A 141,307-nucleotide genomic window follows, 5' to 3' on the forward strand; every position below is an offset into this window, starting at 1 on the left:
GCGTCTAAACTATCAGCTTTTTGAAAATGTAAAAAACTGTCATGTACTGCCCCCTTATAATAATATCTCAGGACCAGTGAAATTTGTTCTTTTTTTCATGTCCTTACTTTCATTGACTAGAACACTGAATACCTCACTTTCTTTGACCTCTTGGATGATATTATGACGAACCATCTCTGCCAAACAATCCAGGATTTCTTTTTATGTGGTATTACTTGTGTATTTAGCATTTCCGCTGGACAGTTTTTTCTTCACTATTGGGTCATGTTTTGCTATTTTTTCCAATACGGCCAGAAAGTTCCCCCTATTCTCCAACTCATCTGACTCACGATGGCCTTTTTGGGGAATATTTTGTGTAGCAGTAAGCAGGAGAACATCTGCCACAGTTTTTATATAGTCCCAATCTCTTTCACTCTTGTTTGGTACTCTTTATCCATTGATTGCAACAAAGTGTGTACATACCATGAACACAGATGTGGTCTGTGGCCGAGTCGTGTCTCTCCTCCTGTTTTCAAAACTTCTAAAAACTAAAAACAAATTAAGCAGCTATTGTTCCTGCCTTGTTCGTTAGTGAGAAAGAAATCATTTGAGGTCATGTTTGGTATGCTCAAAAGAAAACCATTCAACTATTAAAACAGAGACTCGTCAAAACAAAGTCCATTTTGGTGATGAAGACAACAGGAAACACTGCTTGGGTCAAGTGTAGCCTAAACAGGTATTAATAAAGTACTTAGGCTACACCCCCAGACCCATGTAGCACTTCTGTTTTCTGTATCACATATAGTTCCTTTGTGTGCTCACTTTACTTTCCTCTTTCTCCTGTATTGCCTTATAAAAATGGATGGCTATATTTCTGTTCTTGGATGGATACTTTATTTTTTTTGTTTTTTTTTTGAAAGGGGAAATTGTGTATAGCACAACATACAGAACAAGACAAAACAAAGTGACGAGTAAGACGGGACGAGTAAGACGGGACAATAGCACAGGACTGGGAAGACAGGACTAGACAAGACAGTTGACGAACATGAAGAGGCAAGTTATTAGAGATTGAGTAAAGTAAGCTATGATTCACATTGGGTGGTCACGGTTTAGGGATGCTGAAAGAGGTTGTCAGATATATTCTGCAAGAGTGTAAGTGACATGTGTCTGTGTGTATGTGTAATTGTGGTAACTAATAGGCAAAATAAGTAAATAAATTTAAAAAAAGGGGGGGGGGGGGGTGAACCGAGAGTAGGAAAGTTAGGGGTCAGGGGGTGAGGTGGGGTGGGGGGAGGGGGGTGCCAGAAAAAGGGGAGTAGGGGGGGTATGTGTCTGGTAATATACATGGCTTGTTGTTATGTTTGAATTGAATTTAGAAAAGTTAGAAATGGGTACCAAATGTCTTCAAAGGCTGATATTTGGTTCTTTTTGTGAGCATTACTTTTTTCCATTGAAATGTATTCTGAAATTAGATTAGTCCAGTGAGTGATGTGAAAGGATTTCCTTGATTTCCAGTTTTGGAGGACTACTTTCTTAGCGACAGTTAGAGAAATGAGCAACGGATTCCTGAGTTTTGATGGGATGTGAACTTTGGAGATATCACCAAGGAGACAGAGTGTTGAGGATGGTGGGATTCTGTAGCTCAGGATGGTCTCAGTAACCGTGATCCAAAAAGACTGAACTGGTTGACAGAGCCAGATGGCGTGAAGATAGTTGTCTGTGCTACCTGAAGTGCATTGTGAACAGATATCTGTGTTGGCTAGTCCAATTTTTAACTTTTTACTTTGAGTGATGTGAGCTCTGTGAATGACTTTATATTGTATGAGCTGCAGGTTTGTGTTAGTGGTCATGGAGAGGGTATTCTTATAGATTTGTTCCCAGAAATCAGGGTTGGGAGAGAGGGCTAGGTCAGCTTCCCACTTGGTTGTTGGTATTGTTATTATATTATTTGAGTTGGAGATCAGTATATATAGTTTGGAGGTTCATTTTTAGAGTTATTGATTTTCATGAGTTCATCAACTAATTGAGAGGGTTGTAATGTGTCGTTGGTTAAATTGGTTTTGTCTTTAATTCTGAATCTAAGTTGTTGATATTGAAGGAATTGGTCTCTCCCAACCCCATATTTCTGCATAAGTGTGTTGAATGATATGAGTTGATGATTCTCAAACAGGTGGTGAAGGTGTGTGATTCCCTTTTGTGCCCATGTGGAGAAGTAAATAGGTTTGTTCTGTAACATGAAGTCTGGGTTGTGCCAGAGTGGGGTGAACTTATTTAGTGCTAGTGATAATTTAGTGATTTGATTCGTTTTCCACCAGGCTGTCAGAGTTGTAGAGATAGTAATGAGTTAACAGTAGTTAGATTTTTTGATTGATTGTGGGAGGAAGGGGAGGTCTGCAATTGAAATGCTTGTACATTGGTTTTGTTCTAGTTCCAGCCAGGGGTAATTGTATTTGTGTATTTGGATCCATTTGACTAAGTACTGTAATTGATTTGCGAGGAAGTAGTGAAGGAAGTTTGGTGCCTCGAGCCCGCCATATGATTTTTTATTTTGCAGTGTTAAGAGTGAAATTCTGGGTTTTTGGTTTTTCCAGTAAAATTGTGTTGTTAATGAATTGAGTGTTTTAAAACCATTTATCTATAGGGGTAGTGGGGATCATAGAAAATAGGTAGTTAATCTGGGGTAGGGTTTTCATTTTGACTGTGGCAATTCTTCCAATGAGTGTGAGAGGGAGTTTGGTCCAGCATTTGTATTTGTCTTCAGTTTTTCTGAGGAGGGGAGTATAATTGAGGTTAAAGAGCTCTGACAGCCTGGGGGAGATATTAAACCCTAGGTACTTGATGTTGCCAGTGTGAAGAGAGAGGGGAGAGTCCTGTGCTCCAGAATTCCAGGCATCCTCTGAGAGGGGTAATACGACTGATTTATTCCAGTTTATAGTGTAATGTGAAATTTTTGAGAATTTATTGATGATTGGATGCATACTTTAATGGACACACCTCTGTTCTCTTGTACTTGAAGTCACTCTGGATAAGAGCGTCTGTTAAATGATTTTAATGTAATGTAAAAATCCTTTATATCTGCAGCATTCCCATTGAGGATAGTGACGTACGGTAAGTGGAGGTGGGGTTGTTGGTGGTACAGACCATTTTAGTGAAAAATAAAATAATCACTGAATCTAAATAGTTTTCACAAACCCTTGAGCATTGACACAGTGTAGAATCAGCACATGGCCCAGAAAGACTAACAAACAAAAAAATCCCTGAATTGGTGAGTCCAGGGGACCTGCTGTGCATACTGATTTTGCATCTACTCACTTATTAATTTGTTAGTTTTTATTGAGCTGTTAATTGAATATTTATCTGGATGTGTCATTGCCGTTATCACACACAGGTCCTCTGTGAGAGACAGGATGGGATTAGTCTTGATCATTTATTTTTCTTGCCCTCTGTTGCAATGCAGTTACTCACGCACTCATGAATCGCAAAAAATGTTGGTTACTTCAACAGCTTGCTTTCAGTAATTATGCTGTGTTCCCTACAATGATGCTTGATACTGAAAATGATTAAAGTAATTAATAGAGAATTATCTTTTAACATGATGAAAAAAGAAAAGCTCTCGATTTATTTTTATCCTAGCTTTCATTTGGAATTAGACATAATTAGATACTGCATCAAACATCAACATATCTCAGGCTTTGATGAGTTCCTTATTGGAAAGCAAATGACGTAAGCGAGATGAAAAGTACAGAAGCTTTTTCTAATTAATGCAACTTCTCACTTAAGTGTAACCTACGCATCTCTGTCAGTCAGTGTCAGCTCTTCATTGTTCTGGAACAGAAAAGTAATTACTGGAATGGTTTACTTAGATATTCTGTGAATCCTTTTCTTTTGTTGCGAGTGTTCCAATGAATTATCCATGAGCATTTGGCCTGAATGTACAAGGAACAGGTGTGAATTACCGTCAGATTGTAGCAGACTATTTGAAAAATTTGATTTGATTGCTTGCCATACTACACCCCCATGTCCAATGAATTTTCCAGGCTTCATCTTCATTTCTCCCCTTGATCTCTACATCAATCTCTTTGTTGACCTCCTTTCCTTCTCAACTAAAACAGCTTTCTGCTGCCCAACTTGTCATGTCATGTACCTCTCTCCGACTAATTTGTTGTTTATATTCATTCATTAGCTGTGACAGTATCAGTGTCACAATGAATGTGCATTTGTGAGTGTGATCTTGGTTGTCAGGTACCATGTAAGAGAGGTACCATGTATGTTTACTTGGGGCCAGCTGCCAGGTGGCAGAGAGGAGTGATCTGATCCTCAGAGGAGCGCTGAAAAGGCCAGGCCGATGTCGCCGCCGATGTGCGCTGCCCGCCGCAGGGCGGACCGATCCCGCCTGTGACAGTTCTGCGGAGGATGCTGGGATTTCGGGGGCTGATCATGGAAGTATTCTCTTGGCCTCACATCCATTCGCCTGTCTGGTCACAGCCTCTCTCAGCACTCACAGCATAGGGGGACTGCCATGCATGAAGGTCTAATCCTTTTACCCCACCCGGGGGTGTGATTTAATCTGGACAGGCGTGCCCCTCACACATCAGCCCTGTTATGAAACTGCTATGTACTCACATGCCATTTGCTCTGGTCTGTGAGTGAGGAGCATGCTCTAATTATGAAACATTTATAGATGCCGACATCTGCTCAGCAATATCGGCACCCTTGCACCTTGCAGGTGTGACTTTAGAATAAAGCTGAAATTGACAGCCCAGTATTACACAGTTCATGTCTTAGCTTGTACATGTTAACAGTTATGGGGTATAATCTTTCAGTAGCACTTCACATTAACCATTACATCATAAGGATAATAGACTATTCACCAATGTCACCTTGTATAATGATATATCGTATTATTATGTATGTGTTTTCACTTTTCATTCCACCTTGAATAGCAAGAAACAGACAATAAAATAATTTTTTGTCATCACATATTTAAAAAAAAGTGTGACAAGAGATGAGAAGGTCATCTATACCAAAGGAGGTGCCTGAAAGAAACGTAAAAGGAAAGAGATAATGTAGTAAGACCATGAATTTGTGCAGTTTCCATATACAGTTTTGTACATTTCCATATACACTATATAACACCCAGAAAACCTAGCTCTCACAGTTATCAAGTGTCAGCAATTTCCTACCACAAAGGGTATAATTGTTATTCAGTAATAATATCAACAGAGGGCATGGGATTGTTTGATTCATTGAGGATTTGTTTCTATTATGCGATAAAAGTGTGATCCCACATATTAACACAATGCAGTTCACCTTCTACCATATGGTGTTTAAGTCTTTGAATGAAACTGATGCTCAGACCCGGCGCCAGACACACGCTTAACATGCGATAACAACCATACTCATAGGATTTCGATTTAGATTTTTTGACAGGAGGCAGTGTTTCTGAAAAGAGATGTCTGAGGGAAAATGTGTTGGTCATTGATCGCAGTTTTGAAACATTAAGCCACGTAAGCGTTTTCAGTTAAGCGTTTTAGAATGTCCCCTGCTAAACCCTGGGCTTTCACTTAACCATACCTTGTCACTCTCTCCTGCCAACCTTGGTGGTTTTTGATTAAAGAAACGCCGTATATCCATATTCACACTAGATGGCTCAGCACAGCTGTTTACAAATGACCTTAACAGCTAACGTTACTGTAAGACACACACAACCAGATCATTTCCGCTATTGACAAACCAATCAAATCCGTTTAAATTATTTTTTAAAAAATCAGACCAGACACATTTTTATTTTCATTCAGGAGTTATGTATATACAAAATGATAACTTTTGATAACAGTATTATACTATAGTATAATACTATTGATAAAAACATTGTGCAAACAAGCAAGGACTGGTGGTTGGTGGGAAGTGGGGTTGGTGACGCAGACAGGCTCGTCCAGGGCAGTCACTAGTGACTCCCAGGGTGGGCCGGGCCCTCTAATGCCCTCCCTAAGTTAAAGGCATAGTGATGGTGTAATGACATAGACAGGTTTCATGCATCTAAAACATGATTATGAATGTTTTTATTAGTGCACCCCCCACCCCAATCCTTCAAAATGTTGTTGTAATTTTGTAACTTGGAGTCTTGAAAGTCATTGTGATGCTGGAAGGGGTAGGGCAGGAGTACAGATGACTCTTTCCAGACTGTTTTGGTGCTGTCTGTCCTTTAAGCTGTCTCCCACAGCCTGGAAGGCTTCAGGGCCTGGGGCAGGGGCAGCAGCAGTGGCCTCACAGACAGGTGCCTGCCCAGGTGATGCCGATCGCTGAACTCCCCAGGCCTGTTGCCTTCATGAGATCTTTGGCCTGGATTAAGCCTGTAGGGGAGCAGGCGATTGGCTCGAGTTTGCTGATATAAATTGCCAGGAAGTCAGTTGTGGGTTATTTTTTTTGTTTGACTGAACATATTCTTCCTGGTTGTTTTTGCTATTTTCTGTAGCCCCAGAGTGAAGAAAATACATGTCATCCCTGGACCCTAAACCAACAGTTTGTTAAATGTGTTCCTGTTTAATCACTGCCTGGCGAGGTGACCATTCTTTCCACAGCATGTAGCCCAGTTTCATTAAAAAATATGTGCCAGCTGATGTATCCGTTCAGTCTTTCACTGCAGAAACGAGAGGACATTTTCCAGAGAGGAGATTATAGATTATGGAAAGCAGATGAATGCCATCTCACTGTAGATTTGGCATGCCTTTGCACTAGTATGGCTACACTGTCATGAAATGGGAGGAACATATTCATAAAATATAAGTGCATATATGTACAGTCTTGCCAGTGTGACTACAATTAAACACTTGTGAAAATGTCTTTAGCAAAGCTCAATGATATGGCCAGCTGCTGAAAGAGGGGGGCGTAGCAGTAATATACCCAAACTATTCTGGAGATGCAAAACTAATTTCTCATCTTTATCCACTCAGGCTTTGCTGCCATGAGTGAGTCAGTCCTGGCATTGGCTGTCCTGGAAGGCAGGAGGCAGTTGCTGGTGGAGGGCAGATGGTCTGGGGGAATTACTTCCCTTAGGAGATGAGAAGGATGGCCAGAACTGGCCAGAACCTGGACCCTGGTACCCACAGCATGGCCCTCAGGCCCAGAGCTGTAGCACTCCCTGTCTGCAGGGCCTCACTAAGCCTAACACACCTAACACAGGGCTAACACACCTCCCGGGGCCCTATGTCCATGATTTTCAACCGGAAAACTAAAACCCAAGTAGCAAAACACGGTATTGGAACTAAAACCAACGTTTGATTTGAGTTGTATTTTGGTGTTCAACAAAACCGATGTCCACCAAACGTGTTTATTGACATCAATGGAAGGAACCCAATAAGAGATGTTTCTTAAATGTTCTAATCAGGTGTTAAGCAAAACGTTTAAAAATGAACGCATCTGACAGACACCGATTCCAACGTTTAACAAAGGTGTTGATTTGGTGTCAACTTACAGCAACCGTGGAAGCCCAATAACAGACTTGACTGACACGTTCTAAATAAGTGTTAAACACAACGTTAAATAATGAACGTGTCAGTGAAACCTATGTGGTGTGATTTTAGATAGAATACCGACGAGTTAAAAACGTTTCATAAACGTGTTTACCACATGTTGTCATGATTCGGGTTGTCAGAATCACAGACTGAATCTTTAACCCTTTTACACATAACTTATTTTTTATGCTATGTAGCACGTCTGTTACATTACATGGTTCATTATGTTTTCATTAGTGTTATTAAGCTTCTCATAGTTTTCAGTTAGCATTTGCTATTATTTTTTAATGTTAAATCTCTGTTTCCTCAAAGCCAAAATAAACTAGACTGGGAAAATTCTAGCCTTCTAATCACACCAGTTTTGTGTTAAACGGCTAATCACACTGGTATGGTAAGGGTTAAATTTCGTGAGTTCTTTTCGTCTTGCAGCAGATGAACATGGATGTAGGCTACTTACGGTTCAGTTGATGCAGATGAACGTACTTCACAAAGAGGTCATCAAATTGAACTGTTGTAAAGGGCTTGGTAAATAATGAGGTTTTTTTAGAATAATACTTGAGAATTGCAAGTTACTGTGGCTACCCCACATACCTACAACAGATTGAAGATGAAATAAATGAATCACAGTCCACATGCATAAGTGAAAGCACTTGCATTGATTCAGACTTGTGCCAAAGAACCTTTTATCATATTTTCTAATAGCCTTGTGAGATATCGCTGTGAAGTGACTAGCCGACAAACACCACTCTCACAAACACTGACAATTAATTGTTGCGACAGGAAAATGCAGGCTACTCTACAGGTGGGAAACTGGACCAAAATGTTCAGTATACAATCAAAAGTTGAAAAATCCCATTCAAAAATTCTACGTAATCTGCTGTTCCTGGGGCCCCCTAGTGGCTGGAGCCCTGGGCTGCAGCCCATGTTGCCCAATAGGTTAATGCGGCCCTGCCCGTCTGATACCTTTCAGAAAAACAGGAGACAGAGCAACACCCCCCTAACAGCTCAGCATAACTTCCTCAGCTTCACTCTCCTCTCTTGTGCTTGTGAAGCAGTCCTGATTCACTCCAGTCCATACTGAGAATGGCCATTAGCGTTTAACTTATAAATGGCTACTATTAGGTGATTGACTGTTGTACTACTTGAATTTCAATTGGTATTCTTCCCATATTATAATTGCATATTTTGTGTGTACTGACCACATTTTTAGAAGGTATTCTATTGTTTTATGCAAAGAAGTGATGTTTTTGTAACAGTTTAATTGCATTCAGTTAAACTTTTATTCACACATTCACATCCATGAGTAGATACACTGTAAAGTATCCCTTTATATTTTACCTTTTTGAAAAACACCCCTTTCAAATGTTCTAGGGTTACCAGAAGAGCACAGCGCTGAGGAATAGACTAATCTTTGTGATGCAGAGCCTTTGGTGCATACGGCATGTCAAGGTCCGGATGCTAACAACACCAAGTGCATTCACCTCCATGTCTTCAAAAACAAAATCCTGTAATCCTGGGGCTAATGTCATTTTTGTCAGCTACACTGAGTTCAAGGTGGCAGACACTGCTGCAACAGACTATGAATGTGTGTCCAAATCTGGGCCCATAATCTATCAAAATCCAATAGACTGAAGGGCTTTGTTTTGTCAGCATGAAGAATTCTGCAATTTTCAAACCATTTAACTGCGACATTCACCTGCCAGGCTAGCAGTGTGACACAGTGGTAAGGCGAGGAGCTTGAATGTTGTGCCAGGTGCCTAACCAGAATTGCCTCAATAAATATATAACTGTACAAATGAATGGCATGTAAAATCGGGAGCTATGTACGTTTCTCTGGAAAGGAGCAACTGCTAAGCACAATCATAACAAACTAGTCAATAAAGTAGAAATGACAAAGCAGTTGGTTCTGCCACATTTCTGCTGGCTAGGCACAACTACTTCACACAGTCATTTATGGTATTGAGAGACATCCATACTTCAGAGGCTAAATCAGTGATTTAACCACATCTTCTATGTTTATGATGCTGTATGTGTGTAATTCAGTGAGGAGCCAGAGTAATGTCATAGTTGAATTCATCAAGTGTCATCATACAAGCTCAGTTAGTTAGCAAATCTAATACGTTCATTAGCATCAGCTGGTTGAGTAAAGTGCCCCCATTCCATAAAAAGTGAAGAATACTAGCAAGTGCATACTAACTGCTTAAAGTCGGTAGTTTAGGCTTCCTCTCTCAGCTAGCTGCATAAAACCATGTAGGAGAGCAATTAGTTCAGAGTGCATGTAATTTGGATGGTGTGAATTTCATTGTATCAACAGGTCTAAGTAGCATTTGTCTAATTTGTTATGTGAGACTGTTGTATCTTAATGGTGTGGTGCTTGGCACTATGTGGATTCACGTTGTATTGTATAGTCATCATGAGATTGTTATTGTTTTTTTGCCTTGGGTAGTAATCTAACTGGTGGTCTTCCCTGTAACCTCCCCCCTAACAGTCCACTTGTGACCTGAACGAGATGTTAATTTGGAGTGTCGGAACTGAAGTTGAAGCAGCAGCATTGTTGTACAAAGACTTGGTTGTAAAAAGTCAAGGGAGTCTGTTTATGGGGGTCTATTGAGGGAGTCTATCGAAGGAGGCCACTGGGGAGGCCCTGTCACATCATAATCCCATATTACTATTGTTCATTAATCAACTACATGAATATAACTCCATCCATTATATTTGGCAGTTTTACTTCAGGTTATGTGTGGGTATTGTGTTGGAATGGAACACTGTTGTTGGATAGGCCTATATTGTGTTGTTATTTTTTGTGTTCTTGTAGGTGTAACGTTTCGTGTTATTTTGTTTGATGCCCTTTGTGCTTGACTTTGCAAGTAGCTCTGCATAAGAGTGTTTGCTGGATGTCAAAAATAAAATAAAATAGTAAATATAACATTAAATGTCCTCACATCTGGCATGCTGTTCTGGATAAGCATGTCTGCTAAGTGACAAATGTAAATGTACTAATAAATTCATCAGCTACACCATATATGCTGATATTGATTTGGATGGTATTCCCTTTCCTAACTGTACTTCCTCATGTATTTGCATTCATATGGTACTAGCAGAACAAGTCCATTGCGGAGGTGCACATGCAGCTTATTGTAGCCACATCCAACAAAAGAATTATGAAGAAGTATTACATCTTGGTTGTAAAAACAGTCGATCTCTTGTATTTGGCACTTGTGTAGTGAAGCTGAATAGCTTCTGAAGGCATTTGAGTGTGCTGCTGAACATATGATTTCCGACTAGCACTAGGACAAAAGTGGGATTAGCGCTGCCAGTGTAGCTACTGGACTTTTATCTCAGTGAGATAAGCGTGTCATATTGTTGTGTTTTACAGAGTACAAGGGCCATGCAAACATGCAGCACCGTGGTAAAATTGAACAAGGGCTCATTTATAGCTTTAGTATCCTGCTTGTCTCAGTGTAATTGGTGGATTTAGATGACAAAGATGGCAACCCTGTGTACAACTTTTGGAGAAGTTATCTTTTAGAATGCCTGCTTTTTACAGGGGTTTTTTAATGTTGGATAAATAACTTTTTTTGACGTGCAGAATTCAGGGCCACCTTACTTTGTGATTCCAAAATGTGTCTTTTTGCAATGTCAAGAGCTAGCAGTGAACGCTGAAGGCTTCCAGCCGCCGTGCGTAGGCGAGTCTTTTACACTTGGGATGTGCAAGAGTAATAGACTTCTTCAAAGGCTGATTTTTTCCCACTTCGGTGATTTTTTTCTGACTTTAAATTTCTACATTTTTAAAACAAATAAGCCAGCATTTAAGGGGATTGGTGTAAAAATGTTGGCAGTGATTTCAAATTCAATAATTTCTTTCCCACCAGGTTTCAGCTGTCGTTGCAGTGTAGGAAATTAAAACCTCTTTTTTCCTGCAGGATTCAGCCATGCTTCAGAGATCAGTGATTGGAAGATTTATGCATGCTATCTTTTCAAATCCCCCCATGCTGGCATGAGTCAGAATGGATTTGGATTGTGTAAGAATTGCTAATCGCAAGAGTTCAGACAAGTCCCTATCAAGTATGGTTTACTGAAGAGGGTAAATGATGATCACGATGTACAAGTACACCGGGTACCACAAGACAGGGCAAGTACAGGGATAAGTTGCAGAATGAGTGTCTTTATTCCTCATAGGGCCCACCACCAGAACAAAGACACTGATAAACTTAATCATTCTCCTGTCACAATTACAGTGGTGGCTGTTATGCTAATGCATAGACTGCATGGCTGTATGAATGTCCTGCGGACATGTAAATGAGCTTTCCTGGGACACCAAGCTCCATTGTCTGTAAATGAGTTTAATTCACAATATTCCTTGTGTTTGAGAGAAATGAAAAGATTTTTGGACTTACACAGCTGTGAGTTTGATTCTGAGTGTATGCCGTTCCAATAGAGTTTTGTTGGTTGAAGAGTCAAGTGGGGAATGACAGTATGACAGTATGTCTACATACATGATTACAATTTGACAAATGGGTGAAAGAGGCAGGCACATATGGGTTATTAGGAAATATGCTAGGGAAAATAATATTAGACTTCACATACATATTGTTCAAACTGCCTCAGTACTGAAACTGCTGTCTCCAGACACATTGCAGACTTTGCGCTATATGGCACCTTTCAGATATTCAAATGTACCATTGAACGGAAGATTACAGTATGAGCCCTTTTACCATTGTGTTGTTCATTCTGAAGAGGCTTCCATGTATAGTCATGCTGACTGCTGTACTCCACAGTCTGTCACAGCTGTTTCTCCATTACAATGCGCACTCTCTCAAATGTCTCCTTCTTGTCCCTCCATTATGGGAGCACAGAACCTGCACCACCACAGCTCTACCTGACTCTGTTTCACAAATCTCATCCATTTTCCCCTTTGTCAAAGTAATGGTTTATATCTTACAGAAGTCTGGCATGCACATGCATGGTCCTGATACCATTTCAAAGAAGACGTGTGCAATGATTGGTCAGATTGGAGTGGTTAGACAGAAAAAAAAAATCCCTGCTCTAAAATAGTGTCGATTGTGCATGAAAAATATAATTTTCTTGCAGTTTTGGAAGTGCTCATTTTCCTGGTGCATATCTGTGTCATTTTTAATGCAAAGCACTTCACTATGGTTTGAATTAATCTCCTGAGTTGTCAGGAAACAGAGGCAAACAGTGCTGATAGACCCGTGATTTGTTAGCAGCCAGATTCAAAAAGCTTATTTTTATCTCGCCAGGGGTGTGAAAGTCTCCCGTGGCTTTTTAATACAGTTTGATTTCCTTCCGTTTGATTTTATATGCATGATGTCTGTTTCCACTCAGGGATAATAGTTTGGAACAAAAATGCAGCTAAATGGTATTAAAGGTATGTGCAAATGCAGCTAAATGGTATTAAAGGTATGTGCAAATGTCTGCTTTGTTAAAGCACAGTACCAATAGCTCCAGTCTGGGCAACTTTTGTTGCCCAGACATTCTCAGTAAATTTAGACAGTTTAACACACACACATACAAAAACACACATGCGTTCAAAACCAATATAAAACTTTCGACTGGACTCTGAAAGGGGAGAAGGCCGACTGACTGGCATAAGTGCTTTTCAAAATCAAAGTCAAATTAGAAAAAAGCACATGAGAAAGCCGGTGTTAACCAAAAGTCTGCTCCAGTCCACACGTCTGGTATTTTCTGTTGTGTGTTTTAATGAATGTCTCCACTCTCTGTAACTAATACATTCCTGTGGGAGTGCTAATGGAAGGGAACTTTGACTGCAGGACGTCTGAGGCCCACCAATGAGATAATGTTAATTACGCAGGGAGAGCTGCACTTTCACCACTGTCATACTCCTCTTTCCACCACCTGTGTCAGGAGCCTCAGCGGTAGGCTCCGTTTTGCCTGGAGGGCCCTCTTCGTCCTTTCCATCCAGCTGTCTCAGATCAGTTTCTCTAGGCCATAACACAGCTTCCCTGGCTGACAGTTGGTGTTGTTTCATTGCATAACTCACTGTGTGGCCCAGCAGGAAGAGTGTATCATGACACATTAAAATGGATGTGTTACTGCTGCTCATGTAGGTGACCTACAGTTAACTGCAGTTAAACTCCAGTGCCAGGGTCTGCATCTCTGAGATCTCCTCCTCCCGTAATGAAGGAGACATCCACAGATGTGGCAGCTAAGTGTTAAAAAAAGAAAAAGAAAACTTAAACTATTTGTGGTGGTGTGGCAGGATCAAAGAAATCAGTGAGACGTGAAATCAGCTGGGACGTGAGCCTTTCTTGCTAAGCTTTATCACGTCCAAACAGCCTCAACACAGCCACAATCCTTTCAGCGAGACACAGTGTCTCCCTCAACGCCCATGGACCCGCTGTGCCAGCTGACCCCTGGTCCCACTCACCGCCAGGCCCATGCGCTCTCTCATAGGGATGCCAAACAAAGGCTTGGACTCGCCTGTGGCACACTACTCACAAATCTTAAACATGCATGCTTGATTTTTTTTATTGATCACAGACTAATGCATGGAAATGCACCCTGCTTCTCTGTCAGAGCGTCAGGTGTGCTACACTGCCAGCTACTTAATGGAAATTGTGTATCATTAGAATTCAGTTCTGCTTAAAGAGAAAGTATTCATATTTCAGGTGTTATGCTAGATGGAATGCATATTCAAGACATGTAGGTATACACATAACAGCAATAGACAGCAGTCATGCTCTCATTTAAATGTTCATAAAAATAATCTTAGCTGTTCCACCATCTGCCACAGATAATGATCTTTAAAGACAAGTGTACACTGTATAATTTTGCTGCAATTTTACCTCATGTATGATCTGCCAATCATTTTTCAGGATTTGAAATTACTCTGGACATTGTGTCCCTGAAGAGGGATGTCTTGGGTCAGTCAGAGTTGGGGGGGGGGGGGGGGGGCAGTCCAACCACATCCCCATAATAGTTTTTACAAGCTCCCAACCACTTAGGGCCATCTCAACAAATTTTTGAAATGTCATATATTCTTTTCATCTCCAGTGTTACATAATCCTACAGTGTGAGATATGCCATGAGGTGATATGTCTATGAGCAGTGTTAATAGCCAATGGGAACTGAGAACAAATTACAGCCTGACCAAAATAATCACCAATGGAAGAGAGGAACATGGCTCTTTCCAACAGCGGATGGCCCCAGTCCATTGAGAATGTCCTTGTTGAGCTGTGGAAGGAGCACGACTGTGACTTTTACTGACTCATACCATGACTGACCAAAGAAAGACTGGAGCTGGCAAGAGATTACTCAGGAACTTCAGCTGCCTGATAACAGCATGTATTAACAGCTAATTTTGCCAACATCCAGCAGGGTTCGACAGTGGTACTCCACTCACAAGAGCCTCTTCCACCTGAATGCAGTCAATCTCAGTGAGTTATACTGTAGACCGTGAGGTGAATGTTTGTGTGCATCTGACAGATTATTAATATGTTTGTGAATATGTGGCCATAAAAATCATTTACATGGTAAGAACTGTATTAAGCAACCTTGCGTTAAATGAGAACCCCCCACATCCCCCACATTGTAACACCCGTTGTACATTACCCATGCCATTGGAAAACCCTAGAGTGTAAAATCGGGTATTATTCCAGCTTGTTCTCTTATTATAACAGTAAGCAGTTAAATAAAGGGTGTGGTGGATCTTCCTTCATGCATTCCCTTAGGGAATACCATATCTAATCAAAGCACTCACTCCTCATCTGTGCTGCAGTTTTATTATTTCCCAGTTTCTCCATCTAATGATATAGTTCATTTCAGCTCATAGGGGAAAGCTCATTTCAGCTCTTATGGGACAGCTCATTTCAGCTCTTAGGGGATGGTTCTTTTCAGCTCATGGTGTATAGTTCATTTCAGCACTTTTGGGATGGCTCATTTCAGCTCTTATGGGATGGTACTTTTCAGCTCCTGGTGTATAGTTCATTTCAGCTCTTTTGGGATGGCTCATTTCAGCTCATAGGGGACAGCTCATTTCAGCTCTTATGGGATGGTTCTTTTCAGCTCATAGGACCATATTCTCCCATTTGCGCATCAGTCCTTTTTTGCACGCCTCCATATACGCGCATTTCAGTTACGTGTATTCTCCCCTACACGCTCGATCACGCCCACAACGCTTAACTTCAGAATGAAGGCTGGCTCATGAAAGAGGCATAATTTATTTAAAATAGAAGTAGACTGAGTCACAACCTCGTTTATTTTGGCTGTCGGGAAAACGTGGAACGTGTACTTATGCATTTACCATGTGAATGTCATTGAAATCCGTTCAAACCATAAACCAGACTCTGATTTTGAAAATAAATGCAAAGGGAGAGCTATATTATGAATCGCCTCAAAGAAAAGCATTTGTTTCTATGTATGACATAAACCCAAAAATAAAGTCAATATACCAAACGACACATATGCTGGGCCTATGTGTAAAGACATGTTTGATGCGTGGAGATTCATTAATAAAAACACACTATTGAGTAAAAGGTGCAACAAAATGCATGTTCCAATGTCCACACTTTGCCACACTCATGCTAAGTAGCCTATTATTAAAAATTCATTATTAAAAATTCAGCCACTCTCTGAACCGACTCAGATGCAAGAACAGACAGAGCACTGGTGATTTTGATTAGGACCAGCAGGGAATGCAGGTGATTACTTTGGCTGGAAAGCTGTTCATCCAGGAGTCTGCACAGGTGGATGATGGATTCACAGTCGAGATGAAATCGCTGGATGCACTGTGTGTCACTGAGCCCCAGTATATTCAAACGAGGTTGGAATACCCGTGGCGAGCTCTTCTCCGTCTTTCCCACTCTCTCAGGAGCACAAGCAAATGCAGAGCAGGCATTTTGGTTTAGGACTGTTAAGGCATACTAGAAGATCAGTCCTATTTATACTCATCTTAATTGATATTTCTGCTTTATTCTAATTGAACTAATTATTTACCAGGCTTGTTCACAACACCATGTGATGTAAAACACACTTTTTTTCTGTTTTACAATGTGTTACAAGACAAAGGGTTACAAGAAATGTTATTGCAGTTTAAAAATAATGACACACAAATATTGTAAATTTTGAACTCTATTTGTACATGTATAATAATGTTAAAAGTAGGCATACTGCCGAGGAAATATTGTTTTTTGTAGTGGCGCTTGACTTACTACAGCCCTCAGAAGCGTGTAGCTGAAAACTGCGTAAGTCAAGGGTATCTATCATTACTTTCAGCCTGTTCTCCTTTTACCTTCTTGATTAACAATAAAACAAATAATTCACAGAATAATCGACATCAATCGCATAATTAGAATAAATGATTATGCTCGCAAAACACCACTTCCCCTGTTTTCAGCTCACCCGCTGCCACTGTTCCTGAGCAGAAAAATGTTGGTTAACTTCCCTATTAGCTTTGAAAAACACATAGCATATGTTTTCACTCTTTATCTTTGTAGCATGTGTTTCTATCCGCCGCATAGAAGCAGCGTAGTGTTGTTGCTGTGATATCAACATTTAATAGATACGAGTGCCGTTTTTTCCCCCAGAAGCATTTCACATGGCCTCAGAAAACTGGAGGTGTGCTCCTGCATCAGGTATGACTAAAGGGAAAACAATACGGGAAGCAACCTAGCGCCACACACTGGGGATAGCTGTTATTGTGCTAAAATAGGTATTTGATATATCGCAACGGCTGTATCACCCAGCCCTACTCCAAACAATGCAATTTCTTCTAGCTCACTCCTTGTATACAGTACAGTGTCTCACTCCGACCTAATTTCAGCAGGTTAACAGTTTGAAATATCTTAATCATTAAATTGCCATAATTGTAATAAGTGATTAGCATTACCAGGTAGTGTTGGTTAACTTGACTAACATTAACTATACTGCCTCTGCTCTACCACTGACATTAGCCACCTAGTTACACTTGTCATGCAATATTGAAGTAAATTTGACTTAATAGACCATTGCGAACATCGGATCGCGAGCAAACACTGGCTATTAGATAAACGAGAAGAACTACCTGCTGTGAGACAAACGATTCCTCACTTCAAAACGCAACGCATGCCATGGGTCTAAACTCGTTTAATTAATTAAGATTTTGTAGTAACTTACCCTGCTGTTGAGTCCCCTTCATCCATGGCTGCAACATGTTTCGTTTCAGGTGTTCTCTCATCACTGTGGTACTCCCATGCCACGCAAGATTGGTTTTACATAGTTTGCAGCTAACACACTTTTTAGTCGAATTTAATGTGAAGTGCTCCCATACTATAGATGATTTTGGTCGAACAGTTTTCTCTGCCTCCACCATGTTTCAAATGTTTTTTTTTCTTGAAGTGACGTAGCCAGCTGCAACACAACGTGCAACAATGTAGACCCAACAAATTGATAATGAAATTTGTTGCCAACTACTTTTATAATCGAATTTTATCGATTTCATTGATTTGTCGCTGCAGCCCTACAGTGCGCTTGATCAATGCATTGCACTTTGACCAGCTGATCATGAGTGCTACATCATTAAGGAGCAGAGAGCAAAATTGCTCCTGGCCAGCATAAGGCAAGATAAAATACAAACTGGATCCTTCTGGATGTGGCGAAAACTGCATCCTCCCTCTACCTCACATCTGTCATTGAGGCTACTCAAGGAACATCTTACCGAGTGCCAGGATATCACTCATTATTCTATACAAATACACAGTAATTTAGAAGCAGTCCAGAAGAAAGAAGACTATGATGGGTAGCATCTTACTGCACTTGGTGTTCTGCAGTGTTCTTGCTGTGCACAGTGTTCTTCCGGTGAAAGTCATACAACGCTGTACATTGCCAGTTCCTTCAGCAAAACATAAATGCACTGCACAAAGAAGGGCTAGAGTTCTTAGAACAAGCAGAGATGAATGGTACATTCATACATTGTCTGCCACTCAAGGTAAAGCTTTGATGCATGTTATATTGGAAATATCTTTATTTATAGAAATCCACTATCCTTAAGTGATTTTCATATGTTCGCTTTGTGATAGAATATTGTTGTGTTTTCATTTTGTTGGAGGAATTGTAAAATGATAAGGGGGGGGGGGTCTCAGGCCTGGGAAAAATGTAAAGCTGCTTTGTGACAACTTGTGTTGTAAAAAGCGCTATACAAATAAAATTGAATTGAACTGAACTGAATAATGTGTCAAGATAATATTAAAACTTGAGCATTAATAAACACTTAGAATTGACAAAACTTTGTCTGATTACACTTCAGACGTGTTCTAGTGCTGTCACTTTCCAATGGTCTTTATGCCTGTCCTCACTGTTCTCCCATTTCAGATAATGCCCTTAGACAGAGCAGGCAATGCAGAATGCATAGGACATGCCTCTACAGCATAATTATTCAGATGAACTTTGAGGGAGGCAGTGTAGTATAGTGGCTGAGGAGCCAGACTTGTAACCGAAAGATTGTCGGTTCGATTCCCCATAGGGGCACTGCTGCTGTACCCTTGGGCAAGGTACTTAACCCATAATTACCTCAGTAAATATCCAGCTGTAGAAATGAATAACATTGTAACAAAAAAAAACCTGTAACCTATGTAAGTCGATCTGGGTAAGAGTGTCTGGTAAATACCAATAATGTGATGTTGTAGATGGAAAGCCATTGCCATTTCCTAATTGTCTTGTGTAGTCTGTTGCTTTCCAGATTTCGTATTGTCTTCTTTTTTTAGTTATTGCTATTCATTTATAGGATTGTGAATGTACTAGCTTCATTGAAATGGATGAAAAACTTGTGGTGTCTGACACAAAGAAATACATGGGTGAATACATGGAAACTAACATGAGTATTTATGTTAATGCCAGTCAAAATACGATTGCATGCTGAGATGTTCTAACGTCATTGTTTGATTGTTATTGGCTACATGTAAAAGGTATGTAAGTGTGAAAGTGTTTGTGTCACGCCCTCTTTTTGTGTGGTACAGCGAGTTGAGCAGTTAAAGTTAAAATAAACCATCTAATTCTACCACTGTCAAGTTTCATTGAAAACATCCTTAAAAGAACCAGTTATGCTTGTGTATGTCGGACATAACAAAACTAAACATTAAACAAATCTGTGGTGAGCAGGGAAAGGGCATTACTGTATGGACACACCTTTATTTGTCCTGACCATATGGTAGACTATACTGTAAACAGCAGGCTGTAGACACAATATACCCTTGCATTCAATCAAAAGCACAAAGTCATCTTAAGAAATAAAATGCTATGTTCAATAACGTAATGCATGTTTTGGGATAGCCTCCTGCAGTTTGGGTTCATATGGAGAACACAGAATTTTGGTGGGTGGCTATAAATAAATTGCCCGTTCTTCATTCATTCATTAAAAATATCTGTGGAAAGAAACAAACAGTTTTTAGCTAAGAGGAGTTCCATGCTTTTCAGCATGCATAATCCTAAACTGTGAAGCAGGACACAGCACGCATGTTCTGATTTTCAGGAGAGCTACCTTTTAACCTTGTCCTTAAAAAAATGTTCAATCTATTTTACCTGCAAAGATGACCCTTGTGACATGAACTGAAGATGTAATTGAATTCTCCTGTTGTATCAATGCTCCCTTCAAAGAAATAAGCTTCCCTCTCAGAGGTGATGCTTTTGTGTCAGTTTGTGGCTGCCCAGAAGACACTGTTCACATCAAAGCCAGAATTCAGCTTGGGACATGTAGATTGCTGCTGCCATAGCTTTCTGTGTCTCTCAGGAAGGTTAGGGGAAAACTCTATAAAAATGTGATCAAAGCCCATGTTTTTTCCCTCACTGAGAGAGAGGGCCTTATTTTTACATTGTAAATTATGCTTTCACCCATACCTGCAATCCGAAGACAGTTACCCATGTCTGTAGCCACTTTGTCAAGGGAGGTGGGATCCAAACAGGAACCATAGGTTTATTTGCGTAAAAATATCTTCTAATGAGAAATATGAAAGACAATTACAGAGTCCTTTGGAGTATATAATTGTTGGAAATATTATTGCTGTCTTGAGGGGCAGAAATTAGCTTTTACTGTGAAATCTCCACAAGGGTTCTATTTAAGGCCTTGATCTCACGTCATCCCAGTTTCCAGCAGTGCAACTTTCAATTCTTTAAGAAACTGAGGTGTGTCAAACTAGTGAAATTAATTAATAAATTTAAAAATTTAAAAATGGAACTTTCATTCTGTTAATTCTAGCATTGCAGATAGATTTCCCCAGCCCATTAATAATCACAGTTTGCACAATACATCAAATATGGTTTGAAATTGAAATTGTGAAGTCTCTAAAATGAGGAATAAGAGATGATTAATGATCAATTTAGAACGTTGTTTTAAAAATTCCTTGTTTTCGGTGCTCCTGTAATGACTATTATTGACAATGTGTCAAACTGTAGTCAGTGATATTGTCGAATGATGATTTCAAACAATCTGCTGTTACTACACACAATGATTGAATGATGATTTTAAACAACCTGCTGTTACTACAGACAATACATTGTATTTTTAATTTATTTGAATTGAGAAATCTTAATGACTTTGTATGAAATTTGTTTTGATATATCATGTTTGATACCTGGAGTTCCAAACGTATATTCGGGAGCAGAATTCCCAGACCATCTCCAATGTCATTAATCAAACCTTGACAAACCAGTCCCACCCACAGCTATAAAAATAACACTTACCACTTCCTTTTCTCATCAGCTATTCACAGCATCCCTCCTTCATCCCATTTCACTCTTTCTTTTCCCTGTTTATCATGTCGATACAGGGGGTCAACAACCTCAGCCCACAACCAGGGGCCTCATTTATAAAAAAAAGTTGTGTAGAAACCATCCTACATTTGATCTAAGATCATTTCCAAAATGTGCGTACGTGTGTGCACACAAAAAAACGTGTGCACGCCACTCTCCCAGATGTGAAATCTATAAATCACAAATGATCTTGAAATTGTGCACAACTGAATGGTTTTAGATCTTTGCCTTGTAAATGCCCCCTAATTAATTCTATTAGCATATAAAGGAGCTCGAATCAGCTCGGCAAACGGTACCTGGTTATCAGCCATTCATCATCATGTGCAAACACGCCTGCCCGATCTGTAACAACTCGTTCCCTTCTTATTGCGTGGTTGGCGATATCTTTGAGAAGTGCTAATGCTGCCATTGCTGCCATTCTTCCTCTTGCCAACCACTGCATTATTGGGCATATTATAGATTGACTGAAATGTTTTACATGTGTGTAACCATAATATGTATATTAAATAAATTTCCTTCAAGGATGTGTCAGTTATGCTAATAGGGGGTAGTTTTAGAAAACCCATGTGTGTTTTTGTTTTGTTTTTCACAAGTAGCCTAGCTTATGTTGTTTCAATTTATTAATAACCTTATTGTACAAACCATTATGTATAGCCTAAGCAATGTCTTCAATCTGGCAATACAACTACAACAGCATCTACTACTACTACTGCTACTACTACTACTACTACTACTACTAATAATAATAGTAATACAGTAGTCCCCCGTTATCCGCGGGGGATATTTTCCATGACCCCCAGCGGATGCCTGAAACCGCGGATAGTACCGAACCCTATATATAGCCTACTATGTTTTTTCCTATACATAAGTGACTAATGGGCGGGTAGTGTATACAGCGTGGATACGCTGGACAAAGGGATGATTCATGTCCCAGACAGGACAGCGCAAGATTTCATCACAACTTCACCAAGTTGGAACCTGACGTCGAGCTAAGTACTTTTCCACGTCAAAGAACGTTTTTATAAATCTGAACTTTGGCGTGGATTTGAGCGTACGCACATTCTAAGATCAAATCTGCGTGTAAGAACGTTTTATAAATGAGGCCCCAGGTCTGATCCCTCCTTCGGACTCCAAGCTAAATAAAAGTACCACATCACGCACAACCTTCACACTTTGATTGTATGGAAATTCATATCTAGTGAATTAAATTTGTTGCGCTCCATAAATCTGATATACAGCACTACCCTTCCATCTCTGAAAACAGCATGTGGAATACTGAGAGGTGAAAAGTCCTTAAATGCTCTAACATTCTGACAGACATAGACACTGTTGCACAGAAGTCCAATAAATAAAGTCACCATAAAGGGAGGAAAAGAAGCTTTGCTTTCTCCCTGGTAATTGAATCCATTGCTTTGGAGCACAATGGAGTATTCTGGTAAATTTGCGGCACTAAGAAGTGAATGAAATCTTCACATTGTGCAGTCAAAACACTGTCCTCCCCTGCTTCTTTTATGATGCATTAAGCCTGTTTCAGCAGGCCTTTCTCACCCACTGTCTGTGGTTTCAGTAAATGAATCAGTTGTCTTTGTGTGTTTAGGTCCAAAAAAGGTTCAGTGCTGTTTTCTTCTGTTTGAAGGGCGTGAATTTAGTCCTTCGGGGACACAGTGTGACATGCTGCTGTTCCACATCAGTGAAAGTTGCGCACACGCAGCACTCTAATTGACTGCATGGATGCTCGTGGAGGATGAGTTTTCTCTGATTAACACCTTTGCATTGCTGGGGGATGGTGGGAGTGCTAATTAAAAGTTTGGAAAGCAGGAACTTTGTTCTCCGCCCGAAGCCAGGGGAGGGAGGAAACCGGATTGACCGTGTTAAATGGTCTTGGAGGACACCCCGGAATTAAGAACGAGCCAGGATTTATTGAGAGCTTGCCTTGCCATTACATTTATCTAATGTGAAAGTTATCTAATCAGAGCCACCATTACTAATCCTCTGCAGAGGAGGTGGATTTGCTCACAGACTTTGTAGGAAATAAATTCTGGGCAGGGGCCACTGCCCCTTACTTCCTCCATTTGTTTCCCAATACCTAGGCCTATGTGCTGACCTGTTATGAAAACATGTGACTATATAAATATAGGTATATACAGTATGTATATATGGGTATCCTAATTGCTGAAATCCTTGCTAACACGTTGTGTAGGAGGCACGCTTGGCGTAATGTAGACATGGGTTTTCTCTTTGGAGACCAGTGGGAGGAAAGTGCCCACTGTGTGTGAACAGAAATGGAACAGAACTTGTGCTGACAAGTTTGGCTAAATTTCTTGTAAATCACAACGGGTTGTTACAGTGAGGATAGCAATGATCCCTATCCCAATGATAGCCTCCGCTCCAGAGCAAAGGGTCAGGCTTGCCCAGCCATACTGAGGATTGCCTGGCCGATGTGGAGCTCAGCTAAGTGCAGAGAAAAGCTCATAATGCTCAAGGTCGTTTCTACAGCCTCAGGTCACCTGGCTGACCCACCCATTTAAATTTATTCATTTGGTAGACGCTTTTACCCACCCCTGCTTAGCCGCACGTGTATTGGATTCTTATGAATGAGCAATGGAGCTAGTTCAGGCAGGGCGGAATCGCTGCGGGTGTGCCCAGCAAGAACACAGACAACAATATCCAGAACTGATTTTAATCAGGTGGGGTGTGTATGGTTATTTAGGATCCACTCACACAAACAGTAGCAAGGAAAAGAAATAAGACGGTACGAAGAGAAACTAGCATCCCCGCTATATGCAATGTTTACTGCTAAAGTTGACGCAGTCTCTCTGGCACTCCTTCATTAGGGATTAGGCACATTCACGTGATAGGTGCATAGGTTCTAAGGACTGCTTATTGGTAGAACAATTGAAACTGAACTAATTCTACATGGGCTTCACAACAGCTGCCCCCTAATTTACACAGTAAATATGCACAATAAAGAAGTCCATGTGGTCAGGAACTGATGGTGGCATCGTCCACATCAGGAAGTGCTGGGAGGCGAATGAGTCGGGCTACTGGCCTGACATAAGTCTTATTTTTCACTTGTACCTCTGCCGTTCTGATGCGATTGTCCACACCAGGAAAGGTCTTGCTGACCTTGCCGACCTGCCAGAGGGCTCTTGGCAATTGTTGATCGACAATCATAACAACAGTCCCGATCTGGAGGTCTTCTGATCCGTCTTGCCATTTCTGTCAAACTTGGAGACCCGGTAAGTAGTGCTTAATGAAATGTTTCCAGAAATGGCAACCATGGCACCCTTCCCGCACATAGATGACCATGAGCTTTTATTGTAATACGTGCTACAGGCCTTACCATGGAGAGAAGCATGAACAAATCCTGGTAAATGTACCAGTATATTACAATCTCATAATGTCTACACAAAGCATTTTCTTGTGAAACTGAAGTTCAAAGTTTGTAATCTCATGCTTTGTTTTTATTGCAAAGATACCTGCAATATCAGTCCTTTAACACGTGTTAGTGTAGATATTTCAGAGTTAAAGGCATTTTAGTGAAGGGCAATTGATATCCTTCTTCACATGATTGTCATTTAAATATTATTAATATTTAATACAGACTTACTTGGTCACAATTAAACAGTTGTCGGCATTTACTTTCCATATGACCAAACTTTGTAGTCAAAGTAAAGAAGAAAATGAAATCATTTATCACATTATTTATGCTTTGAAAGCACAACTTTCTTTACCAAAATAAATGATAAAAAATCCTTCTATCTCTATAACATTTTTATTTCATGGAGAATAGTTTTTTTCTTTCATCCAGGTTGATTTTCAAGGTTATTCATAATTTATGAATGCTTCTTAATATCTTCAGATTCATATTATCTCCACGTTGAGGGGACATCGAACCTCTGGAGACCAATATTAAAAAACCAATCTGCAGGACTTCACAATGGAAGGGGTGAGGAAGAATCAATAATATACCTGAATTATTTATGCAGTTTGACCTTCTTAAATGGAACAATTTGATTTCTGACTGTTTTGCTGTGTCTTTTGAAGAGGTTAGAAGTTGTCACCAAGCCTTTGTGAATAATATTCCCTATCAGAAAGGTACAAATAAAGCTTGGTACAAATTGAGCTTTGTCTCAAAATTAAAGGTATGTCTGTATTTCATGAAAAAAAAAATCCAAATAGGATTACACACATTGTAAATGTACAAGTCCACAGATTCTTGGAAATAGTACAATACTTGAACACTCATTGTTACATAACACTTCCTAGGGATAAACTTATTTTAACTTACCATTCATTCATGACATTGGCAAAATCTTCTGGGAAAGGTGGGTTAGAATAACTGTTCCCTCAGACAAGTCTGACTAGGACATATTCAAAGAGTAATGAGTTGCAGAGCAGAGTGCCTGCATCCTGTGGGCTGGCACAGTAAAGACTCTTTTACATGTCATATGAAAGAAATGACCTCAATGATCTTCAGTTAACCCTATTGTTTTCAAGATCTTATGTTAAATTCTTAAAGATGATCTGAGTAGAGTGATTTAGCTATGGTAAAGCTAAGAATTGTGAAACAAGCTACTTCATCACACTCCAGGCTAATCATTCTGGTCAGGCCTTGGAGAGTGATAAAATGTTGGGACTGCATTGCTGTTGCATACAGTGATTACTGTACTGCCTATGAAGCCATATGACTAAGGTATTCATCTCCCACTTGAGTTGGGTGCAGATCTTGTGTGACCTTTCCTCCTGCATTCTCCTCTGTACACCTGTTCACAATGTGTCATTCTGTTAGCAGCAACAGCTTGTCTTGCACAGCATTTCTGTTTATATTCATATTTAGCTAGCTGCCATATCTTCAGCAGGTTAACACCAGCTGTTAAGAATTCTTCACTTTTTTTTAAATTTAGTTTTACTTTAGAGAGCAAATCCCAGAAATGCACAGGCATGTCAAAACACATTTATGTAAATGGTCCTACAATAACACTGTGATTTCTTCTGAGGGCATGCGATCAATGAACAGACCGTACCAGTGGTTAATTAAGATGTTCTTTTTTGTTTTCCCCTTTCTGAAGAATGTTTCACTGCTGAGACACGGGAAATTTGAAATAATTTGTTTTCATGTGGAGGCGTTGTTAAGGTTCTCCAGGAGGCTGTCACAAAACAATTGAAATAAGGGATGTGATTTTGTTCCAGAACAGATGAATCAATAGATGTATCTGAGTCTGTGTAGTGTGTGCATGCTTGTGTGACACAGTGCCCCACCAGAAGAAGCTGTGTATGCGCTTTGTGGCTTACATGCTGTACTTTATATCTGATGAACTGCAGTGCTGAGTCTAAGGTAAATAAAGAAGTGTTACTACAGATAATGGATGATGTCATTACTTAATTTCAGGTCCATTTGTCTGTGGGGAGGAGATGTGGAGGATACTGCTGTGGCTCGATGAGTTAACTGTAAGATCATTGAAACTGTTACGCCGGTGATCGGGACACACACGCGGACCACAGGATATTCCGGTTCCAGGCGTTTTATTGAAATGGACAGGCAGTTCGTAATTCCAGGGTTCGAAACACAGAGAAGCAGTCCAGGGGCAAATCCAGAATTGGGAGTCGGGGCGGACAGGGTCAGGAACCAGGCAGGTGAGTGGTAGCAATCAGGTCCGAACGGCAGGCAGATATCATAGTCGGGAAACAATCAGGAAAACTTAACACAGGGACAAGACAGGTGAAAAACACTAAAACGAACTACCAACAAGCCAGAGACACGCAGGGAAGATATAGGGCTGGGGTGACAAGGAGATGGGATGCAGGTGAGCAGGCAGGCAGGTGCAAGCAATGAGGAAATCAGGTGGGCGGGGACCAGGCGGGGAGCGGGGCGGGGCTGGAACACAAGGAAAACAAAAGCACAAGGACAGGGAAAAACAAAACACCGTGGCTTAAGGGGGCGGAGCCCTGACAGAAACACCTTTTTTTGCTCTGATATTTTGAGTCATTGTTGATGAAAGGGCAAGTAGGGGAAGGTTGAATTGTTGATGCCTCATTTGTGCCTCTGTATGTATGGATAAAGTTAGTTCTGAGGAACTAAGAAGTTTTCTTTAAGTTTTTATTGTTGAAAATAAATGAACAAAATTCCACAGTTTCAGACTGGAGTAGAACCAGATGGGGGGCTGGGCAGTGGGGTGAAGTTCTGTGGTATTATTTCATTAGCTGTGACTGAAATTCATGGGTTTTAACAGTGGAGCTGTGATGCAACCCAGGTGCCAAAGGGAAAGGAATCACAGAGAGAATGCAGGCTTTCTCAGCAATCAGCCAGGCTGGGGTGCTACACCCATTCTGGATCATGTGGTAGCAAATTGTAGCTGAAAGGAAACACAGCAAAGCAGGCAATTGGAAGAGGAAATGATTGACTCCTGCTATTGATAAGGAGCAGGAGTCATAACCAAAAGGTTGCTGGTTCGATTCCTTGCTGGGGCACTGCTGCTGTACCCTTGGGCGAGGTACTTAACCTACAGTTGCCTCAGTAACTATCCAGCGATATAAATGGATAACATGTAAAAATTGTAACCTATGGAAGTCTCTCTGGATAAGAGCATCTGCTAAATAACAGTAATGTAATAATGTAATGTAATCTATGGAAACATAATCTGTGGAGGCTGAACATGTAGTAGGACATCATCTGCATACAAGATTATCTTGTGAATGACTGTGTCTGTGTCTATGCTATCAATATTGTGATTTTGCTGTATAGCATAGGCAACAGGTTAAATGAACAGAGGTGGTGTGAGTGGGGAGAGTGGGCATCCTTGTCTTGTTATGCCAGAGTTGTATTGTTGCTGTGAAGAGTTTGTGTATTGCACCATTGGTGATTATAGAAGCTGTGAATAGAGAGTGGAGAGTTGATTAAATTACTTCCAAACCCATCATGTTTGAGAATTGTGAAGAGAAAGGACCGGATGACTCTTGCCAAATACATTCTCTGCATGCGATGGCACAAGTGAATGGGGCGATTTATTGTTTTGGGTGAGGATTTCTGATGTTATCCTGAGTGTACGTGCCTTTGATAAATGCAGTCTGATCTGCTCTGATTTGTTTTGATGCTTCAGATTCCAGTCCTGCCGCAGGGTTTTGGAGCTGATTTTAACTGCACAGAGGATGCTCCTGTACCAGAAGCACTCTTTCAACCTCATCCTTCTGTATTCACTAAAGGCCAATTCAGACTTAAGATGCAAGCTCGTGAACCTACTTAACCCGAGAGCCACATATGAGCTTAACTCATTCCCTGTTGATGTTCTTTTCCACATAGACACTTCTTGTTTGTCTTGCCATGAACACGAGGCTTGTCACTTTCAATATCTGGAAGATTTCCTCAGTAAATATAACATCGGCTCTGCAACAGCGGTGCAAAATCTGTCTATATGTTTGTATTACAGTTAATTCGGTCATGTACTTCAAAAAGAACTCCACTTATCTCTGTTCAATACCTTGGTTGTTGTAGGATGCAGAAACACTTTCTTATTTTGTTGTGTACCAGAAATGTGGGTTTTACATTGTTAGATGTCATTTAACAACTGAATTGTATACAGTGAAGGTGTAATGTCCTATTGATAGTTGCAATGTATTCCGATGCGAATCTCACTCGGCTCAGCTGACCATGCAAAAATTTGATGATTATTGAAAGGCTGTTTTTCTTCTTATCAGTACTATAACTGAAATGTGAGCATATGTATTATAACATCTTTTTGATTGCAATCACTTAAAATTTATGTACCTTTGTTGTGTATTGATTTTGTTTTTCAAATGTTTTGGCTGGGTTTCCTCCAGTTGATAAAGATTAAATGCACATTTTGCTTTGACTGCATTTTTAGCGCTCTTCTTGGAATGAAGGAGAGGTACATACATTTTCATGCTCTTCCAAAGCTGCATCTTCATTCTTTGTTGTGTAAGATGTAGTGCAGTTGCATTACATTTTTCACACTGGACGGCTGCCTTTCCTGTTTGCAAGAGGCGGGAGAGCATTCAGGGCTCCTGTGTAAAGACTGGTTTCCATTCTCTTTCTGTTATATGTCCCTCTACCCAAATTCATCCACATGCTAATTTACTATCTATTGTGGTGTTAAGTGTTTTCCAATAACTGTGAGGGCCTTTAAATGTACTGAGTTCTGAGAAAAAGGCATGAAATAACCTGTGTTTTATCTTCATTTGGGACAACAGAAATTGCTCATTTATGAATTTCGCCATGGATTATTACAAAACAATCCTCCTCTTCTGCTTCGAGAGAGGTGAGTGAGGGTAGTATTCTCTTACAAGTTTATATGACCCCACCCTTTATGGGAGAGGTTCATGCTGTACAATGTGGGGGAGGTGTTCTGTACCCATTTGGTTTTGAGTTACTGGTCTTTGTTAACTAGATGTGTTTCTTCAAGTAGGGGAACATGTGAAGTGGATATTATGTAAAATTTTCACTCAATTTAGATTTTTTTTTACTTATAAATTTCAAGAGACAATTAATGTGTCAGTCAGTCAGCCATATCGTTAAAGAAATTAATTGCAGTTTAAGGTATCAGGCACACTAGGTTTTAGGTAAATACAATAGATATTCAGGGATATCCGCAGCACTAGTTGGTCGCTTTTCCTGCAGGGTTTTTGGAACAGGCATAGATAACCACTAAGACTTTAGTCAAGGGATGAATTCAGAACAGCACAAATTCTTCCACGTACTGGCAGATTTATGGAAGCAAACCTTTTATGACGGGTTACGCTTATGTGATTAAGCAGGTTTTGTGGAGATACAGGGGTATTAAGGGTTTAATTCCTGTATCACTGAATCATGAGAGCCAGCTGGCTTTCAGGAGGCAAGAGGGAGACAAGAAAAAAATTGTTGTGTGTCACAGTTGTTTCCGTTAAGGTGCAAGGTATAATTTTTGTATTTTTGGTTTGTTTAAAACATTTACAGATAATAAATATGTATCTGCCCTCTTTATTACAACATCATGCAATTGCACTTCTTAATATTTGGTTGGCTGTCTCTAAACATCATGCAGATGGTTAGGAATTGCATTCTGGACTGATTTGTTTTAGTGGGCATGTGCACATATTTGCCAAAACATGAATTATTGCCAAAGTTAAGCCTTTTTAGGGTCTGCTTACAGCCATTGCGTGCTCCTGGATCCTGTTGTGTTATAGGAGTCAGTGGGTATCTGGGATAGGATACACACAGTGATCAATGATTTCAGTACAGTGAGAAAGTAGCTGTTGATTGTATAGACAGGTGAAGCTAATCTTAATTCTAAAACTAATTCTAAAAATTCAAATTGATAAACAGCATGACCAGCTTTAAGTTTGCAATTGTTCCTAAATTGCTTGTTGTCTTAATTGCACTTTTTCAAACTTTTTGTCTACAATGCCCATCTTTTTAGCACATATTCAGCTTACTATATTTTTCACCCTAATTAAGATCTGAACATTTTTACACATGGCAATCTCCATATAGAGAGCACAAGACAGAGGAAGTGCCCAGAGGAAACAAATGCTCCATCATCCTCTATGTAGAATAATGCCAGTAATCCCAAAATGAGCCTTTATGGTTCCTCTTCTGTCATTGTTAGTAATATAAAAATAAAAAACAAAACTATTGCTCAGTGCTTACAGTGTGCTTAAATGTCTTTATCAATTACCGCAAGCCACCTTGCCTGTCAAGTACTGCTTAGCTGCATATTTTTCCCAAAGCACAGAAAGCAATATTTAAATTAATTGGCATTAAAGGATACCAACAGTTGTAGAAGTGCCAAAGCCCAATAATAATTAAATCCTGTTATTTAGTAATATGCAGTTTGATTTTTTTTACAGTGCCCACAATAATTCTTTCATAATATACATTCCATGCTTTTTCACCAAGGAACTGAATTCTTGTAATTACACCAGTGATGTGGTACGATTGACAGTAGATGCAGTAGACAGTGCTTAGTGTCAGCACTGCCATTTAGAGTTCTCTCTAGTCCATTTACTGACTGAAAGTACCCCTGCACATATACAATTTTCTGCTATTTTTCAGCTGTAGGCAGCGTGAACTCATGATGCAGGTGCACAGCACTTATCATTGGCATACATTTGTGTGATATACATGTAAGTGTTTTTAAATTAGACTTAAAGTCTTAACTAGAATGGTACATTGAAATGATACCATGAAATCTGAAGATCACAGGGAGTTAAATGGAGGGATCTTGATTTAGATTTGATGAACAGAATAGTTATTGGAGCAAAGTGTTTGTTGACAGATAACAAGGAAAGAAAATTCTCTTTAAATAGTCGTGGGCTCTGTTAAACACAGCCAATGAGTGAATTGTCATCTGGGCCTTTGAGCAGTGATGCATATTCTGTAAACAACAGATTTTTTTCTACTCTATGGCTTCACTGAGAGAGAAAAGCTCCCCAGAGGTTTCTGCTACTGAAAGGTCAACTCCGATTGGCATGTTGTGTTAAAGAATACCTCCAAAGAGGATGTGCTTGCTGAAGGTTTGAAAAGATAAAAGCCATGTACAAAACATCAGATTTAAATGAATCTGAAGTGATACATCTGAAAGGGGCACAGAGTCAGGCACAGACACAGGGGGTATAAATGACCTTCAAATAATCTTATTCACAACATGAATGAATAAAAACAGAGAGAAGTCCTTAGGAGGATTTAGGTCTAGCGGTTGAGATGGTTAGTTCAGAACATGATTCTTTATTGCATTTTACTCTTTTTTGATTTGGTTTTTTACTCTTTTTTGATTTGGTTTTGATTACTTAAGATCATTGACATGCTGGAATATACTGTAACGTGCCGGTCCTTTGTGGAAGGTAGTGGTGTTACCCTTGAAGCACTTGAACAAAACATGAAGGACGTCTCGTCGGAGCTCCGTATTGAGGCTTGTATTGTTTTGGCGAAATGATGCCACCAGTGACGCTCGAAGCCTTATTTAACCGCTGCTTCAAGAAAAGTTTGTCAATTTTGGTGCAACGTTTCGACTATTCCTCTCGAATGCATGGGTTGTTGTCAGTGTTTGAGGTAGTTGGAGATTTTGAGTTGCAATTTTGTGATAATAGTATATTGATGGAGTATATTGAGATGGAGCCAGCAAGTGTAAACAACTCTGATTTGATTTCTCCAGCTAGGATTTCAATGAAATATAACATAAGCCTAATTATCAGGCTATGTTGTTATTTCGTGTTGTCACGGATAATTTTGCAACATGTTTTCCATTCTGTCCACTTTAAAAAGCCTTCAATGTCAGAATGGCTTACACTACCCAGATAAACACTCACTGATCAGCTGAGTTATATTATATTATATTATATTATATAGGCTATAGGCAGGCATTGCCAAAGTCCTTGCATTACTATGAAAAGACTAATACCTAGATCATATGTAAACAGTTTCAATTTCATTACAAAATAACACTGACCATAAATACTTAAAAAGAACAATTTCTTTACTTGACATGACTTTCATGTGTAGGCAAGCGCACATATTGGTGCTGTCACCGTGCCGAGAATTTTTCTCTTATCGTATTTCCATTGACCTGCAGGTATCCCTAGAGTGCATTCAAAGCCTCAAGAAATGAACCACTTTTTGACACATCTGGCTGGAAAGCTTCAAGGCTTCATGAAGCTTCATCTCACCATCACTAGTGGAAAGATGATGCTGCACAGAGCTACATTTAGCTAGCCAGCCATTTATTAGGCAACCACAGAGAATGTACTCATACAGACAAACATGGATGGAAAAGGAGGGGACTACACACAAGTAGTCCGTAGACACAGTCACGGTGGGTATCTATTTACAACGAAAAGAGCACTGCCACAGGACATGCTGGGCAACACTCCGGCCACTACCCCCAGCACACCACAATACATTTTCACCCATATTCTTCAGCTAAGGGTGTACTTGGCTGAGGGAACCGGGTTTTTGGCCAAAATGTCTTGTTAAGAGTGGGTTTTGAAGTTGATTTTCAAAACCCAGGCTTAACAAGGGCCCTACAAGATGCAAAACAAGGACACAACATACAAGTTGCCCCGTTTTGTGGCCTGCCTTCAGAAGAGGCTTTCTCTTAGCAACCTGGCTATGAAAGCATCCTCTACATCCCATGCAGCTCTGAATTGTTAGTTTGGACACACCGTGACCTAGAAAAGTGTGTTTGTCTGGGAGACATCCAACTGTTGCCTATGGATTTACAGTTGCCGCTGTGAGGTGTGAGACAAGTGGTCCAAGAGACAAGACAGACATGCATCCTCTTTCCAGCAGCTTTATATTTCTTACTAATGGACACTACAGTGGAAAGTAATACATTCAGCTTTTGTGAGTGTCTTTATGGTCATTTAACAACTTTTGAACTTTTTTCAATGACCGTTTACCTGCAGTCTTCAGAGGTCTTTGACTTGATAATGCATGCTACTGATGAATCTCTTCTGTGATTTACCTCCTCCTATACTGCATGGAGACTGGAGGCCTTGAATGCCTCTGTATATTTCCAGAAGCTTCTATTGAAATTACAATAACAAGAATGTTGGTTTATATTTGCTTTGTCAGATTTTGTTTTAAGGATTATTGAAAGAAGTGAATATATTTGACCATCATGCTTTCTACTTTAAACTTGATATAGACAATGTGAATTTGGTCTGTGCAATTCTATTAAGGTTACAGTATATAACCCTTAGTCTTTAGTATATAGTCTTTAGTCTAGAGGGTAGTGGGTATGATGGAACATGGAGGCACTGCACCAGTTATTGTACCACTATGTAAGAGGCTGTTCCATGTTCAGATGTGATCAGTTGTGCCCTGCATGCACTGTCTGTCATGGAAATTTATTAGATGCACTTTGTACATGTCCTTTGTGATTCACTCTGGATAAGAGCATTTGCCAAATAACAACATGTACATGTTCTTTTCTCTAATATTTGACATTGAAGTCTGGGGTATTGTGTAATATTTTACAACAATATTCCTCATTAGCTATGGTTACTTTGCAGCTCAGTGGCTGTTAAGATTTCTTTTGATCGTTTGAAAAGGTAACCATAGTTACCTTTCAGGTCTTTCAAACAGAGAAAAAAGACCTGAAAATGTCACTTGCATAGAGGACCTGTTTTAAGAATAGAGCATCTGAAGAATTAAGTCGATTTTCAGAAATATTCTCAAATTGCTTTCACTGTTGCTTAAGCACTACATGGCTGCTTTAGCCAGAGTGGCAATTAGACAAGTATGATGTGAGAATTTTTTAACCTGTATTAGTGTTATGCCTGGTAGAAGTAATAAAAATAGAATAGAACTTGAGCAGGAACCAGTACTTGGATTGTATATTCAGAGAGCACACCCTCTTGCCACATGCTGGAAACCAGGTTTCATCAAATTTCACATTTATGGGACCACATACATTGGAGTAGAGACCTGAACAGCAATTAACTTTTGAGTTTGTGGGTCATCTCTTTTTGAACAAAGAGAGTTCAATAAGTTCAAAGGTTGCTTTTGTTCTGTCAAACCAGTGACCAAACAAGTGTTATAAGCAAATCAAAACTGTCCTATATTTTAGATTCTTCAAAGTAGCCAAAAAATATTTTTAAAAGTTTTATTTATTATTTTTTTAAATATTTACATTTTTTTAGAAAGAAATTCTTACATAGGCATCAACTTCACTATTCATATTTGTCTAAGAAACAAATTTCAAGCATTTAAGCATAAGTCTTTAGATCAAAATGTCTGAATGCATGTTTCCCATTATCTTAATCAGGTGTGTCCAAACTTTTGACTGGTACTGTATTTGTCTTCAGTGTGCACAAAACTATATACATGAATGCTGTATTGCTGCACTGCAAACAAACCCGAAATATAAGAAACAGTTAATTCAGTATTAGTCAAGAGCATTGTGGTTGTGATATACACTCAGTGACCACTTTATTAGGTACACCTGTACACCTGCCAATTGATGCAAATATCTAATCAGCCAATCATCTGGCAACAATTCAATGCATAAAATCACGAACACATAGTCAAGAGGTTCAGCTGCTGTTCAGACCAAACATCAGAATGGATAGGAAATCTGATTTAAGTGACTTTGACCATGGGATGATTGTTGGTGAAAGGCGGGGTGGTTTGAGTATCTCAGAAACTGCTGTTCTCCTGGGATTTTCACGCACAACAGTCTCTAGAGTGTATAGAGAATGGTGCCAGAAACAAAAAACATCCAGCAAGCGGCCAGCTGCGGGCGAAAACACCTTGCTAATGACAGAGGTCAGAAGAGAATGGCCAGACTGGTCCACGCTGACAGGAAGGCGACAGTAACCCAAATAACTACATGTTACAACAGTGCTATGCAGAAAAACATTTCTGAACATACAACACGTCGAACATTGAGGTGGATGGGCTACAGCAGCAGAAGACCCCTCCGAGTACCACTCCTGTCAGCTAAGAACAGGAAACTGATTCTACAGTGGGCACAGGCTCACCAAAACTGGATGGCAGACGATTGGAAAAACATTGCCTGGTCTGACGAATCTTGATTTCTGTTGCGACATGCAGATGGTAGGGTTAGAATTTGTCGTAAACAACATGAATCCATGGATCCTTCCTGCCTTGTGTCAACGGTTCAGGCTGGAGGTGGTGGTGTGATGGTGTGGGGAACATTTTCTTGGCACACATTAGGCACCTTAATACCAATTGAGCATTGTTTAAATGCCACAGCCTACCTGAGTATTGTTGCTGACCATGTGCATCCCTTTATGACCACAATCTACCCATCTTCTAATGGCTACTTCCAGCAGGGTAACCTGCCATGCCACAAAGCACACGTCATCTCAAACTGGTTCCAGGAACATGACAATGAGTTACTCCAATGGCATTCACAGTCACCAGATCTCAATCCAATAGAGCCCCTTTGGGATGTGGTGGAATGGGACATTCGTAGCATGAATGTGCAGCCTACAAATCTGCAGCAACTGCGTGATGCTATCATGTCAGCATGGAACATAATCTCTAAGGAATGTTTCCAGCACCTTGTTGAATCCATGCCACAAAGAATTCAGGCCGTTCTTGAGGCAAAGGGGGGTCCTGCCCAGTATTAGAGAGATGTATCTAATAAAGCGGTCCCTACATGTAATTAGGAATACAAAAATAGCTGTTAATATTTTCTTAGACAAAACAAAAGACAAATCTTGTACTATATTTTGTTCAATGTGATCTAAAACATGGTCAACAATAAAGGCCTTTGTAAGCCCAGCTTATTGAAAATACCACTGTTTTGTTCACACATCTTTTCAAGTGAGCCACGGTATCCTGTTACAATTAACATTTAGAAATGCCTTAAAAAATGTTTGCCACTTGACCATACTTTGACACTTGACCTGTTTTCAGTTCTAACTGTGAATTACACAAATGTGACAAAAACACTAGAACAACCAATTCATTGTGTCATAGTAATTGTATTGATTCAGATTCTTCATGAACATTACTTTGACAGTAAGACATGTTGTGATTTATTGAGTCAAACAACAGTAAAATAAATTTTAGTTCCCAAAATGTATTTTTCTGTGAAAATTAAAAACCATATGTCTGTGTTTGACCTGTGTATGGTACATATATTAACAGCATGAAACACAGATAAAAATCAGCCAGCTTACTTCAAAATAATACTGAGATTTGGCACATAAATTATTTACAGGATAGATTATAAATATCTAATGTTTGTCAAAAAAGCAGTTTAGAACCAGTAATAAAAACAGCCATACCCTGAAATTCTATATAACTAGAACTGTTTCTTTAAGAGCACCATGGTACTAGCTCTTCACTTCAGCTGATTTACAAACCTTTGCCAACTCACTTAATTCTCACTCAGAGATGAGTACGGCAAGTGGCATTTCCAAACATCTACGAAAGGAGTCTGCATCGGCGGAAGTGAACCGGCACTTTTCCCAGCGTTATGAGGCTCTAGATGCAGGGGTCTGCTGCTCCTCTGCCTCCCATGAGTTCTGTGTGGTGAGGGACCTGACTTCATGTCTCCGCTGTGGAGGATGCAGCAGACCGTGGCCTCTCCCCGAGTCGCTCTGGCCTCAGCAGAGCTGCGTCTGCAGGCGTTGGGGCTGTCATGTTGCTGTGCTTTGGGAATGGTCCATCTTGGGCCGCGACCATGGGAGAATATAATGGGCCTCCATTGCCATTGGTCACAGTGCTCTTGTGTGTGTTCCTCTCCAGCGGGGTCACTCTCTGGGGGCTAAGAGCAGCAGTATGGTCGGGGATTTGGGTTTGTGGTCTTCTGGAGGCACCACTGCAGCCAATGGGAGAAGAGGTGCTGTCTGATGGTCCGGAAGCATGGGCTGACCTGAAGCTCAACTCCTCCTCGACCGCTGCTGCAGAGGACAGGGCAGGGAGAGGCCGGCCACGCTTGCTGCAGGACACACAGCAGAGCCTGTTGTAGCCCGGAATGGAGCAGTATCGAACTAAAACCTCCATCTGGCAGAATATCGACTTATCCTTGACACAGGCTTCACCTGTGGGAAGCAAAATTTTGAGATGAAAATCAATCAGAAGCATGAACAGATAAAGCATCTGTCTCGTGCTCTGAAACATCTCGGCCAGTACCACCCTCCCCCCTGCCAATCTGCTGTCCGCCTACACAGTTCAGTGTCTTCTGCTTTCAGTCTACCTCACTGCTGAAATTCCATGGACAGTAGGTCTATAGTATGTTTTTACAAAACCCCTGTCCTCCTTAGTTTGTTCCTGCATGACATGCAGCACTGTGCCATGCAGCATTCATGTCTTCCTCAGATATGTTGCTTTTTTATCCATTTATTAATCTTAGTTTTAGTTCACTACTTATTCCCTGAGTGTATATTTGACATACACTCAAATGCACACTCAAGCAGTAAGCAGTGAAATGAGGACATTGAATCTGCTAAGCAAAATCAGACCTCTGGGAAAACAGGTACTGTAAACATTATTAAGAGCACTCTCCCTCTCTCCGTTGGCACTAAAACTCCTTGTGATGGACGTGTATTTCAGATGTGGCACAGACCTACCTAAGTGGCAGGGGGGGTGGTGAAGATAAATTGTGCTACAGGACCCCAGGTCCCACATGGAATGTTCAATTAATAACAACAGAAATAATGACTGTACTCCCTAGCTGCCATTAAGATTATGTGCCATGTCATTGCCTCCCATTAAGATTATGTGCTATTTGTTTGCCTTATCACGCCTGGGAGACCAGCTTTTACTGGTGAAGAGCTCCTGGTCCACAGAGATATTGTCTTATGCTTCCTGAGTGTTGCCATAATGTATGTGTGTATGTATGTTGGTATATTTGTATGTACAGACAGGTGACAAATTAAAGGAAAAACCAACATAAAGTGTTTTAGTAAGGTGTTGGGCCACCACGAGCCGCCAGAACACCGCCTTGGCATAGATTCTACAAGTCTCTGAAACTCTACTGGAGGAATGGAACACCATTCTTCCAAAATATATTCCCTCATTTGGTGTTTTGATGATGGTGGTAGGTGATCGGTCCAGAATCTCCCATAACACGTCGGTCCAGAATCTCCCATAGGTGTTCAATTGGGTTGAGATCTGGTGACTGCGAAGGCTACAGCATATGATTCATATCATTTTCATACTCATCAAACCATTCAGTGACCCCTTGTGCCCTATGGATGGGGGCATTGTCATCCTGGAAGAGACCACTCCCATCAGGATAGAAATGTTTCATCATAGGATAAAGGTGATCACTCAGAACAACTTTGTATTGATTTGCAGTGACCATCCCCTCTAAGGGGACAAAAGGGCCCAAACCATGCCAATAAACTGCCCTTCACAGTATTACAGAGCCATATGTATGTATGCATGTACAGTACCAGGCAAAAGCTTGGACACAATTAACTTTTATTTTTACTAATAAAAATAAAATTTTAATTAAAAATAAAAATATTTTTATTAAGATTAAGATTGTTACTATTTTCTACATTTGAGAATAATAGTAAAGACATCAAAACTATGAAATAACAAAAATGGAATTAAGCTGTGACCAAAAAACTGTTATAAACAAATCAAAACTCTCTACAAAGTATTCTACAAAGTAGCCAAAAATATTTTTTTGAATTAATTTTTTTGAAAACAAATTCATAAATAGGCATCAACTTCACTATTTATAATTGTGCAAGAAACAAATTTCAAGCATTTAAGCAAAAGTCTTGCATGTTTCCCATTATCTTAATCAGGTGTGTCCAAACCTTTGACTCATACTATATGTATGTGCATATGTATTTATGTTCGTATGTATGAATGCATGTTATGACAAGTAATTATCAGTGCTGTACCACAATTCAACAAACAATTTGTGCTTTTTGGCAGTACTAAAATGTCCTCAAACATACAAGGATCACTTTTTTTCTGGCCATTAAGGCTTAGCTAGATGAAAGCAGCTTTCACGAGTCTACATATCTATACCACTAATATTCAAAGCTAATGGATGTGTAATGAAACAGACTGGGATCCAATTGCGGTCACGGGTTTTGCAGGATGGAGAGCACTTACACTTAACTAATGGGTAACATGCTTTTATGCCCTCTTTCAGTTTTCAGAAAGCAAGTACCTCAAAAAACAAAAAGTAGAAAGGGTCCAATTCACACAGCTAGAGGTAGAATCTAATGTAAATGTCAACCTGTTTTTTTTTTCAGTTGATATTTATATCAATGCTCTATGGTAATATAATATTTCAGGGAGAACTGAGGTCTCTGTTAACCTGCGCTGAACCCTTCTGTCACAGAACGAGCCGATGCAGGCAGTCAGAGGGAAACAGTACGTCTGCTCAGTGATGGTGACAGGCTGCACTTACTGCCACAGGGGCCGAGCACGCATGGCCTCGTAGCCTGGGGTCTCTCCCCGTAACACTGGTCTCTGATGCGGCACGTCACCAGCCGGCGCTGAACCCCCTCCCCGCAAGACACGGAGCACTGTGGGACACAGCAAAACGCACAGTCTCAGTGACCTTCCCACGCTCCCTGCACATATATTATTAAACAACTTCATTTTCCGCCTGTGGCACTTTTCCCATCTCATTTACAAAGGAAGGAGCAGCGTCTAAACTGCAATATTATTTCAAATGAAAATAATTTCAAATAAAAAAAAAAAATCATATTCTGAAGAATCCTGAAAATACCTTTTTGGAGCAGCAAAGGGAGGGAAATTGTTCGATTTTTGACACACAAAACACTGTATAATAACAGTCCTGCATTTTCTTATTTTGTAATAAATGTTTTTTTTTTGTAATGAGGTTATTATTTTTGCCCTTGAACTTGGTTATGTCATCAATTATTTGTTTTGTGCAGCACACATATGTGATTTAACTATCATGCTACTAATGCTACTATAACTAGCACGCTACTGATGCTACTGTAACTATCACGCTACTGACGCTACTGCTACTATCAAGCTAGTGACATTACTGTAACTGTAACACTCCTGATGCTACTGCAACTATCACACTAGGCTACTTTTTGAGCAGAGCAGAAGCTGGCACCCAGCCTTATGCAGTAAGGAGCTTGTGTTATACCTGTGACCAAGGCCCAGTGACCCACTGAGCAGGGCAGGGTATCCTATTACAGGGCCTCTGGCTCTCTGGCTTTTCTCTGCTGCAGTAGGTGCTGTGAACAGAGCGGCTGGTGCCGCCGTGGAGGTGTTGGACGCAGCGAACCGTGCGGACCTGATATCCCCAACCTCCACAGGACTTTGTGCAGTGCTCCCACTCATCTGCCATCCACCTTCAGATAGAAAAACAGCCAGTTACACCAAACACACTGAGCCTGGGGAAAACACCAAAATACTACGCTACAGGGAGATGAAATGATCCTCAAAGCCCCCCAAATCTCAGCGTGCAACGTCAATTTAACCTCATGCCTAAGCACTTACCACAGAGAGCAAGCATCAGCATGACCTGTGTCCCAAAATCACTCCTCTGCCCTTTGATCATCACAGCCAGCCCATCCTCCATCATCTCATCCTCACCCCAATCATCCTCACCACGTACTCCATCATTTCTCTTGAGACATCCCAACCTCTATCATACATCCTCCAACATCTCTATCATCCTTACCTCTGCCATCTCAACATCCATCATCCAACATGAAATCCTCTACTCCAACAGAATTTAGACATCCATAATTTGTAAAAATAAACACAAATGTATTCTAAACAGTAAAGCAATTTTGCATAATGTGCTGAAATGAAGGGGAGATATGAACTTACAGAAGCTATCACAGTCTGACTACATAATGTTATCAAACTTTGTTGACAGTTTATGGACAGAGAGAGAGAGAGAGAGAGAGAGAGAAGGAGAGAGAGAGCTAAGGGTGACTGCTGATACATGCTAGGTACTGGAAAAATGACTGCTCTTAGCAGCACTGGCTACTGCATCAGCTGTGTTATAAACACTGATATCTTTTTTCATTATGAATACTGTAACAATTTATGTACATAGCATTATTGTCAACCAGTGTCACATCAGCGTTGAGCTGACACGTCCTAAAGATAATTTTATGGACTTCCCTCATACCACCAAAAAACAGATTCTTCTTGGAGAAGGCTCGGACAACTTAACCTTTAATATGATACAATGTTCTCAGCTAGGACTGATTACAGATAAAGCACAGCACTCGCTTTTCTATGTGGACACAATTTCCCATCAAATCAAAAATTAATATCAGGAATATCTAAATGTGCTACACTCTGTTTGGGAAAACATCCTTGGAGATGCAGACCGTTATCCAACATTCACTGTTTCAGCAGACCTCAGGCTGTTTTTAATAATGTATAGCCAAATGCCCAAAAACTTGCTTTCCCAAAGAAAATGACATGAGGTAAAATGTACATTTTATAGGGAAAAACTGGCCATAGAAATAAAAATAACAATGCAATTAAGGCTTATCGGTTTGTGTCAATACTGAATAAAAAATAAATGAGGAACAAACTGTGTTAAAAAAATCTTAAAAAGTGTGCACATATATGCATGTCTAGTTGCATAAGGAACTAACTGACAGTATTCTAATACTGTAAAAATGCCATTTTTTTCTGTACGTATTAATGACATTTTACCTCTTGGTCTTTAAGTTGTCTTATGCTGTCTGGTTACTTCTCCTGAAGAACAAATCCTGTCAGAAGTGAAAATTACGTGTGAAGCTGAGGACGGAACAGCCTCTTCGCATCTGTGCATTTGTTTACAGAGCTCTGCACTCTTCTCAAAAATGCCAGAACAAATGGCATTCAGAAAACTGCATACAGTATCAAAATTAATAAATACTTATAGCCCACACAGCATAGATATTCTATCAAGTTTGAGAAATAACAGGACATGAAATACACAATTGTTTTGTCAGTGTGTTGCTTATCCTCATAAGCGTTACGTTTTGTTTATCATAAATCATTTACCCATCCTGATTTTTTAAGGATTCAGACATTATCACTCTGACTATTCAAATTGTGAAGCCAAATTAAATTAGCAAGTATAAAATTCACATGTGTTTGTGGTTTACAAGATCTCATTTTATTAAGAATTCACTTTAATCTAGTCGAGGACAATTTCATCTTGTGAGGCGCCATCATCCATTAATGAGGTAGACAATTAGGTTACAAACAGAGTGTAATTACTTTGGGTTTGTTCTTTCTTCATTTTGGCAAAATAAGAAGGTCTTATTCACACCCTAAATCTATCCTTCTACAAAATTAATAGTTTTACGTCTATGACTTAATTCACTTTTCCTTGAGCATATATATTTTATATCATGGCTTAGACACTCAATTCTCATTCACTGTTGATGTACATACTTGAAATACAGCATGACCCATCCTTATATCTCTCATTTAACCTCCATGTTAATAGGCAATACCTTCTAGCTTCTCAAAGATCAACATTTTATTTATTCGATTTTTAATTATTAATGGACATTTTACTGCACCCTTAGCGCTGTTGGTGGCACAGTGTCAAAGGCAGTGATACAAATGAATCAGTGGAACCAGCTAGGTAATCAGTTTGGGAAGCTTGCTCTCTACATTCAGTTCTCACTTGCTTCATTCAGTAGCCAGGTCTTTGTTGTGAGGGGTGAATGGCTATACTGGGATGGAAAGCAGACCGTGCTGTTCTGTCAGAACCAATAACATGCATTCTGAATATTCCTCTTTACATCATCAAGTAGGCAGGGCTGCCCCCTTAGCCCCCTACTGTTTGCAGTTGTAATTCAACCCCTCGCTATTGTATTACGTCCATATCCTCAGGTGTCAGGAGTTCTCAGAAATAACAGAGCGCAGCATGTCTCACTATACGCAGATGATTTTCTCCTCTAAATATCCAGTGTCTCCATCCCAGTTATCTCAACCATTCTGGAAAGATTTGGTGCCATTTCAGGATATAACTAAACCTTACCAAGAATGAGCTGTTTGCCTTAAATCCTACAACTTGAGAGTATGCCTTAAATACCCTCCCTTTTAAAATCAACCTAAACAATTTTAAATGTCAAAAGGGGTTCAAATAACAGACAAATCTGAAAATCTTTTTAAACAGAACTTCACTCTTTTGTTTGATACAATGAAACAAGACTGCAGCAACCAAAATCACTTGGAGACATGGCCCTTCCAAATTTTCAGTTCTATTACCGGCAATCCAGCCTCTGTGCAATGCAATACTGGGTATCCTTTATTGACCAAAAACCACCCCTGAATGGTTATTAATTAATTTATTTATTAATTACTATTAGAGTGATCCTCATGTTTGCCGAGTTACAGCCTGTTACACCAGGAATAATAAAGTCAGATTTGGAAACAACTTAGGTGACACTTTGGATTTTAGAGTATACCTATTTCTATCTCACTGGCTAAAAATCCACCACCCCCCCCCCCCCCCCCACCATGTTAGATAGAACATTAAGGAATCTTTATATTGATGGTGTTATTATTAGTCAAAATATTAGTCAATTGGTCAAAACATTCTCACTCCCTAAGAATCACTTTTACAGGTACATCCAGGTACACAGTTTTGTCCAGGCTATCACTTTTCCTGTCCCTTGCCCTAGACCAGGGGTGTCCAAACCTCTCCTGGAGGGCCACTTGTCCTGCATGTTTTAGATCTCTCCCTGCTCCAACACAGCTGATTCAAATGATCAATTCGTTACGAACTCCTGAAGCTGCTGAATAACAAACTGATCATTTGAATCAGCTCTGTCTGGACACCCCTGCCCTAGACACTCGCTTTAACATCTTTCTAAAGCTCTTGCCCCTCGTTAAGAAAATGATGACCCAGCTTTATAACCACATCCTTTCATTTTGAAATAGCCCACTGACCACTATAAGAATGCAATGGGAAGAGGATTTGGGAGAGGTAATTACAGACAAAAACTGGGAAAAGCTCTTGCTCTGTGTGCATTCTTCCTCTATTTGTGCAAATCACGGGACAATTCAAAGTAAATTGATTCACCATACTTACTGGACCAAGGTTAAACTGTCAAAAATCTACACAGGTATAGATCCAACATGTGACAGGTGGGTCCAAGCTCACTGATACACATGTTCTGGTGTATTCAACTCAATCCTACCCTAATGACTGCATTATTTGGCCATCATTGTTCTATTATTAAGAAACCCAAGTATATTCTCAACATAGTGGCATTTATTACTTTGCCAGCATGGTGGCTAATATTGTTAACATGGAAATCTCTGACCCCCGTCTCATTCCTAATGGATCAAAGATGTCCTTCACTTTGTTTCCCTAAAGAATATACATTGCACATCTAATGGCTCCGGCTCTATATTTAACAAAATTTGGCATCCTCTTCTTCTACATGTGGAGCAACTTCAATCTTTTACCATCCCACAGTAATTCTGTTTCTCCCTGGGTGGTCTTTACTGCCCCTTGACTTTCCTCAAGAAAGTCCCAGCTCTATCTAGTTTCTCACCCACACCTTCTCCTACCTTACCTGCTTGCACCTCCATAACTTCCCTCTCAGACTATCATATATTTTATATTTGGCCTTCATTTTCCCTTTATTATTGCAGTAAAAGTTATCTACTTGTTCAACTTTGCACAACTTATCCCACTGTATTTTGTATACAAACCTGACAAAAATCAATAGAAAGTTTTTTAAGTTGTTAAATAAAACAGAACGTAGTCTGTTCTAACACAACAGTAACCACAATCCAACCCAACGTTTGGCATGCTCCATCCAAAAAAGAGTGGGGTGAACTGGTTTGAGGACTCATGGTGCAGACTGCAAATGTATCATGAATGGAATCACGGTTAGTATTTCTTGAGGACCCGCCTACTGCAAACTACTGAAGAGATGATGTTTCCCCCCCCACTGTGTTTATTAATATTACAATACTGTCACATTTACACACATCAAAACACCATTACATGTAGCCTGTGTTCATTTTTGCTGCCAAGGACCAGAACGTGTGATGGAATGTCACCTTTTACTGACCCAAAATAAACCCAACAAAGCATCTCTGGGGTGCTCATGATTGCTGTGAGTGTCATCATAACCATGCAGGCTGTGTGCTGTGCTTCAAGCTGAATTCAGTATGATTTCCCAGTGCAATAAACGTTCTTCTGATGGCTAAGCAACATCCGATGTGAAAATAACCACCAGCAAATGGAGGACACATGAGATGGTGAGCGTGTTAATTAAAAAAAAAAGAGAATCCCTTGCTATGTCACATCCTTTGATTTGTATATAAGGCTTCCAAAAAGTATGTCAGAAGTGCCCTTTTGAATACACACTCAGTTTTGTTTGTGCCTAAGAAATTAATCACTCTATATTTCATTTTTATTTGGTCAGTATCTGAGCCAGAACATCTTTATTTTTGCATTTTAATGCCTCTAACTTTAGTATTGTCATTATTAGAATTGTGTTATAGAGTTTGGATTTAGTGGGTATTTGAACATTTAAGTTCTGTAGTAACGCCTTTGAAATGAACCAAATTTTTAAGGGTGACTGAAAATTATACAGACAACTGTGAACGCAATTTCCAAAAACTGGAAAAGTAATTGTTCTTATTGATGACCACAAATGTAGTTCCTAACCACTGGAGTATGAATTTTAATTACTGAAATAATTAGATGCCTAAGCACCGGAAAACACATGCACGGCAACAGTCACATGGGGAGGATGGGAAACGGGGCGTGGCGACAGTAACCTGGGGCAATGCGCACGAGTCATGCTTGTTACCATCTCATTAGGCCTCTGAGCTCACACCACAAACACAATCACACATGACTTAAGCACAGACCACCGTTATGTCTGAACGCAGCATGCAGGGCAATCAGGTGCCTGCACAAATAAGCTGAAATTAATATGCAATATCCAGGCAACTGACCCTTGTAAAGTCAGCATTGTTGCAGATGGGTCCATGACACCTCACATTCTGATTATAAGACAGTATTGTTACTTCAGCCTAATAAAAGCCATAAATTAGACATTGTGCAGTAAAAAACAGTTGTAAACTTCCACACTATGCTGGATATGCCCAGTGTATTGCAACACTGCAGTACAGCCCTGTTAAACATCATAAATGGATCTTTTATAGGACATTTTCTTGAGTAACAAGCTGTAAAGTACTTTTGCTTGTTTATTTGTTTATTTTACAATAAAAGCATTACACACTCACATTGGCCACAACCTGTTTTGGGGATATTAACTACACTGTGATATTAACAACGGAATTCTTCTGGAATACTTCTTCTTGTGAGTTAAATAAACTAAAGAATTTCTACGTGAAGTCAGCAAAGAGACAATAGAACTATTCAACTTTTAATACAACTCCCATTTCAGCTTTTGATAAGAGACAAAATAACTCTTGAGCTCACTGATGTTGAACACCGTATTGTCAAATTGGTTTGCTGAACAAAAAAAGAATTCTATATATACAGTGTACCGAGAAAGCGGAGACAGCACAAAGAAGAAACCTTGAGAACTCTAATTCACCAGTCGATGAAATAACTCACTTAACTGCACCTTCCCTCAGAAAACTCTGAAACAGACTGATGCCAAGCTGTACATGTAAATCACTATTTGATGTTATCTTATTAACCAACGGGTTACAATAATATACAATTATTCCAACCTTGGACAGAAAAGAGACCAGACATGACAAGATCAATGGCCACATCAGAGATGTCTTTGAAATATTAAAAACCCAACCAAGAATAATACCAAACAATCATTTTAGAGCATTTGGAAATAATGGTAATTTGTTGTTAAAATCATTATGGTACTGTACCAAAATGTAAATAAAATAATTATAACATCATCTAGTGAAATCACCTTCAAAAATGACACCAAATGAAGCCATGAAATGGCTCTATTTGCTTGTATGGGTGGCCTTATATGTAATGTCAAACACTGGTAGAAAATGGAAGCTTTTCTGTAGTTGTTGTTTTAACTGAGAAACAATGACCATACCCTTAAACATGTAAAAAAAACATATCCCCATTTCAGGAACTTGGTGATTTCGCCGTATTCTGAGGCCGGGGCCACAGTTGCGTAGTGTGTGCGTGGCGGTCGCAGAACGTCTTGATTTTCATTTCAGCACCCATGTTAACAGGTTAGAGCAGCTACACAGCCTGCGTGAGACGCACGTCTCAGGCGCGGCTCGAGCCTCGCTGCAGCGGCGCCTCATCTAGACTTTCGGCGTGGAGCCTATTTTTTCCACGTGACGCGTGCGGTTCTCATACACAGTGAAAACGATCTGTTGATAGTCATATTGACATCATACCAGCAACATTACATAACTGACACCTTTCACTGTAGTTTCACATTCTAGGCTATATGTCACAGACATGAAAAAAATAAAAATATTATTTTTTTAACCATTTTAGCAATTGCATGTTATCAGCAGGTGATTTATTAATTTTTAACAGGGCAGATGCACACTCATCACTCTCTCTGCTACTAACTAGGGGATGGAAAGGGGGAGATGGCAGTTTAACAAGGGGAATGCATTTTGGTCATTTTGCTTACAAGGGGGATAGCGTCCCCCCTCAGATCGCCTACTGCATATTATTAAAGGGGTAAGTGGAGGCTACATGTGTAGTATATAGTCAAGGAAAGAAGATGATCCATTTGCTCAGTGCTCAGTCTGAAATACTTCAGGTGTTTGTCCTGTCAAGATGCAGTTCAGCAGCAAGATGGTGAAAAGCACCAAGTTGCCTCCTTCTCTGCTTTATTGGGTGAACCCACATTCTTCGCCGGTTTCTACTCCGGAGCATTCGCAGTAAAAGATAAAGCGTGATGGCTTTCCTTCTGTCTATAACTCGCACTAAAAACCAACGAAAAAATGAATTAACCACGTTAATATTATTTAGGAAATGTGAATAGACAGGTAGCCTAATAAAAAAAGTAAAAAATCTAAAGTAACATTACAGATAAAAAAGAAGAAAATAAATAGATAATAAGTTGTCCTAGGTAGCCTATTTTCTTCAAGATCAACATGCTGTTTTACAAAATACAACTGCTTATACAGTTTTAGATTTGGTTTGGCGCCTATAATGCAAATTAAGGTCCTGCAATACTTCTCGATATGCCCATTCTCGATATGTGACTCGATATGGAAACCTGTAGAACAGAATCCCGAAAGCCCCAATGGAAATGGCTTTTAAACTGAGCCAGGGCAAGTGAAAAGGGATTGCTGTATATTTTTTAATTAATTTATTTTTATTTTCATTATTTTTTACAATTGAGCACACACTTCTTAACCTTTGTCTGACTAAACTAAATATAAATTAAATGTATACTTAAATTAAATCAAACATTCTGTTATTGATGACCATTATCAATGGCAAACTCAATGTACAAAGACAGGGCTGGCAGTAGCAATGCCGCAGCAGCAACGCTGGCAGTGTGGACAAACACACGCATGCGAGCCGCAGCAGTTCAGCAACGTAGCCGTCACGCACACGCAACTGGTGTGACCCTTGCCCGATGTGTGTATTGCTCTGATGATTTCATAATGTGAATTTTTCATCTTCATGGAGGGTTAACACATGGACTGCATCAGGCAGAAACATTTGCCTGTGTTAGTGTTGAGGAATAGCATTACTGTTAATAAGTGATAAACAATCAGCTAGCCAGCCATGTGAACAGTTGTTACTAAACAGCAAGCTAACAAATTATCTTCTCGCTCATTGGACTTTCAAAGCAACAAAAGACATGCTTTTTCCATAACCTTTGGTTAACATCAGGGAGCAAGATTTATGGATATGGTGACTATAGTCAGATGTAGCTAGCTTGCTAACTTATTATTATTATTATTAACTTATTATTATTATTATTAACTTATAATTATTATTAAATGGAGATTATATCATTATTTAAGTTCCTTCTCTACTGTAGTTTATGTGGGTCCAGTTGAACCCATCTTAAAGTAATTTGCTACCTAGCTCATTGTTGGTAGGGCTCTATACTAAGAGGAGCTGTTAAAGTTAATACACTACATAAAAATGCTCTCACATGCAGACTGATTCTAATGGACAATTTTGCTCCGCTAGTTGTTATTCAGTACAGCACTAACTGGTGGGAGGTGAGATTTAAGTCTATGTGCTCCACTTGTGAATGCAGAACAGAGAAGGTTGCTATGAAGTCAATATTGTGAGCACATCCTCCCTTGCTTCAGAAAATGACCACATCAGAGTCCTTTTGGCTACAAATGTTGCTGAAATATCTACAGATAAATATATGCATTGCAGTTTTTGTACACGTGTGTGTCAGGTAAGATGTTCCAGGATCATTATGAGAATTATGCAAAATTGGGTTTTGTCAGAACATTCAAAACTCACAGTATGCAAACTGAGTTCTCCTTCAGGAGGGGGCTGAGGAGAATGAACAGGCTGGGATTGCTCATCATTTGATCTGCATTTGATCTCACTGAGTCTGATGCATACCATACACATGATGAGCAAAGCAGAGTAAGGATTAGAAAACCATGATGTGTCTGCCATAGCTGCTTACTGTGGACGTGCGCAGTCATGCAGATTGCACATCCGGCGGATTGGCTTGGGCTTCCTGCTCTCATCACAGTAATTCCGGTGAACCATGCTGCTGTCACCCTTTTTACGGCATCCGTACTTAGCGTACTGTAAACCTGTAAGCAGAGTGTGAAAATGATCTGGCATGGCTGTGCATTCGATCCAGTGCACAGCTGGCCGTATGGCATTGCAGTAATATCGGACTGCAGGGATGCAGTAAAGCGTCTTACCTCCCGCACAGGGTCTGGAGCACTCCGACCAGCTCTTCAGAGCCCACTCATAAGCCTCTTCCTCAATAACGTTGTTATTGTTGATCGGCACAGAGTCCTCATGTACAACATACTTATACATCAAAGTAGATCTTGACTCAATGTCCTGAGGTAAAATCTTTAAGGAAGAAATGGAAAGCACTGAGAAAAACTGATTACATTTGGTACAGAGCGCTAAAACTCTCTCACATATAGTCCACTAATGGGAGGCCACATTGGCCCAAGGCTTCTTATACCTCACTCAGATGTATGAATACTGAAGTACAGACAGGAAGATCACACAGAGAGAAAAATAACCCTGTAGAGCAGAAGTGCCTGTTTGTAAGTGTACTGACCTCCTCGAGCCTGACAGAGGGAACGGCTGACTGTGGCAGCATATTTCTCAAAAGAGGAGGTTCAGTTATGTTCAGTCAATATGTCTTTTAATATAATTCTTATTTTATTGCATGACCACTAAAATGAGTGGTTTAACCAAAAGCTAAAAAAATATATAAATATATTGATGTGTATTTTCTCGTGTTCAGAGAAAAATCTGGCTCTTTAAAATTTCTTGTACATCCACTTAAAATGGACATAATTCAAGTCTCTACCGCTTTGCTGAAGATTGTATTATTATTACTATTATTATTATTATTATTAATAATAATAAACTGTATTTGTATAGCACCTTTCATACAACAAATTCAGCTCAAAGCGCTTTACAATAAAGAAATTACATGCTTCAAATGGAATGAACATAAAAACAGGAATAGAATGCCATAATTAATGTAAAATAAAATAGAAAATAAAAATAAGATAAAAATAAAGATGAAATTAGAACACATAGAATGCATAATAAAATAAAAATAAAGTTAAAGAATAGAATACAGTACATAGAATGCATAAAGTCAAGTAAAATACAGCATTTTAAAAGAAGTGCAGCAGTGCGTAAATGCAAAGCAAAATGCAAAAAAGAATTTGAGGCCTGTATCAAGAAAGTCTTGGCTAGTTAAAGGCTAAAGTGAAGAGATAGGCTTTTAGCTTTCTTTTGAAAATATTTATCAAGCTGGCTTCCCTGATATCTATAGGTAGTGTGTTCCATAGCTTTGGGACATAATTGACAAAGGCTGCATCCCCGATTCTTTTCTATTGCTGTTGCTGGAAACTTTCAATAAACCAGGAGCAGATGATCGCAGCGTTCCTTAAATAGTTATCAAGGGAGTTAGCAATGTAGCTTGGTCCTAGCCCATTAAGGGCTTTGTACATAAGGAGGAGGACCTTAAAATCACTTCTAAATGTTACAGGAAGCCAGTGCAGAGCAGCTAAAACTGGACCAATCTGCTCTCTCTTGGTTCTGGTTAATAGCCCAGCTGCAGAGTTTTGAATAAGTTGAAGTCTCTCAGTGTTTTTTTTTTTTGGGAGGCCAGTAAACAGTGCATTACAGTAATTGAGTTGGCTTGAAATGAAGGCATGAATCGGTTTTTGAGCATCTTTTTGATTTATAAATGGCTGTACTTTAGCTATGTTTCTAAGGTGGAAAAATGATGTTTTCATCACCTTGTTAATGTGGGACTTGCATCTTAGATCTGAATCTAAAATAACTCATATTTAATCCTGGGAGTTAATTTCCCCAGATTATTAAACAGCATTTCTCTTTTTGTTTTACGGCCAACTAGTAGGATTTCAGTTTTGTCCTCATTGAAGTTTAAGAAAATTATTGCTCATCCATTTATTTATTGCCAAAAGACAGGTAGTAATGGAGTTTATAGCTGCAGCATCATTTAGTTCAGCAGAGATATACAGTTGCATGTCATCCACATAACTATGGAAACATACATTGTGCTCTCTAGTGATGTCATGCAAGTGGCAGCATGTATAGTAAGAATAATAATGGACCAAGGCAGCTCCCTTGTCCAACCCCAAAATAGATGTCATGTTCCTCAGACACATGATCTCCAAGACTGACGTAAAGCTTTCTCCCTTCGATGTATGTTTTGCACCAGTTAAACATTCAGAAAGACCAACCAATTTTTCAATACTTGATTAGGATATCATGATCAGTCGTATCAAACGCTGCACTTAGGTCTAAGAGGACAAGAATCGAGACCGTATTTTCATCAGAGTTTAGTCTGAGGTCACTGATTATTTTAGTGAGAGCAGTTTCAGTGCTGTGGTATGTTCTAAAGCCTGATTGAAATTCCTCCAGGATATTGTTTTCTTTAAGAAAGGAGTTTATTTGCACTGAAACTATCTTTTCAAGTATCTTACTAATGAATGGAAGATGGGATATTGGCCTATAGCTGGTCAGTGCATTACGATCTAGGCTGGGTTTCTTTAGTAAGAGTTTTACAACAGCTGTTTTGAAGGCATCTGGGAAGATACCTGTTTGAAGAGATGTATTTATAATCTTCAGGACATGACTTGAAACACTGTCGAACACCTGCTTAAAAAATGCTGTAGGTACAGGGTCAATACATGAGGTGGAGGAGTTACACTCAGTGACAGTGCAAAGCTCAGTTAATGTAATACAGGTGAATTTTCCCATGGGTACATCTTTTTTACAGGATTTGCTGAGGTCATTTGTGTTTACATTAGCAGAAATACTGGCTCTAATTGAAGTTATTTTGTTATTGAAGAACAATGCAAGTTCTTCACATTTTGATGCAGAGAACTGTGGAGGGGTGAGGGCAGTGTTACGTATATTAAATTATAGTTTTGTTGTATACTATCAACCCAATGGGTGACCCTTTGTGTACATATCTTAAAGGCACTCTTGATATTGCCCTTCATGATACTGGTCTTCACAAAGATTTAATGTGAGAGGGTAGACAGATATTTATGACATGGAAATGTATGATGATGTATGGCAGCACTCAATTTAGTTTTTCACTTATGACTGCAAGACAAACAATCCCTTTAAAGCAAAGTTGTTTACAAGATACTTTGTGAGAATTTTTTTCTTAATTTATTTTTCAATCAGTGCTGGTATATTACTGCGGGATTGTTATAAACTTCACTGTATGTATCACATTTGCGGTATTATCAGATTAAAAATGTGGATGTGTCATGGAGTTGCGTTACCATGACAACCACAGCATCAGGCAGAGGTCCGTCTGTGTGCAGTGTCTCGATGTTATCTTCGCGGGTATAATCCCACTTCAGCCCCAGGTCAATGAAGCTCCTTGATCTCTCCTCTCCTTTCCCATTCAGGATATACTGTCCTGTCGCTTGGTTCTTGATCACTGAAATCAATAGGTCAATAAATCTGACATCATTAGTCAATTTGTTAGGGGTCCCCTCCCACACACCTGCACAATACTGCTACATTAACTTGATTGCTAAATTGCTTATTATTGATTATTAAACCAACTATTGTGTTTCATTCAGAATAAATAAACTATATACGTGTATTTTTTCTAAGCCTGTACAAGCTCTCATCTCCTTTTGAAAGACAACATCCCAGAAGCAATTAATACCTTTTGTCAAGCAACAATCAATTAGTATTATTAGTAACATGTACTTGTTATAATTTGCCATAAAGTACAATGTTTACATATTAAATGAATATGTGATACTACATATCTGCTGGCAATGGTTGTCTGAAAACCTTCAAAATAATATTTTAATGATGCAGGACCTTTTTTGTTGTTTTATCCCTATTCTTCTATTCACCTATAAAAAACCTTATTTGAGTTTTATCACATCATTGAAGTGAAGGGCTGCAGTTATCTGTATGGTCTGTTTTTTTGAGCATCTCTTGAGGGTTACCCATTTGTCCTTGAAAAGAAACAGAGTGTCAAAGCTGTGTTTGAAATAATACAAAAATTATAGATTTCCTTTTTGTTAATATGGGGCAATTTATAAATGTATTCATAAATACAACTGATTAGTTCTAAGCATCATTAGTTGTTAAATTACTTGAGTAGGGCCTACAATTGATAACTGTTCAACATTTTAATCTTCCAGTCAATAGATTTAATGCAAATATATCAATATATTTTATCTATTTTATCTATTCATTGGCATACAAACATGCTTAACACGCATTTTGCTCAGCAAGGAATTAAATACATCTTAAATTCTTAAAAATAACTCAAGAGATTTTAAATCCAGACCAATGTTCATGAAGCAGCTCAATCAAATATGTGCATTAAGAGCTCATTTAGCACAAAAGCAGAAGATCCACACACAGCGCTGCTCCAGGACCAGGGCTGGAGAACTTCTTTAAGCAGCTGTCTGCAGCTCAACAAATGATACTGAATTGTAATCTGTAAGGTACTCAGTAACATCCTTCATAGCAGTGACATGCATACAAATTAAACTCTGAATACAATATGTAATTACTGATAAACCACATGAACGGATAAAGTTTTATAGTCTGTCTTTGTCAGTCCACTGGCATCTTTTACTTTCAATTACTCAATTACTTTCGCTCTAGACTACCAGCCACTGGATGAAATAATGGAGAAGTAGTTTCTGTTTTAAAATAAACTGAACTTGCTGGTCTGAACATTGTTATTAAAATGCTGACTGCCCAGCATGCAGTAGGAAATACTGTATACGTACAGTACTTTCTGTCTGGCAAGAACAGCATCTGTTTCTTGTGTTACATAGCTAGAATGCCTGCTGGCAAACACTAATCTTGTCAAAAAAAAGCACCATGGCCTTGACGGATGACTGTCCCATGAGATATTCCATTAAGCTGTATAAACCTGTCTCCTATTGGTTGGACTCCTGTCAGCACAGTTTATTTCTGTAACCAGGGCATAAACCCCTGCCTCCATTTTTATTCAGACCTGTCATGGAGGCCACATTCTTCTTTTTCAGTTTGAGCTAAATTTAAATGGTGCTAATGATTAGTATGATGCACTGTTTGCTGTTTGATCAATTGTATTTCACTTGGCTTTCCAATAACTTACGTTCCACTGAAATCACAATTAGACATTCGTAACACTGCAGAAGTGGCTGGGCTGAGGGCAATAGCCATTGGAGTTATTCTGTACATCAGCATTTCATTACTGTGACTGTACTGGTGCTAGTGTATCAGACTGTTGAAACTTGAATATTGTAGCCACATTGTCATGTTGTCTGTTGTCATACTGGTTTTTTCAGGTATGCAATTATAACCATTATACTTTGAGAATGCTATGAACAGTACTCTTTTACTACACTACATGAATGCAATGAAGAATACTCTTGTATTTTACTGCATGAATGCTATGAACAGTGCTGTCATATTACACTACATGACTGTTATGAACAGTACTCTCATAATACACTAAATGAACGCTGTGAAGAATAATCTTGTATTACACTACATGAGTGCTCTGAACAGTACTGTCATTTGACATGTAGATAAATGGTGCATGAATAAATTCTCCCAGGTGCCTTTATCTTGAATCAAGGAACTTTCATCAGAGCACTAAGGAGGATAGAATTATTTTGTAATTTAAGAATGACCTAAATCCTGTTGCCAGAACAACAGCTGTCAAGACCTCAAGGGAGGTCATGTTTCAGTAAGGGCCAGAAGTTTACCTTTTACCATAGAATCAAAAGAGCAGCTACTTCGCCTGGCATTCTGAAATTTGAAGACCATAACAAGCTGACTCTTCTTAAGGTGGAGCACTGTCACATAATTTCACATAATACTCTTTTTTTTAAATTTTTTAAAATTTGAAATGGCCAATTCCCCGAATTTTGGAATGCCCAATTTGTCATCGATGTTCAGTCCCATTGCACAACCCCCACTGCCAGTCCGGGAGAGTGTGGACAAGCACGTGTCCTCCTCCGAGACACGTGATGTCAGCCGCTGCTTCTTTTTGCACTGCGGTCCACAAGCTAAGCTAAGCTAGCACAGAGATGAGTCAGAGGAAGACATTTCATATGCAGCTTTGGCACGTGGACCACAGGCACCTGATTGACCAGTAGGGGTCGCTGTTGCTAATGGGACCGAGGCCCCTGCCGACGTACCCACCCCTATCACCGGCGGATGTGCCAATGTGCTCCGCCTGTGAGCTCCCGGTCACTGTCAGGTAGTGACACGAACCCGGGCCGTGGTGTTCAGTCTACACTCCGAACGAGTGCTTTAACCGACTGAGCCACTCGGGAGCCCCCCACATAGTACTCTTAATTCACTTAATTCTCATAACTCTCTCATACCTGGCTGTCATTGGGACAATTCAATAAAGAAATGTTTCACAAAATGACACTGGTTCTGTTCATTGTTCAGGTGCTAATGTAGCAAGCTTGCTAAATTACAGGGTGATGTCATCAACCTTTTCTCCTTTATGCCTTTCAGCATAATCACTGAGGCGGTCCACGCATCCCTGGCCATGGATTCAATCAGTCCAGATAGGACTGTGCTTTCAGATGGCCAAATTGGCACATAACAGTTTCATTTAGAGAGTATCAATTATGTTGTTGCCACTGTAATACACTAATTTCATCATGAGTCATAGTTCTACCACGACAGTGGAGGAATACAGACTGAAATAAACATCTGTCTTTGCTCTGTTTAAATACCCTCACTCACTTTGAACAAAACAGTTTGGAGACAAACTTCTTCATTCTTTTACGGTACACTTTTAAAAAGTTTAATTACTTTTTAAAGAGAGATAAATATTTGCAAATCAAAATGCCTTTAATCATTTTGCTCATTTTAATATCTCAAAATTGAAATTAAATTGATCAAATAATTTTCTGGCAAGCCATTCAAGCAAAGTTACATTTTTTTTTACTGGCACTTTTTCAACCGATTAAATATTTGGCTCTCTTGAAGTTTTAATTTTTTGGTTCCATGAATGGATAGACTTTAGAGGTGCCTCCATTTAACCTCGCCCTTCTCTGATTTTGCATTTCTGAGTGAAAGTATGAGAATGACCTGAGTATGGACAGGAGTAATGCACGCTTAACACAGCCCTTGTTTGGATATCAAAATACTCAAAGCAGTGAAAAAACGGAACTTGAATGAAAATCAATGGAAAAAAAAAACGTTCCAAAAATATGATTTACCATATGTTCACACATCGCACTGTTAAAAAACTAAGCCCATAGATCTGTTCTATGTCTCTGTGTATTGTCTTCTTCAAAAACTGTCAGCCAATATTTGCTCTATTTCTTTTAAATTTGGCCTTACTTTGAGTGTCAGCATAGATTATATGCAAGCAGAAGTCACCAGCAAATTCCAAACATTCACCTGGCATGACCAATTTAAAACTGTCAAGACAGCGGCCAGGTATCAAATAAATATGACATGTTTGACATGCATTTCAATCTATTTCACTCACTGACAGCTGCCCAGCAGACAGGCACCACAATATGCAGTTTGCTATGTGTTAAACAGCCATGTTTGCAGAAACTATGCCAACGTGAATAAGCTCCGGGTTGTGCAATACCAAATGAAATAACACTCACCCAGTTTATGAGGAGAAGGCTCGTGGTCCTGCACCGTCACATGTCTAGCGGCAGGCGGGATAAGGAACATCTTTAGCAACCCTTTTAGGATGTTAGTATCAGGGAGGAGAGATGGCCAAACAGAAGCATAGGTTACAAAACACATAACAATGTTTTTCTTCAGCTGTGGACATTGATATGAAACATTTGTTTTGAACCTTAATCAGCTGTAGAAGAAAATCTACTCAATCTACTCTTCTTTGTAAATGGTCACACAAGACCGCATAGGAAAATTATCCAGAAATTCTGCTTGCAAAATGGTTGATTTTCTGTCTCATGCACAACAAAACATTGCATTCATTTATGCATATATTTATGTATTTATTTATCTCCATATGTACATTTATGCCACCCTCTTTACTGCATGATTCATGTTTTTTTCAGGGACCAGTTTCCTTTTTAAAATCATGATTAAAAGTTGCCGGATAACAGCTGATGATATGTAAAATAATATCTCACGGTTAAAGTCGTTAAGCCGTTTTTGCCTTCAGGTGCTGGAAAATGACACCTCCTCCAGAAAAATCCCATGTAGCAACATGTGCTAGCCAAGTAAAAGCAATCCCTGACACTGAAACTCAATGAAAGGCCTTGTGTCAGTTTTTGAAAGTTTCACTGTCCTCTGTTTGCTGCTAGCAATGCTCAGACTCAATATGGCATGTATTGTACAGAGTGTTTCCCTTCTCAATGGGAAATGTTTGTTCACTCAGTGAGAAGTGCCACACACAGGCAGCATATGGTACTCGGCTGTACACCGACAGCAACGCACACACTGCTCCAGAGCATCCTGTTGGGTTTGTTTTGGGAGAATACCATAGCTCCATTATACTCATGTGGTTCAGAGCCAGGGAAGTCTGACAAATGTGCATGGTGAGCGGCCATCTGCTGTCATGCATAAATGTGATGCTCTTATTTCACACCAGTGCAGTGTTTATACAGCACTGTGCAGCCAAGGAGCCATCGACAAATACCTGTGATCTCCCTCTATCCCATACCAGCACATCTCCACCTCTGATCCAATTCACCTGTGCAGTGGAACCCACACAGGACCTCTCCTTGTATCTACAGCACACTCTTCGCCTACAGGTGTGTGGGAAAGCAGCTGAACCCTGACGCATATCTGAATATGGCAGGATACACCAGCTTGTGTTTGACCAGATTCTACTGCAGCATCTGTGTGCTCAGGCTATGGCAGGTGCTGATGGCTTCCCTTCACACATTTTGTAACCACAGCCACACATCCAGAAGCATATGTATAGAAGCCACCCTGGAGTTTAGGTAAGTGGAATTACTGTAGATAGCAATACCGTATGTTTTATCATTTCTGAAAATGTTTGGTCATTGATAATGTGTTATTTGCTTCCTACCTGTAATTGCTTTACTGTTATATATGCTACACACCCTTGTAACAATATCAAGTTTTTGTCTCATGTACATTGTATAACTTCTGCAATACTAGGGTTGCAAAACTCCTTTGCCACTGGAGCTGAATCTCATTTCAGCATCTTGTGATCTGGAAAGTACACAAACTGTGTAATATATCATAGGAACTCACACTGCATAATTACAGTCGCAGCTCTCAACAAGGCAAAAGTGGTGACAATACAGGAAGGGAATATAACACTGTCTTAATGTATGTGTATACATTTTCAGCATTTGTGCATTTAAAATAGACATCTAATATTGCTCTAATATTAGCCTTCAACAAAAGCAAAAAATGAGTATACATTTTACCTAAAAAGCCCAACTATCTCATACATTGTATGAAAAGAGTCCTTTGGTATGTTGACTAGTTAATTGTTTGTACTCTGTGTGCTCCTGAAAGCTGTATCTGCATTCTTGCTGGTGCAGTTTAAATGATGTACCTGCTTCAGTCCAGTCTGCAGTTATGAAGGCCATAAACATCAGGTTGTGTGTGGTCAGGATATAATTGAGCAGCACTGATGTCAAACACACAATCCTGCCCCTCTGAAGGACTGCTGGGTTCACACTGCCAAGCTCATTACTTTCAGCTCCCATTGGCTATCATCAAGAGTGCTCATCGCAAGATCACCTTACAGCACATCTCACATTTTGCAGTTATGCAATGTTGGGGACAAAACATTTCTGACATGCTCTGATATGCCAATTATTATTATTGCTCAGAAAGGCAATTATCAGGCCGCTGCCTAACCCCCTCATAGTGACTACCCAGAGATATGCTGATCCTGGGCAATCAGTGTTCCCCCTGATCCCAAACAGCAGTTTGGAAAGTGGGGGGGTGGTGGGGGAGTCATGGCCAGACTGGGAAGGCTCTGCATTAGACAGGAATAAGCAAAAGAGGTTTGAAAAAATGTGTATTCTGGATAGCTTTTTAACCAAAACACAACATAAACCTGCTCACAAGTATCTTTGTACAGTATTACATTCTCTGTAAGACATACTCTATGGAACATGTATGGAACCTGAGTGATACGATGACAAATGTTGGATGAGAACACGCTGTGGGAAGTAGAGAAGACAGCCGTGTAATGAAACCTCTACTGTGAGCAAAACTACTCTCCAGTGCTGTACTCTGACAGAGAGGAAATGTACACTGCAGTGAGCAATGCATTACAAAGGAAAAGACATGAACAAAATCTTTGTTGAGAACATACAGAGAAAAACTTGACAGAAACAGGCAGGGGAAATGGATGAATCACTAAGAGCAGACAGAACACACTAAGTGACCTTTTAAGCTTACGTGGGTGCTTATTAGCTGCTGAGAAGGCAGAGATTGAGATGGAGTCTTCCTGGTAGGACTTCCGCTAATTTTCCCATTTCCAGCGATGAGAAAGCTCATTGCTTTCAGAGAGAAAGTCCTTCCTGCCTTTCCACTAAATGAAGGTGATTAATTTGTTTATTTAAAGAGCTCTTCAGGCTAGTGGTTTAATTATTTGAGAGAAACCGAAAACTTTGCCTCAGTTAGCCAGAGATAACCTTTCCCTTTCGCCATAAAAGGTCATCCTTTAATGATGTTCATATAGTGGCAGGAAGTGACGGTGGTGACGCAGCAGCCACCGTGTCATTTCCTTTTGATTTGGCCCCTCGCACCGGCGCTCACAGACGCTCCTGGCCACAGAGGTACACAGGACCTGAGAGGTGATTAACCATCCTGACAAGAATTAATGAGCTCACCTCACAGCAATTGTTTTAAGTCAAACACACGGCTTGAGGCCTGGCAGAACATTTTAGACAACAGCTCCGGGGGTTCTCAAATTAGACCTGGGCGGATGGAATGCAGTGTCTGCGATAGTTACAGATAGTGAATTCCCTGCATCTCCTTTATCACAACAATGTCAAATCAGCAGGATAGACCCACCACTCTCCCTCTGCCCTTCACACACTGCTCTGATGTGAGACTCTCTCTCTATCTGGCCCACGCTCATTGAGCTGCAGATCCAGCAATAATGAAATATTATTTAGCCTTGCTTCCATTGGAATACCAAGGCATGGCTACCTCCAAAGCTCAGGTTTCCACTAATTGCACATTTAGTACACCTGAAGGTATCTGAAATATGCAGGTATAGTATAATATATATTTCTGTAATCTCAGCCAGCTTCTGCAAATGTCAAGCTGTTTCTCTCTGCATTTTTTAGGTATCTTTAAAAAACGTTTCAATTCTCTATTAATTATAAAGAGACAATTCTTTCTAAAATGATTAATGCTTGCTAAATGTACCCCGCCCCTCCCAAAAACACAATTATTGCTCACTGTTATTATTATTTTAAAAAAATTTCAGTAGGGACTGACTTCCCAATTATACCGCACCCCTGACAAAATGGGGATACTACTGTTCTGAGGTTTTATTATGTGTATCTGTCAATGGCTGCGCAGAAAAACTATAACTCTGAATTACTCTGATCCCACGAAAATAGGCATAAGAACACTATTGCCTTATATATATATATATGAAATATCACAATCATCTCCATTTGAGACACATTTCAAACATTCCATTTGTGATATGAGACAAATGTAAGGCTCACATCTTATCTTTTTTGGCTCACTAGTGCAGAAATTGTGATTGATGATGTTACGAAATGTCTCAGTTAAAAGTTAGAACAGACTCCTACCGATTTAAGAGACACATGGCAGAAAAAGGCAATCTTAATGGATTTTTTTTTTTTCCTTGACTCAATGCCTAGTGTTAAGGGCCATGTCCTTTGTTCGGACCACTTAGAGTGGTATTGCAGATCTGTATACTGTTTTTTGATTCATATGCCCACTAATTTTTTAACATTTCTGAAAAATTATGCTAACATGATAACATTTTGAGTGACAGTTGCAGCTTCATAACTGCAAGACTCAGACAAAGGAACAACCATTTCTGCTGTTTTCAACCAACAGTTGTCTTGTTAGCTACATCTGCTGCATACCTGACTCCACTGAACAGTACTGAACAAAAAAGGCTGATAACATTGTGCATATTTCATGTGTGGTATGCTTGAAACTGCATGTACAATCTCTGTTTTGCCTAGATTGCCAGTAGACCTGTGGTGTTGGTCTATATTAGCTAGTGTTTCAGGAGAAAATGTATGTATGCTAGATAGCTAGCTTAAAAAGTTGAGAAGCATGCTAGCAAGGTCACCAGATGTCAGTTATTGACCATGATTTCAATTATCATTGCTGGCTAGCTAGCTTAGTTTCTGAATAAATCAAGTAGTCATTGCTAGGTAGTTTTTTTGCTACATTTAACACAGTTAACACAGTTGTCATATCTAAATTGTTCATTGTGACAAAACAATCCAGGATCAAAAATGTACAGCATTTATGATGATTTTTACTTCCCGACAACCATGTGTGAACAATGAGAGGATAAAGGACACTAAAAAGTGAAACATATCAAATATCACTTAAAGCCCAACATAGTAAACTAAATATTACCAAAATGGAATGGATCACACAAGCCAAGCAAAAGGAAATGAGGTGTACATGGAAAAATAAATAACAAGAGTAAACTGTTTTCATAAAGTATTTCACCATCAATACCAAACTTTTTTGTTTGTCAGATGTGTTCAAATTTTCTGAATTTTAGATCACTTTATGGTGTTCCTGAAGTGTGTGGTTCAGTGTGAAAAACTGCAGAGAGCATCATGTAGAGAGCATTTTGATGGAATGGCACTCTCTCATGCCATTTATCTGCCTAATTTATTCAGCCTGCTTTACCAGGCCTTGGGAAATAAATGAGATATCACTATTTCTGCCTGCCTGGGGCCCATACTATTGGCAGTGGGTGACAGGAACAAACAAACAACCAGAGACAGAATACTACCCCCTAGGCTAATTCTCATGGCTGCCCACATTGTTTATGTGTGACTGAGAGAGAGAGAGAGAGAGAGAGAGTGTGTGTGTGTGTGTGTGTGTGTGTGTGTGTGTGTGTGTGTGTGTGTAGTGTATGTGAATATTCAGCATTTCTGGGAATTCAAAGTTGCATTACCATGCAACATTGCCCTCCACTGGCCCACAACTGTGTACTGGCCCACAACTGTGTACACTACTGTATAATACTGTGTATTACTACTGTATATATGTTTAACTGTGCACACTACTGTATGATACTACTGTATATATGTTTAATGATACAGACAATATTCTGTTCACTAACTACTGAATAATTCCAAATGAACATTTGTAAGAGGAACAACAGAAAATGCTATATTTATTCTACAAAATATTGGGTTTATTTTTTCCTGTTAAATATCTAGGTGATTTAAATAAAGTCAGGCTTCTACACAATCAATTATCCACATCATGGACCTCTTTGTCCCTTATATTCTTATTGTAATGCTACAGGGTTTTTGTTATTAATGCAAAGTCCCCAGGGAAATTCCCTCTTGCATAACCACGTTTATCACACTGCTGGCAAAGGACCACAAGGCCAGTGCCTGCTGGGAACTCATAGGTTTTTAAAGGCCACAAATAAATCAATTTTCATTGTTACAAAAACAAAAAATGCCTAAGTACAAATGACACTCTGCATTTCCTTTTAGACACATACCCATCTTGTTAGGGAGCAATGGATGAACTCTCACTGACCCAGAGACTGTGAGCTCAAATGAACAATTACTGTGTTGTGGATGGAGAGAGGAGGATATTTGAGGCTGAATTTGGGTTCAGTGTACAAGTGCACTAATTTGCCCAGTGAATTCCACCGAGGTAAATATGTTTAAGGATATTAGAGAGGCACTGTGTTAATATATAGTATATTTGTCAGGGCTCCGCCCCCCTAGCTGTGGTGTTTTTGTTTTTCCCTGTCCATGTGCTTTTTGTTTTTCCTTGTGTTCCAGCCCCGCCCCGCTCCCCGCCGGGTCCCCGCCCACCTGATTGCCCCATTACCTTCACCTGCCTGCCTGCCCACCTGCATCCCATCTCCTCATCAGCCCAGCCCTATTTCTACCCTGCTTGTTCCTGTCTTGTTTGCCAGCTTGTCTCAGCGTTTTCGTACCTGTTTCGTTCCCGCAGTTTTTTGGATTTCCGAATTCTCCGTGCCTGACTCTGCCTGCCCTTCGTCTTCGTTTTCTGCCTGCCGTTTTGTCCCATTGCCTGATCGTTTGCCTGCCCGGTTCCTGATCCTGCCTGTTTCTGTTATCGACCCTGTTTTTGTCCACGGACTGCCTTCCGGTTTTCGACCCTGCCTGCTTTTGTTTCGCAACTTTCCTGCCATCATTAATAAACCCGCCTGCAACCTGAAGCTCTCTTGGTCTGCGACTGAGTCCCTGCCTGAGCCCTTACAATATTGTATACCTTGAGCAAGACTACATGACTGCTGTATTTCTAAGGTTGTGTGTTTTTTTTTTTTTTTTTTTTTTTTTAACTTGTCCAATGATTTTCTCTCCTTTTTTTCTGTGAATTAGGAATTCCTAATCGTATCACAGATATGCGGCTCATCGCTACAACCCCTACTAACAAACTGGCAGAGTGCAGACAAACGTGCTCTCCTCTGAAACATGTGATGCCAAGCACCACTTCTTTTTGTACTTTAGACCCCATGCCAAGCCTGCACAGGCATGAGCCGGAGGAAGACATTTCATGCACAGCTTTGAACTCTGGGTGTATGACTGACCAATGCGGGTCACTGGTGATGAGATGGTCTACCCACCCATCCCAGTTCCTGGCAGAATGAAGCCAGTTTGTTCCACCTCTGTGGGGTCCTGGTCATCAACATCTGATCAAATTCAGGCCACAGCGCTCAGTTTGTGTTCAAAGCAAACACTTTTACCACTTAGCTACTCAGAAGACCCTGTATTTTCATGTTTTTATTTAAGGTTTGATTTGTTCTGCGACCATCCAATTTAGGGAAAAATCCCAAAACCTTCACCCTTCTCCTAAACACTACAAATCTGCTAATAATAATAATAATGTAACTTTATTTGCTACAGCAAATTCCCACCCCTAAACATAAAACAGGAACAGCAATTCATAATGGTAGCATACATAAGGTCAGACACTCAATTTTTCAGATTTATCAAAAATGGTATCCAAGCAATTGTTTTTCACCAGAACAAATTATTTAGACAAAAACTTGCAAATGTCCTGACAAATGCTGACAAACTCCTAGCGAGGGAAGGAGCCAGGGAACACTCTGTGGTGTATAACCAGAGAGGATGTCCTGCATTGTTCTCATGGGTGCAAAATGTGTGCCAGGACTGCTTCCATCTGCAGTTTCAAAATGACAGCAATGCTGTTTGAGTGGGTGCAATTTCTTTCAAGTGTAAGCATGTCATTGGAACTGCCTTCTTCACTCAGAATTACCGTCACTCTTGCTCATTACTGTAGTGAATGGAGATTTTGCTCATCCTCGGAGCAGAGTGGATCTTGTCAGATTCTGAGTGAGCTACATATTCATTCAAAAACCAAAAAGCTGTGAACAGACTGTAGCCAGCCAGTAGCAAATGCTCTATATAAAAACCATACTCCACCTTCATATTCTCACGGGAGCAGAGAGGTGCTGTCTGTGAGTCTACTGACGCACAAGAGCGAAAAACTGCTCTGAAATAACAATATGGAGAAGATGGGTATATTTTTTCATCTATAATCAAATGTGCAACAAAAATAAGGCCCTCATTATTTTTACTGGACTGTCGCCCCATGCAGAGGCAGGGCAAAATCTCCATTTCCCACTGTAATGAGGCTGACAAGGAGAGAATCCAACTGATGCAGCCTGCTCAAAAGATGTGCTCAAAGAACACTTAAAACACTTAGAACACTTAAAGAGGCAGCCTCACACAACCATAGCAAACACTATTCAAGGAGAAAACCTAACCAGTGTATATGGATGAGAATATCTTGTCTTTCTGTGTCATATCCAAATGCTGAGAGGTGTCAGGGTGCCAGACATGTACAGTACAAGCAAACGGCTTTACTTTACGTTAACTGAAATCACCACAGTGTACTTAGAATGGAGGGAAATGCAGGAACAGTGCTTCATCTGGCCCATTCTTTACTGTAGATTATGAAACCTGATGCTGACTAGGAATGACATTTCTAAGGTTGAGCAGTTGGGACTCACCCAGATGTCTTTATCGGTTGTTGAGGACAGCAAATTTCATTAGTATTTGGGAAAAATGAATGAAGTTTAAGTTATCTAGCTAGACAGCTAAGAGAAAAATGGCTTTACATAAACTGACCCACCAATTGGCTTGTTGGCATAACCCAGAAATGGTATGTTGAAAGTATCTGTGAATAGCAAATATAAATCAGGGATTTAAACCTCTTAAACCTTGCTACCTGTTGTGGGCTATCAAAACAAGTTATGTTGGTAAATCAGACATAATAATAAACGTATCTGAGATCTGTTTTTTGTGGCCTGTTGCGGTTACACAGTATTGTTACATTGGTATTATTTCTAATGTTTTGGTTAGAAGCTTAGATAGCCAGTTAGCTGGCTAGCTTTCATACAAAACCAAGATGGCTGCGATCTCTTCTCAGCCAAGGGCAGAAAGAAACATGCAAAGTAATTTGGCTGAATATGAAGAGAGAGCAATGGTGAGATACATAAACCTTAATATGTTTTTATAAACATAAAAATTAATATGAGGAAGAAGAAGACAAAAGGACGAACAGAAGTGAAGATGGTGCAAGTTTGGCCGTTTATTGTGTAGTCATTAGACTGTACCCATGCATTCTGTGTGTTAGATGCTACACACGTTAATGTGTGCAGACCTCAGAATAATTGTGGTTATTTCTATACCCCAAATAGGGCCCAACTCCTGGTGCTGTACAGGTGGGGGCTATGCCACGCTAACCTGTAACTCAGTGGGTGGTGTAACTGACATCCAAGTAGAACCTCTTTTAATGGAATGTCAGTTTGCCCTGTTTCCTAGAGATATATATTCAACATAATGCAACTTGAAGTGCTTTAACGGGTCTGTCACAATTAGCATACTCGGTAATGCAGCTGCGTTTCCGTACAAAAAATTGGATTATGTCCCATCCATGAAGAAAGCGTGCTAAAATGTGCAGAGAATCTGCATGCTGTTGAAATGGGATTATGTACATGGCATTGGTGACAGTTATTCAAAGCCCATAATAAAGCTGTCTTCATCCTGTCCCATTTCCCCATGCGTGTGATTTTACTCAAAGACATAATTAGCCATCTCGGTAAATCAACATCAGTGACATGAATAAATTAAAAGTATCTGACGTGGGCCCTCTTCCCTCTCCCGCACTGTGTAACATGCGTAACGACCATTTTCCCTGACATGTCAAAAGACACAGCACCACCAATCTGAGCGTCATGGTCTGCCACATATTTAATGAGCAGCCATTTTTCATCTGAGCTCGAGGGGTGGGGAGGTAGTGAGGGGTATTCCCAGCAAAGTGCTGGGTGGGAAATCATTCCAAATATTGCTGTATGACAGCTGCATTCATCCTGAGAGGCCTGCCCCACTGAAGAGACCTGGGGAGCTACGGGGTGGGGGGTCGTGAAGCGCACAGTATTTTACAAATGAGTGTAACAACGCATGAAGCAATAATAGCAAAGAATATATTAATTATAAATCAAATAAGATTCATAACTCATTAATCTGTGTATTCCATGCATGTAGTAGCCAGGCAAAAGTTCACAGGCATAAGCTAACTGGCTACTGTTACCGACTGAAGTCAGACTCTTTGAAAGGAGTAAAAGCTCACTGAGCAAACTGACATGACCTGCTCAAAGGGAGAGGACCTCCTTGGAGCAGCATTGAATGGCTACATTGAAGTTTTTCACTGTAGTAGAGTTTATCAGCAGGAGAAGTCCTTGTGGGCTGTTAGACTCTGCTTAATGCTGCTGCCTGTAAGTGCACTCAGGTCATGCATTTCTAAAAATGTTGGAAATCACAAAGAGGACAGTGCACATCCATGGCTGAACTAGATTCAGTGCAGTATACTGAACCCTGACCCTGGTAATTAATTAAAGAATGCTGGCTTTTTCTGTCATTAATATTGATTATGGAGTGTCTATAGTCAGATAACAATTGATAAACCTGAAAAGGATGAGATCAGTAATTCACAAGATATCAGGCCATGGCTAAATGCTCAGTAATGGAAAATAAAGAGATGTGATGGTGCTTAATAATGGACAACAGAAAAGGAAATATTGAATGAGATGGCCTTTACAAAACCTTGCTCCTCATATATAGTTTATGGACATTGTTATTCTGCAGTGGAAATGAGGTTTGTTCTTAAACGAGACCTACCAGCTTTCCTGGGAGTGCGGGTGAATGTTCCTTTGACAGTTCTACAGTGAGAGTTGTCTCCTCCACACACTCCACACTTATCTTCCACCTTGTTTGAACCAATTTCTCTGTCACAGCCTACTTTCTGTGTGAAAGGAAAAGGGGGAGAGAGAAAAACCAAGTCATTCATTCCTTTCTTCAGAAGTACATAATCTCTGCAGGGTGTCACTGATATTCTCCCTGAGAGTGTAGATATGCCATTTTTCCCAAACCATCCTGATGTGAAAATACATCCACCAGAAAGCTCTGTTAATGAAAACCAGGCTTTTAACACTTTAAGCTGCCTTTTTGCATCCACTCCTTTTTTTTCCTTTGAGTGTTGCCTTCAGGAGAAACTGCAGGTGCCTGGCTTGTCAGTCTAAGCCACAGTTAATAAATGTACAGCTGGTGATTGCATTTTCATTGGCTTGTTTCTATATCCAGTAATAATAATAATGACTTAAGCAACCCATTAAGGTTTCGCCACTTTTGAGTTGGAACCTCTAAGCTATATTCCATGATATCTGAAAGCCTGTTCCTTATGCAGTTCTTTGAGGTCACTGTCTTATATTACACAATTGTGAATCTTGTGAAAAATAAAGATAATGATGGAATATGGCAGTAAGAGGTTGATCAGGACAGTGTGTGAGGTGCTCCATCTTTCCTTTGCACCATCTTTTCTTTTGTTTCTAATCATGCATAAATGTATGTAGTAGCTTGCTGCCTTTTGCTTACCAGACACTCCCCCCGTACACAGATGCTGTAGTTATCCTTATAGGAACATTGTGTTCCATCGTACACCAATTGCTTCATGTAAGCCACACCCCTGGTTGCTTTTGATTGGCAGTACAGGTGACATCTTTTATTTGCTGGAAAAATTACATTACAGGAAACATGTTTTACATAACACATTTGTATCACCGAAGCTCTGATTTATCTCATTTGTAAGATATTTGAACTTTCCTTAAAAAGTACACATCTGTCCTGGTACTTTGGTGGTAGTATGACACAATGAAACCCAGATGAATGTACTAAATACTGATTACTCTCTTGTAAAGACCACTGACAGCCTTTATTGGCACTTTGTATTGCAGTTCCAACTCACATCTCACATATTTATTGGCTTTAAGAAACACTTAAACCTCCAGTTCCAATTAGACACACATTAAATGATCATTTTTTAGAAAACGTTTGCAGAGCACAACTCTGTCAATGTGATCTTTTTTTTTGATAAATAAAACTGCACATTTTTTAAATTCTGCTCCTTACCTATAAAGCACTAAACAAGATGGCACCATCCATCACACCTGAGCAAGTTCATTACCCCTGTAATCCCCCTGGACCCCTGGAGTCTGGGAGCCCAGGTTAAACAGGCTGTAGCACCCCAAAACTACTAGATGGTTTGCATCATCATGTGCAAACACCAGAAGCTCTCAGTATTTAACTCCAGACTTAAAACTAGCATGTTAAATCGGTGTCAGGGTTAAAACCCCTCCTCCCTGTGGGAGACACCTCATTTACACATAGCCACATGTGTTTCCCTGAGGTTCCCTCAGGTCACTTTGGTATGGGCTGGATTTAGACAATTTACAGCTATAATTCATGGTCAATGAACTGCTTATAACATGTGGGCCTATAGGCTCCCTTGAAAGGAAGATCCACCCAAGGTCAGCACAGAGCTCATTAAAAATAATTGCATGCCTCCCGTAACCCTACTGTCCTCTGCACTATTGCAAAGATCCCTGTTCTGCACTGACTCCTGTGTCTGCTCTGCTCCCCCAGTTCATCTGTTATTAACTGGCAGCTCTGCCAAATAGTGTGCTTTAATTAAAATTATTTCTTCTTTGTTAGAATAATTATTCTTACCCTCCCAAACAGAGTAAGTAGACTTACTCTTTTATCATTAGGTGTCACTAGGAGATCAAAAGAAAATGTTTCACTTTTTGCCTGTCAGTGTTGAGGCATTGTTTGCAGTTTTTCATCTACACAAGAGCAATTCATTAATTCATTTAATTAATATTATTGACATAATGTAATGAATACACTATTCTGATATATGTAAGGTGTTCTTGTGGAACTTTTTATATGGAATGCACTCTCTAAAGCTATGCAACAATTCTTGTAGCAGCTAAATCCAATTTGATTGACCGATCTGTCTGAATGCTTGACGTGTAGTTATGCAACCATATTTATATGGATTTAACACAGCCAGTCGTCACTGACTGCCCCTCTCTGTGGCCACAAGGAGTGGAAACAAAAATATTTTCACAAATCACTGACATCACATTTGAATTTCATGTACCGTTCACCAAACAGTACAAATGCATGAATATATGCAATATGCCAGGACATATGCTGTATTCCTACAGTGCATTTATGTCAATCGAAAGATCCAAGGGTCACATTATAAATCCTGCCCGCTGTGCAAGACTCAGCAGTGTAGGGCCACTTTTAAAGGCCATCAAAGTGTGAAACAGAGAATTTCAAGCTCTGGTGGCTTCCAGAGGGGCACAGGACAGCCCCCTGCCAGCTAATGGGCCACCACACAGGGCGTTCAGACGAGCAAGTCCAGCTCCAGGTGGGAACAGATCCCCGAGTGGCAGCAGTAAGAATGGAGGGCAGGTGCGAGGCAGAATTGCACAGGGCAGCCCTCAGCTTAAGCACTCAGACAGCTCTTTCTGCCCATCACCACCCATGCTTGACGTGACCCTAGCCGCGTGGGGGCGTGCATCATTGATAGGTCCTGATTGGCCCGCGGGCCCTCAGCTCCTGTTGGGTGCATTCTTTCCCTCGCACACTCACAGTCGGGATGCTCGTACGGCAGCCAGTGGTGCCTGGAGCCCTGGAACTCGAAGCTCCAGTCGTGCTGCTGGCACTGCTGCGCCCGGAAGTCCTCAGCCTGATTGGGGCACTCTTCGGTCTTACACAGCTGGTACTCGTAGTTTACCCCGGGACAGTCCTGGCCTCCGTTAGCGGGTCTGGTGGGTAAATGACGAGGGCAGAATGTCATCATTCCTTTGCCACTGACAGGGAACTTTTCACAACCCTTCTGCACAGATAATTTGCTACAATGACCCTTTTAAAACCTTTTTAATCATCTAAATTGTAAAATAAACCATTTTATCATCTAATTTCTGTTGTAGATGCTGGCTATAGCCATAGACAACCTTTTCAAGAGTACGGTGCAGATCAAAACTCTACAATCATCCTTCCACTGAGTATTCATGAATAGTAATCTAGCTGGGGTAAATGCCATGACATCTTTTATTTACTTCAGTTGATGAATTTATAGTTTGGAATGACTCATGTTTGGCAGAGCAGACAGGTCCGTTTCTACTGCCCCTGTATTTGAGACAGATATATTTGACGTTTGATTTGATATATGAGGTAGTATATTTAATTTAATTTATTTAAGTTTATTAGTTTATTTAAATGATGCAGTGGAGAATGCTGTAAGGTGTTTTTCTTGTAAGATGTCCACTTTTACCCTATAGCAGCACAACAGTTCACGTGCATTGTGGGTTTGAGTGTGGAAGTATTTCATGCAAATTACACACATTGTGTGTAGTGTAGGAATGCTGTTGTGATGGTCCTTCCAGCCAAGAGCTCTCCAACAAAAAATAAGGATTGGCAACCCTTAATATTAAGCAGGAAACCTACTCATATAATCACATTGCTGTGTGACTGCTGTGTGTCCACATGTTGTTTGCTAGTGTTTGCGGGAAGTGTTTGTGGTCCATGGATATATACAGTGTATTATCTAAAAAAGCTACGCCTCACCTTGGGAATAACAGAAACGTCACATACACTCATATTTAAGTTTTTAAAACCTTTAAAAACCTTTAAAAACGCAAAAAATAGCACCCGTGTTGCAGTGCTGTGTTCCTTGGTCCAGACCCTGTATCAGGGCTCCGCCCCCTTAAGCCGTGGTGTTTTTGTTTTTCCCCCGTACCTGTGCTTTTGTTTCCCTTGTGTTCCAGCCCCGCCCCGCTCCCTGCCTGGTCTACGCCCACCTGATCTCCTCATTACCTGCACCTGCCTGCCTGCTCACCTGCATCCCATTGCCTTGTTACCCCAGCCCTATATCTTCCGTGCGTGTCTCTGTCTTGTTGCTAGTTCGTTTCAGTGATTTTTCCTGTCTCATCCCCGCATTAATTCCCGAGATTTGTTTGCTGTCGCCGTTCCTGCCTGATTCCTGACTTCGTTTTCTGCCTGCCGATTCGGATCTGTTTGACGCCATTCGCCTGCCTGGTTCCTGACTCTGCCTGCCCTGACTACCTATTCTGGATCTGCCCCCGGACTGCTTCCCCGTGTTTTCGAACCCTGCCTGTCCCTGTACTACGAACTGCCTGCTGATTCCGATTATACGCTTAGATGCGTATACCCTGTGGTCCGCGTTTGTGTCCCGATCTCCGATCCTGACACCCTGACGCAGGCAATATTTAAGTTTGACATGGCAATGCATTGGAGATATTAACATGTATTCTGGTGCTTTTTAGGAGTGCCATTTTCCCTTTTTTAGAATAATTACATGCATAAATCCTGTACTATGTTAAAATAAGGCATGCATTCTCATATATGTATATATGTCTTATATGTAACTCTAATCCAATGCACAACTCTACGGCTAAGTTCAACCCTTCCCCTCTCAACTGAACCTTACAACCAGCCCACGTCTTTTATGCAGTTACGCAAAGCGTAAAATTATGTTTAGCTGCTCTGCAGTTCCACAGTGTGTTATTGCTCTTTGACAGGACTTAATCAGATAACATTAGTGCCATCACACAAGTAAATTGCCTTCTTAATGTAAAGTATGATTAGCCTCTAATCAATTCTATATCCACAGAATGGGTATCCATTCCTTTAGTAAAGCACAGGTACTTGTATTTCTTATTCAAGTGCAGTAATGCCTCAATGGATTAATTATTTCACAATCCCACCATGAGCCAAGATGAATTTGTGTTTGTCTACAAGAATAAAAGGATAAAAACGAGGTCATATCCTCAATTATGTCTCTCGGTTCTTGTTGTGTTTCGCACAAGCCTTAAATCGGAAGGCTGTAGTCTAATCAGAGATAAGTTTGCTCCATAAAGCCTTTCCAGGTATTGAAAAGACCTGCGTCATTTACTCTCTTTTGAATGAAAGTGACCCCGGCTCTGCAGCAGCTAGGTGCAGTAGCTGGGTGCAGTGGCTGCGCGGGTGTCTTACCTGGGGCTGTCGCACTGGCGGGTTCTGTACTGCACTCCAGTCCCACATGATCGAGTGCAGGAGCTGAACGAGCCCCAGGACCCCCAGTTCCCATCCTGCCTCACCTGGTCCACATTCCTCCACATGCAGTGGCCTTTGTAGCACCACTGTTCAAACCAGAAAAAGATGTCAATCAGCAGCTAAGGCATTCTAACATATAGAATGTGGCAAATGAAAAGGGGCGAAAAATGATTTCAAGATATTGATTTGACCTTCCCTGGTGCACACTCGGTCCCGTCCAAGGGGGGGCCTTTTTTAGTTTTGCAGAAGTAAAGGTTGTCCGGGTGACTGCACCAGAGCTGTTTGCATGGTTCAAACGTGTGGAACTGCAGGAAGAGAATCAACAGACATTTTCCTTGCATTAACAGCCAGTTTCCATGCATTAATTCTTTTTTTTCAGATGCCAACAGCAAACAGGGACAACAGCATTCATTTTGTCCAGCTTCTCTGTGTTAAATCTTGAACAGGCCTCTGACATCACAGTCTGGTGGAGATGAGAGGGGCATGTTGGGAACAAACCACATGCATAATGGATAATGCATATCAGAGGTGGGCTGTTCCATTTAAACCTCTTCAAAAAGCAAACAGCGGCAGACAACACAGCAGTGCTGAAGTTAGGCAATTACTATCCCATGCCCTTGGTTTGACTTTGCCTTTGCTTTGATAAAACAAAGACAAAGAAAGAAGGACAAGAACAAAGAGGAGCTGATGATTATTAAGAGAAATGATGTTATCGGCTTAACACAGCAGAATTTTTCCTCCAGAATCACATTTTTCTTCCAACAGAATCACATAGTAGAATTCCTGATGAGATTAAAGAGCATCTTGGAATTAGTGCTACTTCCATTTGTCTTTGTCTGCAATTCAGAAAGGAAACAGAAGCAACCATGAACAAATTTTATTAATCAATCCCGCTCTCCTAGACAGGACATTTCACTCTTTCCGGAGATTCATTGGCGGGACTCATGGGAACTATGCAGGTAGAAGTAATACACTGAGTTAAAAATACTCCGAAAGATAAAGAAGCAAAAGGCAAACAAACAAAAAACATGTACTGGAATTACAGAGCAATCCATGTTTAAGAGAACGCTAGTGCACAGATGTGCCATGGTAATGAGTGAAAACCCGCTTCGCTGTAAAACCAACTCTTTTAGCTTCCTGCATGAAGTACTTCTGGCGTACCTCAATTCACAGTCCCTGAAATAAGATTTTTGGAAATTCAAATTACACAGTATTATCCTGATTTGATTGAAATAATAAACTTCTTACGATGCTGTCTGTCGGTACTTACCGATGTACAGACTTTGTACCCCACTCCAAAGTCAAACCGACACTGATCATTCATCGAATAGCTGACTCCAGGGAGCTCAGGGAGTACAGGCCAATCATGGTTGAAGGGATCATCAAGTAGACATTCATAGGTGCTACGAGCAAACACAAGTGAATCAAGCTCTATTGGAAGGGTTTCTTTCCCCTACATAGAAGCAAAATTATTATTAAAATTCAAGCTTCAAGGTTCAAAAGAGCAAGGCATTTTTTTTTTATTATAATAATATACAAGAATGAGCTCCATTTCCTGATCTGTGACTGCCCAACTCCCTTTTGTTTATTTCAGAATTTGTCCACCCCAAAGGATATTGTCATGTTTATTTTATGTGATTTTTCATTACAAGCAGTATATTACATTATTTATAAGTCTATAAGAGTAAGAGTATAAGTCAGTATATAAGCCCTTTTCAGTGCAGCAGAATCTCATAAATCCTTAAAAAATCCTGCCTGTTTTTTTATAGGATTACCTGATTCTTCTCCACTTGAGTGAAAAGCCTGTAACTAATTGAGTGGCTGAAACCCTTGATATGCTACAAACACTAAAATCTTTATTTGATTGTGGTAAGAAACATACTGTATAACACAATAATCATCACATTTTTACTTCTTAACCAATCCTCATTTCAGGTCAGTAATAGTTACTAGGTACAGAAGCACAAATCAAGCTGGACTGTAAGTGATCTGTAAGTGTCAAGACAATGACATTCTCAGAAGCTCAGAAGTCTAACCAGTTCCAGAATTCTTTCAAAGGAACAATTTGATAAAAAGATAAAAACGCGCTATTGGAAGGCCGTGGCTAAATAAATAAAGGAGTGATTAGGATGTTTACTTTCAGCTCTCAGTTGCTGGTAATTTTCTATATCTAGGTGCAAAAAATATAAAGAACATGTATAAATGCATATTGTGGTCTCTCAGCGATCTTCTACTGTATGCAGCTAGCTAGTGATCAGCTACAGAGAGATGTCAATTCAATTAATGTCAATTCAAATGATCTGAAAACATAATTTATATCCTAATCCGAACCACAACAGTTTAGTGTAATAACTGTATTCCGATCCATGTTTATTTTTTTCTGAACATATTTGCTTCCATTGCACTGAACTACAAAAATAACGCAGGTAGCATTTGCATCAAAGTAACTAGGTACATACGTAGTTATCAAGCTCGCTAACAAAGCCAGCCAGCCAGCTGACCAGCAACAGCACAGTGGTTAGCCTTCCACCTGATCTGTGTGTGTGTGTGTGTGTGTGTGTGTGTGTGTGTGTGTGTGTGTGTGTGTGTGTGTGTGTGTGTGAGAGCATCGCCCTTTCTGATCACACAGTGCCGGTATTAACTTCTCTCTAATGCATCAGCTCCTTAAGTCTACAGTTTAACCACAATGACTTATTTCATTCCATGCACTCAGATGCTGAGCAGTAATCAGGGAGACCTACTGTAGATTACCTGGCATTGACATCTATTGTAACTTCTGACATCAGTCTATCACTTTTACAAGGAGGTGTATGCAAGCTAATCTGCCGACACGCACAACCGTTTTAAAAAACACATTAACCTGAATATGCAACAGAACTTGCAAACAAAAGAATGGCATCATTGTCCTGATAAAAGCTCACATTTTATAGGCTCTATGATGTCATCATACCACTAAACCTCCTCACTGCCAAAAAGTGCTGCTGTTCTCATTTTAGATGGCAGTCTAACCCACTGTAGTGCTGATGTCAAAATGAAGTCAAAATGAAAACATGGTGGTTTCAAATAGTCTTACCTGGAATTACTTGCACCTTGTAGATGGGGGATTAAAAGCAATGATGTCAGCTGGACACACAACTAATCACATTCACAGAACCAACAACCTTTAAATGTTGTTTAAATAATGACATGGGTGCTGTGTTGCGTATTGACTCTGTCCCAAAGCACAGACCTTGGATCAGTTTTAGCCTTTTTCTCACAGTGGTTGAGTTGAGGATTCAGGTTGGGTAGACTGAACTGGACCGTTTTTGGACACAGAAAGCACCCAGAGAAAAGCCATGCCTAGGTATTCTATGAATTGTTGATATCTTACCTGTGGAAGTAATTACAGTTTCCATTTTGACTAAAAAAACACTTTCCAAATTAGATAGCTCTCTATATGTATTCACGAAGGTATTCAAATCAAGCACTTTCATCTTGATAGTAACAGAGCCTATCTGCTTTTATTTTTCACTCTGAGCTTCAGACCGGATTAAATAGATTATTTCAACTGGCTTCTCTTTTGCCTTGGAGAAAGGACCTAGAATATATTTTTAATTAAATTTCCCCTGATCTTCTCAGCATTTCTGAGGTTTTAGTCTGGTCCAACTTGGAGAAACTTCAAACCAAAGATTCTCTGACCAAAAGACTATTGTGGGTATCAAGTAATTCTGATGCTTCAAATATTATTATTTGGAGGTACAAACAAAACCTTTTAGAGACTAGAAAAAGACCCTCGGACTGCTTTAATCCTTGAGAAATGAGAGATAATGCATAATTACACCTGCTGATTCCAACAACAAGCCACAAACGTGTAATCAGCACAAGTATGGCCTTTCATCTGTACGGTCAAAAGAAAAAGTCCTGCATGCATCTAATGTCACTGCTGCCATTCAGAGAAAGGCACCAAAAACAAAGAGGAACCCACATAACCCACACTACATGATGTAAAAACAACCCTGAAACACTTTACACATGAACGGCATTTCCATCTAAGACCAGAGCCTGACAAACCACATTTTGAGTTTGTCTTTTGTGTAATACTCCTTTCAATATACTATGCAAGGGCATGCAAAGAATCCTTTGCCTCTAACGTTTTGCAACAAAGAAAGAAAGATTCTTACTCTTGAGTTATTGTTCTGTGCTCAAAGAGGCCTTGCACATTTTAATTGCAAATATCTGTTAGAAGATGCCGTTGTCATGGTAATATTTGTCACAATGTGTAGATTATCCTGTGCTTTTTATAGGTCCCTATCATCAGAGGTTCTGAGTGAGGCTGATTGTGGTACATCCACAGTTACAGGCCCATGGCGGAACTCACTGGATGTGCCTCCGGAGCTCCTGGCCACTGCAGATGGACCAGTGGTAGCGGTGGAAGGCGGCCTGCACCAGGGGGGCCATCACACTGCCCATCGCCGTCTCATCACCACAGCGGTTCCCCTGCCCATCGTGCTCCATCCCCAGCCTATCAGATTAAAGCTACATTACATCACTTCCTCTTAATCACTCATGACAACTCTAAAGCCTTAGTCTGTGGGAAAAGAAAAACTTTCTCATAAGTGTGTTTCATGGTACAGATTTGATGTTATTCCTCTTATTTCCTGAGTGGAGTTGTACGAGCACAAAAGATGCTCGTACAGCACAAAAGATAGTCCTGTGTACGACACTGTTGGTGTGCCCATGTGCAAGGTGCTGTGTCTCTATTGCACCAGTCACAATTTTGCTGTTTGAATGAGCTATGGGATGTATAGCACTGCAGGCTGCTCTGGCAACAGGCATCTGCCAAGCAGATAACGATTACTGCAATTTCTAAAACTTACAGGTGTCCCAAGGAAACATATTTATGTGCCGAGCACTTTGCAGTGCTGTGACTCTGTCACACAAGTGATAGATGATATTTGAACATAGGGTTAAGATTTATGAAGTAATATCATGGATAGACGCAAGGCAAAACGCTGAGGTAGTTCCACTGTTCCATCAGGTAGGGTTTCCCATTATTACAAAGAACTAATTTACTCACATCGGGTAGGTGAAAATAAAAGTCATTTTCAAGCTGTCAAAACACAGCAGGATGTTTCTCCCAAGGCTCACAATATGAATAATATGAGTGAATGTGAGTTAGCATTCCATACATGGACCCAATGAGGACCATTTGCAAGTGATTTTCTAAATGACTTGCGCTTGACACCATCCATCTTTCTAATACTGAATACTGAATGCTGCCAGGCACACATTCAGCACAAATGAAGCATTTTGGTAAAGAGCAGAGCTTCAAAAAGAATAGTGAAGTTTTGGCAAACAAAATCTGAGAAAAAACAGCAGGGGGTCACTGCACCTGCATTCCTCTGAGACGTTAGCGTGTGACCTGGCACCTGGATCGCTCACTCACCTGTCGTGAAGAATTCCTTTGCCCTATGAAATTATAATGACAGTAATCAGTGTTTGTGCGAGTGTTTGTTAAGCCTGAGAGGGTGCTGCGTATGGTCCAAAGCTGAGAGCTGAGTGCTAAGTGCTGTTCAGTGGTCCCACAGGCTCACTGCTGTGCTGCCTGCAGCTGTGCCAGGTGATAGCATGTTACGCACACACATGTGCCAGGTGACTCACACGTGTCCGGTCTCGTGGGCCACCACGAAGGCGGAGGAGAAGCCATCTTCATGGTTGAGGGTGCAGCTCCGGACAGGATGGCACATCCCTGTCACTGGGGCGTATCCTGAGAAAACATTACCATCATTTATTAATGATTAAACCAATATTAATTCTTTATTACATTTTTAATATGCTTGGCAGAAGGCCTTATCAAGGGCACTGCACATACCTTACCTTTTCAAAACACTATCCATTTATAAAGCAGAATATTTAGTACTTTGCTCAAGTCATATTCCTGTTAATAATATTCCTCCTCAGTCCATGAACAACATATTCAGAGCTGGTTTACCTTTATCAGACAAATGCAGACTTGCAGACTAATGCTGAATTATCAGCTTCATAAGAGCCTATCACTTCATTAATGGGGTGCATACAGTGCCCTAGCCTCATAAGGCACTCTAGGGCTGTCCAACTGACTAAGCCAGCATCCCACTGAAGTCTCTCAACTCAGACATGAGAGTACAGACACCCCGTGGCCAATTCAAACCACTGTTACATTATATTACATCACATTATTATCATTTAGCAGATGCTCTTATCCAGAGACAGCAGGTTACAAAGTTATCCTTTTATACAGCTGGATATTTAATGAGGCATTTGCAGGTTAAGTACCTTGCCCAAGGGTACAACAGCAGTGCTCTAGGGGGGAATCGAACCAGCAGCCTTTTAATTGTTCGTAATGTTGGGCTATGAAGTGCTCTCTTCAGGTACAGAGCCTCTCTAGACATACTGTAACTGATTTAAACCACAGCCATGGCTTTGTTGCTTCTACCAATCAATGGGTCAATGAAATATTGTATAGAAACTTATATACACACACATTTTTGGTAGGTTAAACATTGACAATAAAACAGGTGATATCATATACAGTTTCCTTTCTAAATATATCATCTAATATAGTTTTTTCCTGAAACACAGTGATTGTTTTACAATTTTATTAGATTCATTATGAAGTAATCATAAGGTTCCATAGCACTCTGATTCTATTCAGGTAGTAAGAGTCGAATTGAGGCTCACGGTGCCATCAGTAAAAAGGTTTTCTGATTCAGAATGAGAGAATCAGAAGTCCTGTCACAGTATCGCCACTTCATAGGCAACCCATTACTGGCTCAATACACCATACCAATCAACTCTGATTTGCTGTAGGCTACACAATTGTGATTGCAGGATCATTTTCAGAGTTTTCCAGAGGGATTAATTTGGGAGAGGACCTTGAGTGCACTGCGGCTCATAATTTTTTAAGACCGCATTGTTGTCAAAGCCAGGGTATATGTTTATTATTAAAGAAGATTATTCCAAAGGGCTTTCTTAGAATTATCTGGTACCTACCTGGAATTACTAGCAGTCTGTGGATATGCATCACTTGATCTGTGTGTTTACTGTTTACATTAGTGAAGGGATTTCAAAACATCTCCTTTAAATGTACATATTGTAAAATAAAACATATAATAAATATGCCCGTTTGTTCCCAGTGTTAAACATAAATACAGATGTTCACTGAAAGGCAAAAAGAATTATTTGTCAGAGTGATATGAGGCTTTATCCAAAGGCTGTTCATTTCTCAACCGCAATGAATTTATGTTTTCCTATTTGTTGTCTTTTCTCTCTGAGTCATGCCTCCCTTTTTACTTTCCTTCTCATTTCTCTTTTCCACATCAAATAACTTGTCCTAGAGGGAATTTGGTTGCAGAATTTGGAACGGAGCCATAATTGTGAGCTAAGCCTTCTTTAGAAAATCCACTCTTTTGGAAGGTCCCATTTCCCTGGCTCATAAAGCCCCAGATCAACCGTCCAGATGAAAAAATGAGAGGTGCTCTATATCAGGACAGAGTACTGACAAGGTGCAGGAGACACGTATGGACAGTTAAAAACACTACCCATGTCTATGTGCTTTGATGAAGACAGGAAGTGACCTCACTCTCAGGCTGGAGGGTAGGGAAGCTTATGGCACATGCAGGCACACCAGCCTACCTTGCATGAGGGTGGGGCCGAAACTCTGGCGGGTGAGGAAGATGGCGTGGTCGTGGTGCTCGGGGTGCTGTGGATCAGCCTTCTGCTGGAGGAACGCCCAGTGACAGACATTATCCAGGCTCCGCGAGGGGTTCCCTCTCTCGATGAGGCTGACAGACTGGGGGGCAACATACTGAATCTTCAACAGACTGCATTAGACCCAGTGCCATTCAGCCCTAAGGTAACAACAGCCTGTAACATATACCCTCTTTGATATTCAGTACAGCAGTTATCAGTATTCCCTTCAGTTGCTATGCGTGTCTTAATGTTAATGACACTCCTGCAGTTTCTTTTATGTCATTAGTGTAATGGCAAGCAGAAAAAAAATCTCCTGGAGAAGTGTGCTCCATACAGATATATTTTGCATGCTTAGAACCAACCACTTACTGTCATTACTAACACCAGCTAAACCCCAGCAAAAGAGTACTAGAGGGCATTCAGAGTTCACCAAGGCAAAATCCACTCTGCTGCAGCAACACCTGGTTTGCAAACTGAGACAGATGTGTGCTCCTGCATTCTGCACAATGCACTGGTATATTTAGCATGCTGTGGCTAAGTCAATCAGCTATTTAATCTGTCCATGAAGCATTCCACCCCTGAGGGGATTTTATTCTTAGGGACAGCTATTCATTAATTATCAGGCATTATTTCTTCAGTTTTGCTTCAGCAGCGCTTTCAAGTTGTAATTCTGGCTGTGTTGCATGTACAGCAGCATGGCACCGCTGTTCCTGTCTGAATCTTGAATTTCATTACTGCTGTATCTGGACATTTTGGCCTTTCCAATTGGATAATTTTGTGAATAATGTGCACAAATCCACGACATGCCACGACATTGGTATTTGTTGGTAAATGTTTTTATGCATTTCCTATGTAGCTATGCAATTCAACTTCATGTCTTATTTCGTAATGCTTCAAGTTTTCTGATCCTTTTCTGTTAGATGCTACTATATCCTTCAATCTGTAAACTGGAATACCAATGTAGAAGACAGATGCAGCTTAGCAACAAGTGCTGCCTGGCAATGAGTATGTTATGTGTATTTACATGAAGGTACATTATATACAGTCCCAGTCAAAAGCTTGGACAAACCTGATTAAGATAATGGGAAACATGCATTCAAAGATATTTTGATGTAAAGACTTATGCTTAAATGCTTTTCTTAAAAATAAATAGTGAAGTCAGTGCTTATGTATGAATTTCTTTCAAAAAATATTTTTTTAAAAATATTTTTGGCTACTTTGAACAATCTAAAATATAAGACAGTTTTGATTTGTTTAATACTCTTTCAGTCACTGCATAATTCTATTTGCGTTATCTCATAGTTTTGATGTCTTTACTATTATTCTAAAATGCAGAAAATAGTAAAAATAAAGAATAAATGTTGTGTCCAAGATTTTTAATAGTACTATATGTTGGATGAAGCTCTGGCTGCTCTCACTGCTGTAAGTGGCTGAATAAATGACTCTGAACTCTTAAGACTTTTTATGCAGTACTTTTAATAAAGATCTCACCTTTGTGTATCCAAGCATGATCATTCTCACGAGGACAATGTTTATATGGACACCCAGTGACTCATCATGGTAAATTTCATTCACCTGGTAGGAACCACATAAGAAGATTATGGCATGAATAGCGTGAGTGATGACCACAACACACCCAAAGACACACACACACACACACACACACACACACACACACACACACACACACACACACACACACACACACACACACAGAACCCATGTACAGTAATAATATCATTGTGTAATTGTAATACTGAAATATTCAAGTTCTCTTGTGGATTTTAATTGCCAGACTAATTTAATATGATGCTCTTGGCTTCTTTTATCTTCAGACAATTTAACTGATGTAAGATCCCATAAAGGACCATATACTGTATCTCAACATGCCATGCAATTAGCGACTGAACCTGAAAAAATAAAAATCATAAATTAAAAATGAGACAATAACAACACATTTGGCAACAACTATGAACAGTGCATAATGCTGTATAACATGCAAGTCCATGATGCAGTAGTGTTTGTGAGGGCACACTCTTTGATCTGCCCAAATCTTTTTCTCACTGCTGCACCTTAACAGAAACCCAAAGAGAAGTGAGCAGAGCAGAGACACAGCCCGTGAGCCAGGGGAGCCCTCAGAGTCCTCTCAGGAGCATACAGGAGACCGCTACTCTATAAAGCACTAAATTGCTGCTTTCTAAAAGGCTATTAGTTGGAAGGATTAGAGAAACAGGTGAGACAGTGTGTGGAAAGGGTCATCTCTCACCAGTTCAAATGGAACTCTCCCACAATGTCTTACAGTAGCTCCTTCCACAGTTACTCACACATCTCTCCTATACACTCGTCATAAACTATATTAGAAGCATGTGGGCGTTATTTTGTGCCATTGTTGTGGCAAAATGAAACAAATGCATGATAGCAAAATGCCACAGTGAAGAATCTTTTTCCTCTCTAGAAACACTGCCATCATTGGCTTTTAATCATCATTAATTATGCATGGATTTACTGCATTGGCTTCAGCCCATATGCAGAGCACTGTACGTAAGGACGAGATTGTACTCTGGAAGAAATACGCATTCACAGGGGGGAGACAACGGTCTGCCTGCACACAGCTTCCTACTGCCAGCATCAACACACTTAAGAGTTTAACGCCTGTCACCCCCCCCGCCCCACCCCCCCCCCCCCCCACACACACACACACTGTACATACTGCACATAAATCCAATTATCCAGCCTACAGTCCTGTCTACGCAACTTTTCTTTATTTATATGATTATCACTGATGTTCTGAAGGCAATGTGCTTTGATGTTCCTCTGCTTCAGCTCAGGTTGTCCTCCTCATTCTGCTTTGCCTCATTTTTTTCTCTTTCTGCCAATGGGAGATGATAACATGGATTGAAACAGCATTCTCATGTGCACACCTCTCAACCCGATGGGATTTGCACTGCTTTGTAACAGTACTGGCGAAGAACACTGATCATTGGCTCTGAAGGACTGGACTCGACCAGAAAAAGGCCTGATGAGTAAAATGCTGTGTACTGGAAGGACAAGAAAGGCACTTCCAAGTGCTTAACTGAACGGATATGCTTATCTTCTATTGTGCTGTTGCTCTGAATAAGAGCATCAGCTAAATGCATGTAATGTAATGTAATGCTTGGAAAGGTTTATTTTCAGTTCTCATTGAGAATTAAAAGAAAGAGTGATGAAAATCTTGAGAACACATCATATACCGAACCATGGTAGGATCTTCCATCAACATTCTGCTTCATCAATGATGACATAAAACATACAATAATACTAAAATATTGTTATTTCCATTTGGATAGTCCAAAAATAACCCACCTCTGTACCTAAACTGCAATCACACTGTACCAGGACCCACAGCTGTAAACCTGCTGTCTCCTAGTGTTGATTGGGAAATGCATTAATCCTTTTTTTCTGGTGTTACGCAATTGTAGCGGTGAAGGGTGAGCTCATTGTGTGTCTGTCCAAAACAGGAAAGGCAGGGATGTACCCGTCATTTGTCATTACTCGGTCCCCTCTCTGAGCACACAGTCCGAGATGAAACGCCACCGCCGGATACACGCTTTATCAACAGTGGCTCTGATGTTCCTCTCCGGGGGGGTGTGTCAAAAAGCTGCGAGCCGTCCCTTCACTCAAAGTGTGAAACACAGCCTAGCAACACGTCACACTTCCGGCTTCTTTTTTTAGAATTGTCTGCATCCTGTTTCACATTGCTGAGATGCGGCATTCCCAGAATGTCCAGAATGTCATCCCAGTGAGTTCTATTCTTTCTTTCACTGCCTATGCGTTTGATGGCAATGAAAAGAATTCAGCTGGCATACGTAACGGAGAGGTGCGTATTCTTTTCTCAAAGTAATCTGAAGGGCTTATCTGTTTTCAGATAAAAAGCTGAAAAAAGCACATGAATTGACTTCAGACCCTCCTTTGGGAAGGGAGGGGGTGCATGCCATTACAGCTAACCTTTTTAGAAGATGACAGCCTATTCCACCTGCTTGTTCAGGTGGATTGTTAGACACAACAGTGCTGATTTTAAAATTTAAGTTTCAGTTTACAAAGCAATAAAGGCATGTTGAAAATTTTATTGTGCCCTCAAAAGTAAACATACTTGTCGTATCTAAAAAGAAAATAATACCATAAAAATTCTTCACTAGCGATGGCAAAAAGAAAACTTCTTTTAGAAAAAAGCTTCTTTTAGAAAAAAAGTAAATAAAATTTACAACTGCAATAATTTTCAGTCATGATAGAAAACAGTGAAAATACAATTAACAAAACATTGAAGGCAGCTATCTACAATGCATAAATATGTACTATGCTGAATTTTCCCTGCCATTTGCATTAGGCCATAGATTCTCATACACCTACTTTTCAATCACCTACCTTCATTTCACATCTACCATAATAGTCTGCCTGGCCAGACACCTTTGAGAAAAGGCTTTGTCAAACTTGGCAAATCCAAGTTTGTCATGCCTCTGCAATAATGTCAGTACAGGGTAGGTCCATGGCCTCAGTGAGTGTGACCTATGGTCACGAACTTTCCATCACCAAAAAAACAAAATCTTCAGCTACATTGAGGAACTGTGACTAAAGTGGCAGATACATTGATATCCTTGGTGGGCTTGCAGCCACTGCACTGGGGTGGAACCTCACATTGTCCCATATGAAGATGAGGCAACTGTTGCCCCTGCTTCACTTTTCCCACTATCAACTGTCATTTAACAGTTGAATACATGATCTATGATTTTTGCCCTTATTTTATCTGCTGCATATCATGTTCACCTTAGAAATCCTTGGCCAACTGTCCCACCTTACATTCAAGCATCCTGACCCTACCCTTACCTCTTACCCCTACTCTTAACTCTACCCCCATTCCTACCCCTACCCTGATCCTCATCCCTACCCTTACCCTGACCCTGACCACCATGCCTACCTCTACCCCCAACCCTACCACTACCCTGACCCCCAACCCTTCCACAACCCCTACTCCTACTCCTACCCCTACCCTGACCCCGTAACCCTACCACTACCCCTACCCCACTCAATTTTCAGTGTTCTAACTGTGTGAAGAGGACCAAAAATGATTAAAAGTTCAGATAATGCTTTTGTAATCAATGGATCACTGAAGTTGCAGTCTTATACTATAGCTGCTAACAATACATACAAGCAATAGAGAAAAACTTAAAAGAAACAACCTCAAAATACAACTATAAAAAGCACTGCTATCAGTTTCAGAGAAGCTTATGTTCTTCTTTGGGCATATCAATTTTAGGCTAACATGCTATCATAGCACATCACTCAGTGTGAAAGATACAGGTTGCCAGACATGTCCATTAACTGCATGTTTCCGCTGTCAGCAACGGGGGGGGGGGGGGGGGGGGGGGGGGGGGGGGAGAGGACAGACTGCATCCACCTAGCCCTGCGCTTACTCCCTGGTCTCTCTCTCTCCCTCTGACAGGTGTACCTTTTTACCAGAGCACGTTTTGCATGGGGAGCTGGAATGCCCCTGTGATTATCATTTAGATGATATCTGATGGCATCATGATGGGTATGAACTTGGAGCGTTTGCAGATAAACTCCCTGCCAGCCTGCTCTGGGTAATGTAATGAAAGTGGGTAAATTCTTTCAGAAGCCCAGACAGTGAGCTGGAGGGGGGTGGAGCAGAGAGCCCCTATTGCAGACTGCAGCATGTTGCTCACTTTGGGGAACGGTGGAAGGTGTACTCGAGCAGATAATTAAATTTTTCACTGGCATGTGGACACATATTACCAAGACTCCATAGCCATTTAATAGCTACCAGCCCTGCACCAATAATTACCTGACATTTCTATTTCAGACCGAATCTTTCACTCTCAAGTCCACAGGCATTAAAAGGTAGGGGCATTTAATTGTGCAGGGTTAGCCACTGGAAAGCTCCGGGAACACCCCCCTTCAAGGGGGAACATGACCTGAATTTCAGGCTGATGTATTATTTCAAAAGTGCAACATTTACATAGGTTTAAGCATATGTTTTCATTTTAATAAATGCTTTCTATGGGTCAGTCGGAGTGGATTATTTAGATTGCATTAAACAGATACTTTACCTGTACATAATGGCATGATATGTTGAACATGCAGGGTTGCATACTGTAGTATGATGATTTATAAAGTATGTTATGTGTATCAAACAGATGTTCCTTACAAAGTTTGCGGTTGAAGATTGCCGTCGTTTTAAGTTTGCTAAAAGCAGAGCCATATGCTTTCATTCTCTTGAAGTCCATCAGGGACACCTACTGGTCAAATATAGCTAAAAACATGAAAAAAACAGCATCAACTCAATTACTCAATTCTCAATCCTACTTTCAGAAATAATGACAAGGTCAGGGCCTAACTAGATAATGTTGCAGTAGTGCATTTTGAGTATACACTGTTAAAAGCTATCACAATGTGCTTCAGTCATGTAATGTAATTTCACAAGATGTTGAATTTTACGTTTTAAATACCGCTATTATTCATAAAATCATTAACAACTACATTACATCATAAGTCTCTCACTGATAGGTTTGACTAACTGGAGAGTAGTATTTCTGGTGGTATGTATTTGCGGAGGCCTCTTAGTTACTTCTTTCTCTTCTTTGATTTTTTTGGGTTTTCTTTTACTGGGACCCAGATGAAATTAACAATGCTTTGACACTCCTAACTCAGCAGGACCAAAACAGCTAAATTAATGGTTTTTAATGTCTATTCTTAAATTATTTTTATAGTATTTATTTCATTTTTTTGAAAAGATGGCTCATGGAGGTTGACATTCTGGCAGTGTTTTCAAAGGTTTAACGATTAAACAAGTGCCAAATGTCCTCTTACATTTATAAACAACTGATTTTGCACAAAATAAATACTAAATCATGAAGAATTCCAAATAAAAAATGAGATAAAGGGATACTAGCTCATTGCAGGGATGGCTGAAAAAAGAAATAAAATAGAACACAGTAGCGAGGCTTTTTTGGTTTAAATAATTACAGACAACCTTGGTGAAAATCAGCAATATGTGTGAGGCAGACAGGATAAAAGAATATAAAATTTCATGAGATACTAATCCAACCATCCAAACAAAGCTGGCAGAGTGGACCTTCAGCAGCTGAATTTATATAACATGAATGCACAGCAGACATCACTTCTCAGTGATCATGCCCAACACAAACAATCAACTACTGGCCAGAACTTATGCATCCATAAATAATACAGAAGCAACAAAATGGAACAGAATTCAGAGCCAGGTAAATCAACATGTATGACGTCAAAATGCACAGACCAACAGAATCCCCGAATCACCCCATCTCTTCAGGTGGCCTTACCACCTGAACCTTTTCAAAACCCAGCGGACATCCAACTCAGCAAACATCCTCATTTCTCTGAGAGTCTCCTATCCCTGTGTCGACTCGACTAACCAACATGGTACGGAAATCATCTGGCCATAATTACCAACTCTGCGACCTTTTTAAATATTGTTTTATTATTTCCAACCAAAACCAGGTTACCATTCTTGTCAAATGGATGTGTACTGATTTGCAGCATACAGTCCTGCACATTTTTCTTGCTGCACTGAAAAAATGATTACTGAATGAATACTGTTATTGAATAGTTTAATTATAAGTATTCAGACTACAGTTAGTGTTGCATCTTAAGAACATAAAGAAGTCAAGAAAAATATTTTAATGGGTTTCAAAATGAAAACGAATTGGAAGATCATTCTCATAAAAGAGAATGTAAGCTGTTTTCCTTGCCAAATATGCTTAAATTACACAGCTAATATTAGTCTGTCTATCCAAAATAGACAGTTATTGTCTACTTATTTATTTATCTGAGGAGGGATGACAGATTTTCATATAAGTGTGAATATTCTGATGGGACACAATTATTTCCTTTGTAATGCAGTAGTCATTTAAGAGAATGTAATTATTTAACTTTTACTCAGATATAGATGTATTGTTAATCAGTTTAAGCTGTTGATGTATAAAATGTAAAAATAAATGCCTAGCCATACATCAAGACAAAATTTATCATAACATCAGCACAGTGAAGTACATTCAGCACAAAGACTTCTCATAATACATTCTTATAACACTAAGTTGTGTCATATCCACAACATCGCAAGATCACTACAATTTTACATCACACCATCACACTACTTCATTGCACTGTGGCAACAGCAGAAAAACTCAGTTTCTACTTTAGATGTCAGCCAGAACTTAAAATTTTGATGACGTGTGAAAGTCTCATCATTATTGCAGTCTACATGCTACCCAATAACATCAGAATATCAATGGCTATAAGGCTGCCACAATGTGAGACATGAGGCATGACAAAGCCAATGCCATTTCAGGCAGATGTAGCACATTCTTCCTAGTCCTGCTAAGATTTCCTCTGGCATATGCCATGCCCAGAAAAGTACCAAAAACCTGAAAATTGCAATGGTAAACAATCACAATACTCTGTCACAGGAGGGAGAAGAAACAAAACAAAAGGACAGCAGTGACTCCCCTTTTGTAAGAAGAGTTTGAAGTCAACCTGAAGACTATGTCCTTCACAGATAAATGAACTTAAAAACTACAGCATTCACATTTAAATTGACTTTAAAGATATGTCCTTCACAGATAAATCAACCTGAAACCTAAGGACTTCACAGATAAATCAACCTGAAAACTATTGTCTTTACAGTTAAATCAACCTGAAAATTATTGCCTTTACAGATAAATCAACCTGAAGACTATGACTGCTCTGGTAAGGTTTTGTTTTAACAAGCAGTGTCACAAAGGATCCTCACAAAGGATCTTTGCAACCTGTGTAAACTGCACTCACTATGTTCATGAGGGTGAGCAGGTAGTTCTGGACGTGCTCCCTCCCGTGGAACCGCACAACGGAGTCATCCGCCCCCAGCAGCACCTCGATGTTGTAGTTGTTCTCCCCCGCATGCCTGCGCTTCCTCACTGCCTCGCTCACCTGCTGGCCTATGCTGTCCAGTGCTCCGTGGATATCAGCCTCTGGCTCTGTGGAACAGATACAAAGCTGGTCAGTGGTCCTTCTATGGACACTGTAAGGACACTGCGGATGGATAGAAAGCTGGTCAGTGGTGCTTATATGTATGTTATTTGGTGGCAACCAGGAGGTTAAAGGCTCAAATCTTGGGTGGAGTGCTGTTTTTGAAGTCTTGCAAGGCACTTGTTTACCATTTGCAACCCAAATGGTAAACAATTTCAAAATGCAAATTTAATAAATCTTCTCAAACAACAACTGTTTGCTATACTAAAAAGGTTACATTTCCAGATAAAACTACTCACACAATATGTTAGTGTCAACACCTGTTTCAGATCATTTTATTTCAGTCAACTTTGCCACAAAATCTAATTACCACTCTGTGTTGTAAATGTGCTAAGATGCAACTACTCTTGGCCCAGAACAAAACATTTGGGATGACCTGAGCAGTATCCTGCAGATGAAAACAGATCCTGATTTATTCAAACCCTTCCCATTTCATCAAGACCCTCCCATTTCTCGAAGATTGCCCTATAATTGTACCAGAACACTGGGTCAGACAAATCCACAAAGAATAATTAAGAGGCCAAAAAAGACACACTTTGTTTATCACAAATGCATACCAATAGAACCAACCACAGATTCCTTACAAAAACATCTGTTGTAACACCTGTGAGTTGCACTGATAACAACAACCATAGACTACCTAACCAACTAACGTACTAACCAACCTGCTACCTCCTGTACTGTTCATCTACTGTATGCAGACTGTAGAGGGAATTCCTCCCTTCCTCAGTCAGCCTTTCTGTGTTTCCCCACTGGTTTCTGTGTCTGGTCACCGGGGTTTCTACTCTCTCCTCCCGGTATTTCTCTGTGTGTCCGGCCCAGCCATATAGACATGCTGAAGCACCACCACACCCACCCGTCAGTCATTCGCCTCAGGAGTTGTGATGTTAAGTCAGGACATGAGGGGAGACGTCAGGAAGGTTTCTCACTCACAGCAGTGATGGTGGCTGAAGGAGAGCGAGATATTCCTCCCCAGGTGAAGTTTACCAGGGATGACATCTAAGAGAGCAGCCTTGCTACTGAACAGAACTCTACTAGCTTTCTCTTTCATTCACGTGTGTGTGTGTGTGTGTCTGTGTCTGTGTGTCTGTGGGTGGGTGTGTGTGTGAGAGTATGAATGTAAGAATGCATGTCTGTTCTACGACTAGGAAGGTAAAATGCTTACAGTCAAGTTTTCACACAGAACAAACCAATTAGGGCCATAATATGCAGTGAGTGAAAATATGCTATATTTTTTAATCCTGTGACTGACAGGCAATATACTTTTATAGGCTGAATGCGCTCAACCTTGGCAAACACACAGAAACAATTTTCTTTAATGTTCTTCTTAAAGTCAAATCCTGGGAAGCTCATTAAGGAAAAGACAGTTCTCAGAATATGGCCCTCAAGGAGAACATACAACTGTCAATGCAATGTTATGCTTGTGCATATTTGAGTTTTGATTCATGTTTTTATAATTATGCATGAACATGAATTAGATGCAGGATCATCAGTTTTAGGGAAAATGGATATGTCACTCCTTTTTGGTGTCTTCCAAAATCATTTTCCTGTTTCTTTTGTTTTTGTCTGTCTTCCAGTTTTGTACATGAAGTTGCAAGCATAAATTTAAATAAACTATGTGTGGTAAACATATACAGTACTAATGGTTACATAATGTTACTGTGTTCATAATTAAGGATTATGACACTCCCACAAGCCTTTCTTTCACCCTAGACTCCCCAGTAAAGCCTCAGATTGTGTAATGAGGTAGGAATAGACTGGATTTATAAGTAGATGTGTGTGTGTGTGTGTGTGTGTGTGTGTGTGTGAGAGAGAGAGAGAGAGAGAGAGAGAGAGAGAGAGAGAAAGTGCATGCTTATTCTGCAAAAAAGCTTTTTCTTTGCCACTGTCACATAAAAACGCAATTACCTGCACTTTGATGTCTGAAGGAAACCTTTATGTTTTTCTCCAACTGAGCTAGAAATTAGCAGCGGCCACAGCAAGCCAATAAGCAACAGGATGTCCTGGGAGAAAAAGCTGCTGTGCAAGGCAGTCTGCATTAAATGCACATTTAAGTACATTTTTTAATGACTTCCACATTGCAATCTATAAGGAGCACGGCTGTTATGACACATACTCAGACAGCTCTGCACTTTCTGTGGACATGCAAATCCTGCAGTAAAAAACATTCATGCTGAGTTTCCAGGAGTAGGACCCATTTAGCTCATGAAACTGGACCAACTAAGCTGATCAGGGCAGATGCACATTCTTTGAAGAGTTCCGACCAGATTAAAAGTCACAACCACACTGTAAGGCAGTCAGGGCCATCAGAGACAAAGCATCTGGAGTATCATGAAGACCACAACCAAAATATGAATGGTAAAGAATGGCAGGATTGTAAAAAACAAACAAAAAAAAAATTAAAGGTGAAAACAGTACAGCACTGGGATATGATCATAGACTGTATCACAAAGTACTTTGAAATCTGAATTTTATTCAACAATGATTTCAAGGAGCATGCTGGGCCTGGAACTTAAGGGCTTCCTTCACTTTGACACCAGGCCAATTATATCAAAACAGGAATGTGTTTTTTAATGCTGAAAAAGAACATTAAGCTAATACAGTTTTTACATTTTGGGTTATTTTTGCAACTTAAGTGGCTGCTGAAATGAAGAAAAATGTTGATCAATTGTAAGCTTGGTATTTAAACTTTTCAAACTAAAAATATTGCAAATAACTGTTCCAAACAAAACATACAGTGTAATTTTTACAGTCATATGAGGCTTCAATTAAAGTTTAATCCTGCATCCGATAAAGACCATCAAGTCAAGGGAATAGTCGCTTTTTGTGGTAATATGATAGAGGATCATTCTAGCAACATTCTTGTGGTTGCACAGCACTTTCACTGGACATAATATAGAGATTTTGACTGAATCTAGTGGTTAATGTCTTAAACATTTATCAGCATTTATCATTATTTACTATCTTTTGCTGTCAACCAGGGTATGTTGTCTTATGACACATGCTTCATCTTTATCAAATGCATTCCAAATCTCTCTGTGAGGTCCACAAAGAGGAATTAAACAGCATTTGCCTAATCTCATGCCTTAACAGTCGAAAAGAAGTTTCTCCTGTCACATACATGTACTTCACTCACATATACCTTTGATATAACTTTGCATCATGCACAGCAGGTAGCCAAGTCACAAGCAGCTTCACATCACTGCTATGCCTATAGAGTAGCTCAAATACAAGTGCCTTGAGGCATTTTCAGGAAGATTTCAGGAACTGCATTCCTCAGTGCTGGACACTCCCATGTATTTTGACATATTCATAAGCGTAATGGTGTTACTCTGTTAGCCTTGCATTTGTATATACTGTATGCATTATATTTCCTGACTAAATGTTGCCTGTTTAATGGCAGTGACTGTCTGATGGCCCTGGATTGATCAATCCCTTACTCCCCTTGCTAGCCAGTGCTGCCAGGTCTCTGTGATGGTACATCTCTGTGATGGTATGTGAGTGTCACTGTTCACTAACTACATGGTGGTGGGGTGGGAGGTTCACCATGCGGTCATAGTATTTTACAACAAACGGGGACCAACCACGGCATCCACACATACATAATCATTTACTTATGCAGGCAATGATAAAGCAGAGCAGAGAAGAATAACACCGGAAAGACTGCTTGGATTTGCTATTGATTCTTATTTCCTCAGCTTTTAGTGGTATGTGTCCACTATTCAGAGCAGGATTTGCAAATGTACTCACAATTACCTTCAGTGTTCTTCAAGAACATTGTGTGTGTGTGTGTGTGTGCATGCCCATCATTTGATCACCTCTACATCATGACCTTACACCAAGAAAAAAGCCAAATGCTTCAACAACAAATGTTTATGAGTCTCTAAAGTCTCTGAAGAGGAAATCTTTTCCTTAGATCTGATTAGGCCCTTTGTTGCAGAACCAGGGCAACGTGAAATATAAAATAGCCTCATTAAAGTTATTATTGACTATTCTTTCTGGAACAAAGCTCATGCATTGACGACAGTCGGTTACAATAGCAGAAGTTACTATAACACCTCTGTCCAGCAGAGATAATTGGTGGTTCTTTGGAAGTGCTTTTGCAAAGCTTTCTTTGTTAGACATTTTCTGAGGTCAGCAGTAGTGGTTTCAGATAAGCTTCCGAATGAGCATCTGTGAATATCGGCACCATTAATTCCTCCAGTTCCACCTTTTTTCCAATGTAATAACATACCTGCCTCATTACATCTATTCATAATGAAAGAACAGAACCATGGTAGGTATTGGAAACCACCATGTTAATATAGAGTATTTAAAAATGTTTTGGGAATACTCTGGCCTCTGTTAGCTACTCTCAGGAGAACACGACTCCCACTCAAGTGTTCTGAATTCCCTTACAATTACTATGAAACTATGTCTCCTTTCTCAGTTATGAAAACTGTAGCATTTGCGTTCACATTTTCACTGTTGAGCTAAAACAGCCATTAGTTTCATTTCTGAATTTCATATTATTTGATAGCACATTTTTATATTTTTCCAAATGACTGCTCTCCTATCTTAGTCACTGAGCATATTTATCATCTGAGTCAAATGCAGTTTCAATAACTAATATCAGTATGTTTCTCCATGAATATTATCGTTGAGTTGTCCTTGTAAGGTTTGTATTCACATGCATACACTCATTTCCCCTAATGTATCACCACCATTTTAATGACCAAAACTGGTACAGTCTACAAGTAAATATATAATTACAAAATGTGCTATTAATTACAGTTCAGCATTCAAATATGCACCTTCTGCTTGCCAGTAATTACAATGAAGTGCAACAACTGTGTGGTATAGCTGTGACGCTACCAACTGGTTGGATTTTTCAGGCTAATAGACTCACACCATCTGGAAGCTTTCTATCTAAACTGTGACTATTAACACACTGAATCTCGTGCTTTCGTTCTTATGATCATACGGATGCTTTGAGGAAATCCTCCCCAAATGGCATGATGAAACGTTAACTCTACAAGTCCTTTAGCAGGAAAATATTCATTTCCATTTGTAACTGTATCTCAAAGCTTATCCATCAGTGACATGATGGAATTTTGATACCAGAGAGGGAGCACTACAGGTTTTCCTAGGACTAATCTCAGTGCTGAAATCTTGACAGTTGTAGCTGGATTACTGACCTTCATCTCCTCTTTCCCCATCATGGTAAAGATAACACATCTTGTGTCTCTTCTGAAGCCAAGCAGAAACTGGTTTTTGTCACTTTTTTAAACTATGACTGATATGGTGACATTATACATATGCATGCGTCTCCATCATAGTGCTTTAGGCTTGGTCACAAATCACTCTCTCATCTTAACCTCTTTTAAAAGTCACATTGATCCCTTGTTTATTTATGGGGTTGTTTTAGATAAGCTTCAGTCTTAACTAGGACTCAACCTGGGATACTAACAGTTAGAATGCAGACTCCAGTTCAGTGTTACTTTTTAAAAACACCTCCTCCATGCTCAGAGCATGGAAAGATGGCTTTTAATTACAGTACACCGTGGACTTGGAACATGTTTCAAAAACAGTTAAATGGGTGCCCTTGTTACCCTGACTGAATTTACTGCAAAACCATGATCCATGGTACAGTAACTGAGGAATGTTCCTCATTCTGTTTCCACCTTGATTTCAATGCTCTCCAAGCTCTGTATGGTGTGCATTTATGTTGCATTTTAATGAGTGTAGCGTTGATGCTGCCTCTTGGCCAGGACTGCCTCATAAAAGAGATTTACAAGGTAATATTTTACTGGTAAAATAAAGGATAAATAGTTAAAAAAGTGACACACTGGATACTGTAAAATTAGACAATTGGGGACTGACATCCCACAGTAGTCATACTTTATGCCCCCACCTCACCTCAACACTGTACAGCACTGCCCACTGTTCAGTGATGCTGCCCAATGAGGTTACACACATTCACAATGCCTTCCTAACGCTTTCTATCTGGCTGCCCACTGACCATGCTCCTATTGTCTGCAGCATTGGCTGTTTGTGGACAGATTAATTAAACCCTCATGCTCCTGCCAAAGCTTCATAAATTCCTCATCTTCTGTATTCAGCTCAGAGCTCCCTGCTTTGCATTTGATCTTTTTTTTATTCATGGCTCGCGCTGATTTTTGTTGTGGTTGTACAGGAATCGCTGACAGCTTACAGAAAATAGCTTTTGTGGGCATATTATTATTGAGTGTTTATTTTTCATTGGCAGCTGGCAGTGCCTCCGTGCTGCAGAGACCCTACTCAGAACAGGAAATGGTGATCATTTCAAAACTGCTTGATATTCACTCGCAGCTTGCAATATGCATGGAAGAACAATTGTCATCATTCTTAAGACCTGACACCCCATACAATATAAAGCCAAGTGACATTCCCGTCAGTTTGTGCCAAAGCCTTTAGAAATTGTGGCTATCCTCAGAGGGCATTTACAAGAGCTAAATCGGGTCTTGTGTGTTCTAGGCTTTACAGTCTGCATCATTTACCATTCAAAGTCCTCCAGTACAGTCCTCAACTTAGTCATTACCCAGCATGACACTTTCTGAGGGGTAGATATTACATTAATTATACACAGGTGACAAGTTTTTTCTTTTTTTTTATTTAATATTGTGTGACCTTTTGTTTGGGTAGGAGCAGGTACACCTATTAATTTCAACCAGTCATCGGCATTGATATTCTAGATTAATTTAGGCCGATTACGCTCTACAACAGTGAAATGTGTGTTTCTGTAGTGTGCTGAGATGCACATAAACAGTATACAACATGTATTCACCCAGAAGTTGCATTCATTTTAAAAATGTACTTGTTTCAGTCAGAACACCAAGTATAAGAGGTCATATTACATAGCACTGAAACATCATGGGCCGGCCTTCTCATTATCACACTATTTCTCCCTGTGGCAAATCTTTTGGTATACTTACACATCTCCCTTGTAAGTACAAGGAAATAAAAGCTGAAGTGCAATATGCAGAATCTGTTTTCTGTAAAGGAAACCTGAGTTTGTTTGTTGTGTTGAGAAAGGGAGAAAGCTTTGTAATAGTAAACTGAAGCCTAAAAATATGATAAGATCATTGGCAAGCAGTTCTTGCATTTCTTCCCTGCACATTGTATTCTGAATCCAATTAAAAATCTCAATGGCTCCATGGATCAGTTCCAAGAATTGAATAAACTCCCAATCAACAACATGCACTCAATTCAATATCCCCACGCTAAGTGCAGTTCATAAGGGAAACATGTCAATGCTATTGTACAGCTTTGCTTCTTAAAATCCAATTTACAGGAAAGTTTCTCCAGGAAGTCCAATGAGGTAATGTAACAGATGCTATCAGGCTGCCTGTCTCCTGCAATTTAATACACACGAAAGTATAGAGCATGTATCCAGCCAGCCTGGTTCATTACCCCTGAATGAGACACCCAAGGTCTTTGGACTCAGTGTCTTTTTTACTCCACAGTCTTACACAGATAGATGTAGTGGCCTTCGGCCTTTGGCTTGAGTTAATCTGGCCATATAATTTAAGATGGAAATAAGATCCCAATAATGGCAAATGTGAAGTCACCAAACCAGTGTACTGAATGTACTAACTCACTCAAGTAGTGTAGCCAGTCAGGTATGCTAAGCCTACTAAGCTTTAACATCTTTAATAATGTTGTATAAATTACATTATATATTATACAAATATTATCAAAATTCATGGGTGACTAAACATGGAAACTACATTTCCTAAATGCCTGTAAAAATGTTCCAGTGGCATTCCGCTTTGCATCTGACTGTGTGCTCAGATTCACTATTTTAACCTTGCAAATCTTTGTAAGCCTTTGCACTCAAACGTCCTAAATGTTTTAAATCATACTGTCAATGATTTGGACTGTGTCAAAATGGATTGCGATTGACTCTGTCTGCATGAATAAATCACACAGTTTTATACACGGTGTATTTTGTAGATGCACTTCAGTATTAGCTGGGGAAAGACACAATGCTTTCATCATATTGTGCTGCAGCTGCCCGGTGGGATCAGGTCAACCTCCTGCATCAGCTATTACAATCAAACTCAGGATATGATGAAGGATGGGAAAAGTGCAAAGGCCCTTGACGAAGTCGAATCAAAAGGCACTTAAAGCATTTAGCTTCCAATGTGAATTTTTGAACCATTTAGACCATGAATTTCAAAATCACTCCGAGCTGATACCATTATTCATAATTTGATCTGGCATTCAGAATTGCTCACTTCCCTCCAATGCAGTTGACGTTCTCTAATGTGCCAGAAAGCCTGCCCTAGGTTGCTGAGCATTTTTACCCTTCAAACATTTCCAAGAACAGATGTTTCTCTACAGGAACCTCAGAGCTGAATGCAACTGTAACTGCAGCATAATCAACCAAGAAGTTATACACCGTTCCTTGACCATCATTTGACTCAATACAGGTAAACGATTGAAAGCAATCAATTGTTTTATCCCAACATGTAGGTAAACGTCCAACACTCAAGCGTCATCATTTAAGCAGACATTCATTTTTGTTGATCATAGCTGACACTCATATCTAGTTAGATGCTCTGGTTTGGTGGTGGTTAAATATCACATAAAGATTCCGCTAAGCAAGCAGAGAGAACTTGACTGAATAATACAGAAAGAGGATAATTCAAGTTACATGGATCTGAGAAGTGTTATTCTGGGCATGAATAATTCACGGATAAAATTCCTGAGAAAGCACTAGCAGCGAATAAAAAACGAATAAAAGCCGATTTTTGAATTTGATGATAACTCTTGAAAGGAAAAGGGTAACACTCCCCAGCTGAGGCACCTTGGTCTCACCCACGCCTCGCCTGGATTGAAGCCCTAGAGAGAACTTCTGTTCGGTGCTTATCTTTTCCACTTTGCTGATAAAAGAGTGAGCTTACTGCACATATTCTACACATTACCCATGAGCAGGGCTGGATATGCTTTTTCTCTGAGCCGTGCTTAAGCACCTTGCTCAGCACTGTTACACAGACTCCTCGCCTGCAGCTTTCTGACCCCGAGTCGAGTTGTATTATCCATGGTCCACACAACTGCTTTATCTAACAGGACCTCGCATATCTATCTCCCTGCTGTTCTCTACCACTGGAGGAAAAGTAGATATCTTCTTCAATCTTCAAACTATTCTGCAGAAAGTCCAGACTTAATCTAACCATAACTTATTCTGTCCTTAAATTTTAAATTCGATGTACTTACAGTCAGTTCTTGGACACACCCCTTTTTCACTTATTTTTTGAAAGGCAAAGTCAAAATGTCACGAATGTAATAAAAAAATAACATTATCTTAACGTTAACATTCAAAGTTGAGGACAGCATGCATTGGCATTAGATTTAATCTTGGCCGTACTCTTAAGTGCCTCCATTCAAAGAGCCATTTACCTGTACTACATACAAGAGGGGAGACGTACCTGCAGGCTGGTAGTCTGTCGGTAAGTCTGAATGGGATTGTAGAATCGCTGATCTTCGGTAAACTACATGGACTCTCCCACTCTCTTCCAGCTCCTGTGACCCCCTGTTCAGTGGCTCTATGAAGTATTCATCCGAGCCAGTGCGAATCAGACCAGCCTGTTTACACGAAACATGGTAAAATATTTAATAAATGCTGTTCATCTCTTCTCCCAGTTCCTTTGGTGAGCACTTGGATATCCCTGCCTCATGTCATTGTCAGTATGAATAGATAATAATCTATGGGGTATGTCATTCTCTTCACTCATTTCACATTAATCTCATGCTTTGCACACAGATATGACATAGAACTTTTACTTTGAAAGGAGGTTCAACCCCCTTTCCCCCTTTCCGTCTTACCTTTGTAAAGGTGTATTTGTTCACCAAATATGCACCTATGCTAAGATATGCTAAGAAAGACTCAAATTAACTCAAACATGTTTTAGAAATAGCCACCAACTGTAATATTGTGCACACAGCATTGCACATGTGACTAGTAAACAAATATATAAAATGCATTACTTTAATTTAACATTAGACCATGAGGCTGCCCAGCATGAGGCTGGATAATTTATGCTTTTTTATTGCAGAATAGAAATGGAAGACACTTTCGCAGCTGTAATAAGCCCTGTCAGTGGAGACTGCAAAAGCTTTACTGTGTATACTGCACATGCCCCTAAACACTATGAAGTGTGTTTATTGTGAGAAGAGAAAAGGTACCTCTTGGGAGAATTATTCTAGGCAGTATGCTGCAATATTGATTAATGGTGGAGTTGCTTTAATTAGTGAAGCTTTCTGAACTTCTTTTTTTTTAAGCTTTCTGGACTGAGGCATTCAGTACTTCATTAGTATCTTAATAACCCATGGAGAATGATGGATGGGAGTAAAAGCACAATTTCAAGTAATGATTCCAAGCATCTAGTTAAATATCTTTATTATATAGCACAAAATGCATGGCCATTAGTGAGTCCTGAGGAAGGACAGGCTACAGCTAAGTCAGGCTGTGTTCATGGTGGTGCTCGCCTGTCTTCAGACTCACCTCTCCAGATACAGTGACGGCAACACGCACAGAGTTCACAAGTCCCACTGGAGTGTGTTAAAGATTCCATTCCCTAACTCCCCTTTGTACTATTTTCTATTTGTCTATTAGAAACTACTATTACTACTACTATTACTACTACTATTTTCTAGCCCCAAGAGTTGTGCATACTTCACCTCCACAAAGATCGTGCTTGCAACATGCTTTTTTCCCGCTGTGTCCTATGACACATGAGTTACATAGAATGCCGAAAAGCTGAGCTTCATCTGATGAGTGATGCAAGGCAGCACATGACAGTAACAGGAAGGAAACAGGAAGAAGAGCAAGCTGAGCACATCTTAGCATAGAGAACTATCTTAGAAAGCTAGGATAGTAGAAATTCAGTTATTTGAGACTGAAAAATTCCCATCAAGTAATGAAACATCTTAAAGAGAAATAACTCTACGCACATGATATACCAGACAAATAAACAAATAAATAAATAAATAAATAAATAATCCTCTTCCGGATTATTCCGAGAACAAAAAGGCCCAAATAGGGTTGTTCTCCTCCTCCACACATCCCCTACATATCTGGTAATTTCCACATTTGACCTATTCTGAATCAGTGTAAAACCATGTGTTTCTATTCAACAGCAAACAATACTATTATTCAGCTGCGTTCAGAAATGTGATACCTTCTTTAACGAGGTCATTATCCTAAAATAGGACAATAATTCTCCAATAAGAGCTCTTTCCAAGGACTTAAACCAATTCACGCTATACCCAGGCGGTGTTCATTCCCTGAATGTGGGCGTTTATCATTACTAAGTATTTGTATTTATGTGTCCAGCAATTTAAATTAGAGAACAGCTGCAACACTAAGATAAGATGATGGTGGCTTTTCTATATATTAGGCTTGCAACCTTGTAGGTAGCAGAATGGCTACAGCCAGACACATGACATATACAGTACAATAGCGCAACTGGAACAGCCCTATTATCTCCCCATGTGAATGCCTTACTGAGATCAAACCGACTTTCATCAGATGGGAGATTTTTGTGTTTTGTTATATCTAAGAATTTATCTGATGGGAGATTTCTGATTAACAACATGTGCAGTCTAAACCTATAATAAAACTCCCCATCTGTGCTGTGGTACTGTGGTCTTTGGCTGTGTGGCTGCTTAGGGTCATCCTTCTACATGATGGTGCAGTCTCTATTCTGTTGATCATCTGATCATTCTGTGTTTCTCACATTTCAATTATTCAAAATAATTACAACTGGCCCTACCTCCCAAATGACCTGCAAGTCATCATGCATAATGCATGTTCTCATTACCGTATTTCAAAATGGTGGACAACTTATTGTTGGGATTCCAATGCAGAAATAAGTGTCAGCCTAGGAAAACCATGGGGGCAGTAAGAGTTGGAGGTGGGGAGTTTGCACATCAAGGTAATTCCATACAGCTAACACACCCCCCCCCACCCCACCCCGCTGCTCTGTATCATGAGAATGTGGGTTACAGGTGACAGGCGGAGTGCCGGCCTGCAGTTACCTGAATGGGGGCGCTCTGAAAGGGATGGATTCTCTGTTGCATCAGCGTAATACCCAGGCATGACCAGCAGCCCAGCAGACACCGCTGCTCTGCCAAGATAAGCACGTGGGATTCAGCTGAAGGGGTCCACTTTTCCGAGACGGCCCTCCAGTCTAAACCTCTTAAGGAGCCGGTATAAACACGCTTTATTTACAAAAGGCACCACAGCTTTAAACAAGTGTGGATTCAGAGGAGACACTGCTACCTTTCACCCGAGGGGCTGTTTAAAGGTGTGTTTGCTTTAGAAATGTGCCCAGACCTTCATCACTGTTACCTGCCAATTTCATCCCTTTCAGAACAAATACGGAATAATTGCACAAGCTTATTCATTTCTTTATTTGAATTCATCTGTTCTCTACATAACCTGTAAATTTGTTCATTCATTCATTCATTCATTCATCACTTTTTTGTCAGCTGATTCAGTAAGAGAAATTGCAATCCATCAGTTCCAGCAAGACAATCTGGAATCTCCAGCAAGAAAAAAAATACATATTTGTGTACATATCCCAGAGATGTAAAGGGGCATAATAACTAAAAGCATACCAAGAAAATAATTCAGCGTTTGGGGTTAAATTATTTTCATTAGATAACATCCTGACTTACTTGAACAAAATCACAGCCATAGATCACTCAAAGCACAATGGCAGTGATTTTTGCTTTCAAGATTTCAAAATGCTTTAATGAAAACTATGTGAGTATTTGACTTTTGGTAACAAATGAGGTGCACATTTAGTTTTAAATTATACAGGTTTTTGGACTTCCTCTAATATGGGTATTTCTGTGCACAGTCTAACATGCAATTCAAGCATGTTTGTCCAAACTCTTTTCCAAACATCAACAAATTTAAAGAACCTGCTGTTTCTGCCTTACCAAGGATGACCTTTCTGCTGGCGAAACTAATGTCACAGGGTCCACAAATGTTTAGATATAACGCCTTTAATACAGCTTTGGCATTAAATTGGAGTGGCAACATGAAGACTGTGCTGTGTGTGAACTAAGATGGCATCCCATGCTAGTCTGCAAACAGACGAACCCTTTCCACATTGCTTCCAGAGGTGCTGTGTGGAATTGCCTGCTCAGTTCAAATAAACCTCGGCTGTTGTGAATGGAAACCAATGTGTCCAGTTCAGCGACAGAAAATGTGGTCTCCTCTCAGGCTTGCACAGGTTATGGATAAATTGTATAAATATATGAATAAAACAGTCAGCACAATTCGATTAAATGAATACCAGTATGTCTACTGAGGAGAACGTTCTGAAACAGCCTGCCTCTCCAGTTGTTCAAGCCTTCACCTCTCCATACAGCACACTAAGACTGCTCTGGGGATCAAACATCTGAAACCAGAAATGTCTTGGATGAAGCAACAATGAATATCAATAACTACTGAGATGAAATTTGTATGAGTGTACAACTTTTCATCAAAATAAGCTTTGTGAAATCTACAAAACTCCAGAACGTCAGGTTTCTGTATGTCTAGTGCAGTCTTTAATTCTGATGGGATTATAGTTTATGTAAAAGTGCACAGCGTGACGCTCAACGGGAAAAATAACCCAGATGTGTAGACTGGACTAAATTTAAAATGTAAGGAGTTTATTTACACGGCTTCTCAGCATTCCTTTGTCACTCTCCCAAATGCTCTGAACTATAAACTTTGCCATTATAGCTGTGGCCACGGGGGATTCTGCAAAAGGGGGGCCCAAACTAAACCGTTCCTCTGGAAATCTGGAAATGCTTGTGCAGCAGTTCACAAGGTCCATATTGACAGTTTCGGTAAATGGAGAAAAATGCAATTCGAAAAATATAAAATCTAGAATCGTCATATCGACATGTAATACATGCAATGCAATCTTTAACAATGTACATTTTTGTTGGGGTCACTGTATATAATTTTATTGTTATTTCTTTCAGGAAGCAGTGCTGGGAAGAGTAAACAGCATCTCTGTAGAGGCTGCAAATGGACCTGAGCTGAAATCCACACATTCTTGTATTTTCTCACCACATGCATGTGCACACACACACACACACACACACACACACGCACACACACACACACACACAAACACATATGCTGTGTACACGTGTATTTGCTTGGCAAACACATACATACACGTGTATTTGCTTGGCAAACACATACGCACAAGTATGCATACACTCAATCACAAACACACGTGCACACACACACACACACACACACACACGTTCACCCACCTGCATTTGCATGTCACACACACACACACACACACACACACACACACATATGTATGCAGATGCTCGCTCAAACACTCACTCATTCTCACACACACACACAAAGCAGGCATTAGAGAGACATGGCTAGCCTGCCCGAGCAAGAAGTTGAGTGAAATGTTCCCCATCTTATAGTAGCTACAGTACCTAACGCACAGTAAATTCCACCAAACACAGTGACTGTAAGCCTGAAGACCTAAAAACTGGATGTTTTGCAAAGAGATCACACAATGGTATGAAAATGGTAAAAATGGACCAACATTACATAAATAATAAGCTTGCCTTTAAGTAACATTGAGTACTTCCACAAAGCCAGAAAAACCCATTGGAAACAGCTTTCAGGAGAGCCAGAACCCTGTGAACATGCTGTGGTACATGCTGTCTGCTGAGAGACCATGTTCCCTCAGTTCCAGCTAGTATCATTTGTTGTAAATATTTATTATATAGTGGGTCAGAAAAGATAATGATATAACTTCAGACTGACTTCTCTTGTGTTTCCACTTTGTGTTGCTATTATTATTTTATTATTGTTCTTTTTTTTACTTTTAGAATATTGCATTACATTATTGTCATTTAGCAGATGCTCTAATCCAGAGCAACTTGCATGGGTTACTATTTTTACATGCGGGGAATTGGACGAGCAACCTTTCAGTTATGAGCCCTGCTCCTTACCACTATGCTACACTGTATGTAATACTATGCTAATACTATGCTAATGAGCTGTGCTCATATAAAGCATCTGAGTTCAGTGGGTCAGTGACTGTGATGGCAGGAATGTAGTTAGGACTATAGTTTAAATTGTTTGGAAAACAAAAAACAAGGTATTATCTGCATTACCCTTTGCATTGCCTTCTGGGAGTCTTCTGGGAATGGCCCTACACAGCACACATAATAATGTTTTTTTTTAATATATATAATGTAAATAATGTAATTATTTAAGTCCATATACAGAACACAGGATATAAGGTGGTGGCTTATTAATGTATTGTTGATTTCTTTCATAGGCATGGCCTTCTAGTATCAAAGCTGGGATTCTGAATGACTGAAAAAACCCACAAAGTTTCAAAACAAAAGGCCCCCATTTTGGAAGAAAGAACATTATTTTTTAGAGCAATTTCAAGCAATGGCATGAGAGCAGCTCAAACAAGGGTGACAATAATCTATTTACTCATCTCAGACATCAGCTCTGCATTTCAACATGTAACGGAGGAGGCATGCTGCTCTCAAATGAGCCACCAAGCGCTGATGAGAAAGGCTTCAGAAAGACTTCATACGTGCAGATCTCGCCAGCTCCAAAACGCCTGTACTTAAACATCAGTGGCTCAGCACCCAGAGACAACTGAGACTGCTGCCTCAGATCAAAGGCAATCACTGTGAGCACACTGTTTGATCCATGTCTGCAGAAAGCCTTCTACAGTTCCAGCGATGGAGATAAAAATGTCAGCCGGATTAAATTACTAAAACATGACACCTTTATATAAACCTTCAGCAGCTACTGGACCTCTGTTGGCTCAGAGAGGCTCATTGTAGCTGCAGGAGTAAAGATCCACTGATACAAGGGTCTAAATAACGGTGATGATCGAGCACTCAGTGCTGGCCTCTTAGCCTGCGGCGTGGGGAGGGACATTGCACTACTTCATCACAAATGCTACCATATGGCTGTTACCCACAAACAGGGAGCTCTTCGACCTGTTCCAACTTTGGTTCTTCCTGTAAACACTACCAGGTGGAATACATTAACATTAACCAAATGGACCTTGTTTTAGCTGTAAAGCTAAAGCAGACAGCTACTTAACTATTAAGGGCATATATCACTTTTCAAAATGACCAATTATGTTTTTTTTATATAAGTTTTTGTCTTTTTTGCTTTTTCAAAGCATTATCCTTTTGTCCCTGTTTTTAAGTACTGTCCCCAAAACACTAATGCCAAAATCTATACATATAACATTTTCAGTAATAAATACAAAATTAAACAAGCACCTACAATTAAACTCTAATTAATGAACCTATGATCGCCCTCCAGGGCATAACAGTTTTAAGGGGTGGGGATATAGTCACAACTTCCTTGCTTCCTCTTATCACTTTGGTGAGGCTGTCAGCATTTCCAGGAATGAAACTCAAGTGCAGTTCTGCACTAGGCACTAACCTCAGACCCAGCTAGTGACAGTTACACTTAATTAAGTTTGTGCATTCTGTGCAATGTAACTAAATGTTCATCAATATGCACAATCCACCTCTTATCTTCTGTTTAAAATAACAGGAAAGTACTCCCCATTTAGCTCATATTACTCTAGTTGCTGTTCATTCGATTCCATGTCCCTGTGGAGAATGATTTGATTCCATTTCAGAATGTCAGATTCCATTCAAAAGATGGAAATTCTATTTCCAAAGATCAATTCAGCAATTCTATTGATCAATAAGATACCACACAGGTTGCTCATGTGCTTCTGGAAGTGTTGAAACTGTCTCAAATTTATGCAACCCGAAAATTGCACCTTTGCTAAATATTTCTTTATTCCCACCAATGTTGACTTCTGCCTAGTAGCTTACAGCAACAGCTGAAAGCAGCAGCATCTCCAGTTGTATCTTCAGAAGTGGAGGGGGCTCAGCTTTAGGCTAGCTGTACTAAGGCTTCACTTATGCTCTCAGTCATCACTGCTTCTGTGATGTTGCAACCTAAATATCAGAGTTCTTATGGTCACATTGATCATAAAAATAGCATTGTTTGGGCCTAGAGTATTTCTTTGTTTTTGCAACCAGTCTGCACCAGTAATGCATCACTCTTTAGTGCATAAATGCACAGTTTGTTCATTAGAATAATTTATTGTGTGAAAAAATAATGCTTCCCTGAGACTTAAATTTTTTACAGCTCATTCAGCACAGATGCTGCAAACTGCAGACATACAGTGTACCCAACATCAGGTGCTGCTGTCCTCATTATTATCTATATCAACCCATCCTTGTCTGAGACACACCTCAGGCAACCCAACAGCTGTGAAACTCTCCTAAAAGATTCAGCACGTAACCATGCATGTTGATACCAGTTTGTGATACGCTTGTATCCACTGAAATAGCAGGATGTGAGAAACCTCCCCCTTTCCAAAGAATTATTGGGGCGGATACAAATACTATGATTGAGGCAACTGAAGAACAATTGGCCTGGATAAATGGTTGTCCTCATTAGCTCATAAGTTGCTCACTGAAACGTGATATCAAAGAAAGGCCTCCCATCTTCCACCTAGTGTGTAATGTTTCCCTATCTTCACACATTACTAAGCAACATACACAGCACACACATCTGTTTCTGTTACACCCAAAAAGGAGTGGAACCCACTACATTTGCTTTGTAGGCTGTGCATTCCAATGGGTTCCAAGGACCGAGAGGTGCGTTTCTTTTCTGGGAAATTTAAAACTGCCCCTGCGCTGCCGGACCTTTTGGAGCCAATTAGAAGTGAAGTGAACACTGCCTGTGTCACAATCTGTGAATGTGAAAGAGGAGAGATCCAAGGGCACAGTCAGGATGTGCTTTACAATGCGCTAAGCTCTCCCCCAAGAGCCGCCGTCTGAGGGCAGACATTTGCCCTGTGGCGAAAAACGAGCTGCCGCAGAGTAGAAAGAGCTGTGAATACGAGCGCATGCAGTGGTCACCGGGGGTGCATTAAACCCCGGGCCTCCTCGGGGCGAGCATCCCAGAGGTCAAATGACTCTGTGTGAAAAGAGCGGAAGCCAGAGGAAGGCCTTCGGTGGGATTATTATGTCTCCAGCAGCTCCGTAAATTACGGGTGCTTCAGACCTGCGTTGAAAGGGGGGAGAGGGAACTTCACATTTACATGGAGTCAGAAGCTGCAGGAAGGAGCCTGCTGTGTGAGACTGCTGCCTCTCTGCTACCTGCTGCCTGTGATTCTGTATTGTGGAACTGTGTAATACTAGCCCAGAGTACCCAGGCCTTAAGCTGTTCTGTCTGGCCCAATCACACTCAGCCCAGTCCCATAAAAAAGGTGACATCAACGAGCCTTACAACAGAGGTGATGACTTGAGCTCTCCTTTACCTCCCACATGAGAAACCTATGTATAACCTCATTTTGAATTAATGGGCTAGATGTCAAAATGCTTACATATTTTAAACTGCTGCCAAGTTGAGTGCTTTCTACTATACTTTTTACTTTAGTGTGTGTTATGGCCTTCAAATTTTGTACTAAAAATAATCTGTTTCTTTTTGCCTACCACAGAAATGAGCTATATCATATTCATCTAAATAATGGCTCTTTAAGTCTATTTTTCTACCTTGTATACTTCTGTCAAACATTAAGCTTAAGTCAAATAATTGTACTTCAAAGGCCTGGATGTGACTGTATTTCTAAGGCTGTAAATAAATGTTTAATTAAATGCAATTACATATCTAAAAGATAAGCATAGCTCGATGATAAGAAGAGAAAATCAGCTTGGTGACTTTATTTTGCCTAGATTTCAAAACGAAAGCTAACTTTTAGGCTTAACCTCTCTTTTGATATTTATTACAGTGCTGTGTGATGGATTGGCACATGCTCAAGCACAAGCTGGTATGTTATTTTCTGTGTGCAATGCTATAGCATGGCATTATCATATGCACTCCTGTACCTTTGCTTTGTAAATCTGTATAAGAGGGTCTGCCAAGTGACTAGAATTAAATTTGAATGGTATGACGTGTGACTGATCATATTATATTATAACCCTACCCATATGTATGAATAGAAAGAGGGGAGTGCACACCTACCAGGCCATCGCAGTTGCTTATGGCAGCAGAGGCTCCTGGGAGGTCGCTGATGCCCCCGATAAAAGCACAGTCTGTTCTGAGTGGCTCCTTCCTCAGTATCCTCTCTGTGCTGACATTGCGCTTTTCCTGGCGATCTGCGCCGGTACCGTTGCCATTGCCGAACTCCCCGGCATCATCGTGCCACTCCACCGTGGTGCCCGGTGCCACCAGCCTGCGGTTGGGCCGCAGCCGCAGGTGGAACTCCCTCCCGAAGGCCGTGATGTTGTAGAACAGCTGCTCTGCATTCCTTCCAGAGCCTCCCTGTGCGTCTCTTCTCACACGCCTCTTGTGATTGGCCGAGAGGAGATGTGACAGGAAGTGGCCCTCGGAGTCCGTGCTGATGGGTGTGATCAGTCCATACTCCCTCAGTCGGGTCTTTAAGAATGCTGGAGGAGTCAAGCCCAGAAGAACACAGGTATTAAATGGTACTGTAATTTCAGAGCATTCCTTTCAAAACACTGTGCTTGACACGGGAAAGGCTGTAATCAAATCAATATAGGTATTAAAGGAACAGGACTGATACTGGGTAACAGCTGGACTGCATATTTAAACTGAGACGCTCATTCTGCTGCTGATTGGTGGATGTTGACAGTGAAAGGAGGCAGTTTCAAACAGGAACTTTCAAACAAATTCTTTCATTACAAGCCAGTCTCCTAAGACCTTGGTAAATACTTATGGTGAACAGGAGGTAAGGGAAAAAGAAGTGAATCAAAACTTCATCCTACCAACAAAATAATTTAGGTCTGATCATTTCAGACTGCCATACCTGTAAATATATGTTTTAAACCTTTAGTTAGTCTACTAGTCTGTTTCTGAATGCATTCACAAAATTATAAGCAACAAACAAGTGCATCCAAATGTTAAAATGTAGTGCTGCCATGAAAATTCTAAAATTTAAACTCATACCTTCTTTATTCACTTCATCCTCCTAAAATGGAAACAAAAGTAAAGTTTAAAATAAAGTGACAAAACAGAACATGGACATGGCCAACAGTAATCCGGTCATGGGTTACCTGTCTGAACAATATATAACCCAATATAACCTTTAATTGTGTATTTAGGAAACCCAGTGGGTTCTCTACAATCAGCCAGTTGAGTGTCTGATTTCACGTGTCCAGAGGACAAACTGGAATTGTTCACTTTAAATACAAACACACATGCATTCACACACGCGCATACAAACATAAAGTAATAAATGAATAACAAACAAACAAACAAGGTAAGAACAAAAAAGAATAACTTTTTAGTAATCTGCCAAATGAACAGTCAGTGTGGGATGTACGGGTTACCGTTAAATGGCATCACCAAAGTTTAATGTATTATCATTCAGGAAGAAGCCATCTAAGGCGCTGTGAGTGCAGGTACCTGGCGGCATATGCAAAAGCAAAGTAAGGTTTCACTTACCTTGTACACAGAAGTAAGACTAAGCTGAATTCCAGCAAGAAGGAAGCACAGTGACGGGAGAGACATGATTATTCCAATTCCCTCAGAAAAAAAGGAACAATTACTGCTATTGTGCAGCTGTGGAAGTATTGCTTATTCACGCTTCAGTAAAATGAGAGACGTGATCTACCACGCACTAGCGTCATGCGCTTTGATGCATATAAACCGGCTTCTAAAATGAAGTTAATTGCAAGTGACTCAAGAGTTGTAGTACTTTGGTCAGCATTTCATTTTCATGCACTTGGAGAGTTGGTAAGGCATCCCTGGAGCAGTGTGAGCCCTGCTGGTAGTACAGAGCACTGTCAGCTCAATGTCGTGCGCTTCAATCTGGTGAATATAATAAACCTCAGACCAGCTGAGTTTGACGTCATTTTCTTCTTTTTTGAAGTTACTGTACACATTGCGGTGACTTTCGTGGACGTGAACACATGGCAGTCGGAGTTAACAGTGTGACAAGTCGAGATTTGACGCGCGTTTAAAACAGCGTAATTCGTTTGACCGAATAATTAATTCAGGATAATCAAACATCAAGCGCATAGCTCTGTACTTTCTGGTGGGAACTTTCTGGAGGCAACAATATGTATCTGGGAATTCTCTTATGTCTAAAAGTTAAACGTTTTGTTTGAGTCAGCCACTGTACGACATGTATTCCCTCAGAAACGGCTTGCATAAATTCATCAACGACACTGTCACTGGTATACAAAAAAGCGCATGCGTCTCAGGTCTATGGCAAACATCCAGTCTCTCGGGTATGCCGGGGTGATAGATAATAATGTTCTTTCCGATTCTTAAATGGAAATGTGTTGTAGCAACAGGTTTGTTTCGTTACTATTCCAAAAAGCGTTCCACAAAACTACAGTTACTTGAAGAGATTTCTCCTGCGGCAAAGAGGTGGTATTTTTCCGCAGCAACGGGACCTCTGCAACAAGTGCATATTCCAGGAAATGGGGGAGAGTACTTCAGCATATTTCTACGGCCGAATATGCCCCCCACCACCAGTATGTCTTGAATTCTGTTGTCTTTATATTTATTGAATTACATAAAATGAAATTAATTACATAAATTAATTAGTTTATTTCTCTATTTGATTTATTGTATACACACACTTTTATGAAATTTACAAAAAACAGCAACTGCACATATGGTATGAAGTCCATCATGATGTATTGACACTTTGACATATTGTACATACAGACTGCTTACAGTTAATATTAACCTTATCACAGATGAACCACAAAATGCAAACTTCAGGTTAATAAAGGACCTGATTGAGATTTAACTGGCTCAGCCTAATTACTATTTGCCACACAAATAAATACATAAATAATGCAGGGGTTTGCATCAAAAAAGCAGATATAGCATATTATGCAAGAATAGCATAGCCTTGTAGCCCATAATGCTTCCCTCAGTATTCTGGTCATGACAACGTGTTCATGCTCACTTGTATTTCACTGCTTTTCTGAGATTGCCTGACGGTTCATTGTATCTGACAATACTAAAGTATTGCATTAATCTTATGTAATCACATAAATATATATATGGAAGCCAGTGCTGTGGAGGTAATTTAATAAAAGAGCATCCTGCACCATGGACCAGTGGGGACAATTTTATTTTTGTTTTGCTTGGAGTATAACTTTACTCTTGACAGGTGCCACACAAAACAAACAATAAAAAATGGAGTACTTTGTATGTAGATTTCAGTGTAGCAATCAACAGTATAATTGGCCATGTATTGTAAGTATCTGTTTTGAGCATACCATACACACTCCACATGCTCAAGTCATGCTATCAACAGCTAGGTGATACCTCCTTACTCAGCTGTCGGGAGAGATAGCCCGTCTGCATACACTATGAGTTAATGGCAATAAAAATGCCAGGAGCCCACATGTGAGCACTGGATGGAATCTGATCAGCTGCAAAACAGGCGCTTCTGTTGTGGCCTTGGGCAAGGTAGCCGTGTAAATGGACAATATGTTAAAATTGTTCATTTGCTCTGGAAAAGAGTACCTGCTAAGCGACTAAATGTAAATGCATGCTGCTTCTCCCAACAACCCAGAGAAGGCATATGTGCAAACTAGTAAAATGGTAAAAATGTGCAGCGCACCATGTGTCCCCCAGCTGGTGTGCAGGTGAGCTGGATATACGTCGGGATGCCCAGCGTCTGCTGGCCTTGTGGCTCCTGGGCCCCTGTGGGAAAGAGCTTACGCAACACACGGGTTCGCAGTTGTTTACAGACGAGGCATACTGCCACCACACACATCGTAATCCTGGCCACAGCTTTACTGGTGCGCAATTACAATTACTTTAATTAGAATCACTTACCTGGGGCAATCTGAACAATAGACTCATTGATGTGGAGACGGAGAACATGTGTGTTCTCTTACAATGAATATTCAAAGTTTTTACAGTATGATGTTGAGCAAAATAATTTGCAATCATTTTGTTATTGCTGTTATTTAGTATTCATCTGACAGATGCCATTGTTGTATGCAAATGTCTCATAACAAGATTAATTAAATACATGTCATCATGTTCTTCATTTTGAAAGCCAACTGCTCCACACAGCCAAATCAAGTCAAATTTCCTCTCACCTTGACCTCCATGTAGTCATCTGTAGATGAGTCCTCTTTGTGCGAATTGTAGGAAATTGGACTTTCTCTAATCGTATGCCACTGTACTCACCATTCTAAGAACTATTTCACATTGAAAGTCTGTTTTGTAAAAACCGGTTCATAACTTATTATGAACCTCAAACTCCAGGGTTTCCAATATTTTATAACTCTATGAGGACAGCAGAAATAAAAACAGTTATTGATGTACTGCTACAGAATGTCATTCATTTATTTATTTTTGTGCTGTTGAAGTTATGAAGTTATGAAATTCTGCAATGTTAGGATGTTTACTATTCAGCATGGCCTCTCTCCCCGGTTGAGGTTCTTCCTCTGTGGATGTGAAGCGGCTTTCTGAAATGCTATCAGGTATTTGCTGATGCAGAAGCCATGTGAGAACCCTGAGAAGCTTGTTTACTCCACCTCCTCATGCCCTAAAATCTTAATAAGGACTCTACTTTGGGGTCAGCAGGCCTTCTGTTTCCTGTTTTATTTAAATGCGGAACAAAAAAGTCATTTTCCACAGGGTGCACAAGGGAACAGGCCAATGAATCTGTTCACAGGGGGTCACACCCCAATGCAGCTACAGATGCTTGGTGGGTGTTATGTATGCACGTCCTTTGAAAGTTTAATTTCCTGTAGTTCACACAATAACCCCTATGTTGGGAGACATGTGGCTAATAATTAATAAAGGTATGCAATAATCAGGATGTTCTCTTTCCACTGCAGAAGCCTGCAGTTCATTAGCCTGCACAGTGGAGGGGTGGGTTTGTCGAAACGAGCAGAGGTTCTGATTATCCTTTTTCAGTTAGGTCGTGTTGGACTGCATTACTGAAATATATTTTGTATAAACTCTCAATAATTTACCTCCACATAGCCAGGTGACATGGGAAAGTGTAGATTTGGCTGGCCATCAGCCAGGCCATCCTTGATGAAAATGGAATAGAGAAAACATCATAGATTTACTCCAAGCTTAATTTTCCAGGGGAATGATGCTGCTTTACATAATTTAAATACCCTTGTAATATTGTTTAGTGTGCATCACAGTTCATATTTCCCCACTTATACTATTGGACGTGTGTACTCTCCACTAACAGATCTAAACCTGTACACAATGCACCATATATAAACCACCGACTAACCTTTCCCTCCTGCTGCATCAGCTGTTTCTGCACTCCTCCTCCTCTCCCCCTAACTTCAGGTCTCACGGTGTCTCCTACAGTGTCTCGTGCTTTCAGGCTTTGAGGACTCCATGTTCAATAATGGCTACGCCCACTCCAGACACTCCCTGCGCAGACCCCTCAGTGTCATCCTATGGCTGAGCTGGCATGCTGGCTTCCCAAACCATGAAAGGGTGAGAGAAAGTTCGAAAGAAATGTGCCAGTCACCACTGCAATAGTTTATGTTTGAAATTAACTGATTTTTTATTTCCTTGCTTTAAAACATAAAATCAATCAAATCAAACGTAAATCAACATAAATATGAGCCATGTACCATTTTACTGCATTCTTCAGTATGTCTTAAAGTCCCTTTTCTTATATAGATATATAGATAGATATAAATACTCTGTTTATACCATACCATATTACCATACTACCATAAGTGTTATATTGTTGTTGGTAACCCCTGGGGGTATTTGTGGCTCTTTTGCAGCCACTATCTAGTTTGTGTTGAGGGACAATTTTTTTATGCACACCTCTGTTATTTATACCCAACTGGGGAATGTTCCAGACAGTTAACCTTTTGAACAACCACTTCTAGGAGTTTTGCCCACTTTCCAGCCGTGGCAGCACTAACAGAGGAAAGGAACATTTTGGATATACTGTAGCCATCTAAGTGCAATGTGTTTAGACAAATGGCCCTGCATACATTAAGTGCTTCAACACGTATGAATCACTTCTACTATCCAGCAAAACAGTCTTCATCTTTTTTAATAATACAGTGCTTGTTTGTTCCCGTAGAGCTTGACAACATTCAAAAAAAAACATATGCTGAATCAATGTTCAACCTTGTCTTTCTCATGGTTTTATAAAATACACATGAATGTCAATTAAGTACACAGAATTTAATTTTTATGATGAATTACATTTATTATCATTGTTTTACTCAAAGAAGAAGACCTTCCTAATGACTTATTTATTGATAATTGTTCAGTCACATATTCTGCATTCCATGTATTTGAGATATAAACAATATCTTTTTGTGTCACATGTAAATCAGTAAGGACCTTTCTCTCAAATATAGACAGTATTATTGCTTACAACTTTTCTGTCATTCTGTGTCAAAAGTGTTTAAAGTGAGTGGAGGCACTACAGAAAGGACCACCAAGCATTCCTACGATAGAGACACAAGGGGCAGGCCACTTTATAGTCCCAAGTGATGCAATAAAGACTAATGAATTTCTGTAGGCCAATGAAACATTTATCTATCTATTCTACTGCTGCATGAAGATAGAAGAGTTTGCATAATACTTTCTTTAATATATCATTCTTTCTCATTATCAATATGTCTGCAATAAAAAATGTACGTAAAGTAAACTTGAAATAAATTATCTCTCATCTTCTTATTTCGAGTTCAGTTCACATCAGCTGCTCCTCTTTAGTAAGCAGTATCTGAGTTCAGGTGTGGATGACTCAAGATTTTGTGACTCATTTTCTTTTAATTATCTGTAACAGATGCTAGGCTTGCTGAATGATTATTTTTAACATTCACTTTGGATGTCACAGACACATTTTTAAAGTGTTAATGAAGGCAGAAAGAGGTGTCTCTCAACAGAGAGTCTGAAGCATAACACCAAGACGTAAAAGACTGAATGTTAAAGAGAGCTAACATTATGGAGTCATGACGACAGCAATATTCCCAGCATATAACTGTAAATATTGAATGATTACCCATGTTCTCTGCATTACAGAATACCAAATTTAGAGAGGGTGGCCATACACACTATGGGTATGGGCTTGTAAAACTACAAGATGTCTCATTCAACCATCGTCACACTGTGGAGAAACTGGTTGCCGTTTAGGGTTAGGTAGTTTGAGGACTGTGGGAGTACTAGCAGTCCTGTCTAAAACAGGGGGTTTCTTGGACTGGACTATGCTCATTGATTGTGCTGTTTCCTTCAGCATGTTGGCTCATAGTGACATGGGACAGAGAGTTATTTAGGGTCAGATGGTCTCCTGTTTTCCTGAGCACAGCTGAGGACATGTAATATTTCTGAGTGTAGGGGGTGTGTTGTCCAGACTGGCTTACATCTGCCATGAGACACAGGCTGATAGTTTCAGCCATGGCCTTGCTTGGACTCACCTTGCTTGGGCACAGCTGCATGAAACTCTGCAGAGCTGCATGAATTTCTGCATTGTTCAAATGCATAACTAAATTAATTCTGCATTATTTAATTTAACAACTGAAATGGCTACATTTAAAATCCAATTCTCTTAATGGTTTAATCAGTTTATATTTATTGAGTTGAGGTTCTTATCAACTTTCTTGGACAGATTTGGAACTCTTTATACTACATCTAGTTGAATAATGTATTGCATCTTATCAACTGTATTTAGCATCACTGAAAGACATGAATTATGTGTGGCAAACTATCTAATTATATGCCACCCTGCAAGCATGGTTTATCTTTCTGACTTCACAAAATAGTCATTGTACATTGTAAACTTGTTGCACTGTAGATTGCCTGAAAAAAGTCTCTCACAAATGTTCCTAGAGGAAAATGCTTCATTCAGTGAATTGCTGGTGGTATAATTATAGCAGTTTATTTTGGTTACCGTATGTTGCATTTAAATTTCAGAACTGCACTTTCTTGCTATTGCTTATTTTATATCAATTGCAGACTGTCTCACTGAATAATCCTTTGTGCACACAGAGTGTACATCCAGGCTGCTTAAAGGTTACCCATGAGTCATCGCCTCAGGTTCCAAGCCACAACGAGGATTTAATCCAGAAACAAAATACTAAAAGCTAAAAGCTTCCTGCAAAAAAGGAGTCACTCCTCCACTTTTTTTCTAACACTGACAATCTTCTTCCTGGTTAAGTGGGGGTTGTCCGTTTTGGACGTCGCAGAGACCTTATTTCAGGGAAAGAGATACTCCCTTCATTTCACTGGCTCTGTTCACTGTCAAGGTTTCTTTTTATCGTGGCGGCAAATCGCTTGTCTCGGTTGTCTTAACTCCCAAAATAAGTCCCTCTAACTGGCAGGCTTTTTTTTAACCTAAAATGTGAAAACGTCAGGATTCTCAGAGCTGAGTTCCTCTGGGGTGCACAGAGGGCTAGCTGCACACAGCGGAGAAACACCGTACAGCGCGAGAGCGTGGGAACTGACCCTCTCCTGTGCTTCCTGAAAATGTTCCATTTTAACACTTCACCGCAGACTAGACAGAATCTCACCCCACACCATCTCCATGTTGAGATTTGTCCAGTTGAATTGTCATTAAACCAGCTCCATAGGGAACTCTAATATCTGAACCATTCACTTTTATTTCATTGTTGTCCCTTATAGCCCTACTACTGATTTTTTATTTTTATTATTGTCATTTTTAAACTGTGGAATAAGCACAGTTCATGTGAACTTATGCTCAAGCATAAAGTGAACCTTATTCACTAGCTGCGGTTTTAGAAAGAAACTGTTATGATTATAAAGAGATCTCTGTGATTGCCCAAATGTTTTAGGGGGTCTGTCATGTCATTATACAGTATACAGGTTGTTGTATCAACACAGAGTCTGGAGCCAGGAGGAGTCTGTGGAGTCTGATGAATGTAGACTAATAGAAATTCATGGGTTTAGATTTTATTTAGCCATGTTTAAAGAAAATTAAAAGAAAATTTGTGTGTAGGTGGTCTTAAACATTACCTGTATTTGCTCTAAAAGCCACAAGACCATAGGGGTCAACAATACTGACTTGCAGTCGCTACTAAGATTGAGACCCTGGAAACATGAAAGGTAGCTTTGTACCAAGTTTAGCAAAGCTGACCACACTATTTATGCTAAGAAAGAAACATACTCTTAATGAAGGTCAATTTAGAGGCAGTGGGATGATGCCCAATGTTTCTAATTCCATAATGTGTCACTAAAATGGTGGACCTATTGATTAAGAGTTCTGCATGTACAGTTGTGTAAATTATAAAAGTGAATTCTATCAGTTTTATGGCTCTTTGTTTTTAGATAAAAGAGCAGATGTAAATGTTCCCATTAAAAATAGCGCACAAAAACCATTTGAAAAACCATTAAGAAACTCAAAGTAACTATGAAAGAAACATTTGCAAACCTATTGCACTGTTCTGTCTGTTAATAAAAAAGTAATAAGCTTCATCAGAGAATTTCGTTCCTCCAATATAAAAACACCTGGATTGGGCTTTAGTCAATTGTATTGCGTTAACCACACATAATCTGAAAAATGAAACATATTGTTAAGCAAACCCTACAATTAATCATTTCATCTATTCATCTAATCAAACTTTCTGAGATACAATTTTGTGCCTGAACTTACCATTGAGATAATGCAAGGAGTGTGTATTCTTGAATTTCACAGCTTGAAGTCCTATAAACTAAAGTGCCAAATCTACAGCCTCCTAAAAGCTTTTGACTCTGATCTGATGGGCTCTGTCTGAAGCCCTTTACCTCTGAGTACCTGTCCTCTTAAATCCCTTAAAGGTCACTGCCTGCATTCTAAGGTCTACACACTTTGCCTTCATTCACACTTGTGGCATGACTCCCCTCTCGGGTGGTCATATCTGAGATCATTTCCTATTTAGATGTGCTTATCAATGGCACCATCTGAATAACTGCAATAGATCAAATTGCTTGCAATGCAATATTAGCGTCCCAAAAGATAATGATATCTGAATTTCCAGTTTCCCATATATATATGTATATATATATATATATATATATATATATATATATATATATATATATATGTAAAATATATGAAGCTAGTGTACCCACTCCCGCCCCTGCCAAACACCCACCCACCCCATGATGAAGAAGCCAAAGCCAGTTGCATGCAGCCACTGCTCCTGGTTAGAGCTGACTGGTGGCAGGTCCAGACACAGGCTATCCCTGTCTGCTATAGGACGCAGCCTGTGTCTGAGTCTGATTCCAAGCATCTGAGGTGCCATGCAGAAAAGATGTATATGAAAATGCTTTTAACATTTTTTATATGATGAAATGCTTCTCAAATTTGACGTGACATGATTGTCTTACAATGCTTTAATCACAGTTCATTCTGAACTGATACTCACATACAATTTTCAACACTAGTTCACTTTCATCACTACTTTCATAAAGGATGTGCACTCGGTGTTCTTTTATGAGACTTTTTTCATCTAGGAAATGGCAACCTTTTATACCTAAGCAAAATATCACCTCATAATGGTGATGATAATGATGCTCAGAATGTCATTACCTATGTCCAAAAAGGGGCTTAAATGTCAACTGTTCATTTATATAATCAGTGCTGGCCACACTTCAGTTTAAAAGTGTATCTACATAAACTGAGATCCATAACTACTCTTAAAACATCTTTTGATAAATATAATAAAAGGACTTTTATGTTGTCATTGTCATAGGTAGTTGAAAAATCGTCACCCTAAATTAATTGAAAGATTTTCAATGACACACATTGTGAAAGGTTATAAACTTTTTAAAAATCTGCATGTGAACATAAGCTGAAAGCAAATGTCAAAGTGCAGCCTCTTGTATTATTGTGGAAAAGTAACCAAGAATCTACAAAATATAAAACACATTTTGTTGTTTTGTAAACCCAATTGATTTTTCTTTTCACACAGGCTAACGCACTCCCAGACCAGTGAGTGTGAGCTCAACACCATTCAAGCGCTACCACAAGTTAATTTGTGGTAATCTGAAACTGGACATCCTTGAAAACTAAAGGTCCAGTACCTACACTACCATATATCTCAATGTCAGCAGATCACAATATCCATAACACGTTGTGATACTATAAGTAAATAAGCAAAAATGAATACAAGTAATACAAGTAGTAGCTGATACGGGGTGGGCACTGAAGCTGAAATGTGATGCAATCTGAAGAGTTGGGTCTTCAGTCTGCATGAGAAGATGGCCAGTGATTCTACTCTCCTGACCCCTGTGGAAAGTTCATTCCATGACTGGGGGGGCCATTATACACAGGCATCATGACCCTAACGGGAAGGGACAGTCAATTATCCCAAGGTTTCAGGCTGTAGTGATCTGGCCGGTACACAGCATGGGTTCAGTCCTGTTACACCCTCACAAACTTATCCCCACAAACCATCCAGTTACTAACCAAACTGGGGCAATACATGTGAGAGACACAGTGAATTCCTACATGACTAGCTTTTGAAAAGCATTGAAAGAGATTACATATACACCTTAGCTTTTTTCTAAGAGCACTGCAATGAAGAAGAAAACAAAACTATTTTTCATCTGCAACATAAACATGAACATTTTTTAAATAATAAATACATTTATAAATTACCATGGCACTACAGACAGACCTAATTAGGTCTGTATTCTGTCAATTGTAATTATGAAGATATTCTCTTCAGAATTATTTATGCTGAGTAGAAATCTACTTCACAGTATTAGTGAGGCACCTTAACTACATCATTGTTGCCAAATCCAAAGGTTCAGCATTTAAATCTGTTTTTTATGAGTCTCTCTATGCTATCAATGAGTCTTCTGTTTCACACAGACTTCTTACTGCTCCTGAGTTTATTTGTTACTGTAGTAGAAACACATTTTATGGGGCAACCCAACCCTTCTCAGCACCTTTACAATTCTCTTTGAAGTGGGTCAGATAGGAAGTTCAGCAGACATTGTGACTCTCTTTTTGAAGGGCATAATTTATTTCTACTTTGTCTGTCCATAAGATGAGCTGGAACACAATTAACAGACATTTCTTTGGAAGACATTGAAAGGAACTATTGCAAATAATTATTGTCTGTTTGTTTTGTGTAGCATAATCTGAAGCAGTGACTGTGTTCAAAGTGGTTGAGGACCTGAATGAGTGTCATACAATTTTGTAAAAATGCCGAAAACTGGGTTATACACTAATACAATTACAACTAATAGAAATGTTAGATTATCTATTCTTACATGATTTGTAACAGACTAGCAAGGAAGCTGCTTTTGACATAATATTTATTACAGTGGCGGAATAACCACCAATGTGGTTAAAGAAAAAGGCCAAGCAACACATAACCCTTTTTTGAACAGTGTGAAGGTCCTTCTAGATAACACAGACTGTTAAGCACCAATCCAGTTACATAATCAAAACACACATCATACTCAGAGCTGAGGTCTCATTGTTTAGGACTGAACTTCCAAAACAGATTATAATCCAAGACGCAGTCATTGCACACAGTTTTTCTTCATAGTCCAAGGCCAAATATTCACTATCGTGACCTCACTTACTTGCTGGCACAAAGCCACTCTATGCTAAAGCGACTTTTCCGCACAGGTAACTTCACTCACATGCAGACAGTCATTCAGTGCAAACACATTCTAAGGAACTGAATGATGGTATACCAGTGTTTGTGGCTGCCTGCCAGTTCAGGTGGATGGGTGTAACTATAGCAACAAGCAGAGCCATATCCCTGTAATGTACTATTCCTCGGTTATTGTCTTGTCAGGATGTTATGCGCACAGTACCTCTTCTCAGTTCAAACCAGGCAGAGGAGCTGTCATCCACATAGCATCTCTCCTGGAATCTTCACTCTGAAGTAAAGTCCTAGGGATAACAGAAAAGTGACACAGTTGCATGGAAAGGAGCCATTTAGTGACACTGGCATTTGTTTCTTGATGTGAGACCCCCAAAGAAGGGGATCATAGTCAATGACCAGGGTAAACGTTCATAGTCTGTTTGATCATCTGTCACTCCTTTTCCACAGTGGCATGCCTCACTTCCCTTGGCAGCAGTGTCTGGGCTTCTCCTGGGCTTCTTTACTGCCAGCCACCTGCCAATAACTCTTATTACTCAAATCAGCTCATTGACCTCATTGAACAGGATAGGGGCCAAATGTAGGTTTTCAAATGGTTCAAATGGTGAGTCAGTACCAAGCCTTGTGGTTACTAGCACAAGGTTAGGTTATTAGCTATATGATTAATGCATCCTTGATGTAGAGCATTTGCTCCTGTGATCTGGCCTCTCCTTTTGCTCCCAGCACTCAGTCAGGATGTTTCAATTACCTTCCCTGGGGTAGTTTCAGTGGAGATCTGGATCAGATGGGCATGGCCTGGCTTGATGGAGCACACATCTTGATTATGATGGAACTGGCCCTGCAGCTCTTTCCTCTTCCTGTATCCATATGTTATGGCCAATCACAGGATGACATAATCACATCCATCAAATACATGCTTCCCCCATCTCCTACTAAACTATAAAAAATGTAATGGTTTGGTTGTAATGGTTTAACGCACTCGTTAGCTTTACCTGCTAGTTTGTACCTTGTATATGTAACGCAGTGAAGTAATACATTTCAAATTATTAGTTATTATGGCATATATTGGAGCAGTTATTCACCACTGTATTACTAAATGTCTAATTAACTAAGAGAAGACTACTGGAGCCAGCAGACGTTTCAAAGCCAAGGGTTCCATGAATGTCTAACAACAGTACAGTCTATGCCTCCTAAAATTTTATGAATATTAAAAAACAAAAAAAGTGTTTGTTCTTTTTAACAAACTGACAGCAATGTGCTGGAGACTTACCAACTAATAAGTTGAGGCAGAACAAAAATGGACATAATGTGGCAAGTGTGAGCCCTGATATATTTTTAAAACTTCAGCTAAAGACTGTTGGATGTTGCTGTTCAAGAAATTCAGCTGGGTGACCTAACAAGACAATGGATAATGACAGTAGCAGTAGCCAATATCCACTTTTAAAATATGGAGAAAAAAAAGTTTGTGTCTTGTGTTGATTAGTAAGGTCTAGTGTCCTTTAAGACCAGAGAGGCCAGTATCAACGGTCACAAGTGAATGACTCAGCAACAAACACTGTTATGTCTTAAGTTCATATGACACATTTCAATGCTTATATTTTCCTGTTTAGGTTTTGACAAGATGTTTTTGAATGTCATTGTACGATATGAATAGAAGTTAATGTGATAGTTCTACTAGCAGTAAAATTCAGGCATGCTGTTGGTGACTCACTAACAGATACAGCAGCTGCTGAGAGACAAAGGAACATCAGTGCAGTTCCTAGCTCATAACTGTAATCCATGCTAACAATTATCCCACCAACACGAAATATAGCAAACATGCAAATGATGCTAAGGGAACAGTGTCTTTCATAGTTTTAATGGCATAACACTATGTACATTCTCTCTGCAGCTCGTAATTATTCAGATGCAAATCACCATCACAGATAAAGCCCTTGAAGTTGTGACATCAAGACCATGACAATCACAAAACACCATGACTCCCTCAGATCCACGTTCACACCAGAGGTATCTATGCATCCTAATCTTCCCCTGTACCTATCCCAGCCCTGCAATACTGGAAAACCAGCCCCAGCTCTCTGCCCTGCCTATAAACCTGAGTCCTAGCTCTTCAGTCACCACAGACTGCAGGAATGAAAATGTCTGTGTGTGATTAATATTTGTCTGAACATCAGGAATTAGTGCCACTGTATAGCACGTGCATGGTAAGCACCATACAAGTTGTAAACACTACACTCTTTCAAATGATTCTCAGCTTTTTATTATATTCTCTTTACTTTTCTCCAAGGGCACATTTGGCACAAAGCGAAGGGTAGAGCTGTTGATATGTGTTTTTATTTAATGATTATTTAACCAGGCATACAAACTGATGATTCATTTATCATTTGTGCTGAAGACCTGGGGAAAGATGGTGAGCAGGGGATAGGAGAGAGGTAGCAGTCGATCAGCTGCAGGGGGTTGTATATGTTGGCCAAATGTAGAAGGCCAGTTTGAGAGTTTCATAAAGCTAATATCCAAAGGCAGGAATATACGCTGTGAGAAACTGATTCTTTTAAATGTTGCTGTCCTGATTTCATATTTCAAAGACTATAAAAACTCTGTTTCAGCTGTTAGCAGGAGGCAAGTGTAGCATAAATGCTACTTGCAATAAAGATGTACAGATACAGAACACTAAAGGCATGAAGTATGCATGCTGTCCCTAGGCTGCTAGTGATGTTGCAAGTACAAGCTGAGGACATGCTCTTATCACACATACAAGATGGAAGTCTCTAGTGCGTATAGGGAGTAGTCACGCTGCATGTGTAACAGACCATGTGCCTCAAGGAACAATCACATTCACACACAAACATGCAGATACAAAGCAAGAACTGACTGTATCAAACAATGACTCACCAAGGCACAAGAAGTGAAAATATTTTAGTTGCAGAATTTGAGAAAGGTAGCAGCTGAAGGCAAATAACAATGTGTTACTTTCAGGTTTAAAGTTGAGTCTTTAAACTGCATAAAAATAACATCATAAATGTAGTCATGAAGCCACAGAGCTCCACATTCTGTGCTGGCTGGTTTACCCCGCTAACCCCCCGCCTTACCCAGCTGTAAGATAAACACCGTTTCAACAGCACAGACACAATCTGCTGCTGTGTGTGCGTGCAGAGACTCGTCTTTGCAGGATATGGTGTGTATCCCTCAGGGTGATTGTGTGCATATTCTATAAGCAGCATCTGCAGTGAAACAGGGAGACAACACATTGCCATGCAGGAGCATGTGAAAAATGACATAATCTCTTTCTTTTTCCCATGACAGGTGGCACTTACAATCATTAAAAAAGTGAATTTGTAATAAGGGAGTATGTTCAGTATTAATAAAAGCTGTAACAGCTGACTATAAAATTACCACTTATACCCAATGACAGGGTTTCAGAGTATTGACTGGATTCTGTATTTGTTTTTTTTTGTTTTACTGATTTCCATTGTTCCTTACATCTGGAAAGAGTTTACTTGCTTTCAGTTAAGAGGGCCATTCTGTATACTACCTCTCAGGTACTAAGAATCATTTCCCATTGGAAATGGCAACAACATAGAAATATCCTTCTACCGAAATATGTGAATCAATTTAATTGTTTATGTTGAGTGTGAATCCTGCTGGAAAGTAGATGGACACACAGGCAGTCAGACAGACCGATAGATAGATAGACAGACAGACAGATCTTTTTTTTTTCCAATACACATGATAAAAGCAACACTGCAAAAAGAAGCCATAGGTTTCTATTGTATCAGTTTTAATGCAGCATTATTCAGCATTATTTTTTTAAAAACAAGCACATTTTTACCTTTTGAGCAATCCAAGTTTTGTTCTTGCATTAAAATTCTAATATTTACAACCATTCTGTTTGGAAACCCCCCTAAAACTTGTACAAGGAACACAGAATTTCAAATAAAGCACCTTGCTTGTCTTACTAGTCTACTGGGTGTCTGGATTGTTCTAATTCTGGAGTTAATCTACTGTCACTTATTCTTGATAAAGCTGTTGCAGAGAGGGCTACTAAGCAAACATCTTAAAAGGAGCAAATCAAAACTATAGGATAAACACAAGATTAATAAGCAGCTGCACATCAGCTCTCATCTTCGTCAGTCTTCATCGCTCCCACTACCCTCTAATTGGTCCTGTGAAAACACACACATAAAAAAACTGTGTCAGTAGGCAAGTCATGCACCAAAAGAAAAATATCCAATACAGAAAAGTGAAATTCCAGGCTGCTTGCGTCAGGGACCACAAAATACACACATTGATCTATGTAAATTCAATATATGGATTGTATTTTTGCTACAGCAAACTAATTAGCATGAATAAATTAGTTCAATTGTGTTAACTGTTGCAAATAATAGTTAAACAGTTAACAGTTGATAGTTAATTTTTGTAAAAGCAACAGCAAGAGTCAGTTCACTCTTGCCTGAACGCTATTGTGCCAGCTCTCATCCATCCTTCCAATCTTGATTTTTACTTTTACTGCAAAAAATATTCCAGTTTTACAGTGAAGCTATTTGGGATAGGACAGATGCATTTTTTCAAATGAAAGATATAATATAGTTCACATTTACGGCATACTGAGTTATCATGCTAATGCAACTGAATGCGTAGGCACACAACACTGTATCTTCCACTAACAAGCTGCAGTTGTACAGGAAGGTACATTCTTTGAAAATTTTTGAGAATCATCTCACACTCTGACTCTGACTCTGCTTCGTTATCCTCAGCACTCTGCTCTTCCCTCTCCTCCTCCTCAGCAATCTTCTGCCGGGCACTCTTGAACACTGACTGCAGGACAATGGAGTCTTCATAGATCTGCAGAGACCATTGGATAAATCCTACATATTCATCATCTGGACATCAGGACAGCGAGTGGTGCACTGACTCATTTCAGTTATTCATTACATTGCATTACATTACATTCATTTCACAGATGTTTTTATCTAGAGTAAAGTCCCAGCACAGAAGAACAGAAGTGCATCAATTCAAATTGAATGAGCAACAGTGTCAGACTAGGCTAACAATACTGCCAGACCAGTGAGTGTGAGCACAACACCATTCAAGCTGTACCAGTGACTAGACACCCTAGAATCATTATTATTCATTAAGAACATGGGTTATAAAATGTACAAAATGAATGTAAATGAATGTAAATGATCACCTGCAATTACACAAATAAATCATAAGAACCTCATTCATTAAACTGCTTTGTCACAGTGTGATATTTACAGTAGTGTAACTGAGTTCTTTGAGTATATCTGTGTGGTTTAAACTCTGTGTGACCCCAGGGGCAATGCCACTAACACACCTGGGATCCCTCCAGATGGAAGGTCTGAGCATTGTGGCAGAGGAGCAGGAAGTCCTTCTCCAGATCTTCCACGCTCCTGTACTTGTGGTTACGCACACGTTCCTGGCAGCACAGAAGAGTTTGTTCAGAAAGTACAACAGTGTTGGGTAAAAGGAGTACTTCTCTGTGACTGTGACATCATTTACAACATGCAAAACAAAGGATTTAATGGCAACGTCAGTGCAGTGTTGGCCAACAGAAATATATGATGGACAGAAAACATTCCTCTGTCCAGCAGTTTTCATAATTTCCAGGAAAATGGACAATAATGTTATCTCCCCCATTTACCGAAAACCTCTCATGACTAAACACCACACTGACCATGTCACAGTCATAGCAACTGAAACCTGAACATAACACTCCTTACAGCAGCACATAAAGAGTCTTCACAGAAGTATTGACTTACGTAGGTGCTTTGTTGAACCTACCTTGATCTTCCTGAAGTCTACTGGCTTCCTGATCAGCTCATAGTACTCAGGCAACTCTTTCCTGGTCTGCAGATGGATGAAAGCTTTGCTGAGCTGTCGGCCAGACCTGAAATCAGCCACAGAATACCCCGTCACCAGATCATTTCCAACCTGAGAAGTAAGGATTGGCACTCTTGGCATGCTTTCTCTCGCTACACAGCAGGACAATTATGTGGCAGGACATACTTTTTGGTGGTAATTTGGTGGTAATTTTTAGTGTCTTACAATCAGAACAATCAGCTCATTTTTTTCTCTTCATGCACCCTTGACATGAAAAAAAGAATAAAGAGAGTCTGTGGTTTTCTGAATGCATGGTAGCAGAATATAAAACATTAAAATGCACCACTTGCAGTCACTGACAAAAGATGACACGGAAAATGAAGACTTCCTATTTTCCATACTAAGTTCCCAGAAGTGTGTTGCAAGTTTAAGAGTTGTCGTGGCAACAGGACAAACATTTAGAATATGCTATAAATAAATTGGACAAGTAGCTGTTTGATGTGGTATGGCCAACTCGCCTGAACATTTCCTCAGTGAGGGTCTCCTTAATGTTACTCACCACTGTGCATTTTTGAAAATGACCAGTTATGAGCAAGTTATGTCTGGACACATAACTTTGCCATAGAGAATATTTCACCCGGTTATAGATGAGGCATGATAGCTAACCCTGCTAGGTAATGTGAGGCAATCCCTTCTCCTTAAAAATACCTGCCCTCACTTATTCTCCCACTTTGATTGGTTAACCATGAGGCTGACTCTAACCCTGGTGAAGATGTGCCAGCTTTCTTTACAATGACTGAATGTCTGTGTGGTTCATTTCCTGGAGAGAACAGCTGTATGGATTGAAAAATGCAGCAACTGAGTCTAGAGCCTCTGACTCAAAACCCAGAAGCATAACAATTAATGTAAAGTATGTGATTCATGGAAACCAGATTCTCCATTCTTGGAAACAACATATATGAGTCTGACCCATGGATTCAACCAAAACCACAAAGTCTTCTTAAGGGAAGAATGCTGTTCATTCAAAAAAAATCCAATACCCATAACACATGGAAGGGTTTTCTGAGCCATAGTGAACTACGGCAAAGGAAGTTTTCCTAGCAGCCAATGACAACTCCATTTTACAGAGTGATTAACACAACAGATTGCAGCATGCATTAACAAACATCCCTGCTCCTTTGGACCTAGCTGGAGTTATTTGGGTTGGAACTTTACCAAAAGCTAAAATGGAACATGGCGTGTTCTCAGTTATTATAACTCCTGTAGTACATTTAACACAGCTAGCCATGTGTCATTATTTAACATCAGTTTGTTCTAAAGAGCACAAGTTTATTCTTTTACTTTTCTATTTTATTAATGTTGGCTTTCGGTGAAATTGATGCACTTGCAGGCTAACTAATAAACTGTTACACAAAGAACTTCAGTCTTCACCACTATTCTTCATTAACCACAAAAAGTCACTTAAAAATCTAGAAAAATATAAAATATGAAAGCTTGAAATATCCATATCTATCTTGATACACATTAGTTGACTATTCTGAAATATTTTACTTTTGTTGTGAATTTTATATTTAAATAGTTAGCAAAGATGGATGCCAGAGGTGAATCGTGTGTAATAGGCTAAACCAACCCATATATGACAGCCTGGGTGAGATGGCAGTGACCCCAAATTACAGTCTGCTAGTGTGGCTAAATGGCCTGCTCACTTCTACTGCCACACTTGTATGTTGTGTGTCTGCATGTGTGAGTAGCATTCATATCCATATGAATATTCATTAACTCTAATTCTCATACTGAGGACTTTGCGGGTTGCATACCCATCCTTGTAGCTGATGACTGTGTCCACAATGGCGTTCATCTGCTTGGTGAGTTTCGGGGGGTTTGGGGACAGCTTTTCCGCCGGGGGTCGGCCGCGTCTCTTTTTCACTTTCTCTCCATCCTGTTCCTCGGGACCTTTTTGGGTACGTCGCCTCCCCCTGCGTTTCATCTGGTGGATTTCTGGCTCCATCTCCTCCAGACACCCTTCCTCAACAGTCTGGGAACAGATTGTTTGGATTCTCATTACATTGCATTACATTACACTACAGTCATTTGACAGAAGCCCTTACCAAGAGTGACTTACATAAGTTACAATTTCATATATTATTCATTTATACAGCTGGATATTTACTAAGGCAATTGTGAGTTAAGCACCTTGCCCAAGGGTACAATGGCATTGCCCCAGTGGGTCAAACCAGCAACCTTTAGGTTTCCAGCCTTGCTCCTTAACACTGCACCACACTCCTGCCCCAGTGTGGAGTAGTTCTTATGCATGATATAATTTTTGCCTGATGTTAACAGGATTAATACCTCAGAAATGGCTTAAATGAAAACTTGTATTGTCCATACAGGACATTCATAATGTTGTCATTGTGATAGTTCTGAAACTTCCAATTTTTCCAGGGGCAGGTGGCCATTTACAGCACACAGAATGAGGCAAGGCTGCAAACGAACCTGTCAATAGTTTGACAGCATTAGCATTTCACACTTTGAAGAATATTTTTATTCAGAGAACCTGTCAAAACAGACATTACAGGACATCAGAATATCACACGTTTCAGGAAGTGCCAACATTGCCTCACTCTTTAGGCTGAAGAGCCCAGACTTTCATTCTGTCACCCCCTTGTTCTAAATATAAAAATGGCATTGATATCATTATCAGTGGAATTATGGTAAAATATATGTAATGTGATAGTATATGCTGTTGCTTACAACTGAGATGTTGAGTTCTGTATGCTAAGCCCATTCAAAATTCAGACAAATAATGATAAAGTTTATTGGACACCCATTCAGTTCATAGGTGCCAGAAAGCTAGTTTTAGCAAGTTCTCAGCTGTGGATTGCAAGTATAACATATAGCCTAAGAGATAGATTTTAACTGACATTCTTTAAAAGAATTCATAGCATTTCATTTTTTGTCTTTTTGGTCATAAAATGGAAACTGAAGGTTGCAGGCAATCATAGATGTTTTAAGTTGAGTGGCTGGTGACTGTTAGAGAAAGATGCCACACATTCTAATACCTAACTTATTCCTGTATATTAATGATAATAACGTACCACCAATGGGAAAAAAATAATGTTTCTTTCTCCCTGGGCACTCCTTTATTTTATACACTACAAGTCCCACAATACTTTACAACGGAGCCCATGCTGATTGGAGGATTTGACTGTTTTTCCAATTTAGCATCTCATAGATGCCTGATGAATATACTGCTGTTTTGACAAACATATAATAGATTCTCTGAACTTTAAGGGATATCCAGACAAGACACATCAGTCACAAAAGAATTAAGAGATAATGGCATACAAATCAACAAGCAATGAAGTCATGACAGAATCTCTATTTAAACAGCAGAATCAAAACTATTAAACACTCTGGCTGTATCCCAAATCTCACACTAGAATACTGCATACTAATGTGCTGCATAGTACATACTCTGCACTAAATCTTTTCTTACGCATCAGTAGGTACACAAGTATACAATATGCATTAATTGGGAATGCAATTCTCCATCAGAATTCTGAATTAATAAACTTTGAACTTAGTTACAGTATAGAGGCTAGCGACCCAGCAGGCTCTGATAATAAGTTCTACAGCTGTCTTGTTACAACTGTATGCGACAGTACATCAAATTTTCAATGTCAGCGTAGTACCAATTAAATTTAATTGAATTAAGTATTTGGTAAACACTATTGGTTGTTCACTACCTAGCTGCTTGTATACTGACAAAGCATAACAGTTCACCATTTTTTCCATTGTGAACTCTGCTGTAAGCCCCACCTCTTTCATTTTGCAATGAATTCTAGGTTAGAAAACTTGAAACACTTCCTGGATAGTGTGTAGCCGTTGAACACATTTTCCTCTGCACAACTCTGTAGTATGACATCCCAGTATTTTCACGCACACTACACTACTTATACTATCGTGTATGAACATACTAGATGGCCAAGCATACCTGCTAAGCATACTACATAGTGTGAAAAAGTGCGATTTGGGACACAGACGCCATTAACGTAGATTGACCAGGAGAAGCAAACTTCCCTTCCAAGAGTATGGCAGCCAATATAGATTTTTTCACTCAGTTCCAGCCATTTCTACTCATTGTAGAGCCATGCAACAAGACAATAACAACTTTAATTATGACAGCTGAGCAATTCCTAATATTGCAGTTCTACAGCTGTGACGAGCCATTTCAATACCTCTGCCTAAAATGGGGCAGAGGTATTGAAAAAAAGTTAAAAGCGTCTGTATCAAATATTTTTATTTTAAAAGTAAAAACCTGATGGTGTTTAGAGTTCTCTAACATTGGTTATCAGGTAGATAACACAGCAAAAACTATGAAAGTATGTAGGATAGGGAAGTTTGTACATACATACCAGCCATATGAATTACATTATTTGAACAAAAATTGATGTTTATTTCTTTATATGAAATCGTCCATTTAAAATTTGGCATGGAGGAAATTCATGAAGGCGTCTGTCCAATAGTATTCTGCGGAGAGGAAAGCACCTGAACCTGTAGCGTAACATAATTGTGATTGGCCCAGGTCCAAATATTTTTTCTTGGCCTCCCTCCCTGCCCCAAAAATATGCACACACTCGTGTGCACACACACGCACGGACACACACACACATACACACACACACACACACAACCACTCCAGATAATTGTAAAGCAGACAATTGCTATGTCACCAGGGAGAGAAGGTGGTATATATAGCTATCACAATTACAAGTAATTTTAGTGATATCATTGAATGGTTACTTTGAAGACTGCATGAAACAGTCAATGCGCAAGAGGGCCCACCTACATTAGGAAAGCAGCAAAAAATCGACTTCCTACATGGGCCCCTAACAGCTTCTGGGCCCCGGTTGCACCGTCGATTTTTACATCAGTGACCTGAACCCTGATGGAGTTCATACTCATACTCATGCTTAGATCTAGTCAGTTACTGCTTCAGAACACTTCCTTAATTTCCTTTTGTATTTGCTAGCTAGCTACCTGCAGTAGTTATTGTTTTCAGAGAACATCTAAGTGATCCACTTCTCTGATCACTAGATCTTTCTACCGATGCATTTGATGCAATTACTTCAAGAACATACAAACATGTAGCGCAGGACACATGATGATTTCTTCTTATAGAACACCTTATGACAGGGGACATTGTCGGTATTTATGTATCAAATATTTTTGTCAAATATCAAATGTTTGGCCAATGAGCACACATTAGCATAGCCAATTTAACTGATCACACAAGTCAATTATTAATGTGCATTATATAAAATGTTACACACAATAGCTACTGTGGTGCATATTTACATTTGTTCATTTACCAGACACTCTTATTCAGACCTTAAACATGCATCCAGACACTTCCCATTTTCCACAGCTAAGCATGTATATATACGACATATCATTTTTCCTACAGAGTGCCTAACACCTACAGAATATTTCATATTTCCGTGCAATGCGATCTTGAAATAAATGCCTGAAATGAATTCCTTTTGTTCACACATATGTGGGGTAGCCCCCCTCCTCCCAGCCCTCTCAGCAGACACAATTACTTTGTTCTCTCCATTTTTTTCATCTTTCTCATTACCCCGGCTAATGCTACTGATGCATTATCAATGAGGACCACGCTAATTATGATAAACAGCACAATATATAAATAGATCTCTTCCCGGGGAAATGCATCCAGTTCCATCAGTCAACTCGGCTGCAGAGCAATAAAAAAAAGGACTCAGGAGTGAGGTTTTAACGGCAGAGACGGAGCAGTTTAGTGTCTGGATCCAGCGAGCGGACACAAACGCACATCCTCTCAGGAAAAGCAGGCCTAGCAATCAACAGCAAAATCTCCCACCACAATCCAGGGGACTGCAGAATGCTGCACAGCAAACACAAACACCGGAGATGAGTGAGTACAGCAAAGATGACACAGACCAAAAAAAAAAAAAGAAATCCGTTAATAATCGGACGCCTGCGGTTTAAAATGCTGCAAGCGCCTCCTCGGAGAGCCGCGGTTACTCCGGCTTCATTCTGGAGAATAAAGCATAATGTGTAAAATACAAGCTGCTGCATGCATTTTTTTTGTACTCTTTCATTTCATCAGCGTCTGTATGAGCTGCAGACTGCAGCGGCTGTGGCAAAAAGCGTTTGATCTGTTGCACACCTACACGCTCTCTGTCTGTGCTGTAGCCTGGCTCAATCCTCTACAAGACAATAAAGAAGGATATTTACCTGACTGCAATCAGCAGGCCGACAATCAGCAGTTAGAGGGGATAAAATTAACAACCCAGCCGAGCAGCGTGCAGCTAGTCTCTTCATCAGCTGATCAGTCAAAAAAGAGAGCTGGGAGAATGCTACGTTTTCATAATCAAGTATTTTTTTTTTCCTCTGAAAATTTAATAGTGAGTAGATTGTGGGCTCTAGTTCTACAATCTCATACTTCTCTGAGCAAGGCCTAAAGCCTTTCTTTTGTAATATTGACCATCTCTAATATTTTTTTCTTCCTGGTTTAGCCATTGGATGCAGATTTTATTTTTGCATACTGTTTCTTATTAGTTTTTCTAAACAAAGATATATGCCTCTACACAATGTGACACATAATATCCTTCATAAAGCATATGTAACACCTTCACAAGCATGTCATTACTACTTTATAAAGCCTTTATAGACAACTGCAGTTCTTATGAGAGCTGGCACAGAGTGACATAGAGTATGTAACATGCACATAAAGATGTGGTATTTCACTATGTCAGCAAATGTAAGCACAATATTTGCCCATAAGCGCTTTATAAGTTGGTAATACCATGCTCACAAAGATGTTATGTATCCTTTAAGAAGGCCTTTTGAAGTTACATGTAAAACTGGATGTGACCATATACTCAACCACTGGATGATGTCTCAAGCAGGATTTTGAAGGTGTTTTTTTAATTAAAACTACACAGTAGTCCATATTGTGTTTTGAGGTAATTTTATTGCATTACTCAAATTACATTTACAAAATATAACAAGTAGAAAAATATCCTTCAAATGTTTGCCTAAGTGTACACATTTGTTATACTCTGCTAACTTTTTTCATATGCACAGTAGATTTCCTTCCTTTATAATAACTGTCCTGTAATTTTATGAAGCTGAAATGCATCTTGTTTTTCAAATGAAGAAAAATCCAATAACCACACATTCTTATAACTCAAGTGCTTAATGGTATGTGTACAATACTGATTTAAGTCCCCCTCTTCATGCAACCCTGATTTGGACTTGCACGTTAGGCTAATCTCACCGTGACAACCTCTGCAGTCCTACAGGAGCACTGAGACACATGCAATCCTCCAATGTACTGTAGTCAACGCCTCTTTTTCACACTAGCAGTCCTACAGTGCTCCGCGGTGAGGTGGGCACCGATTGGAGGATAGGTGCTATTCCACTGACTCCTTCTGTGCAATCCACAGGGGTCTAACAACTTGCAGGGTTCCTGAGAGCAGTAAGATGAGGTGATTGCTAACACACCCATCCCGACACTGGGGGAACAAAGCCAATTTGCTGTGCTGCTGGGGCTCCAGGTTACTGTCGGCAGCCTGCACTCAAAACAGGCACCTTGCCAGCTGATTCAGTCAGGGGTCCTGCAATACTCATTTTTTTTTAAACTTATGATTCAATAATTATGGACAGGCTTTCAAGCCTAATATTAAGCTCAAAATGTTAGCATGGATTTCTCTGTATATGTACAATTTATGATGAAATCTGAGCATTACTTACATGTCATCCACTTTTAAAGCTCAGTAATTAGTAATCATTCAAGGTTACTGCATCCAGATACTCACATTATTCATTTGTATAGATCCACACTCCATTTTATTTGAATAAAATGCACTTATGCAACTTTTTAAAACATTTTAGAGAGGACAGTTTAAGTCAGTGTTTCTCAATCCTACTCCTGGAGCCTCCCTGTCCTACATATCTTCTATCTATTCTTACTCCAAACACACCTGATTGAAATTAGTGATTAATTCAGGTGTGCTCAGCTAGTCAAAAGTACCACTGATGAGTTCAGTCAGGTAGGTAGAGCAAGGAAAGATGGAAAATATGCAGAGCAGGGGGCCCCAGGAGCAGGATTGAGAATCAGTGGTGTAGGTGAACTCAGTACTGTAATAGTTAGGAATGTGATTGTTACTGTTGAATGATGCACACTGAGAGTATATTTCGCTTTTACTGTGATAACCTGAGGAAAACAGGCAAGGGATTGTATAGCCAATCAACTGTAGGGGAGATGATCAAGTGACCAAACTGAAAAAATTAGTCACCATAATAAGTCAGGATCTTGGTGTGTCACATTTCATTCAAAGAGCCACCCCTCCTAAAGCACAGTGTCCCCATCGCACCCACCCCCAGAGCGGGCATTTTCTTCTTTTGTCCTTTATGTATATGGAAAATGAAAGATTTTACTGCACAGTGACAGTGATTTTCATTATTGTGAGAGAAGCAATGTAAATACAGACATCCTAACTGAATATTCATCAGAGGTTACAAGCCAATGTGAGTGTTGTGTGTTTTCAGCAGTTGAAAGGAAAGAACATGAGGCCTCATTTTACATCATAATATAGGATATTGTGCTATTCAGCTCAGGCCAGAGGGACTATCATTGAAAAGTGGAAAACACATAAGGCCATAAAACCTATAGTGAGTGTAGAACATGGTTAGAGGGTAGGTCCAGTGGTAAGACATATATTTTTCACAGTTTCATGTGGGTAACAATAACATATAAGCAATATAATATGAATTAAAATATAATATTTAATTTTAAATGTTACTGATAATACAAGGAGAGGCCTGGTCAGTCAACATAGAGGACAGTATTTACAATATGATTATGTCATCAAATACAAATGTTAGTCAATTGTTACACAAATGGCTGGCTAGCCTGCTTATGATTTTATAATGTCTTTGTGTTTAGCATTATGTGATACCCTTTGTTGGTAGATAGCTATCGTTTATTTGGATCTCTCTTGATGGATTGCAAGCTTGCTATCTTATTTTGTAGAATGATTTTTAGGCGCCATTTATGAAACTATCTAGATATCTGCAGTAGCCACATACTGTGAGCTTACCTCACAGGTATAGGTGTGTGGTTCAGTGTTAGACTGCCAGTAATTGTCACCTCCCTCTGAGGCCAGGAAGTCACTATGCCGTTCTTCTCACTGCCATGTTCCGTCACTCGGAAAACTGGCCATAGGATTCTGGTAACACCTCAATACATTCAAACAGAGTGGAAACTACTGCAAATTGCAGCAGTGAGTGATTGTCCTTTCCAGAAGTGTGCCTCTGGCATAAATACCCCTTAATCTCCAAATTATCAGGAGACATGTTATTTGTTTTGAGGATTAGACATACCAGGTGAACAAAACAGGATCAGACATTATCCTTTTTGAATTGAAGATTTATGTAATTCATCATCATTAAATAACAGGCATGGTGACAAGGGAGTGGGTCACTCAGAAGATGTTCCGAAGAGCACTGTTTATTTGTGACTGTTGTACAACAATTATTACATTCATTTTTAATGTGTTGACAGGAAATTGTTAAAGGGATTACCAATTCCACTAAATATGGAGTAAACAAGAAATACAGCAATCTAATTAGTGTACTACAGGAAAATGAAAATGGCCATGGACCAGTGGTGAAAGAATTTATTTCATAGTATAAGGTCCTTGCTCTATATCCCCATACTACAAAAAGAATGAAAGATGTGCTTATGCATGCAGGAATAACTATTCAAACAATTATTACCATTGAGTTTATGGACACAAATGCCTGGAAAAATCTGTGGTAAGAAAAAATTAATATTAAATCTGTAAATGTCACAGTGTATATAGGGTATATATTATATACAGTACCAGTCAAAAGTTTGGACCCATTTTTCTTTCTTTATTTTTACTATTTTCAACATTTTAGAATAATAGTAAAGACATGAAATAGCACAGATGGAATTATGCACTGAAAGTGTTACAATCAAATCAAAGCTATCTTTTAATTCAGATTCCTCAGAATATCCAAAAAAAATTTACATTTTTTTTCAGAGAGAAATTCATACATAGGCATCAACTTCACTATTTATATTCATCTGTGAAACAATTTTCAAGCATTTGCGCATAAATCTTCAGATCAAAAGGCCTTTGGATGCATGTTTCCCATTATCTTAATCAGATGTGTACAAACTCGACTGATACTGTATATCTATATGGACTGCAGTATTTATTATTTTGGACTAACCTGAACAATCTTCAAGCTGGCACAATCATCCTAAACATTTTACTGGTCTCATATTAAAATCAGCCTGACATGCATTGCTTACTTACATAAACCACTTGCTTGATAACATAAAAAGGCTGTTATCTGCTCCCAAATTAGGTCAAAAATGAAAAAAAAGTTGTGAAATGTATGCAAGATTTAAGTAATATATGTCTGAATAATTGAACATTTTCTACTAAAACTTCCATTTCATCAATTCTATTTAAAAGAAATAAGACAAAACAGAATTTCTTTCAGTGGCCATGATTTTAATCACTATAGAAATATAGTACTAGATAAACATATTTTGCATAAGTATATCTCTTAGTCAGTACCTTTGTAGGTATTGTATTGATTACATTGAGTATATAAAACATCCCATCATATTCTACATATATGTAGTATAAGCAAGAATCCTCCAAGAGATCACATCAGTACAGTTTCCAAAGTGAGAAATGGGGATATCCCTCACTAGCTGGCCAAGCAAGCCCCCCCAGGGAATGACAACACGTTCGATTTACCACTAAGTGGTGAAAAGGTGAAAAAATGAACAACAGGATAAATAATTAGATAGAACTTTATGGAATGTTTGCCACATTTAATTTTTTTACCCAATACAATTATTCAGATGTGGCAGATGGTAAAAGAAAGACATGGATAATATCTGAGAACAGAAAAAATTTTTTTAAAAAGGAGCAAAAACTACATTACTCCATTTTTATTTATGCTAATGTCTCAATATCTCATTTTTATGTACACTAATGTCTCAATATCTCAGTCTAAGCAATCCCAGTTCTACTAGGCAAAACATACATTTAGACTGGTGCTTCAAAGACCAAGAGAAGGAGTCTAGGTGAGGGTGATACAGGGGAGAATGAGGCAGAGGGATTACCCATGAGGCCCAGTTCTCTGTCAGTGCATCACTGTCATCCACATCTGAACAGTGACAGACACCACAGCTTAGGATCCCCTCCTCCCTGTCCTCTGTACAGATGAGCGGCTGAACCTGCATCATCTTTCTGGATCTGAGACAGCAGTTAGCTTTTCTCTGTAAAGCCTAGCCTCAGCTTGGGTATCCAAAGCCAAACCACATCCATCTGTTATATTTTTAGCCCAATACCGTACGAGATTGATCTGGCCCACTGACAACTGCATCTCTCAGACTCAGCTCTCCCCTCCTCTAACACCATTTTAACTCATAATTGCTGTGAATAAAATATTTCACCAGTGTGAATATCTGTCCTTCTTGGCAGTCAATTTCCTTGATGTGTTCTTCCACTTCTTCCACTTCAGTCCAAAACAAGCTCTCCAAGGAGCATTAATATTAAATAATAAAATATTCTTTTAGAAATTAATTATGCATGATTATATCTTAATGAACTACGTTTCTGTTCTGATTCATTAATGTGGAGATAATGGAATATTGTCATAAACTGAAGCTCAGATAAGCTTAGTTTTCCAGTACAAAACAGTAGAGAGGAGGAGGTGTTTTCAACCTTGTTTGAATTTTGTGGATGTGGAGTAAGCGCAAGGAAACCATCTCTCTGCATCATGAAGGCTGAAGGAAGAGAGAAGCAAAATATGAGAGATCACTGTTAGTTTAAAATCAAATTTTATGAAATAATAATATTAATAATTAAGCAAAAATTGATAATCTGCTCAAGGACAGCTAACTTTGAAGGTTAGATCTGAAGGCCAAGTCTTTGATCATTGGGGAAAAATGTGCTGCAGGGAATCCAAACTGGAGTCTTTATTCACTTCCAAGGATAGGAGAATGATGAGTGATGACACTTCATGAGGAAGCATTCTCTGCTACTGAGGTGATTTGGACATTTCTTCCTGCATGCCAAGTAAAGTATGAAGTAAAGACTGGAAAATACATGAAAACAGATTTTAGAGGCACAGAACCCCTTTCAAAAAGAGACCTTTCCATTCTCTATAATTACATGAACAGAAACTACCACAACATTGCTTGGGGTATTTATATAGAAAAATGTTTTTATTCACACAGTGTTTGCCAGCTCGGCGAACATGGCTAAATGGGATCACCACTATACTCACGGAGGCTAGAAAACACTAAGGGTACCCACAATGCATGCAGAAAATGAGGAGGCATGCAAAATGGAGCTGTCTTCATCAGTTTTCATGTGATAAGCCTTTTAGCTCCACATTTTAATGCGATTTGTATTTAGTACGTGTTGTGTTTTTTCTGCCTGTTCTTGCATTTAACAAACGCTGCAGTATGCTCCCTGAATGGCTCAGGCACCCACTCATAAACATCCATGGCCAGGCTATTCATCTCCATTTCACCGCTATTGAAAGTGCAGTCTCTTTGAGCCTTTGTTCCATTTTCTCCATCATTTAAATAATAAATGAGCACACTCGCATTCCAGAGGCCCCTTTGTAGATGTTTGCAACTAATTAATGTGCCATGAAACATTTATTGCAAGTTTGACATTCAGTGTCCTAATAAGGCCAAATATTTTAGCTACATTAGTAATATAGGCAGGCCTAGTCGCCAGAGAGTAGCCATGATTTCACTCCAGGTCGTCATACTTTTTGTGTTTATTCCTACAGAGTGCAACCCTTAAAACTTTAATGTGTAAAGATGAAAATACAATGAACGAAGCCAGTATTATATTTATTATGTATTCCTCAACCTTATTGTAACCAGGAAACTCAACAGAGAACTAATTTTTCACTTGGAGTGATGACCTCAGAAAACAAAGCGGGAAGGAAG

At 39.8% G+C, this 141,307-nt stretch overlaps 2 protein-coding genes across 5 annotated transcripts; both read right to left on the bottom strand.

Annotated features, from left to right (window-relative positions):
- Positions 1-37,269: 37,269 nt before the first annotated feature.
- On the bottom strand, positions 37,270-113,946 carry LOC118777606 (A disintegrin and metalloproteinase with thrombospondin motifs 3-like). The gene is made up of 24 exons (XM_036528703.1): positions 113,935-113,946; positions 113,666-113,675; positions 113,448-113,530; positions 110,807-110,828; positions 109,862-110,286; positions 100,215-100,371; positions 90,523-90,710; positions 83,158-83,241; positions 81,610-81,766; positions 79,597-79,702; positions 78,314-78,457; positions 75,227-75,359; positions 74,148-74,261; positions 73,897-74,042; positions 71,491-71,666; positions 69,424-69,557; positions 68,671-68,794; positions 57,934-58,014; positions 53,602-53,762; positions 50,503-50,659; positions 50,256-50,388; positions 40,820-41,027; positions 40,103-40,220; positions 37,270-37,766 (listed from the first exon to the last, which is right to left on the bottom strand). Exons 1-24 carry the CDS (start codon positions 113,944-113,946, stop codon positions 37,270-37,272), a joined length of 3,570 nt encoding a protein of 1,189 aa, XP_036384596.1.
- Positions 113,947-126,325: 12,379 nt separating this feature from the next.
- LOC118778278 (probable global transcription activator SNF2L2) lies at positions 126,326-134,604 on the bottom strand. Of its 4 annotated transcripts, none has more exons than XM_036529745.1 (6): positions 134,454-134,481; positions 130,059-130,276; positions 128,203-128,308; positions 127,736-127,837; positions 127,122-127,242; positions 126,326-126,563 (listed from the first exon to the last, which is right to left on the bottom strand). In XM_036529745.1, coding segments are annotated over exons 2-6 (522 nt in total). In that variant the 5' UTR covers positions 130,250-130,276; positions 134,454-134,481; the 3' UTR covers positions 126,326-126,561. The 4 variants fall into 4 exon arrangements, with proteins under 4 accessions (XP_036385638.1, XP_036385640.1, XP_036385639.1 ...); XM_036529747.1 differs by having other exon boundaries at positions 134,450-134,479; XM_036529746.1 differs by lacking the exon at positions 134,454-134,481 and adding an exon at positions 132,657-132,838.
- Between the last annotated feature and the right edge of the window lie 6,703 nt (positions 134,605-141,307).

This window comes from Megalops cyprinoides, chromosome 5 (assembly GCF_013368585.1).
Source record: "Megalops cyprinoides isolate fMegCyp1 chromosome 5, fMegCyp1.pri, whole genome shotgun sequence".
NCBI classification, from domain to species: Eukaryota; Metazoa; Chordata; class Actinopteri; order Elopiformes; family Megalopidae; genus Megalops; species Megalops cyprinoides.

Bases quoted from the DNA above. Each gene is read 5' to 3' on its own strand.
- LOC118778278 (XM_036529744.1), bottom strand. From the start codon at position 134,604: ATGAAGAGACTAGCTGCACGCTGCTCGGCTGGGTTGTTAATTTTATCC. The intron at 130,277-134,517 runs GTAAATATCCTT...ATCTGTTCCCAG, and splicing joins GGCCTGCTGATTGCAGTCAG to ACTGTTGAGGAAGGGTGTCT. The intron at 127,838-128,202 runs GTAGGTTCAACA...CTGTGCTGCCAG, and splicing joins TAGACTTCAGGAAGATCAAG to GAACGTGTGCGTAACCACAA.
- LOC118777606 (XM_036528703.1), bottom strand. The intron at 74,262-75,226 runs GTAAGTACCGAC...CTCTTCCTGCAG, and splicing joins GGTACAAAGTCTGTACATCG to TTCCACACGTTTGAACCATG. The intron at 68,795-69,423 runs GTAAGCAAAAGG...CCTTTCACACAG, and splicing joins GTGTACGGGGGGAGTGTCTG to AAAGTAGGCTGTGACAGAGA.